The 122,203-nt window shown below is 33.2% G+C and overlaps 3 protein-coding genes across 6 annotated transcripts; 2 read left to right on the top strand and 1 right to left on the bottom strand.

Annotated features, from left to right (window-relative positions):
- The first annotated feature begins 11,348 nt into the window (after window positions 1-11,348).
- On the top strand, window positions 11,349-61,968 carry LOC148310060 (prohormone-3-like). Of its 2 annotated transcripts, XR_015837442.1 has the most exons (7): window positions 11,349-11,458; window positions 19,997-20,174; window positions 23,878-24,010; window positions 45,314-45,415; window positions 46,373-46,509; window positions 56,444-57,678; window positions 61,885-61,968. XR_015837442.1 is itself a non-coding variant. In XM_088259077.1 (6 exons), exons 2-6 carry the CDS (start codon window positions 20,028-20,030, stop codon window positions 56,570-56,572), a joined length of 648 nt encoding a protein of 215 aa, XP_088115203.1. In that variant the 5' UTR covers window positions 11,349-11,458; window positions 19,997-20,027; the 3' UTR covers window positions 56,573-58,273. The 2 variants fall into 2 exon arrangements, 1 of the variants encoding a protein (XP_088115203.1); XM_088259077.1 differs by lacking the exon at window positions 61,885-61,968 and having other exon boundaries at window positions 56,444-58,273.
- Window positions 61,969-68,861: 6,893 nt separating this feature from the next.
- On the bottom strand, window positions 68,862-81,665 carry LOC148310059 (vacuolar protein sorting-associated protein 53 homolog). Its single transcript, XM_088259075.1, has 9 exons — window positions 80,853-81,665; window positions 78,523-78,644; window positions 77,955-78,122; window positions 77,088-77,211; window positions 76,262-76,377; window positions 74,191-74,367; window positions 73,282-73,417; window positions 72,092-72,254; window positions 68,862-70,012 (listed from the first exon to the last, which is right to left on the bottom strand). The coding sequence occupies exons 1-9, from the start codon at window positions 81,526-81,528 to the stop codon at window positions 69,208-69,210; spliced, it is 2,487 nt and encodes an 828-aa protein (XP_088115201.1). The 5' UTR covers window positions 81,529-81,665; the 3' UTR covers window positions 68,862-69,207.
- Window positions 81,666-83,372: 1,707 nt separating this feature from the next.
- Window positions 83,373-114,620, top strand: LOC148310058 (uncharacterized). 3 transcript variants are annotated; one of them, XM_088259066.1, is made up of 12 exons: window positions 83,373-83,559; window positions 95,750-95,815; window positions 104,973-105,140; window positions 106,623-106,695; window positions 107,446-107,517; window positions 107,598-107,714; window positions 108,410-108,508; window positions 109,011-109,103; window positions 110,449-110,625; window positions 112,452-112,576; window positions 112,720-112,867; window positions 114,351-114,620. In XM_088259066.1, the coding sequence occupies exons 1-12, from the start codon at window positions 83,480-83,482 to the stop codon at window positions 114,465-114,467; spliced, it is 1,335 nt and encodes a 444-aa protein (XP_088115192.1). In that variant the 5' UTR covers window positions 83,373-83,479; the 3' UTR covers window positions 114,468-114,620. The 3 variants fall into 3 exon arrangements, with proteins under 3 accessions (XP_088115192.1, XP_088115191.1, XP_088115193.1); XM_088259065.1 differs by having other exon boundaries at window positions 110,449-110,631; XM_088259067.1 differs by lacking the exon at window positions 110,449-110,625.
- Window positions 114,621-122,203: the final 7,583 nt, after the last annotated feature.

The following is a 122,203-nucleotide window of genomic DNA, read 5'->3' as shown; positions in this document are numbered from 1 at the left end:
ACGATATAATGTAATAAATTTCGTCGTTAAATAAAACAGCGTTATAAAAAACAGTTTTGATCGAAACAGCGTTAAAAAAAGTTTATATGTCATGGATATACTTATATTAACATACACTGTAATCTCATAATTTTTTTTTTTTATCTTGTAACGTGTAACTTGAGAATAAAACTTAACATAATTGTGTGACTTAGTTTCTGAATACGTGGTTTATGAAGAGATATTATTACTTGGATTATAAATTTGTATCCGTGAACACATTTCTTAAAAAAAGTGATAAATAAAATTTTATACATATACTTTTGTATAACAAAAAATTACATGGATGTTATGAATGGTTAGTTAACCTGTAGATGAATATTGACTAAACTAAATATGCTAAAAGTGCCAATAACTGGAATATTTCAACTGAATTTTTCATTTTTTAAATTTTGTTTGTATAGTTCGTTTTTTCATGAACAAAAAATATCGAATTAAAACTGAAAAATCTTGATGTTTTGTAAATAAATCATACTAAAATAATATGTAAAATATTTAAAAATGAAAACTAATAATTAATGTTAAAACAATTTTGGGAAAAATAATCACCCTGAAATGCATTTATTTATATATTAATTTACGACTAATTTTAAATGTAATTTTAATAATTTATTTATTTATTTTTTAGTTTTTAATGTATTTTAGTTTTGAGCGGCATACAAAGGGTTGAAATTTAATTTTAAATGTTTTTGTTTAATCAGCATAAAAAGGTTAAAATATGCACTGCAATAATCTAGTATTATCTTTTAATTTAAATGATTATTTAAAAAAAAAACTTTTCATTATAAAAAGTAGATAAAGAAAAAAAAATCTAAAAACATATTTCTACTTTATACTATGCATTTTAAAATAAAATAAATACCCTTTGGATGTCTATCAAAAAATAAAACCAGCAATCGACTGCCAGAAACGTATTTAGATTTTAAGTATTTATTTTATAAATAATTATAAAAAATAATTGTGACATTTAGCATAAAAATACGACATACCCATTTTGTGGTATTTACCAAGCATTAAATAAAAAAAATCACGAATTATATTTGAGAAAAATAGATAAAAATCACACATATCGCTCACTCTTTCAACAACGTCATTTATCAAAAATCGACAATTTTTAGTTGGGCATGTTTTCGGAATTCCCATAAAATGTTCTATATCCCAGCGAAAACGGCATATTTTTAACTTAATATTTACCCGCTACAGGGCAGAATGTGTTGTTTTTGCATTTTAAACAAAAGATATTATTTAATTATTATTTTTAACGATACAAAATATTTTTCAAATGGAGAAAAAATAGCCATATTTTACCTAAAAAGATTTGTTGCACAGTAAAAAAGTTCAATAAGTGGCTGTAATTTGTTTTGAATACATTTTATTATGTTTTTAAACTTTAAAAACGATATCTTGAAAAATAAAGTTTTTTTTTATATATGTGACGTTGTTGAAAGGAGTAAGCGATATGGTATATAACAACAATAAAGTGGAAATCCTAACAATTATAAATACGAAAAGTCTTTAAACAATAGAAATTCATAATAAATATATATAATAATAAACACATAACTAACGATATGACAATGACTAAAGCCTCCCCCCTATTGTCTATGTTTCCACTGATGAAAATTAAGAAACAGCTCCTACCCTCTCTTCAACCTTCAACGTCCCAAGGACAACTCTAAAATTTAGATTTAGCTTCAAATAAGGTGTTTGATAATGATGCTGAATGCATCGAAACACGTGTCAAAAAAGTTTTCTTTTAAAGTTATATTTACCAAAATAAATTTTGGTTAATTTTGATTTTTTTAAAAATGGATATGTCGGGTTTTGATACTAAAAGTCACAAGTATTAATTTGATAATTTATTTTTGTTGATGTTATTGATGTACTGTATAACGTATTCCTTTAACAATTTACTAATTTCAATCATAGATGTCGCCGACGAATTAACATGCTATTTTTTAACATCTCATAAAAGATGAAAAAAATGGAAGTCTGGGCATTTACGGGGCTGACGACCGTCATAGGCTGGTTTAAGTGATCACTTTACACACGTGTAACATTCACCAATTCTACCCATTATTGACAACCACACTCCTCAAATTCTTGGAAGCTCTATATGTATATGAATCAATTTTGAAACACTGTTCTTGAATCACTAAAACTTCACTAGAGACATCTATTGGTGAGATGAGAAGAAGCTTTTTATTAAGCAGAAACTCTTTTATTAAATAACTCCTGTAATTGGAGACAATCCAGATTTTGTGAACAAGTATTTGGACACACTCAAAATGTTGGGAAACTAACATGCAGTTGATCTTGTAGTTTGTAGTATAAATATAACTTTTCGAAATTTGAGTGATGTTTTTGTCAATCAGAGGTAGAATGGCGAATGTTATTATTTGAAGTGATTGCTTAAACCAGTCAATGACAGGTATTTAGCCCTGTAAATGTCCAGACTTAACATTCATTAAAAAGGGGAAGATTGACGCATGTTTCATATCAAGTTGAAACACCTTTCAAATTGACTTCCCTTACGTAGGGTGATATTCAGCCAGATATCCAGTGTCCGATATAATAAATCGTATTAATATCCATATTTCCATCTAAAATAGACTTCTTCGTCTTTGTAAAGAAGTATTTTTTTAAATAAATATAAATAACACCAAATTGGAGCTAATCCAGAATTTGCAAATAAAAGTTTGTACTTTTAATTTTTATATAAAATTTCAATTTTCCATGCAATTTCCCGTGATTTATAATGTATTTACTTAATATATTATTAGATTAAAACCAATATTTTTAGCTTTTCCGCTTTATTTTTATTTGACCAGCGACCGGGTTTCGTCGTTACCGACATCATCAGACTGGTCAACACCAGTCGGTAACGACGAAACCCGGTCGCTGGTCAAATAAAAATAAAGTAGAAAGGTAAAAATATTGGTTTTAATCTAATAATATATTAAAAATGCAATTCCATCACCAAGTGTCAGCGGATAATATAAATGTATTTATTTAAGAATTGTAACATTTTACAATTCGAAAAAAAAAATTACCGCACATTCGTCTGAGAGATCGCATCCCGACTGCATTCAGTATACCTTTATCCTTCTTTTGCCAACTCAATGCTTCACTTCCAAGCATTAGGGTTGGAATCAGAACTCCGTTGTGTCCTGCCTGTTAAGTAATATTATATTTCTTTTGAGGATACATATATTTGTTATATTATTTTTATCTAATTATATAATTTGTAAATATCTAATTTAATGTGAATTATGAAATAAATAACGCTTTTTAAAATAAAGGATATTTTATTATTACCAAAATTATATATACAGCTCGGCTGCCGTACTGGAGGTCCCGGGTTCGATGCCCGGGGGGGGGGGTCAAATAAATATAAGTGATTTTTTCACTCTTATAATTATTCAATATTACCCTGGACTGGTGCCTGAAGCGGAGGGCTGATCACCTTTCCTTCATGTGTTGACGATCAAGATAACACTGCGTTTATATGATGCAGTACCCTATGCACCATTGGGGTGCGGATAAAGGTTTGAATGAATAATATATATATATATATATATATATATATATATATATATATATATATATATATATATATATATATATATATATATATATATATATATATATATATATATATATATATATTTATATATATATATATATATAAATATATATATATATATATAAATATATATATATATATATATAAATATATATATATATATATATATATATATATATATATATATATATAAATATATATATATATATATATATATATATATATATATATATATATATATATATATATATATATATATATATATATATATATATATATATATATATATATATATATATATATATATATATATATATATATATATATATATATATATATATATATATATATATTGAAATTTACTTAACACTCTCCTTATCATTCACTTTGAGTAATACCACTTTAATGCGAACAATGAATGATAATGCCATATGCACATGTAATAGAGGACTTAAATTAGATTAATTAGAAATATTAGAAACTAAAAAGGCAATTAATAATATTTTACAAGTAATAAATACACAAGTACATGATTTTTCTAAAAGTCCGTTATTAAATATGTTTCCAATCACTCATCATCCCTGATCCCTTTTGACTGTGACTGCCAATCAACACAAAAGAATAAAGACACTTTAGATCTACCCAAGCTTCTTTGCCCAACCGTCAAAATATTTTGAAATGTTATTACAATAAGTAGATAGTGTTTTAGTATTAATCAGTCTTGATAAAGAAGCCGCTAGCTTCGAAACCGGTAGACATTATAATTAAGTTATAATAAAATATTTATAGTGATATGATAAGGAGAGATTTTATTTATTGTTTCGGCATTATCTTTGTGGTAAGACATATTACAATGATTAAAGAAAAAACTTGTTTTTTACCACTTGAGTTTTATTCAAGACTACATGATTCAGAAGTTAAACTTCCATCATTCAGGTCTGTTATTATACAGACCTGAATGATGGAAGTTTAACTTCTGAAACATGTAGTCTATAATAAAACTTAAGTGGTAAAAAACAAGTGTTTTCTTTAATCATTGATAAGGAGAGTGTTATATTACCAAACCACAAAGTTAACAATGCGTAAAATATGCAAAATATGAAATTTACTTATTTTTGCGATGGATATGAGGAAATATAACAGGATATTTTAAATATTTAGGGGCTAATAAAAGTTTTTTCAGGAATAACCATTATTTTTTCAAATTTCATCACCATCATTCTATAAAATATTTTCGGTAGCTATTTTTTCCATTTAAAAGACCACTCCCCGTGGATTTAAAAGCAAGAAAAACTTCACAAATTCTGAGCTGAAAGGTTTTTAATATTCACATCAGGTTTTATCGCGTTCAAGCAATTTGTTTAAAGAGTACTAACGAAAAGTATGTAGATTTTTGGAACGTGAGATATTCTTTAAATACAAGAATATTAAGTGAATTCAGTTTTTTTTAACCCGCAAAGCGTTTATTTTAGATGCTTGTCTGCAGGTAGGATAGTAAGGATAGGGTAAATGTGAAAAATACATCACAAACACCCAGACCAATTGAAAAAAATCTTTCTTGAATTCATTTTACAACTGGCGGGAATCGAACCCTCGACGCCAGTTTCGCAGTCAAGCGTCTACCCAACTACGCCACAGCGCGTGCCTAACACGTATTTCTGTAACTCTTTAATTCCATTCTATTTTACAACTTACAAAATAGGTTATTTTGCATGTTATAAAATGGAAATACACAGGATAACAGAAACGCGAGACATTGGTTAAATACGAAATTATTGACTGAATTCATACTTTATAACACGTGTTTCTGCAGCTCTTTGATTTTATTATATTTTATAACTTACGAAATAGGTTATTTTGCGTTATAAATTGCAAATAAACAAGATAACAGAATCGTGAGACATTGGTTGAATACGAAAATATTGAGTGAATTCAGACTTTATAACACGCAATCTTTATCTTTAATTTTATTCTATTTTATAACTCACAGGTTATTTTGCCTGTTATAAAATAAAAATACACAAGATAACAGAATCGTGAAACATTTTTTTAAATACGAAGATTTATATCGAATTTAGACTTTATAAAACGTATTTCTGCAACTGAAAATATATCTTTAAAAACGCTTTATTTCATAACTTACAAATTAGGTTATTCTCTACCAAACAATATGGCAGAACCGTACTCCCTTATGACTCCGAATGCTGGATGATGTATAATATCTACTCCAGGAAACTAGAAACTGCTGAAATACGAATGCTTAGGCGGTCGGCTGGAATAAACTTTATAGATAAAATTAAAAATTCACGCATTCGTAGAAGCCTGGCTGTAACAGGCATCAATAGTAAGGTAGAGGAAAGGTAATTGAGATGGTATGGGCACATAGGACGTAGAGAAACTGATCATATTGTGAATCAAGCAACCGCCATGGATCTTCCTCGAAAGACATCTAGAGGTGACCAAAGAATTCATGGATGCTGCAGAAAGGTAACATGATTCGAAGGCATGGCCTAGGTGACGTTGTCCATGATAGAAGGACCTACAGCCTGAGAACGAGGAGAGCTGATCCCAACAGTCTACAAAGACGATAAGTTGAGATGGAGAAAGGAAGAAGAAATAGTTACGTATACATTTCCTTCAACATCACCTTTTTAATTTATGTTCCATTAAACTAGGGTAGACCCTTCTTAAGTATCTATCATGGAACGTACGCCACTGTTTTTTTTATGTATTTTATTCAGTTATTTTTCTGTTTGCATTAAAAATACTTACAAAGAAATAAAAACTATTGAAAAACAAAATCCTCCGTCCTTTGTACGTTTACGAGTATGTAAATGCAACGGGGTAGTTTAGTTCAGAATAAATAATATTAATTACGTTTATAACTCTTTGCCTCGAGAGGGTTGTTTGAATATTTACTGGACGGGGGTATTATTACAATCCAGATATGGAGGATTCATTAGTTAATTAGTGTAAATGAAATATTTCAACTACAACATTTTGAGTGTGTCCAAATACTTGTCCAAATATCTAGATTATCTCCAATTATACGAGTTATTTTTCATATTAAAATGAAAAATAACTCCTATAATTGGTGATAATCCAGATTTGTGAACAAGCATTTGGACACACTCAAAATGTTGTAAATAAATTAACTGGTCAAATTATAAGCTAAAATAATAAAAATGAAAATGATATTTTCTGGCGTTTCTCATGTGTGTGATTATAATCCAGGATTCGGACCTCACATACTGAAATAAGAGTTTCTGCTCAGTAAAAAGCTTCTTTGTAAGATGAAGAAGAATATAAAAGTCTGGGCATTTACGGGGCTGACGACCGTCATAGGCTGGTTTAAGTGATCACTTTACACACGTGTAATATTCACCCATTTTACCCATTATTGACAATTACACTACTCAAATTCTTGGAAGTTCTATATATATATATATATATATATATATATATATATATATATATATATATATATATATATATATATATATATATATATATATATATATATATATATATATATATATATGTATATATATAAATATATATATATATATATATATATATATATATATATATATATATATATATATATATATATATATATATATATATATATATATATATATATATATATATATATATATATATATATATATATATATATATATATATATAGATGAACCAATTTTGAAACATTGTTCTTGAATCACTAGAACTTCACTATAGACATCTATTGGTGAGATGGAAAGAAGTTTTTTATTGAGCAGAAACTCTTTTATTAGTTTGTGAGGTCCGAATCCTGGATTATAATCACACAGATGATATGGATGTCTAGTGATTCAAGAATAATGTTTCAAAATTGGTTCATATATATATAGATATAGTCCGCCTCCGTAGTGTAATGGTCAGCACACTCGCCTACCGTTCTGAAGGTCCCGGGTTCGATTCCCAGGGGGGTCAAATAAATATAAGTGATTTTTTCACTCTAATATTTATTCCGTTTATCCTGGACTGGTATCTGAAGCGGAGGGCTGATCACCTTTCCTTCATGTGTTAACGATCAAGATAACACTGCGTTTATATGATGCAGTGCCCTATGCATCATTGGGGTGCGGATAAGGGTTTGAAAAATATGTAAATATTGTGATTTAAATAGATGTTTACAAATAAAAAAAAGGTATTCTAATCTATGTCCTCTTTTTTAATCCATATAAAATGCTTTCACAAATAATATAATTATGTTATAAATACAAGAATACGGAAAGCTTCATCAGGTATTCTTCCGGCATTCGTTTGGATTTAGCGAGTTATCCGTATTGAGTTAAAAAGTTTTATCTCGGCCTTCAAACGGTTAATCCCAACTCCACAATATGTGAGAGTTCTGTAAAGTGATTTAGCTAAGTTTGGAGATGATCCATTGTGTAAGGAAATGGATTTGAACTTGCCCTGAAGGATAATTAAGTTATAATTTATATTTGATTTATATTTGAACTTTGTGATTTTCCATTATATAAATAAATGTAACTTTACAACATTTTGAGGGTGTCCAAATACTTGTTCACAAAATTTGGATTATATAAAAGTTTCTGTTTAGTTAAAGCTTTTTTACATCTCACCAATAGATGTCTCTCGTGAAGTTCTAGTGATTCAAGAACAAGGTTTCTAAATTGGTTCATATATAAAGAACTTCCAAGAATTTGAATAGTGTGGTTGTCAATAATGTTACACGTGTGTAAAGTGATCACTTAAACCAGCCTATGACGGTCGTCTGCCCTGTAAATGCCTAGACTTCCATATTCTTCTTCGTCTTTGATGTAAATGTCAAAAATGTATACGTCAAAAAATAATATGAAATGTAACTTTCAAAATCACTGTATGTCACTTTATAGTGATTTTAAAACAAAGTTACATTTTATTTATTGCAACTGCATACAGTTGGTACAATTCCATATTGAATTGTTGGGTAATGTATAAATTAATATATGAATTGTTGGGAAATAGTCCACATTTGTGACCAAGTATTTGGACACACTCAAAATGTTGGAAATGATTCAACAACAAAAAAAAAACTAGCAGAATTCATCTGGACCCTTCTTGCTACAATCAGGACTTATCCCTGGTCTGGGAATAAACATATGTTTGCAATGAAGAGAAAAACAGGATGGCAAAATAAATTAGATGGAATTAATGAAATCTGTTGGGAAACTGAGCGAGAGAAATAATAACAGAGAGGAAAATGTGGGTGGCAACGTGTTGTTATACAAGCTTTACTCTATTATAGCCCGTCCCATACGTCTGTGCCATTGGAAAAATTGATCTAGTATATTATTTACTGATTCGGCATTAACTTTGTGGAATGACAAGATGATTATTAAAAAAAAACACTTGTTTTAAACCACTTAATGAGTTTTATTTCATTGAACACGACTAGTTTCGAAAATAAACAGATGTCTTCATCTACAGGTGAAAAATTTCGCTTGTTAGTTTTAATTTTTATCCGTAGATGAAAACATCCGTTAGTTTTAGAAACTAGCCGTGTTTAATAAAATAAAACTTATTAAGTGGTTTCACAAGTTTATAAAATTAATTAACTTTGTTTTATTATTTCGAGAAATAAAAATACTTTGTGTTCTAATCCACTCACATTTTTACTAACCAACTAGTTTCGGCAACAACCTGTTGTCCACTTCAGGGTTTAATTTATTACTAAATGTTTACTAAATGTTAAATTTATTACGTAATAAATTAAACCCTGAAGAGGGCAACAGGTTGTTGCCGAAATGTGAGTGGATCAGAACACAAAGTATTTTTGTTTCTCGAAATAATATATCAATATGATCCACAAAGTTAATGCTTTAAATATTCAAAACATAACTTTGTTTTCACCACTTTTTTTACTAAAACAACTTAACCTACCGGTTTCAACAAGAACCTTGTCATCATCAGGGTTTATTTTAATTACTCTCATCAAAAACTTCCACACACTCCGTAAAAATCGTAAATGTTATTTTTATTTAGCGTCCAGTGTAATATTGAATAAATATCAGAGTGAAAAAATCACTTATATTTATTTGCCCCCCCCCTGGGAATCGAATCCGGGACCTCCAGTACGGTAGTCAAGCGTGCTGAGCATTACACTACGGAGGCAGAAATAGCGGCGGAAAATGTTTTTTTTTCACTGATTTGTTGATTTCACACGAAAGTATCTTTATAATATGATCTACCCACGGACGAAGGTGTGGCTCAAACCCCGGCTGATATACGAATATAAAATATTCTTAACCCCTCAAGATGGGTTAAAATATTTTGTGATTGAGTTTTTTTATATAAATAGAAATATTTGTGTTTTTATTAAATACAAAAATTCTTCAATTTGATAATATTTCTGTGACCCTAAGCGGCTCCTAAGCGGAACCGATAAACTCTGACTCAAGAGTCCGCGACACTAACCATGGGAACACAAACCAGCACTTTTCCGCCTTGCGCGCTGGCACTGTTTGACATGACAGGCTATAACTAAACAGTGGGTAGTATAGTATAGTAAGCAGAGCGGTACACCAAAGCGTGTCTAGTGTTTGTAACGTAAACTCTATAAAGTAAACCGTAGATAGCGCAATATGTATTGCCGTTCCTCTCTTATGCGTGGGGGTCAACATAAATCTCTCCCGCTCCCACGCTCGAATCCGACCTAGGTGCGGTGGAAAGAGAGGAAGTTTGGTGGGCAAGTGATAACAGTGTCAAAGGTTAATTAAACTAACTAACACACCACTTTCCGTAGGGGTAGGCAGAGAGAATAGAGCGCCACACCAATCTGACTTTGCAATCAATATCTGGCTCTTCGCTGTCATGCTGCATCTCATCATAAATGTACATTTTTAAACGATAAATTACCGAAATATTTTAGGATAAAATAGTATTAAACAAAAATTTTCATGAAAATATTACTGGAAATAAGGATAAAATAAGACTGCCATTGTTGAAAAAAAACCGAGAAACAAAATTTTGTACATTTTGATACAGTTTTGATCAAGGTGTGCGATACATATCGCTCACACTTTTCAACAATGTCATAAATAAAAAATCGTCAATTTTCAGATGTGCGTGTTTTCAAAATGCCTATAAAATGTTCTATATCCCAGCAAATAGGCATATTTTTAACTTAATATTTACCCGCTACAGGGCAGAAAGTGTTGATTTGCATTTTGAAGAAAGTTATTGTTTAATTATTTTTTTTAATATCCTAAATATTTTTCAAATGGAAAAAAGCATTCAGGTTTTACCTGAAAAGATCTGTTGCACAGTAAAAAGTTCAATAAGTGGTTTGATATTTATTTTTAATACATTTTATTATATTTTTAGACTTTAAAAACGATCTCCTGAAAAATCAAATTAATTGATAAATGATGTTGTTGAAAGGAGTGAGCGATATGATAACATGTTGAGCGTTTCGTCTTATGAAGACATTATCAAACAAGAGTGTTTGATAATGTCTCAATAAGACGAAACGCCAAGTAAAGAAATCCAAATTTGTGACCAAGTATTTGACACATTCAAATTGTGAATATATCCAATTTGCATCCGTCTGAAAAAGTGGCGTAGTTACCTAATTCATAAGGCCACGCCGATTGTGGCTGGGGTAGGTATTCGCTTTATTCACTGCGCATGCGCCAGGAACCATCCCTTATAGATCGGTCCGGCCTCTGACGACAAGTCTACGCACAGCCTTCAGAGGACACAGACGCGTCCACAGCAGAGCCCGAATACAACCCCTACTGAAAAAACCCCACTGAAATTCCTGAAACTTCAGCGAGCTTTGAGGTTAGTGACCAACAAGTTTTTAATCTGAGAAATATAACTGAAAATATCAGAAAAATGTCTTTTCAAATGTTTTTTTGGACACGGACGCGTCCACAGCAGAGCCTAAAAACAAACCCCATTGAAATATCCTACTGAAATACTGAAACTTCAGCGGGCTTTGAGGTTAGTGACCAACAAGTTTTTAAAATGAGAAAAATAATGAAAAATATCACTAAAATACATTAAAAAAATGTTTTTTTTTTATATAATGATGTATATATTGCTAGTATGAATTATACAACAATATTTTTTTGTGTATCTTTATAACGTTCGCTTTGTGATAGGGTGTTTTTATTTATTCTACTGCTCACCTCTGTAATGTGGTGGCCAGCGTATTTGGCTACCATGCTGGAGGTCATGGGTTCAATTCCCAAAAAGGTCAAAATAAATATAGATGATTTTCAATATTTTATTTGTTTAATAACACCCTGGACTGGCACAAGAAGCGCAGGGCTAAACCTCGCCTTCATGCAATTAAGGATCAAGATAACACTGCGTTATTACGATGCAGTGCCCTATGCACCATTCAGTGCGTTTAAGGGTTAAAATTAAATCAAAATAAATAACTAGATTTACCATCACGCCGTTTCTCTGCAAGGGTAAGCAGAGAAGATGGATATTATCTGTCCTAACATATACTACACATCCATTTATTTTATTATTTAATAAATAATTTAGGCTCTGATTGATCCGATTGCGCCAAGTTTTTTTAGGACATCTTCGTACTATTCTTTTTGATAATAGTCAATACTCGTAGTTCAGCCTTACACTCTTTTCAAATATCCTCATTTTTAATTCTGTCATGCAACGAATTTCCGCATGATGATGTCGATTACGGCGAAACCCGGTTGCTGATCAAATAAAATTCACGTGAAAAAACTACATAGTTGTTATTGAATTATTTAATAATAATAATGTTAAAAAGGGTCAGAAGAAAAGTATGAAAATAGGAGATGCATGTTTGTGGCAGAGGCGAAGATTGTTAAACAAAGTAATCTGTCTTTGTGTGGCGTTCTATCCTCACTGTCCTCCTCCTGTCCCTGCGGAGAGTGATGTGATAGTTAGTTAGTTCAAAGTTTATTTCTAAGTTAGTTCGTATATATAAACTAAGTAATTAACGAAAACGGCGCCATATAAATTGTCCAATAAATAATAAAACCTATTTTTTTTCATTTAATCCGTAAATATACTTCTTCAAACCCATATTCGCACCCCTATGGTGCATAGGGTACTGCATCATATAAACGCAGTGTTATATTGATATATCCGCTTCAGATCTGGTAACTGAATTTTGAAGAACAAACTGAACTTCCAAGAATTTGATTAGTGTGGTTGTCAATCATGGGCAGAATTGGTGAATGTTACACGTATGTAAAGTGATCACTTAAACCAGCCTATGACGGTCGTGAGCCCCTTAAATGCCCAGACTTCCATATTCTTTTAGATCTATGTTGAGATGTAAAAAATAATATGAAAAATAACTCCTACAATTGGAGATTATCTAAATTTGTGAACGAGTATTTGGACACATTCAAAATGTTGTTAATAAATTATCTGGTCAAATTAAATGCTAAAAATTAAAATTAAAATTTAAAACATATTTTCTGGCGTTTCTCATGTACTTGTGTGATTATAATCCAGGATTCGGACCTCAAATACAAATATTAGAGTTTCTGCTCAGTAAAAAAGCTTCTTCATCCTCACCAATAGATGTCTCTAATGAAAATTCTAGTCATTCATATAACACAACTTCTACAAATATAAATAAACAAAAAGTATATAAAATACATTACGCCTAGTTTTCAGGCGTATAAGACGCTATCTACATGGAATTTTCGAAATGAACTGAACTCCTAAAACGCTAACTACTTAATTTTGACAAAGCATAAAATTTTAAAACGATTTAATACAATATTTTATCGTGTTTTTGAATGTTTAATACTATAGTTTAGAATTTCAGATAAAACCGTTAAATTATAAATAAAAAATATGTTGAAAAAATCTTCTAAGCTCTCTCCTGTAACAGATTTGCAGATAGAGTACTTTACGTAGGGGCCGTCGATATGAAACCATATTGAAACCTGGACGGCTCTTTAAACACGTAAAAAGTGATAATATTGACATTCACTTATTTTTTTTAAATAACTAAAAAAATACAACGTTCCTATTATTAAGATTCTTTTCAAGGTTCAAATAATTTGGTTATGCCAGCAAATATGTATTATTTTATTTTATTATATTTTTATTTTATTTATTTATTGAACGGCTGAAGCCTTTAAGATAATACATATGTATAATACATATACACAGTAATCTAATACAAAAATAAAATAAAAATACACTAATGAATACACTAATAGAGAAACAAAAAAAGTCTTGTAACAAGTAGACTTATAACATAAAATCATAATTTAAAAAATAAAATAACAAGTAGTAAGCACTAGTAAATATGTCTCCTTCACACACTATCGGCGAGCGGTAAGAGAGAGTGAAACACAACGTTTAAATTTATCCATTATAACATGGAGAAGAAATGCTGAGAAAGTACAGATTTCAAGGAGGATAACAATATATTAAATAAATCTATACTTTCAAAAGCATTGGCTAACATGTGAAGCCGCGGAATCGGAGAGAACATGGCATAGTTTGCATTATGTACAAATACTGCAAATACAGATTTTTGCCTAGTACCTCTTATTATAATTAAAAATCAATCAATCGATACAATGACAGCAAAACAGACTAATAAATTAATACTAGATTACGTTTATACATTATTACATGTAAGCAAGTTTACCCTTCGTAATCAGAATGTTATCGACCAAAAGATCAAGGAATTATAATCGTCCAGGAATTTATTACATTTGTTTAAAAGAAGGACATTGTAGTATGTATATATCACAGGTAAGTAAGGGTTGAACAATGATCCATGTAATCCTTTGTACAATTAACCAGAGGCTATTAAGTACAGGTCCATTATCCTTCAGGACGCACTCCGTTATTCTGTCACTAAGGGTAGGTACTTAATTAATTAATTCAGGTACTAAATTCCACCCCGCCTAAAGGTAATCTGTCTAATTATAAACAAAGGCATCACAACCCCTAGCTGTAAATGTAACCCGTTAAGGGTAACAGGTATAGGACGTATTTATTTATTTAAACTTCATGTACTGAAAATGAGTAAGTACGTTGGCGAGCTTTTTGCTAAAAAGCAATATCTTCAAACATACCAAAAACAGACTAGCGATATTGATCGAAACGTTTGATACCATATAAAGCTGTTTGCAATCAGAGGGTAGATAGTACTTAAACATTAAAAAAAACATATATTATAAATTAACATTTTAAAAAAATATATAAATTACAAAAGATGATAATAAGGAAGGCAAAGGAAAAATTGAGTTTAGGGAAAGAGGTAGAGGGAAAATCTAAGGGAGAAGGTTTGGTGGACAGTTAGGATTCTAATGATAAATAGTAATGTCTCAGACGTTTCTTAAAAGTTATTAGAGAAGGTGCATTTGTTTACGCGGAGAGGTAATTCATTCCATAGTCTGGCCGCTTGGACAGAGCAGGAATTACTGAAGAATGATGTGTTATGGCGAGGAATGGAAAGTGTTTTTTCTTGGGAAGAGCGAAGTGATAGGCCATGATCTGAGAGGTATATTAAATTTTCAGCCTGATATTAAGGTGCACTGGGGTTGTGAAGAATATGAGCGTGAGAGATTGAAGATTTGTGCGCTGGTTGAAGCGAGTCATTTTAATTTAGCCATTATTTAAACCCCATTTATGGAAAGGAAGCATGAAGTTGGCAAAAGAAGGATAAAAGTAGACTTAATGCAGACGAAATGCAATTTTTTAGTGAGGCGAAACCATGTTTGATAGATGTTTCAATGATGATATAAGGAAACACAACATTTCGAGTGTGTCCAAATACTTCAAAAATCTGACATCTGTAATTATAGGACTTATTTTTCGTTGTTGGGTAATATATCTAAAATAAAACAAAGTTTTTGTTGGATTGAATTCTACATTTATTTATGTATATTTATGTTTAGTCTTCTTAGGACATTATCAAACACTCTGTGTTTGATAATGTCCCAAGAAGTGTGATAGTCATAACACCGAGTGTTTAATAATGTTCTAAGAAGACGAAACGCGTCACGTATTAAGATATACATAAATAAATGTAGAATTAAATAAAAAAAAACCTTGTTTTATTTTGGATATATTAGCCAACAATTCAATATGGAATTCTACCAACTGTCTGCAGTTATAATAAATAACTAATTTTATTATATTATTTTTTGACATCTCAACAAAGATGAAGAAGAATATGGAAGTCTGGGCATTTGCCTCGTCGACCTTCTATAAGGTGCAATAGCTCGGACTTCTCTCCTCTTAGCACATGTTCCAGAAAGGAAAAGATGATCATTCATTATAGGGTGATTTATTTATATTTTTTGAATTTGTATTCATCCATTCATTCAAGCCCTTATCCGTACCCCAACGGTGCATAGGACACTGCATCATATAAACGCAGTGTTATCTTGATCGTTAACGCATGAAGGACAGGTGATCAGCCCTCTGCTTCAGGTACCAACCAGTCCAGGGTAATATTGAATAAATATGAGTAAAAAAAAAATATAAATATATTTTGTATTTTTTCAAAAGGATTTTTTTCATACTTATTTCAAATAAATCAATTCACCCACTGAACTCGGTCTAACACCGAATTCGATTACAATTGGAAAATTTCCAAATTCCATTTATTTCAACTGGAATTTTATTTTGCTTTTACGAGGGATTCAATTTCCAATACGCCCTTTTTAACCTTTACAAAACGCCTACACATTTACTTGGGACAAAAATTCTAATGGAATACAATACCTACGAAAACCTGGATTTAGCCCGGATAGATTACCTGGATAGATTTAACACGGGTTTTCGATTTTTTTGTGATTTCGTTCACTCCTATCAACAACGTCATATATCAAAAAACTTGCTTTTTCAGAAGATCGTTTTTAAAGTTTAAAAATACAATACAATGTATTAAAAATAAATATCAAGCCACTTATTTAACTTTTTACTGTGCAACAGGTCTTTTAAAGTAAAACCTGAAGGTTTTTTTCTCCATTTAAAATTTTTTAGTATATTTAAAAAAATAATTAAACAATATATTTTCCTCAAAATGCAAAGACAACACTTTCTGCCCTGTAGCTGGTAAATATTAAGTTAAAAATATGCCGTTTTTGCTGGGATATAGTACATTTTCTGGACATTAAAAAAACACTACTAAACTGTACTACTGAAAATTGACGATATTTGATTTATGGCATTCTTGAAAGGAGTGAACGATTTGTATTTATAACGAAGAAAAGCTTATTTTTCAATATAAAATAGTGATTAATGAAAAAAATTCAATCCGTAAAATGTTACCTGGATTTAAAGAAAACGATTTATCGTAATATTAGGGCTTAAGAAAATCATCAATACGTTTTATATTTCACCACAAAAATTTGAAAAAAATTCGTTTAGAGAAAATTAAGTTACGATTTATCGTATTTTGGGCATTAAAAAAAGCGTCAATATCTTTTATATTTCACCGCAAAAATTATTCCGAATTTTCTTTTAGAACTTTTGAAATATGTGGGTGTATTATTATTACTGGTGTTTTCTAAAGAAAATTCTGCGAATGCTCGAATTCAGCTTTTGTGAAAGCTCCTACGGAAATTAAGTTTCGTCGTAAAAAACGGAGAGATTAGGGTAATCAGGTTCGCGAATGGCTGAATTTTGATGGTCTTAAAAAGCTCTGGGAATTTAAACTTATATGAACTTTTCAACTTAGTTCATATTAGTGTGAAATTTGCTTCAAGTTAGTTCATCCAGCTAATAAGATTTTAAATATTACATAACGTTACCCAGGTCGGCCGTCCAAACTCAAAACACAGTAAGGGACATTTTTTTGTAGTATGTTTTTTTTGCATTTTTGGACTAAGTAGATTCTACTTAGTCCAAAAATGCAAAAAAAAACGTACTACAAAAAAATATCCCTTACTGTGTTTTAAGTTTGGACAGCCGAGGTATGCTTGTGATTAAAATTCGTGCGTTATTTCGAATAATATTAATAATTTTATAATAAAATAACAACTAATTATACTTATAACCCTTATCCGCACTTAATGGCGCATAGGGCACTGCATCAAATTGACACAGTGTTATCTTGATCATTACTTACATGAAGGCAAAGTGATCACTATTGCGCTTCAGGAACCAGTCCAGGGTAATATTAAATAAATATTACAGTGTTAAATCACTAATATTTATTTTCACCCCCCCCCCCTGGAAATCGAACCCGGGACCTCCAGCACGGTAGCTAAACATGCTGACCATTACACCACGGAGGCGGACAAAAAATATCAAATACCTATGTATATAGTTTCATTAATTGATTTGGCAGTCACATAGTGGTAAAATCCATACATTTTTTATTTAAATTTACTTTTTTGATTTAAGTTTTACATAGTAAATATCACTATTTCTTAAAATCTATGGTGATACGTTTTTACGATGCATTTTACATCATTTTAAAACACCGTATGGGTAATGCATCCAAACACGTGTCTCAATAGATTTTAAGGAATAAATGTATTTACTAAGTAAAATAAAAATCAAGAAAGGATAGATTTAGAATCTATTAATGAAATAAATTTACTTGGTTAATACAAATATTTCTTTTATGTATTGAATGTTTAAATCAAACACTGATTTTATGAGTCTACTAAATAGTATTCTATTGTTTAAAAGAAAACAAAAAAAAATAAACTAGTGACAATCGTTTCTCCTTCTTGTGGCATTTTCAAACGAATGTCAATGCCATAACAAGGCTTTTTTTAAACATACTGTCTTCAATAACTTCATTAATTGATTCAGCAGTCACTTTGTGGTAATATCTATACATTTTAAATCTAAGTTTTACTAAACAAAAAGCTAACCAATTTTGATTATTATGAAGCAAAATAGGATAACTTGCTTTCATTATCCATAAATTCTGTGAATTCACATTGAATAGTAGCTTTCAATCACTGTTACTGCCAATCTAAATAAATACAAATTTTGAAAACCACTCTCTTGCAAAGCAATTGTTTTATGAATACAATAACGAAAATTATAACAAAATGTGGAACAAAATTGTATGGAGATTTTGCTGTCAATTTACTTGTAATATCTTTCAATGTCCTAGTCACTGGTAATCAAAATAAATACAAGTTTGTAAAACCACCACCTATTTTTTTAGAAGTGCCCCAGTGTAGGCAGTGAAAGGAATTAGTTAGTTCAGTTGCTTACCTAGATCCGATTCCAGCCCGACGTTGGCCGGTACACAGACGCGTCCACAACCCCGACCACGGTAGACACACGAAACAGTTCCAAGGCATTTGCAGAAAATGTTCACTCATCACATTTCCAACTCAACCATTATTCATCAACTTTTTATCACGGATCACTTTCACAAGTTACATAAACCTATCAAAAAAGAAATAGCACTAACTCACCTAGCACAAGTCCTAACCACGATACAAAAAGTCAACGACACACTGCGGTATATTACATAAAAACAACACCCTTATGATGCAACACCTGTGATTGAGATAGGATAAAGAACACCAGGATAAGAGAAATATGCGAGATCGAAGATGTCGTTAGGTGGGGAAGGCAACGAAGGAGACAATGGTATGCGCGTGTGAGGAGAATGGAACCATCCAGAATCCCCCACAAATTAAAGAGATGGAATGACAGCTGGAAATCGATAACGCAGGATGCATATTAATCCCTCTTAAAAACAGGAAGATAAAGAAGACCTTTGATCAAAAGCAATCACAGATTCACGATTTTCAAATATATTGAAAGATGTCCCACCGCATTCCCAGATCTGATACAGAAGCATTTCGGCTTCCTGACAGGCCTTTTCAAAAAAAGAGTGTTTACTTCTCTTGCGAAGTCTTTTTTATTTTGTCCCAGGAACTATGTTGTAAAATTTACACAAAATGTGCAACAAAATTGTATCCCGATAATACAATGTAATAAAAATAAATATCAAGCCACTTATTGAACTTTTTACTGTGCAACAGATCTTTTTAGGTAAAACCTGAATGTTTTTTCTCCATTTGAAAAACGTTTAGGATATTTAAAAAAATAATTAAACAATACCTTTTCATCAAAATGCAAAAACAACACTTTCTGCCCTGTAGCGGGTAAATATTAAGTTAAAAATATGCCGCGTTTGCTGGGATATAGTACATTTTCCGGGCATTCCGAAAACACGCACAACTGAAAACGATTTTTGATATATGACGTTGTTGAAAGGAGTGAGCGATATGTTGATCTCTTCGAAGTTACTTTGAAGTCTTTCCTTAACATATACTACTACGCCATCATTCCGTACGATGTTATGATTCAACCATATTTCGTCACCAATTTCAATGTGTCGTTTTATTGTTACAGATTACTGCAATTTTGACAAGTGAAATTCAAGATGTCCGCTAGTCGTCTGACGTTGGCAGCAGTGGCCCTGTTCGTCATAGCCACATATGTCCCCACAGCCGAGGGTTTTGGAGCCTTGTTCAACCGCTTCAGCCCTGAAGTCCTTGCTAACCTTGGCTATGGAGGTGGAATGTACAGGGTGAGTTACAAATAATTGTATTTAGCTGTTGTTTTTTTTTTTAAACAAAGAAATGCCATTTTTTTAAAACATAAAATCTCCCAAAACATACTTCATGTCAAGCTTGTAACTAAAAAAAATATATTAAAACACCATTTAAGTATTCATTATAATAACATATTTTATTATCCGTGAAAAAAAGTGCCGGAACGCCGTTCCACCGCGTTACATGGAAAAAAATGTCTTCAGGACTCACTTCTTTCAACAACGTCAAATTTCAAAAATCGTCAATTTTCAGTTGTGCATGTTTTCGGAATGCCCAGAAAATGTGCTATATCCCAGCAAAAGCGGCATTTTTAAACTTAATATGTACCCGCTATAGGGCAGAATGTGTTGTTTTTGCATTTTGAAGAAAGGGTATTGTTTGATTATTTTTTCAAATTTACTAAATATTTTTCAAATGGAGGAAAAACCTTCAGGTTTTACTTAAAAAGATCTGTTGCACAGTAAAAAGTTCAAAAAGTGGCTTGAAATTTATTTTCAATACATTTCATTATATTTTTAAACTTTGAAAACCATCTCCTGAAAAAAAAAAAAATTATTTTTTATTAATGACGTTGTTGAAAGGAGTGACCGATATATCGCAGTCATACAGGAGAAAGTGATTAACTGACTAAACGTAAATGTTCAGGAGGACCATTTAAGTCACTTTTGCTTGTCAAGAAAATAAACACCAATGCAGTTAGTCATTTTTAATAAGTCAATATATTATACTTCCAAATTTAAAATCCTCTGGGAAATTTTTCAGGGCAATATTAAGCTAGTGAGATATCAAACAGTTCATAATCACGTTTTTGTAAACAAATACACATGGTCACTTTCTCCTGTATGACTACGATATACAAAGACCTACAAACTACTGTACAGTTATTCCGAAACTAACAACCCTTGGGGGTGAAATACATTTGTCTTAATGAACAAACAAACTGTTTATCTGTTATTGTTATACTCGCTTTTACCGCCCAAACATCGTCTGTTGGAACTTCCTTTGCTGTGCCCTAAGGGCATGTTTGGCCGGAAACAGCGTTTAAGGAAGATAACCTTTATTATCACGCACATCCGCGGTTTCATAGGTTCGCTTGTTTCATAGAGAAAAACAAATACAAATTTACAAAAATACAAATAATACAAAAAATACAAAAAAAATACAAAAAAATACATACCGCAGAACGGGGCTTGAACTTTGATGTGTTACTTGAGTCCAGTACAAAAAATAAATTTAAATCTGTATTTGGTCTACAATAATGAACGTATGGTGACAATAAGTGTCACCTGTCAGGGAAACAATGAATCATGTTGATACGTTCATTATTGTAGTCCAAATACAGATCTTAATATTTTGTTTGTACTGGGCACAAGTAACACATCAAAGTTCAAGTAGCCCTTTTCTATGGTATTAGTATATAAGAAGGTACTCGCAAACAAAAAAGCCAGACGTGTTTTCGCGCACATTTTTTTTTACAACATAATAGAATATAGGAATTTAACTTTTTTCATTCATCAAAACCCTTATCCGCACCCCAATGGTGCATAGGGCACTGCATTATATAAACGCAGTGTTATCTTGATCGTTTTACATATGAAGGAAAGGTGATCAGCCCTCCACTTCAGGTACCAGTCCATGGTAATATTGAATAAATATTACAGTGAAAAAATCACTTATATTTATTTTACCCCCTTGGGAATCGAACCCGGGACCTCCAGAACGGTAGCCGAGCGTGCTGACCATTACACCACGGAGGCGGACGATAAAAATAAGACCGGCAAAATAAAAATAAGTTTGTCGTATCAATAACAACATTTACGGAATATTGACAGTATTATAATTTATATTTGAAGCACTAACTTTTTGGTTTTCCATTTTATAATAAAAATTTAACTTTATTTTAAAATCACAATAAATATTTTATTATAACTTAATTATAATGTCCACCGGTTTCCAAGCTAACCGCTTCTTTATCAAGACTGATTAATTCAGTAAAAAAAAATAATACTAATAATTGTAAAACGAACTCCCTCTCTAAACACAAGTGTCTACTTTATTAGAGAGGTAGAAACGTTATATTAGAAATGTTTTGTATATTTATCAACTATTTTGTATTATTTAAATATGTATTTTGTAAAAAAAAATTCAATAAAAAAATATATTTCTTTAATGTTTTCCGCAGATACTTTGTGGCATATTTTATAAGCTTTATAAAATTAATCAACTTTGTTTTCACCACTTTTTTTATTAATACAATTCAACCTACCGGTTTCGACAATACCTTGTCATCATCAGGGTTTATTTTAAATCAAAAACATTAAAATACTTTCACGAAAAACTTCCACACACTCCATAAAAATCCTAATTTAGGAAGTTACATTTTTATTATATATTGACAATATTGTTGAGCGTTACAGAGGCGCTTTGTTTCGTAATAATGAGCGCGTGGGATGCTGGTAATGATTACTCCCTGCGGATGTTGTTTAAACTTATACAAGATCTATTTACGTCAAACCCTCAGACCCTGAATATTACATTCAGTAGTGTGAGATGTTTTCGTTGAATTTACGAATAATAATAATAATAAGGGTAATTTGTATGGCGCCATTTTCGTAAAATATTACCTGAAGGGTAACCGCACAAAGACTTGGATACTAATATAATGATGATAAAAACACATTTGTTTGCTAAATCATTTCCACCATAATATTTTCCCCAATTCATTCACCGTGAAGCGCCCTTGAGGTATTTTTTTACGTAAATGGCGCTATATAAGTTATCCAATTTTATTATTATTATTATTTTTATGATAAAAAAAATATATAAAACATTTTAAGTGAATCTATTATTCATATTATTTTTTGACATCGCATCAAAGATGAAGAAGAATATGGATTGTGGATTGTCATAGGCTGGTTTAAGTGATCACTTTACACACGTGTAACATTCATAGTGTAATGTCCGCCTCCGTAGTGTAATGGTCAGCACGCTCGGCTACCGTTCTGGAGGTCTCGGATTCGATTCCCACGGGGGGTAAAATAAATATAAGTGATTTTTTCACTGTAATATTTATTAAATATTACCCTGGACTGGTACCTGAAGCGGAGGGTTGATCACCTTTCCTTCGTGTTTAAACGATCAAGATAACACTATGTTTATATGAAGCAGTGCCCTATGCACCATTGGGGTGCGGATGAGGGTTTTATTATTATTATTATTAACATTCACCAATTCTACCTATTATTGACAACCACAATACTCAAATTCTTGGAAGTTTAGTTTAGTCTTCAAAATTCAAGTACCAACCTGAAGCGGAGGGCAGATCACCTTTCCTTCATGTGTTGACGATCAAGATAACACTGCGTTTATATGATGCAGTGACCGTCATAAGCCTATGACGGTCGTCAGCCCCGTTAATGCCCGGACTTCCATAATTTCTTCATCTTTGATGAGATGTCAAAAATAATATGAAAATAACTCCTGTAATTGGAGATAATCCAGATTTTGTGAACCGGAATTTGGACACACTCAAAATGTTATACTTTTTTGTTTTCTGTACATGAAGTTTTAATAAATATGTATGTACATAAAAAGGGAGATCAACCCAGAATTAGCGGACAAGATTTGAAAGACGCATTTAAAATTTTGTGTATGGTTCATGGTTTATATTTGTTTCAGCGCTTGAACGAGGGATATGGAGGCTCTGAGGATGGCCAGCTGTCCGAGGAACCCGAGGACCCTTGCTATGGGAAGCGCTGCACTGCCAACGAACACTGCTGCCCAGGGTCTGTGTGCGTGGATGTCGATGGAGGTACAGTGCCTTCTATACTTACCTCAACCTTCTTCTTGTGTCCTGTATTAAACAAACCCCTCCCTCTTGGACTTGCACAGTTCTCTGTTGGACGCGACTCTCTTCCAGTGCACTTTCTTAACATCAGACCATCCCATCCCAAGAATTAACAATAAATATGAGAGTCGAACACTGCAACATATCGTTCCGAGCGTTTTTAATTTGTTGCCGACGGATGTTAGAGGTCAAAATAAAATATGGAACAAAGGCAAAATAAAGGAATGGGTAAATGATCAAGAGTTAATATTATGAAAATTGTAAAATGTTTATATTCTTAATTTTTTTCTCTTTTTTGTGTTTATATAAGGTTAAAATCGTTAAAAACAATTAAAAAATGTATTAAATAAAGAACTCCACCGACAAGACACACAAGGTAGCTTGGTGGGTCTCTGCTAAAAAAAATTAAAAATATGTAAAAATTGTGATTTAAATAAATGTATACAAATAAAAATAAAAAGTAAAAATATTATATTATTTCGGGAAATTAAATTAAATTAAATTAAGAAATTACTAATAATAAATAAACCGTAATAAATAAACCCTGAAGAGGGCAACAGGTTGTTGCCGAAACTAGTTGGTTAGTAAAAATGTCAGTGGGTCAGAACACAAAAAAAAATTATTTCTCGAAATAATATATCAATATGATCCACAAAGTTAATGCTTTCAATATTCAAAACATAATAAAAATCTTGTCTGGGGCTTACCCACGCCTCTAGATCTTCAGTCAAGCACATTCTTCATCCTTTTATTATCCGACATGTGTGTCATATGACCTTTTTATATTTCTTCAGCCTTCTACTTGTGTCCAGTATTGAACAAACCCCTCCCTATTGGACTTGCACAGTTCTCTATTGGACGCGACTCTCTTCCTGTGCAGGTCCACTACTTTCCTAATGTCATCGGACCATCTTTTCTGGGGTCTACTCTCTCCTTCGTTGCTTTCCCCACCTAACGACATCTTCTATCTTGCATATTTCCCTTATCCCGTTGTTTCTTATTCTATCTCATAGACTCTTGCCAGATATGCTTCTTAGAGTCTTCATCTCTGACACTCTTAGCGCGTTTTTTGTTACTACGGTGTCCGCTCTGCTTTCAATTCCATATCGCTCACTCCTTTCAACAACGTCATTTATCAAAAAACTTTTTGCAATAATTCAAGAAGCGTCGATATGTCATGATCGGTAAATGGCTATAATACAATATTCCTGTTCAATTATGATTTTTATTGCATTTGACTCACATATCGCTCACTCCTTTCAACAACATCATTTATCAAAAAACTTGCTTTTTCAGGAGATCGTTTTTAAAGTCTAAAAATATAATGTAATGTATGAAAAATAAATATCAAGCCACTTATTGAACTTTTTACTATGCAACAGATCTTTTTAGGTAAAACCTGAAGGTTTTTTCCCCATTTGTAAAATATTTAGTATATTTAAAAAGAGTCCGCCTCCGTAGTGTAATGGTCAGCACACTCGGCTACCTTTCTGGAGGTCCCGGATTCGATTCCCAGGGGGGTTAAAATAAATATGAGTGATTTTTTCACTGTAATATTTATTTAATACTACCCTGAACTGGTACCTGAAGCGGAAGGCTGATCACCTTTCCTACATGTGTAAACGATCAAGATAATACTGTGTTTATATGACGCAGTGCCCTATGCACCATTCGGGTGCGGATAAGGGTGTTATTATTATTATATTAAAAAAAAAATAATTAAACAATACCTTTCCTTTGAAATGCAAAATACAACACATTCTGCCCTGTAGCGGGTAAATATTAAGTTAAAAATATGCCGCCTTTGCTGGGATATATGTAGTACATTTTCTGGGCATTCTGAAAACATGCACAACTGAAAATTGACGATTTTTGATATGAAAGGAGTGAGGGATATGTCACGATGGGTCGCACACAAGTTTTATAATATAATAAGGTTTTTAAATAAATTTCATTGTCAGTGACTTGCGTTTTAAAATTTCTATTATTACCTCCGATTCATTGTCCATGGTTTGCAAATAACGTCATGAAGCGACATTTGCGTGATATCAAGCAATCAATGACTAACTGCGTCACGCGTAACAATACAACCGAACAAACGAAAGTCGTTTGTGAAATTAATATTTTCGTTAACGACATCATTTTGAATAACGATACCATTTCGCTAAAAATACATAATTTACAGTTTTCGACAAATAAACTAGTTATGGTCTAGTATTCGTCGAATGGCAACATAATTTTCTTTAAAATCAGGTAACATTTGAAGTATTTTTTTATCAATACACACAAACAGCGTGTTTTCCTTATTAACAAAATTTCTTCGATTTCATACTATTTCTGTGAGCATAAGCGGTTACTACTACTACTACTACCATCACGCCGTTTCCCCACAGGGGTAGGCAGAGAGGATGGAACGCCACACTCTTCTGTCCTGACATACACTCCTCGCCTCCTTCGCATCCATACATCTAGTCATACATGCCCTCCGATTACGCAGACTCAAAAGCGGCTCATTATTAAAAATAGGTATCAAATTGTGGTGAGTGAGTTCGAACCGAGAAACTCTTACTCGAGAGTCCGCGACACTAACCACGAGACGACAACCCGACACAAGTTTTTAATTTTTTTTTTTTGAAATAAATAAATGGTTTTGAAAAGAAAATAATTTTAGATAGGTAATGAGTTATAAAAATATTTTTTCAATCCGTATTCTAAAAAATAAAATAAAAATCCAATGTATTCTGGAAAAAATTAGGCGTGACCCGACGACCGGCTCCATGCGTTGCCGGAAGCGAACTGACTTTTATTAATGCGAGTTTGGCCTTAAGCTATATACGCTACATGTTACGCTTAGCTTATATCCAAAATTTTGAATTTGTCAAAATACTTATTCACACTTCTGGATAATGTCCAAATAGGAGTAATTTTAACATTATTTTTTGACATCTCAACATAGATGAAGAAGAATATGGAAATAAAATATGGAAGAATATTCCATATTCTTCTTCATCTACGTTGAGAACAACATCAGGTGTTAAAATAGGGTATGAAAAATAATAAGAAAATAGGAGATGCATGAATGCGGAATAGTCCGAGATTGTTTGCAAATATAGATTAGTGTGGCATTCTATTCTCTCAGCCTACCCCTGGCGTGATTGTTAGTTAGCTATCTATATATATATATATATATACATATATATATATATATATATATATATATATATATATATATATATATATATATATATATATATATATATATATATATATATATATATATATATATATATATATATATATATATATATATATATATATATATATATATATATATATATATATATATATATATATATATATATATATATATATATATATATATATATATATATATATATATATATATATATATATATATATATATATATATATATATATATATATATTTCCGAAATAAGAAGGTTTGAAAAAAAGTTTAGAGATCCATAAGACAGTAAGCATTGATGGGTGAGGACAAGGATTAAAAGAAGAAGTTTTTAATCCTTGCGGGTAGTTTTTAAGTAGGGTGAAAGCACTGCATAGACTAGCGCCTTAAGACGACTTGACCGTGACTGAATAATACATGAGCGTGGTGAAAATCGATATTTTTAATGCAGTGAGCTTACCGCGAAAGTTTTCTTTTCTACGAATTCAAAACTTTCAACGAATTTGTTTTTAATGAATGAATTTGAATGAATTGTAAATTAAAAAGAAACTCCTACAATTGGAAATAATCCAGATTTGTGAACAAGTATTTGGATACATTCAAAATGTTGTAAATAAATTATCTGGTCAAATTACAAGTTAAAATAATTCAATGAAAATGATATTTTCTGGAGTTTTTCGTCAAACTACATTTGTGAATATAATCCAGCATCCGGATCTCACCTACAAATAAAAAGAGTTTCTGCTTAGTAAAAGAATTCCTCATCCCACCATCGATGTCTCTAGTGAATTTCTAATGATTCAAGAATAACGTTTCGAAATTGGTTCATATCTATATAGAACTTCGAAGAATCGATGTCTCTAGTGACTCTCGCACACTGTTTTTTGAGTTTGATAAATATATGTATACATATATATATATATATATATATATATATATATATATATATATATATATATATATATATATATATATATATATATATATATATATATATATATATATATATATATATATATATATATATATATATATATATATATATATATATATATATATATATATATATATATATATATATATATATATATATATATATATATATATATATATATATATATATATATATATATATATATATATATATATATATATATATATATATATATATATATATATATATATATATATATATATATATATATATATATATATATATATATATATATATATATATATATATATATATATATATATATATATATATATATATATATATATATATATATATATACATAAATAGGTTTTTCAAGAATTTGAGTGTGTGGTTGTGAGTCATGGGTTGAATTTGTGAACGTTACACGTGTGTAAAGCGATCACTTAAATAAATCAGCCATCAATCAATAAATCAAATGTCGGTCGTAAGACCTGAAAATGGTCAGACTTTCATTTAAACTTTGTTCTTGATCTTTGTTCTTATTGTTATCACATTTAGAGAAGAAAAAACATATTTTGTTTGTTAAAAGTATTGTTAACTTTGTGGTGTGGTATAAAACACTCTCCTTATCATTCATCGTTAAAGTGGTATTACACGAAGTGAAGTGTTCACAAATAAACAAGTCATTATATAACAGAAATAAGCTTTGGAGATAGTCATACAGATCCTTTGATAAAACTTGAATAAATAAAGACTCCTGAATGTTTTTTTCAGTCAAAAGTTTTCTTTTAAGTCTTAAAATAAAGTATTTTTCAGTCTTCCTGAAAAAGCTTTAAATCATTTCTGTGAAAGTTGTGTAACATCCTTTTAGCGAGTTAAAAGCATCCCTCTTAACCTTTAAAAGCCTCCCTTGCTGTTCTAACCCCAAAGTGTCAATATTTCTTAAGGAAGTATAACAATACGTAACTGAAAAAACTAATCTTAATTTTTTTGTGCTCTAAATAAGGCACAATATATCGTTCACTTATTTCAAGAACGTCATAAATAAAATAAAAACTTGATTTTACAGGAGAACGTTTTTACAGTTTAAAAATATAATACAATGTTTTAAAAATAAATATCAAGCCACTTATTGAACTTTTTACTGTGCAACATATCTTTTTAGGAAAAACCTGAAGGTTTTTTCTCCTTTTGAAAAATATTTAGTATATTTAAAAAATAATTAAACAATACCTTTTCTTCAAAATGCAAAAACAACACTTTCTGCCATGTAGCGGATAAATAATAAGCTAAAAATATGCCTCTTTTGCTGGGATTTAGTATATTTTCTGGGCATTTCGAAAACATGAACAACTGAAAATTGACGATTATTGAGACATTGACAAAGTAAAAAAATTGCCATCCGTCAAGTGGCTGCCGCCAGTATTAATACATGTTTGTGTCCGTTTTATCAATTTGTTTGTATACTTAAACTGTCTAGTATATAAACGTTAAATATGATTGACGTACAACGTAATTTGCAAAAATTATAACATTTGCCGATAGGGTGATCAATTTTGCACCACCCTACAAAACACCATCACCCCAATATTTTTACTTTCTCTAAATCTGACAACAATCGTGCGTTATTTTAAGAACCATACCGTGGTGATTTCAGCCGCAGGCTCTAATTTAATTGTGTTAATCCATCAAAGGCTTTCAAATAATTACCCCCTGATTAAAATTCTAATTTCACGACCGTAATTACTGAAAAATTCCTGAAATCTCCACGCCGGATGGCCAGCATGAAACATGAAAGGCATAACTAAGTTATATAAATTTCGTAATTAGCTGAAACACGCAAGTCATAAAGCAAACGGAATTTTTCATTCAAGGAAAATTCGTACGTAATATTACGTTGGAAAAACTAGTTAAAGATGTCGAAATAACGTGGTTTTTCATATTATTTTTTGACATCTCAACAAAGATTAATAAAAATTGGGAAGTCTGGGCATTTACGGGGCTTACGACCGTCATAGACTGATCGATAATCCTGAAACTATCCGGAACATTAGTCTGTATGTTCCCGATAGTTACCTAAGACATAGATTGTTTCACATTCCTATACACAGGACCAACCTGCCGATGGTTATGCCTGTAGGAAGAGCTACCGCTATGTTGAACAATATCACATTGGATATTGATCTGTTCCATGTGTCCGAAGGAGTTTTCCGAAGCGGGATTCTTCTACGCCTTTAAGTCTTCTTTTAATATATACGCCTTGAATATTGTTTGTTATGTCTATTTTATTTTTTTGTTGAATAAATTAAAAATTGAACATAAATTAAGTGATTCACCCGTGTACCCGTTTCTCAACACACGTGTAACATTCATAAATTCTACCCATGATTGACAACCACACTACTAAAATTCCTGGAACTTCTATATTTATATTTCAATTTCGAAACATAGTGCTTGAATCACTAGAATTTCACTAGAGACATGTATTGGTGAGATGAAAAAAACTTTTTTTTTTATAGAAACTCTTTTGTTAGTATGTGAGATCCGAATCCTGGATTATAATCACACACATGAGAAACGCCAGAAAATATTATTTTCATTTTTATTATTTTAGCTTATAATTTGACCAGTTAATTTATTTACAACGTTTTGAGTGTGTCCAAAAACTTAAACAAATCCGCATTGTCTCCAATTAGCAGTAATTATATATGATTATTTGATATCTTAACATTGACTTCCATATTCTTCTTCATCTTTGTTGAGATGTCAAAAATGTAAAAATAACTCCTTAACAAATTTGCGATTTGGACGTTCTATATATATACATATGAACCAATTTTTAATCGTTGTTCTTGAATCACTAGAACTTCACTTCAGACATCTATTAGTGAGATGAAAAGAAGAATTCGAGTAGTGTGGTTGTCAATAATGGGTAGAATTGGTGAATGTTACACGTGTGTAAAGTCATCACTCAAACCAGCTTATGACGGTCGTCAGCCCGTAAATACTCACACTTCCATATTCTTCTTCATCTTTGATGAGATGTCAAAAAACTAAATGAAAATAACTCCTATAATTGGAGATAATCCAGGTTTGTGAACAAGTATTTGGACACACTCAAAATGTTGTAATTCAAAATTCATTTTTGTAATTCATTTCCAAGTAAAGTGATACCAAACTGAGTTTTTTATTAATTCGGTCAGCCCTATTTAAAGATGGTTGAAACTGATAACTCAAATTTACATAAAAATTTAATAAAATTTTCCCCAATAATTTTTCCACAATGGTTTTAAAGCAAAAACCAGCATATTAAATCTAGGTACTTGCCCTTAATTTATCTTCCAACGCTTAATTTATTTCTGTTACCAAAAATTCGCAATAAATTTACTTTTAGTATTTTTATTGAATATTATTTTAGGGGAACGTAATTTAAGATTTAATTTAGATACTCGTATATTTGAATTATACTACTGTATTTTTAAAGTATTTGAAAATTTAAATATTATGCTTTGTAATTTTTAAAAATATCACATTTAAAAAAACACTACAAAATTTAGAGTAAGGTCCTTACAATATATTGCCTATACCCAAATTAACCAGCTGCCTGACATATATAAAATAAAACCCATTCGGGGACCCAAAATAAATTATCTGAAAAAATACTTTATAGAAAGATATACATGTAGTGTTTAGTCATATTTTCTTATTATTTTTTGACATCTCATCAAAGATGAAGAAGAATATGGAAGTCTGGGCATTTACGGGGCTTACGACCGTCATAGGCTGGTTTAAGTGATCACTTTACACACGTGTAACATTCACCAATTCTACCCATTATTGACAACCACACTACTCAAATTCTTGGAAGTTCTATATATATGAACCAATTTAGAAACCTTGTTCATGAATCACTAGAACTTCACTAGAGACATCTATTGGTGAGATGTAAAGAAGCGTTTTTATTAAGCAGAAACTCTTATTTTAGTATGTGAGATCCGAATCCTGGATTATAATCACACACATGAGAAACGCCAGAAAATACCATTTTCATTTTTATTATTAAGCTTATAATTTGACCAGATAATTTATTTACAACATTTTGAGTGTGTCCAAATACTTGTTCACAAAATCTGGATTATCTCTAATTACATAACTCCTGTTATTGGAGATAATCCAGATTTTGTGAACAAGTATTTGGACACACTCAAAATGTTGTAAATATTTTCTTATTTTGTTTTTACCGTATATTTTTTATATTTTCTCATTTGTTTATTTTAAATATGCTTCTTACCTTATGTTTTTCTCATTTATTTATTTTAAATATGCTTCTTATGCCTATTTATTATACCTGTTTTTTGTTATTATATTTTGCCATGTATTAGTATTAGTTTTGGTTATTTAAAAATAAAAAAATTGTAACTTTATTATTTGTGTTCCAGTCTTGTTAACCTTAATCCCATGTCCCAAAATGAGAAATAGAAATTATTCATCGGGAATATTATATTTATGACTTATGTATGTAATATGTTTTGAGAAATAAATAAATAAATTATTGTATTATGAAAACATTTGAAAATTTAAATCGTTAATTTTAGAAATATTTGAATATAATATTTTGATCGTGTTTGAATATTTGAATACCGTATTTTGAAAATATTTTACTGTCAAACTAATTCCACTCTCTGTTATTTCACAAGAGAACGAAAATATTATTCCTTAATTATAAGAATATCTAAATGCGATCCGTTATATGATTGTGCGACAAATGTACAAGATAAACAAAATGAAAAAGAATACGAAAGAGTTTGTTCTCAACAAAAGCTTCTTTTCATCTCACCAATAGATGTCTCTCGTGAAGTTCTAGTGATTCAAGAACAATTTTTCAAAATTGTTTCATATATGTAGAATAAAAAATAAAAAACCCTTATCCGCACCCCAATGGTGCATAGGGCACTGTGTCATATTAATATAGTGTTATCTTGATCGTTTACACATGAGGGAAAGGTGATCAGCCCTCCGCTTCAGGTACCAGTCCATGGTAATATTGAATAAATATTACAGTGAAAAAATCACTTATATTTATTTTACCCCCCTTGGGAATCGTATATATATATATAGAACTTCATATATATAGAACTTCCAAGAATTTGAGTGTTGTGGTTGTCAATAATGGGTATAATTAGTGAATGTGATCATTTAAACCAGCCTATGACGGTCGTCAGCCCCGTAAATGCCCAGACTTTCAAATTCTTCTTCATCTTTGATGAGATTTCAAAATAATAATATGAAATGTACAAAAGATGTTCGAATTCTTACATATATGTATCTTAAATCTCATGACGCTGTACGTGCGAGTTCACTGTAGCCATCTAAAGTTGGTTTCAAAAAGTTTTTAATGAGCACTGACCATTTTATTTTCATGTTATGTTATGCATGATCCTAAGCGGATTATTTTACATACTAAGATATTCCTGATGACATGATTATCACTTTTATACAGCTTATATTTATATAACAGTAAAATCGATCGAAGTCAAAATAGAAATAGAATGGATGTAAGAAAGAAGAGATAGAAAATATAGAAGGAATGATAAGATAAAGTATTGAAGAAAATACGTGTGAAGAATTGAAAAAAATATAATGATTTTTCTCATGCCTTTGGAAACCGGAAACGAGATAGATTATACGGAATTTCCCGGCGAATTTTCTTTGGCACGGATGGGCGCACCGGAAATAAGATGTAGGATGTGCCTGCCTCCCCCCTCGGCTTATTCTGCTTCAATATTACATCTCTAATGCCTTACCTCCAGACGGATTTACCACATTTATTATTTCGGATGTGACTATCGGGTAACTGTTATGTTTTCAGCTACTCCATATGTAGGCATAGTGTACATGTACATATGTATACAGTTTCTCAGTTTGAACCCACTCTACCACAATTTAAAACCCATTTCTAATAATGAACCGCTTAGGCTCACAGAAATAGTATTAAATTTATATTAAAAATATTATTAATATTTAAAAGTATTTTTGTAAATCAGGAAAACACGAATATTTCTCTTTTTATAATAAAAATTGAAAAAAAGGTTTTTAAAATAAAAATTGATTGGGGGGAGGGGATCGTTGCCATCTCAACCCTGTAACCATGTCAACCCTGTTACCATGTCAACCCTGTTACCATATCAACCCGGTCTACACAGTTGCCATGTCAACCCTATTACCATATTGACTGGGTCTACCCAGTTGCCATGTCAACACCGTCGCCATGTCAACTCGGCAACTCTGTGCCACGGCAACCTAGTTGCCATATCAACCCAGTAACCATGTCAACCCTGTAACCATGGCAACCGGGTCTACCCAGTTGCCATGCCAACACCGTCGCCATGTCAATCCAGTTACCATGTCAACCTGGTCTACACGGGTGCCATGTCAACCCTGTTACCATGTCAACCCTGTTTCCATGTCAACCGGTTCTACCCAGTTGCCATCATGTCAAAACATCAACATCGTCATCATGTCAAAACGGTCAACTATGTGCCACGGCAACCTAGTTGCCATGTCAACCCTGTTACCATGTCAACCCCTTTACCATGTCAACCCAGTCTACACAGTTGCCATGTCAACACCGTAACCATGTCAACTCGGTCAACTCTGTGCCACGGCAACCCAGTTGCCATGTACCCTATAACCATGTCAACCCTGTTACCATGTCTACCGAGTCTATCCAGTTGCTATGTTAACACCGTCGCCATGTCAACTCAGTCAACTCTGTGCCACGGCAACCCAGTTGCCATGTCAACCCTGTAACCATATCAACCCTGTTACCATGTCAACCGGGTCTACCCAGTTGCCATGTCAACACCGTCGCCATGTTAACTCGGTCAACTCTGTGCCATGGCAACCCAGTTTTCATGTCAACCCTGTAACCATGTCAACCCTGTTACCATATCAACCCGGTCAACCCAGTTGCCTCTTGAGCTTGGAGAGGGACTTACACTTTTTATTTATTATTTGTGTTTGTTGGTTATAAAATTTATAAATTTGATTTGTATTGTATTTTTTAATCTTTTATATGACTAAACTTAGCATTTTCGATCCATTGGTTATTGTTTTAATGTCAGAGTACCTACTATTTCCAACATATGAGTATGTACAACTGAAGCGAGATTTTCGATTCGTGAATGTACAAATGGTACAAATAAGGTTGGGAAACACTTATATAGAACACGTTTACGAAACCCATATGGATGTATGGACACATCGCTCACTCCAATCAACAACGTCAAAAGTCAAAAAACTTGATTTTTCGAGAGATTGTTTCAAAAGTTTAAAAATATAATGAAAATGCATTAAAAATCAATATCAAGCCACTTATTGAACTTTTTACTGTGCAACAGATTTTTTTAGGTTTTTCTCCATTTGAAATTTATTAAGTACATTTAAAAAAATAATTAAACAATACCTTTTCTTCAAAATGCAAAAACATCACTTTCTGCCCTGTAGAGGGTAAATATTAAGTTAAAAATTGTCGCTTTTGCTGGGATATAGTACAATTTCTGGGCATTCCGAAAACATGCACAACTGAAAATTGGCAATTTTTGATAAACGACGTTTTTAAAAGGAATGTTTTTCCTAACATCTTTATTTAATTACCTTGGGACTTTTTATATAAAATAAATAAATTAAAAAACATTTTTAAAAATGTAAAAATTAAACAGTTAATTATATTATTATGAGAAAATAATTTAATCTAAATTATTTTTCATTTTCCTTTGAAGTGTGAAAATATTATTTCATCCCAAAAAAGGTTTTTTGAAAGACCATTTAAAAATGTTTAATTACATGGAGATCAAAGTAAAAACAATTTTTGTATAAATTCACCGTAATGTGAAATTTAATAATTATTCATCAGGAGAACCAGAGCATTTCAATTATTTCATTCCTACGTAAAATTTTCGGGAATTTATTCAGTACCTGCCCACGAGAAATATTTTCAGGGTATTTATTATTCTCTCTGGCAACATTAATGGGTAATTTTCCGCGAAATGGCAAACCCGGGAGATCTCGTCATTTCCATACGCCCCGCGAGTAATGTTGTATCTAAAGAAATCTCCTTTAGCTCACTCCTTTCAAGAACGTCATAAATCAAAAATCATCAATTTTCAGTTGTGCATGTTTTCGGCAAAGCCAGACAAATGTACTATATACCAGCAAAAGGGGCATATTTGTAACTCAATATTTACCCGCTACAGGGCAGAAAAAGTTGTTTTTGCATTTTGAATAAATAGGTATTGTTTAATTATTTTTTTAAATTTACTAAATATTTTTCAATTGGTTTTTTTTTTGAATTACCTAACGTCCAATGACTCTGAAATCTAGCTACGGCTTATGCAACACCGTTTATCATGTCCCTACTCAGGCTTCAACTTTAAAAGTTTCATAGCCTATGCCTACTTGTGAGTGGATTTACTCTTTATGTTTAAAGTTACTATAATTTCATGTAATTCATGAGTGAAAATTCTAGGCAAAAACACTCGCGTTTTTTTTTTTTTTTTTCAAATGGTGAAAAACCTTCAGGTTTTACCTAAAAAGATCTGTTGCACAGTAAAAAGTTCAATAAGTGGCTTGATATTTATTTTTAATACATTGTGTTATATTTTAAATCTTTAAAAAGTCTCCTGAAAAATCAAGTTCTTTGATTTATGACGTTCTTGAAAGGAGTGAGTGAAATGCTTTCATAGTGTAATGGTTACCGTTCTGGAAGTCCTGGGTTCGATTCCCAGGGGGAGGTGTCAAATAAATATTATATAATTGATTTTTTCACTCAAATATTACTCTAGACTTGTTGGTACCTGAAACGGAGGGCTGATCACCTTTCCTTAATGTGCTAATGATTGAGATAACACTTCGTTTATATGATGCAAAGCTCTATGCACCTTTGGGTGCGGATGAGGGTTTTCTAAAGAAAAGTCTAAAAATAATGTACAGTGAAACCCTGAAAATCTGAAAAAGATAGGCTCCGTGGCGTAATTGGGTAGACGTTCGACTACGAGACTAGCGTCGCGGGCTCGATTCCCACCGATTGCAAAATAAATTTAATATGAGTATGTATATTTTTATTTGGTCTGCATGTTTGTGATGTATTTTTCACATATTACCTTCCTTACTTTTCCTCACTATCCTACCTGCAGACAAGCTTCTAAAAGTAGAAGCTTTGCGGGTTATTTCTTTGAAATAACTAACTAACTAACCATCACGCTCTTCCCCGCTGGGGTAGGCAGAGAGAATAGAACGCCACACCACTCTGTCTTTGCGAAGATTCTTCGCCTCTTTCACGTTCATGCATCTCCTCATACATATCGGCCAATTATTACAACTTCTAACCTGACCACTTTCAAGTATTTGGCATACCTGATCGTGCCATGTTTTTCTCGGTCTTCCTCTGCTCTTTTTTCCAAGTACATTCGCCTCATAATTTTTTTTACCGTTTTTTCTCACTCATTCGTTCTACATGTCCAAACTATCTCAACACACCTATCTTTAGAATAAAATTATAATATTGAAGAAAGGCATTTTTAAGAAAACATTTTGAAAAAACAAACAAAGACTGATTAACACATAACATATAATTAAAATGTAACTTAGTTTTAAAATCACTATAAATATTTTATTATAACTTAATTACAATGTCTACCGGTTTCGAAACTAACCGCTTGTTAGTCTTGATAAAGAAGCAGTTAGCTTCGAAACCTGTAGACATTATAATTAAGTTATAATAAAATATTTATAGTGATTTTAAAACCAAATTACATTTTAATTATAAAATAGAAAATCACAAAGTTAGTGCTTCAAATATAAATTATACTGACAAACACATTTCTTATTACATAAAATTATTAAATATAACATAAATTTCTTTTATTATTATTGGAAAGTTTATGAAGTATACAGTACCTACTGTACCTGTTATTCAATTTCTATAATAAGGACAATACGATGAATAGTTTGGCTTTTTATTCGCCAATACTATCGCATATATTTTTTAAAACCTAATAAAGAGTTATCGTAGATAACACCTTATTCGTCGAGGGTGTCGATTTGATGTTTTTACAGCGAGGTGTGAAATTGAGTTTTTTAACAACGACAAAATGGCGTATGGTTTATCATTTTACGGGTTTTATGTAACAAAACATGTATTATGATTACATATATAAATTTACATAAATAAGTATTCAGGTGGGGTGCTATTTTATGGTTTATTGAATATAAACCCTTCCCGAAACGCAAACTCGGTGCTAATGGTGCAATTCTCAAACCCTTACCTTAATATTTAAAAACTGTTAGTTGGATCATTTTTGTAGGTGTCTGAACTTGAGATAAAGATATTACAAAATTGGTTCATATATATAGAACTTTTAAGAATTTGATTAGTGTGGTTGTCAATAATGGGTAGAATTGGTGAATGTTACACGTGTGTAAAATAATCACTTAAACCAGCCTATGACGTTCGTAAGCCCCGTAAATGCCTAGACTTATCATATTTTTCTTCATCTACGTTGAGATGTAAAAAAAAATATGAAAAATAACTCCTATAATTGGAGATAATCCAAATTTGTGAACGAGTATTTGGACACATTTAAAATGTTGTTAATAAATTATCTGGTCAAATAATATGCTAAAATTTATAATTAAAATTTGAAAGATATTTACTGGCGTTTCTCGTGAATGTGATTATATTCCAGAATTCGGACCTCAAATAAAAATATTAGAGTTTCTGCTCAATAAATGCCCCGTAAATGCCCAGACATCCATAGTTTTTTCATCTACGTTGACATATGAAAAAAAAGAGAAATACTCTTAGTATTTATTGTATATACATACTGAGATGCAGCATCTGTCGTTCTTATACGAAGGGAGATGGAAGTATGAGCCTACCAGAGCTTACGACCTGGCTTTTAGCTGGTCACTTAGGTGATCACTTTATATACTTGTGTTACGTTAATCATTCTGCCCTTTATTGAAAATCTATATTGCATTATTTTTTTAAAGATCATGTTGCATTGCAACAATTCAAATATTTGTATAATATAGATGGCAAATGTTACATATGCGTAAATTGATCATTTGACCGTCATATGCTTGTTCTATGTATGGTTTATCGCTCACTCCTTTCAAGAACGTCATAAATCAAAATACTTGATTTTTCAGGAGAACGTTTTTAAAGTTTAAAAATATAATACAATGTATTAGAAAAAAATATCAAGCCACTTATTGAACTTTTTACTGCGCAACAGATCTTTTTAGGTAAAACCTGAAGGTTTTTTCTCCATTTGTAAAATATTTAGTATATTTAAAAAAATAATTAAACAATACCTTGTCTTCAAAATTCAAAAACAACACATTCTGCCCTGTAGCGGGTAAATATTAAGTTAAAAATATGCCACTTTTGCTGGGATATAGTACATTTTCTGGGTATTCCGAAAACATGCACAACTGAAAATCGACGATTTTTGATTTATGACTTTCTTGAAAGAAGTGGGCGATATGTGATTATAATACAGAAAAATTTGAAAAAATATTTTTTTACTAGATAAATGATAATATTATATATATATATATATATATATATATATATATATATATATATATATATATATATATATATATATATATATATATATATATATATATATATATATATATACATATATATATATACATATATATATATATATATATATATATATACATATATATATATATATATATATATATATATATATATATATAATATATATTTATGTGTATATACATAATTAATGCAATAGAATTGATTTTTTATTAAATTAAGGATCCCGACCAATTAATTTTTCTAACTTCTTCAGGCATTTACTATTCATTTGAGTAAATCATTATTTTTTAGGGGTGGGTTTAATCTGCACTACAAGTAGGACATTGTAGGCTTTGATTTATGTCCTTTCAGCACCTCTCAGGGACATCAGGAATTAGGGTGTCATATAAGGGATGGGGCATATATGTGCGTAATATAATACCATGGGGGCAATTCGTCATCGTAAGGGTGACGTCTCTATGTGGGTCATGGTGTTACAAAATACACAATGAGACAGGAAAATAACAAACGATGGTCGTTCGAACATATTATCATATTATGTGTAATACATAAAAATATGTATACGCGAGAAAATTTGGGTAATATTTTATATGCATGAATTTTTATTTGGATAATTTAATGTACTTTTTATTCAACATACACTCATTTTCTTTATTATAATCAATATATCGTAGTCATACAGGAGAAAGTGACTTAGTGCATTTTTAAAAAAACGTGATCATTGACTATTTGATATCTTACTGGCTTAATATTGCCCTGAAAAAATCCCAAAGCGATTTTAAACTTGGAAGTATAATATATACATATATTATTGACTATTTGATATCTTACTAGCTTAATTTTGCCCTGAAAAAAATCCCAAAGCGATTTTAAACTTGGCGATTTTAAACTTTAACCGATTTCGACTTGTTAAAAATGACTAACTGCATTGATGTTCATTTTCTTGCCATGCAAAAGTGACTTAAATGGCCCTCCTGAATATTTTACTTTTTGTTAGTTTGCTACTTTCTCCTGTACGACTACGACACATACACACATACATATATATATATATATATATATATATATATATATATATATATATATATATATATATATATATATATATATATATATATATATATATATATATATATATATATATATATATATATATATATATATATATATATATATATATATATATATATATATATATATATATATATATATTTATATATATATATATATTTATATATATATATATATATATATATATATATATATATATATAAATATATATATATATATATTTATATATATATATATATATATATATATATATATATATATATATATATATATATATATATATATATATATATATATATATATATATATATATATATATATATACATATTAATATATATATATATATATATATATATATATATATATATATATATATATATATATATATATATATATATATATATACATATATATACATACTTTTATAATATGATTTCGTATATTTGGGAAGTATGTTTTCCAGAAGTGAAAATACAGATTAAGATATAAAAAGGAGAGTGAATGCTGAGAACAGAGTAAATGGTTCACTAAAATAAATTAAAGCAAATGACAAACTATCAGCGAAAGCTAAGCTGGCAGTAGTCAACGGAGTCGTGGTACAATAGTATAGAAATGAAGCATAGAGTTGGCAAAAGAAGGATGAAAGTAGACTAAATGCAGTCGGAATGCGATCTCTCAGTGCGCCAAAACGATGTGTGATAGATGTTTCGATAGTGATATAATGAAAGAATGAATGAAGTGTGGTTGTCAATAATGGGGAGAATTGGTGATGTTACACGTGTGTAAAGTGATCACTTAAACCAGCCTATGACGACCGTCAGCCCCGTAAATGCCCAGACTTCCATATTCTTCTTCATCTTTGATGAGATGTCAAAAAATAAAGAATGCAAGGTTGAGATACTATCGATAAATGTAGATTATCGATGTGATGAGATGATTTAAAAAAAATCATATCTTATAATTATTACATACTTTATCACATATATTCCTGTTTTTAAAAATATAAACCTATTTTGTAATTTGAGAAAAGCTTTGTTGGGAAAAAAATTATCTCAAAAAAATTCCTTTCATCTTATCTTCGAGGTATACTTTCTCAACCTGAAGATTTCAGGAATTCTAAATGGGTTTATTTACATTCCTGAAACATTTCAGGCTTAGACCATTAACTTCGTGAAATATTTACAAAGATTTTCAGCACACACATTTTATAATGGTGGCTTCCATTTTTTTGGGATAATTTGTAAATGATATTTATTTTAACACCATGCTTTTGGGAAAACTTTCAGTTTTCCCAAAAGCATGGTGGGACTAACAACTCGCTCTGCATGTTTTGCATGTGTAGTGATAGTGTATGTGAATAGTACTAAGTGGGTGTGGTGTAGTGTTGTTCGCATGATTGTTAAATTGTAGTGTATGTCCTGACGAAGAGACGGGTACGTCTCGAAACCGGTAGACAGAAGTAGTCGGTGAGTGCTTATTTACTAACATTACTAATATCAATTAAAATGTTTGACCACAAAGTAAATGCTTTGAATATAAATGATATTTATTTTATATCATTCCCTTGGAGAAAACCAGTCTGTCAATGTTATGGGGATAATAAATACTAGAGGCTAAGTAGACACTCAGTAAATTTGTTCATGTATGCTTAATGGAGAGATTTTATATGGTTTTCCATCAAGAGCGATTTAATTTAATAATAAAATAAAAATTATCATAAAATATTTACAGCATTGTGAGCGTGTCTAAATACTTGTTTACAACATTTTGAGTGTGTCCAAATACTTGTTCACAAAATCTGGATTATCTCCAATTACAGGAGTTATTTTCATATTATTTTTTGACATCTCATCAAAGATGAAGAAGAATAATGGAGTCTGGGCATTTACGGGGCTGACGACCGTCATTGGCTGGTTTAAGTGATCACTTTACACACGTGCAACATTCACCAATTCTACCCATTATTGACAACCACACTACTCAAATTCTTGGAAGTTCTATATATATGAACCAATTTAGAAACCTTGTTCTTGAATCACTAGAACTTCACTCTTCACTAGAGACATCTATTGGTGAGATGTAAATAGATGTCTCTAGTGAAGTTCTAGTTATTCAAGAACAATGTTTCAAAATTGGTTCATATATATAGAACTTCCAAGAATTTGAGTAGTGTGATTGTCAATAATGGGTAGAATTGGTGAATGTTGCACGTGTGTAAAGTGATCACTTAAACCAGCCTATGACGGTCGTCAGCCCCGTAAATGCCCAGACTTCCATAATCTTCTTCATCTTTGATGAGATGTCAAAAAATAATAAAAATACTTGTTAAAATTGTAAATGAAAAACACTTGTTTTTTACCAGTTTATTTTATTATGACGACTAGTTTCGGAAGCTTTGCTTCCATCTTCAGGTCTAAATAGTTAATATTTAGACCTGAAGATGGAAACATAGCATCCGAAACTATTATTTATAATAAAATAAACTCAAGTGGTAAAAAAAATGTTTTTCTTTTCCAATTTTATCATGTCTTACCAAAAAGTGAATAGCGAAATAATAAATAAAAGAAATACATATTCACAAATCTGGATTATCTCCTTTTAGGATTTATTTTATAAATTTTTTGTCATCTCAAAGTGGTCGAATCCTAAAACCGAATCAAGGAACGACTTATTTTTAAAAAGTTCTTATCTAAATTAAAAGTAAGTTATCTTTAGTATGTATGTCGATAATACGTAATCTTTTTACAGTAATTTCAGCCTGAAAGGGTTTACAAAAACATCTCCAGCGTTGTGAAATTGAATCTGTACGAAATGAGATACATGTATTCATGAAATTGAATTTGAAATAGGAGATCTGTTTTTAAAAAGAAGGATTTTTTGTTCAATCATCTAAATTATATCTAAATTTAAAGTAATTGGATAAGCATCCTCTACAGATGTTCTCTTCATCTTCCTGGCTCCATCCCAACTTATCGTCTGTGTAGACTGTTAGGATCAGCTCTCCTCGTTCTCTGATTGTAGGTCCTTCTGTCAAATACAACGTGACCTAGGCCATGCCTTCGAATCATGTTATCTTTCTGTAGCATTCATGAATTCTTTGGTCTTCCTCTGGATGTCTTTCGAGGAAGATCCATGGCGATTGCCTGATTCACAGCATGATTAGGTTCTCTGCGTCCTATTTGCCCATACCATCTCAATTGCCTTTCCTCTACCTTACTATTGATGCCTGTTACAGCCAGGCTTCCACGAATGCGTGAACTCTTTATTTTGTCTCGAAGGGACACTCCAGCTGACCACCTAAGCATTCACTTAGGTGGTCAGCTGGATGTTTATATATATATATATATATATATATATATATATATATATATATATATATATATATACAAACCCAGCGCTGTAAACAAAAATTTGTACACAGATATATATATGTATATATATATATATATATATATATATATATATATATATATATATATATATATATATATATATATATATATATATATATATATATATGTATATATATATATGTGTGTGTATAAATTTTTGTTTACAGCGCTGGGTTTGTTCACATACGAGATATTTATATACTGATACTAATTACATATCAATATATTGATACTACGTATCAATATATGAATAGCTACGTATCTAAATTAAGTCTGCATATTAATCTTCTTAACTTTTACTATATTTTACTCTTGCTGTTTACTTTAACTCATTTAACATTTCGCTCACTCCTTTCAAGAACGTCAAAAATAAAAAATCGTCAATTTTCAGTTGTGCGTGTTTTTGGAATGCCCAAAAAATATACTATATCCCAGCGAAAGCGGCATATTTTAAACTTAATATTTACCCGCTACAGGGCAGAAAGTGTTGTTTTTGCATTTTGAAGAAAATGTAGTCCTAAATTATTTTTTAAAACATACTAAATATTTTTCTAATGGAGAAAAATCCTTTAGGTTTTACCTAAAAAGATCTGTTGCGCAGTAAAAATTTCAATAAGTAGCTTGAAATTTATTTCAAAAACATTGTATAGTATTTTTACCTTAAAAACGTTCTCCTGAAAAATCAAGTATTTATTTTATTTATGACGTTCTCGAAAGGAGTGAGTGATATATTTAGTTAGATAGTACACAAAGAGAATAATTGATACATTTTACTTATTATTTTGTAGCATAAACAATTGTGTAGAACACACAAAAAATATACTTTCAAAATATTATTACATTAATATATGGTCAAATATTTCCCTCACATTGTGCCAATCCTCACAAATTCTCCAATCGATTTTGTTACAATCAACTGTTTTATTTGTTATTCATTATTGTAAATTTATTTATTTTAATATTCTGTTGAATTTCTTAAAAAATAATATATATTATTGTATTTTATCGTTCATATCTTTGTTCCAGTCGTGGGATCCTGTCTCTTCGTCTACGGCAGGAAAATCGGGGAACTGTGCCGACGGGACAACGATTGCGAGTCTGGACTCCTCTGTACCGACACAGCCCCAGGCAAGTACCTACAGATAAAACAAAACACGAGATAATTCCCTGAATTCCCTCGGGCTACAACTTTTTCAATTTCAAAAACTCGGGATGAAAAATTGAAGAAAATATCAGACAAACAGGTATGGTAGATGGGAAAATAAATTTGAGTCGTAATTGGAGATCTTTTGCATATTATGCTGGAGGGGATGGTTGAGGGATTGGTTGGTAGATGGCGTTTGAGAGTTGTTGTCGGGCAGTTTTTTCATGTATTTGTTATCTCATATTGGTCACTCCTTTCAATAACGTCATCAAGAACGATCAAGATAACACTGCGTTTATATGATGCAGTGCCCTAAGCACCATCGCGTGCGGATAAGGGATAAAATGAAATAAAAATGTTAAAAAATTGTTTGTATGTAATATAAGCTAACTAAAGAAATGAAAAAATACCTTTTATTCTACTCACAACATATTGAGTGCGTCTATAACTTGACTAGTTATTTTATTTACAACATGTTGGGTGTGCCCATATCGCTCACTACTTTCAACAACGTCATAAATCAAAAATCGTCAATTTTCAGTTGAGCATGTTTTCGGAATGCCCAAAAAATGTACTATATCCCACCAAAAGAGGTATATTTTTAAGTTTAATATTTACCCGCTACAGGGCAGAAAGTGTTGTTTTTGCATTTTGAAGAATGGGTGTTGTTTTATTCTTTTTTTAAAAATATACTAAATATTTTCAAATGGAGAAAAACCGTTCAGGTTTTACCTAAAACGATCTGTTACACAGTAAACAGTTCAATAAGTGGCTTGATACTTATTTTTAATATATTGTATTATATTTTTAATCTTTAAAAACGTTCTCCTGAAAAATATTTTTTTTTATTTATGACGTTCTTGAAAGGAGTGAGCGATATGTTGGAAGAATGTCGAAAGATAAAAATTAATGTTCTAATATCTTCCGTTCTTGGTGACCAGGTGAGCCTCGCGTCTGCCGTCCTCCCATGTCCAGCTCCAAGCAGTACGCCGAGGAGTGCCACATGTCCGGGGAGTGCGACATCTCGCGGGGACTCTGCTGCCAGCTGCAGCGTCGCCACAGGCAGCAGCCGAGAAAGGTAGGCTGCCTCGCCTCGCCTCGCCTTGCCTTACCTTGCAGGAGCAGCGTATCTAGGACACTTGGAACAGTAGCATAGAAAGAAAGGCTGTCTTGACTTGCCTTGTATGGCTTTGCAGGAGCTGCGTGTCTAGGACCCTCAGCACAAATTATCTACTATTACTACTATCCCACTGTTTCCTTTTGAGAGTGTTCAGATAGGATGGAACGCCACACTCTTTTCTCTAACATTATTTAAAATAAGGGTCTCTGCTACATAAAAAAAGCTTGCGTAAATCACCATAGACGCTACCGAAAACTCACATATAAACGACGTGTGAATTATATTATATATATATATATATATATATATATATATATATATATATATATATATATATATATATATATATATATATATATATATATATATATATATATATATATATATATATATATATATATATATATATATATATATATATATATATATATATATATTTATAAATAAATATATATATATATATATATATATATATATATATATATATATATATATATATATATATATATATATATATATATATATATATCATTGAACGGGGCTACTAGAACTTTGACGTGTTACTTGAGCCCAGTACAAAAAAAATATTTAGATCGTGGTATTGATCGAAGAATCGTGACAATAATTGTCAATGAATCATGTCGATACGTTCATTATTGTAGACCAAATACAGATTTAAATTTTTTTTTGCACTGGGCTCAAGTAACACATCAAAGTTCAAGTAGCCCCGTTCTACGGTAATTTAAAAAGCGTGGTTGTCCATGGGTAAAATGATGAATTATAACTTTGTATAAAATGATCACTTAAACCAACCTAGACCAAGTCGTAAGCCTTGTAAATACCTTCTCTATTCTCATTCATCTATGTTGAGATGTCCAAAAATGTTTTTATTTATTTTAACATACAATTTACACACAAGAAAAGTAAAAAATGTAAACTTATTATACAATTTATACAATATGGACTGTTCATCGTTTGGCCATTCCTAAAATTTGCATTTTTGCTTTTGGTCCATATTTTACTTCGCCCTAAAACTTCTCGGAGCTATGTATTGTATTTCTATATTTATCGTTCACTCTGGGGACCATCAACCCTTCGTTGCGGGTAAATTTGTTACATTTTAAGGTTTTTTTTGAAACGTTAATCTTATGAGAATCAAACCCTGAACTTTCAGCGTGGTATCCAAACGCGCCAACCACTTTACCGAATCCTTTTCCCATTTTAATCAGGAAATTCGATCACATTAATGGAGCTATAACTGTATTTTATTGGGTCTTTCCTTAATGTTTATTTATTACCCATCCTTTCCTCTTAGAATCAGGGGTCGACAAGTCCAGGTTTACGAACTGTTTTAAAAAATCTTCTTTTAACCCTTATCCACACCCAATGGTGCATAGGGCACTGCATAGTAAAGAAACAGTGTTAACTTGATCGTTAAATACTCGAAGGAAAGGTGATCAGCCTTGTGTTTCACCAGTCCAGGGTGATATAAATAAATATCAGACTGAAAAATCACTAATATTTATTTTGACCCTCTTGGGAATCGAACCCGGGACCTCCACAATGGAAGCCAGCGCGCTAGCCGCTGCACTATGGAGGCGGACAAAAACTCTAGATATTTTTTAAAAAAATCAGTTCAATTTTGCCCAAGACAAATAATCTTCCATTCATATAATTAACGATCAATGTAATATTGCGTCAATTTGATACAGTGTCCTATGCACCACTGGTTGGAGATAAGGGTGATAAAAAGATTGACATCTCAATACGGACAAAGAAGAATATGGAAGTCTGGGTATTTACGCGATTTTAAGTGATCACTTTACATACGTGCAACATTCACCATTCTACCAATGATTGAAAACCACACGATATAAATTTTAGAAATTTCCATATATATTAATCAATATTGTGACATGGTACATATCGCTCATTCCTTTCAAGAACGTCATAAATCAAAAAAACTTGATTTTTCAGGAGAACGTTTTTAAAGTTTAAAAATATAATACAATGTATTAAAAATAAATATCAAGCCACTTACTGGACTTTTTACTTTTTAATTTTTTTAGGTAAAACCTGAAGGTTATTTCTCCATATGAAAAAAATTAAGTATATTTATAAAAATAATTAAACAATACCTTTTCTTCAAAATGCAAAAACAACACTTTCTGCCCTGTAGCGGGTAAATATTATGTTAAAAATATGCCGCTTTTGCTGGGATATAGTAAGTACATTTTCTGAACATTCCGAAAACACGCACAACTGAAAACTCACGATTTTTGATATATGACGTTGTTGAAAGGAGTGAGCGATATGTTGATCTCTTCGCAGTTACTTTGAAGTCTTTCCTTAACATATACTATTACGCCATCATTTCGGATGCTGGGATATAGTAAGTACATTTTCTGGACATTCCGAAAACACGCATAATTGAAAATTTACAATTTTAGATTTATGACGTTCTTGAAAGGAGTGAGCGATATATTGATCAATATCGTGACATGGTACATATGAGTTCACAACACCCATCCATGTTGGATTGAGAAAGCTTTTAAGTGACCAGTTAACCAGCCTACAACAGGTCATAAGCCCTACACATATTTTAATATTACTCATCCATGATGAGATGTCAAAATGTATAAATAACTTCTAGTGTAGAAAACACAGATTTGAGAACAAGTATTTGGACACACTAAAAATATTGTAAGCATCTTGTTTAAGAAAAGTATTTTTTTTAACTAACTAACTAACTAACCATCACGCCGCTTCCCCGCAGGGGTAGGCAGAGAGAATAGAACGCCACACCCCTCTGCCTTTGCAAACATTCTTCGCCTCTTCCACGTTCGTGCATCTCCTCATGCATACCCGCCGATTGTTACGACTCCTAACCTGACCACTTTCAAGTATTTGGCATACATGATCGTGCCATGTTTTTCTCGGTCTTCCTCTGCTCTTTTTTTCACTTTTTTTTATAAAAAATAAAATATTTTCGATGGCTTCTTTTTAAAGTTTGACAACCCCTGCCCGATACGGATATGACGTCAGGTTTTATTTGTCATTCAGAGGGAGTTTTCATCGAAATTGGTTCGTTTAGTATATTATCTATATAAAGACAATAATAATAGGTAATGTTCACGTTTTGATATACGCCTCCGTAGTGTAATGGTCAGCACGCTCGGCTACCGTTCTGGAGGTCCCGGGTTCAATTCCCAGGAGGGGTCAAATAAATATGAGTGATTTTTTCACTGTAATATTTATTCAATATTACCCTGGACTGGTACCTGAAGCGGAGGGCTGATCACCTTTCCTTCATGTGTAAACGATCAAGATTACACTGCGTTTATATGAATCAGTGCCCTATGCACCATTGGGGTGCGGTAAGGGTTTTATTATATAGCAGACATGAGTAATTTTTTGACTCATAGGTAACAATCATAGGCATCACTTATCCTCTGTGTTTGTTTGGTGATATAAACTACCTTGTTTATTATACAAGGGGTGGTTTGCGTAACTCCCACCCTATGAAAATATTATGGTATGAACGTTAGAGCCATTATTTTACGTCGACGGAAAAATATTACCGACTTTCCGTTCAATATTTTACATGTCAACACACATGTGGATTTAGTGGTGTCTTATTTAGAAACCTCCGCCTCCGTAGTGTAATGGTCAGCACGCTCGGCTACCGTCCCGAGTTCGATTCCCAAGGGGGGTAAAATAAATATAAGTGATTTTTTCACTGTAATATTTATTCAATATTACCCTGGACTGGTACCTGAAGCGGAAGGCTGATCACCTTTCCTTCATGTGTAAACGATCAAAATAACACTGCGTTTATATGACACAGTGCCCTATGCACCATTGGGTGCGGATAAGGGTTTTTTTTATTTAGAAAATATGACAAGACGAATAAGACGTTTTTTTGTTTTTTTTTTTCATATTATGTTATTTTTGTGACATATTCTGTTTGTTTTCCAATAAAAAAACAATAAAAAATTAAAAAATTAAAAAATAAAAAAGACAAGAGGCAAGAGCAGATACTTCTAGAACAAAATATCGACTTCGAACTTCCGAGATGAAGACTTTCCGATCCATAACCGGAAACACATTGCGAGACCGAGTACCTAAGAAATACCGACATCCGGAGCATGTGTAAGACGGAGGATATCGTGAGCTGGGGACGACAACGAAGGCGATACTGGAATGATCATGTAAACAGAATGTCAGATGACAGACTTCCACGTATCGCCCTTCAAGGAATCCCTGAAAGACGCAGACCCCCAGGCAGACCTCCGAAAAGGTGGAAAGACAGCTGGGAGTCAACATCCCAAGAGCTACAAGCGGAGGCACAAACAGATCCTAAGGATCTAGAAAACGAAGATGAAGAAGAAGAATATGACAAATAAATGAGCTATGTATGTGACAGACCTCGATTCATATAGGATATTAAATACCTTCTTTTGAAAAATATTTTCATGTATACGAGATCGAAAAAGTTTGGAGATCACTGGATGGATTACATCCTGTATATGAATTTATACACTGGTATTGTAGGAAACTAAGCTGATGAACAAAAGCGATTCCACTTCACTAATTAAATTTTGTATCCTTCAGCATTTCGCGGACGTGTGACATGATGTTTTGACAGATAAAAAATTAGAAAATTAATTTTTACGCGAGTCCTGTCAAAAAATGTGGACATCCAAAGGCTACATGTATCACAAGGTTATATAATTAATTATCAAAACTATAGGTAACGCTGTAATCGCTAAAAATAATCCTAGACAAGTCGCTCACTCCTTTCAAGAACGTCATAAATAAAAAAACTTCATTTTTCAGGAGAACGTTTTTAAAGTTTAAAAATATAATACAATGTTATAAAAATAAATATCAAGCCACTTACTGAACTTTCAACTGTGCAACAGATCTTTTTAAGTAAAACCTGAAGGTTTTGTCTCCATTTGAAAAATATTTAGTATATTTAAAAAAATAATTAAACAATACATTTTCTTCGAAATTCAACCTTTCTGCCCTGTAGCGGGTAAACATTAAATTAAAAATATCCCTCTTTTGCTGGGATAAAGTACATTTTCTGGGCATTCCGAAAACATGCACAACTGAAAATTGACGATTGTTGATTTATGACGTTTTTGAAAGGAGTGAGCGACATGTATCACAAGGTTGTATAATTAATTATCAAAACAATTGGTAGGGCTGTAATCGCTAAAAATAATCCTGGATAAGTGTTTACGACATTTTCGGTATGCCAAAATTCTGGTTCACATACATGGATATATGGACACACCCAATATGTTGTGAATAAAATAACTACTTAAATTATGGACACAATCTAAGTGTTGTGTCTTCAAACCTTTATCCACCCCCAATGGTGCATAGGGCACTGCATCACATAAACGCAGTTTTATCTTGATCGTTAACACATGAAGGAAATGTTATTTTATTTATTGTTTCGGCATTAACTTTGTGGTAAGACATGTTACAATGATTAAAGAAAACACTTCGTTTTTTACCACTTGAGTTTTATTATAGACTACATGTTTCAGAAGTTAAACTTCCATCATTCAGGTCTGTATTTTATATTTTAGTTATTATACAGACCTGAATGATGGAAGTTTAACTTCTGAAACATGTAGTCTATAATAAAACTCAAGTGGTAAAAAACAAAGTGTTTTCTTTAATCATTGTAAGGAAATATTAGTTTTAGTTTTTAAAAAATATAAACATTTTACGCTTTTTCATAAAATACTCTGTACTTTTACTCTTGATCATTCACCCATTCCTTTATTTTGCCTTAGTAACTTGGTTAAAAAATTCATTCAATTTAAAATTGATGAATCAGTTAGTTAGTTAAATAAACGAATTAGTTAGTTAGTTAAAAAAATAGTACATTAATTATCAAAAATCATTAAAATACGCAATAGACTCTTCGCATTTAGACGTAAAATATGGTAATAAAAAAATCCACAAGTTCTTAGCGAACATCGTCTAGTCAAATTTCATTTCTCAAATTACAGTCATAAAGTTGCCACACTAAAGCCGCAGCTAGTGATAAATTTAAATTTTCACGACGTTCATTAAGTGCCGTTTGTGACGCGGCGTTCTCCGTCTTCTACCACCCTACCCACTCCGCTACTGTAATTATTCAACCTACCCCTCCTTACCCGGCGAAAATAGATATCGTGACGTAAGTGTGACGTCTTTCGCTGTTTGTTTATTTAAAAGTAGGGGAGATACATATCGATCACTCCTTTCAAGAACGTCAAAAATCGTCAATTTTCAGTTGTGCATGTTTTCAGAATGCCCAAAAAATGTACTATATAACAGCAAAGAGGCATATTTTTAACTTAATATTTACCCGCTACAGGGCAGAAAGTGTTTTTTTTTGCATTTTGAAGAAAGAGAATTGTTTAATTGCTTTTTAAATAAACTAGTTATTTTTCAAATGGATAAAAAACATTCAGGTTTTACCTAAAGTTTAATAAGTGGCTTGATATTTATTTTTAATAAATTGTATTATATTTTTAAACTTTAAAAACATTCTCCAGAGAAAGTTTTTGATTTGTGACGTTCTTGAAAGGAGTGAAGGATATATATATATATAATATATATATCCTTCACTCCTATATATCCTATACTCCTTCACACTTCACTCATATATATAATATATATATATATATATATATATATATATATATATATATATATATATATATATAAACATATGAGCACATAGGACATAGAGAACCTGAACATATTGTAAACCAGGCGATCTTTAGGAATCTCATCAAAGATGAAGAAGAATATGGAAGTCTAGGCATTTACGGGGCTTACGACCGTCATAGGCTGGTTTAAGTGATCACTTTACACACGTGTAACATTCACCAATTCTACCCATTATTGACACCCACACTACTCAAATTCTTGGAAGTTCTATATATATGAACCAATTTAGAAACTTTGTTCTTGAATCACTAGAACTTCACTAGAGACATCTATTGGTGAGATGTAAAGAAGCTTTTTTATTAAGAAACTATTAGACTTCCATATTCTTCTTCATCTTTGATGAGATGTCAAAAAATAATATGAAAATAACTCCTGTAATTGGAGATAATCCAGATTTTGTGAACAAGTATTTGGACACACTCAAAATGTTGTAGATCTTTAGGAAGACCAAAGAATTCATGGATGCTACAGAGAGATAACATGGAAGAACATCTTCTAACCCTGTTCCACACACCAATGGTGTATAGGGAACTGCATCATATAAACGCAGTGTTATCTTGATCATTAACACATGAAGTAAAGCTCATCAGCCCACCGCTTCAGGTACCAGTCCAGGGTAATATTGAATAAAAATAAGAGTGAAAAATAACTTGCATTCATATGACCACGTGATCAATTAAAAATAATATTAAAATCAGAACCTAAAATCTGGCGGTGTCAAAAGTCTGCCTAATCGGAGGGCATGTACGACTAGATGTATGGATGTGAAGGAGGCGAGGATTGTATGTCAGGACAGAAGAGTGTGACGTTCCATACTCTCTGACAACCTCTGCGGGGAAACGGCGTGATGGTAGTAGTAGTATCAATTAAACAAGCCTATGATTGGTCATTAGCTTGTAAATACCCAGACATCCATATTCATCCTCATCTTTGTCGAGATACCAATATGAAAATAGCTCCCAAATGTTGAAACCCAGATTTTTAAACAAGGTTTTGAACACACTCAAAACGCTATGCTTTATGATGGATTAGATTATTCGAGTGAAGGCGTAAAAAAGGTATTTTTCGTGGCCGCACATAATTTCAACTTATAAAAGCGACCTTCTATAATATTTATCAGGATGAGACGCAGCTATTTTTAGAGTATAAGCGGTAATATCCTCAAGGGATGTCTGTCCATTTGCGTTCATAGCCTGAAAAGCCGTGGGGGGTAATCGCATTAGGGAGCGTCGGGAATTTAAGGATAATCTAAGATGTCGCAGAAGATAAACTTTGAGGGTGTTTATTTATTTATTAAATTTTACATTTTACTAGCGGGTGAAGCTTACACAGAATCTATAAACAAATTAAATTCATTTATTTAAAGATTTGGCGTTTAATTTTTAGAACTCCATTTTAATTTATTAGTCCGCCTTCGTAGTGTAATGGTCAGCACGCTCGGCTACCGTTCTGGAGGTCCTGGGTTCGATTCCCACGGGGGGTAAAATAAGTATAAGTGATTTTTTCACTGTAATATTTATTTAATATTACCCTGGACTGGTACCTGAAGCGGAGGGCTGATCACCTTTCCTTCATGTGTAAACGATCAAGACAACACTGCATTTATATGAAGCAGTGCCCTATGCACCATTTGGTGCGGATAAGGGTTTTTATTTTTATTTATTTTAATTTATATATTAAATGTTAAAATTGTATAAGACTCAAAAAATCAGTGTTTGATTTTGAACACTGATTTTTTGAGTCTACTAAATTGTATTTTATTATTTAAAAAAAACACAAAATAAAATTTTGCGATAATTGTTTCGTCTTGTTATGGCATTTTCAACGAATGTCATTAGTTTAAAAATTCCATAATAAGGCGAAAACAATTAAAACACGAACAATTGTCACAAAATTTCATTTGATGTGTTTTTTACAATAAAATACAAAATAGTAGACTCAAAAACAGTATTTGATTTTAACATGTAATGCATAAATTAAATGAAGACTTGAAAACATATCGTAATGGCCTAAAATCTTATTCTTTTTCAAACCCTCGGGTGCTGGTGCATAGGGCACTGCATCTTATAAACGCAGTGTTATCTTGATCGTTAACACATGAATAAAAGGTGATCAGCCCTCCGATTCAGGTACCAGCCCAGGGTAATATTGAATAAATATCAGAGTAAAAAAATCGCTTACATTTATTTGTCTCCTACCCGGGACTTCCATCACAGTAGTCAGACACGTTGACCACGGAGGCGGACAAAACCAGGTTAAATATAATCATTTTATGTAATACATAAAATTATTAAATACTCGTATAACCTATTTTTGTCCTATTTCCTATATTTTAACCCATATTTGTTATTATTTTTATTAAGAATGTCGATGTGACGTGAAAACTATGTAATATAAATAAATATGTAATATGAAGTAAATATATATTACTAAATATGTAATAATACATAATGCGGAAACTAAATATGTCCATGGAAGCCAAGCTATCGGTTCACAACTGCGTGCTGGTACCGACACTAATGTATGGAGGCGAAACATGGAACTGGCAAAGGAAGGATGAAAGCAGAGTGAACGCTGTTGAAATGAGCTCCCTCAGACGAATGTGTGGAAAATCATGACAGAATTAAAAACGAAGATATAAGAAACGAGGAATAATTGAAAAGATTAGGAAGAGTTCTTTACGGTGGTACGGACATGTGGAGCAAATGGATACCGAGAGAATGACTAAGAAAATATATGTGGCGAATGTGAGAGGGAAAACGGAACGAGGACAACCGAAAAAGACTTGGCACGATCAGATAAATCAGAACCTAAAATCTGGCGGTGTCAAAAGTCTGCGTAATTGGAGGGCATGTATGACTAGATGTATGGATGTGAAAGAGGCGAGGAGTGTATGTCAGGACAGAAGAGTGTGGCGTTCTATCCTCTCTGCCTACCCCTGCGGGGAAACGGCGTAATGGTGGTAGTAGTAGTAGTAGTATTTTAATAATTTTATGTAACAGTAAATAAGCTCTTCAGTCTTTGAGTGTTTTTAAAATGTTTTATTCAAAATGTTGCTAGGATTCTCCAAAGATTTCAGTTTTCCAGGATTCCACTGTATTTGTTTTGTATAATTCCTTCTTCTAACTCGACTGTCCATTTTTTCCAGGTCTGTTCATACTTCAAGGACCCCCTCGTCTGCATTGGACCCGTCGCAATGGATCAAATAAAGACCAACGACATTCAGCACACTGCCGGGGAAAAAAGGATCACCTCTTACAAGAACTCCCTGCATTAAATTATAATTTCGCAAAAAAATATCTCGAGAAAGTAAAAATAATCACAATACAATGGTTATTTTTCCTTCCTACGAGCAGGTTCTCGATCGCCATTTTGAATAAAACATTCTGCTTTATGACAGCTGTCAACATTCTCCCGCCTAAATTGCTTATGGTAATTTGAAATTTTCTATGGAATGTGTTGCCATCCAATAAATCGATAAATATTTATGTTATCTTGATTATATTTTTACGTGAGTAGGTTCCGTGTCAAACGCAATCCTTTTTATATTTATATGATTTCAAATGTTTTCATGTTGTGTAATATATGATTCCCAACAAAAAACGAGTGCTCAAAACATTTTATTTTATTTAATATGTGATTGACAAAGCTTTGCAATACACTGAGCTACAATTTTCAATGCACTTACATTTATACAGATGCAATATTATATATTTGGTCGTCTTGTACAATCAAGTTATTCACTATATGCGTCTTAATAATCGCAACACATTCACAGATTTGGTCGCAATACAATCACAGATCATGTCACAAAAGATTAGAAGCAATATGGAAAAATACATTCTTATTCCCTTATATTCACAGCTAATAAAATGCAGAATGTTTTGTTCAAAAATTTGACTCATGCAATGTGTTTTGGATATAACTTTTAATTGTGTTTTCTTCGTCTATTTTCCAGTTGAATTGGTTAAGACTGCAATCTTGAAAATACTACTTATAACAAAAGAAACATAATAATGTATCTTTCCCCGTAAAATAATGTATATAAAATTGTTATTCATGAAAGCAACGCTTTTAAATTGCGCTTCGATCACAGCAGTGTTTTATTTTGACATTGGGTACTTTTAAATAAGCCGGGATATGTGTATTTTAAAAGGAATTATTGGTTCATTTTTTAAAAACCCTTATCCGCACCCAATGGTGCATAGGGCACTGCGTCATATAAACGCTGAGTTGTCCTGATCGTTTACACATGAAGGAAATGTGATCAGCCCTCCGCTTCAGGTACCAGTCCAGGGTAATATTGAATAAATATAACAGTGAAAAAATCACTTATATTTATTTGACCCCCCCTGAGAATCGGATCCAGAACGGAAGCCAAGCGTGCTGACCATTACACTACGGAGGCGGACAATGATCTTTAAAAGGATACACAAATGAAACGCATTTGTTTTGCGAAATTATTTTTACATTTTTTTCTTTAATTTAATCACAGTGCAGTGCCCATGAGGTAGTATTTTACGAAAATGTTGCCATATAAGTTATAAAAAATACTTTTGCTACCATCCCGGCTTCTTTTATCGATAATAATAAAAATACCCAATACAAAAATAAATCACTATAAAAATAATTCTTTCCGTTGCTAAATTAGATGCCTAATAATCGAGAGTCCACTGTATTTAAATACAAATAATGTGAAAGTCTTTTGCGGTCTTAATCATCTTTAGTTCACCCCTTTCTGATGTGTGCAAAAAAATAAAGAAAAAAGTAGAATTTTGATGTTTAGAAAGTAATTTTGTGTAAAGTTAAACACAGAATATCGCTCAGTCTCGCAAATGTACCTAAATTTCAATTAGATGACATTCAATGTCGTAGAATAAGTGAAAATATAATCGTATAAGAAAGTTTCAAAATCATTTAATTACGTAAATATACTTTGAATATCTAATTATTATTTCACATTATAAAAAAGGAAAAATTCGGTCAGTTTACGTGTGATTTAAATGTAAAAAGTAAAACACTTTTTTGAGTTTATTAAGGGGATATTCGCAAAATACAGACTTCATTCTACCAGAGATATCACATATCGCTCACTCCTTTCAAGAACGTCATAAATCAAAAAACTAGATTTTCGTTCATTAACGTTCTCCTGACGTTTTTAAAATTTAAAAATATAATACAATGTATTCAAAATAAATATTAAGCCACTTACTGAACTTTTTACTGTGCAACAGATCTTTTTAGGTAAAACCTGAAGGTTTTTTCTCCATTTGAAAAAAATTGAGTATATTTAAAAAAATAATTAAACAATACCTTTTCTTCAAAATGCAAAAACACTTTCTGTCCTGTAGCGGGTAAATATTAAGTTGAAAATATGTCTCTTTTGCTGGGATATAGTACATTTTCTGGGCATTTCGAAAACATGCACAACTAAAAATTGACGATTTTTGATTCATGACGTTCTTGAAAGGAGTGAGCGATATCTGTTTACGCCTGATTTTAAAAAAATGTGTATCGTATTTTTTTTATTTTTCAGAATATATATGGAAAAAATGTATTTAAATATTTTTTTCAACTCCTTACCTTTAAATAACTCTTTTATTTTCAAAACCATATAGTTATTTCGAAGAAAAAACATTATCTAATTTTTTCACTGCAAAAACAGTTTTTTGAGAAAAAAAAAACAATTACGTAAAATGTTACCTGGATTTAGTGAAAATTAAATTAAGTTACGAATTCGCGAATACTGGGCGTTAATGTAAACACGACTAGTTTGGAGAACATCTGTAGTTCTCAAAATAAGTTGTGTTTAAATTAATTAACTCAAAAAGTGGTCTTATATGAAAAAGTGTTTTATTTCTTTATTTAAATCATCATGTTTTTATACAAAGTTAATGCTAAATTAATCAATCTGATTAAAAAAATGCTACAGGCATTGAAATTAATATGATTTGAACATTATGTCGTTTGTGGTTTATTTGTATTTTATTATTTATTTTAATTTATATTTGTATTATTAATTTTAAAATACTTAAGACTTAAATATTAACGATACATATCATTCCGGCTGACGCAAAATTAGTCATAAGTATATTTATTAAAAATGTATGTACTTTATAAATTAAAAACAATATAAGAATCACTCTGAAATTGGAATATTGTATTGTATTGATGTGGACTTATAAATGGATCAGATAATGCCAAAAGAAAATTATTAAAAATTAATTAAAATAAAGGCATAAGGCTTTGCTGACAATTGCTGGTAGTTTTGGTCTGAAATACAAGACCCAGCCTGATATGGGAAGTCACAAAGAAGTTGGCAGCATAAGATTCAAGAGATTACGTGGAATCCGTGGATTATATCATGATATATATTGCTTTCATCCCATTTCAAATAACACTAAAGGCAAACATTGATATGTTAATAGCATTGCTGACATTTGCTGGTAGTTCTGGTCTAATCTACAAGACCCATAGTCTAATCTACAAGACCTAGTCTAATCTACAAGACCCAGTCTAATCTACAAGACCCAGTGTAACATAGAGGTCACAAAGAAGCTAGCAGCAAAGATTTTAGTGATGACGTGCCACGATATATAGTGCTACTCTCCTATTTTAACAGCAGTAAAGGCATAAATATAGCATAACTGACATTTTCTGACAGTTCTTGTCCTGTATAAAGAAGCTAGCAGCAAAGATTTTAATGGTGATGTGGAATCCACAATATATATATTGATTTTATCCCGTTTTAAACACCACTAAAGGCATAAATATAGCATTACTGATATTTTGTGATAGTTCTTGTCTTATAAACAAGACCTAGTCTCTTATGGGAGGTCACAAAGAAGCTAGCAGCAAAAGATTCTAGTGATGTGGAATCCATGATTTCTAGTGCTTCTATACCATTTTAAACAATACTAAAGCCATAAATATAGCATATCTGACATTTGCTGACAGTTCTTGTCTGAAATACAAGACCTATCCTGAAAAAGGAGGTCATGAAGGAGCTAGCAGCAAAATATTTTAGAGGTGAAGTGGAATCCATGAAACATAGTGCTTTTATCCCATTTCAAACAACACTAAAGGCATCAATAAAGCATTGCTGAAATTTGCTGGCAGTACTGGTCTAAATTATAAGACTAAGCCTGACATGAAAGATCATGAAGAAGCTAACAACAGAACCTCTTTCCCATTTTAAACAACAACTTTTTTTCTACTTCTTGGTGTAGGCCTTGTGGTCTGTTTTTAAGAGGGATTAGCCTCCTGCGATGTCCATTACCAACTGTCAATCCATCTCTTTGGTGGTCTGCTTGGGAGCCAATGTCAATCTGGGGGAGTCTGGATGGTTCCATTCTCCTCACATGCGCATACCATTATTTTCTACATTGCCTTCCCCATCTAACGACATCTTCAATCTCGCACAATTCTCTCATCCTTGTGTTCCTTATTCTATCTCGTATACTCTTGCCAGATATTAATTAACCTTAGATTACTAAACTATCCTACGTTGTTACTAAACATTTGTAAAAAATACGACAGAAATAAAATGGGAATAAATAAGATACTCAAAAACTTTAGAAGTAATAATAAAATTCTTTGGGTTTGAGAGATACATTATAATGAAAAAAATTAAGGGTACATTAAGAAGGTACGTACTGTAAATTAAGGGGCATGGAAACGACGCAAACATTGTTTTTTCCAGGAATCTTCATTTCGTCATCGTAATTTTTACGAAAGTTTAGTATCATAGGGTTAAACAACACCAAAGGCATACAAATTCAGACCAATAATTAATATCAATATAATATGAAAATTTCAGAGTGAAATCTAAATGTTTAGGTAATTAAATATTACATAAATTATAACATTTTTGCTTCATAAAGGGGCTTTTTTCAGTAGTAAAATATTTAAAGTATTAGATGTAAGAATTCTATAAAGTATAATTACGTTTGTAACGGAATGCCAGAATTGTGATACGCGTTGAAGGTTAAGACATTTATGTATGTTAAGTTTAATATATTATATTTAAAATATATGCACATATATATTAAACATATTTAAAAATTATTTTATTAATGTCTGATATATTCTATAGTACTACTCGAGGTTTTAGTTTTAGCAACAAAAATGCATTTAAAAACTCTTTTAATGAGATATTGTATTGTATAGCAGTTTGAAAAGATCTCTATAATGTTGTACCACGTTGCCAAAACACAAAAAAAACACTTTTTAAAATGGAAAATATAATATACAGTAACACCTCAATATAATGGACGTCTATTTAATGAACTTCGGTTATAACTGAGATAAATCTGGTCAATAAATACTTTAGAGTGTACTTTACTTCATAATTTTATAACAAATAATAATAAAACCCTTATCCGCACGCCAATGGTGCATAGGGCACTGTGTCATATAAACGCAGTGTTATCTTGATCGTTTACACATGACGGAAAGGTGATCAATCAGCCTTCCGCTTCAGGTACCAGTCCATGGTAATATTGAATAAATATTACAGTGAAAAAATCACTTATATTTATTTTACCCCCCTTGGCAATCGAACCCGGGACCTCCAGAACGGTAGCCGAGCGTGCTGACCATTACACTACGGAGGCGGATTTATTATTATTATTATTACTTCATAATTTTAGAGAGTTGATTATAAAAAAAAAACAGCAAACTTCGAAAGTGTCAACAAAACTTGATTTCTTTTTCTAACCAGGATTACCGAAAGCAAGCGCGTCGATGTCAAACAGGAACGTCACTTCACAACGAGTCTCCAAGGACAATGAATATATTTTTTTATGTTTTGTATTGTTTATTTTTGTCCGCCTCCGTGGTGTAATGGTCAGCGTGTTTAGCTACCGTACTGGAGGTCCCGGGTTCGATTACCAGGGGGGGTGAAAATAAAAATTAGTGATTTTACACTGTAATATTTATTTAATATTACCATGGACTGGTTCCTGAAGGGCAAGAGTGATCACATTGCCTTCATGTAAGTAATGATAAAGATAACACTGCGTCAATTCGATGCAGTGCCCTATGCACCATTGGGTGCGGATAAGGGTTACAATAAAAAATAAAATTGTTTATTTATATTATAATACAGTGTTTATCTTTATTTTAAAGTCTTTATTTAAACCAATTTTAATATAATGGACTTTCGGCTTTAAACAGGCACCCCCTCCCCCTAATTAATCCGTTATATGGAGGTTTTACTGTATTTACATGAATTATATTTCTCATTTTAATGATAACTGAATGGTATTTGTCACCTAGATATTATTTTATTGAAAGTTACTTTTAATAATTTTGTTAGGAACAGACGGATAAAAGTTGGATATTTGAAAATAATACAATTTTATTTATTAGAATAGAAAATAAGATTTTTGTGGCATTTTATATATATATATATATATATATATATATATATATATATATATATATATATATATATTTACATATTAATTCAACATACATTTAAGATTAATTTTAATGTGTCTGTGATTTCTTAAAATCTCTAAACTTCGACATTATATATTTCTTGCAAATGACATGCACTTCATACTTTTTTAATGTATTTAAAATATAACAATAAAGTCAATACTTTAGATAAGTCTAAAACTGTATTCAGCATAATAATGCGCACTCGTGATGATGTATCAGGTTTATTACAGATATCTACGCAGAGACAAAGAAGGTTTTTAGAAAGGAATATAGAAGTCTGGGTGTTTTCAGGGCTACCAAACAGAATTTACTTCTTAAATTTCCTGTACGGAAAACATGTACATTAACAGGCGTATTGCTGAGAGGCAATATCTTCCAACCAACCAAAAATAGACTACTGACACCGGTAAAGGTTTTAGCCTTATGGGGCTATTTAAAATAAACGATCGGAAAAATCTAAAATAATGGTAAAAAAAAATCATTTAATTTCAAAATCGTACATTTGTGAAACTGAAATATTTATGATGATAAGGAAAACAAAGGGGAGAGGATCAGGTAACGAGTTGAGGGGGAGAGGTGGAAGAACCATTGAACAAATGATGTAATGTACAGTTAGGGTTCCATGAATACATAAACTGGTGAATTGTAATACATATTTCAAAATTGAATCAGATATAGACGATCAATTTTGGTCAAAATGGTTAAGGTTATTGGTGTGTAAACCGATCATTTAAACCAGCCAACGCCTTATCATTGCCCAGACTTCTGTAATTCCTTATCAAAATGACATTTTTTGTCTGAGTTGATTTATATGTACAAAATATTTTGATTTTTTTATTCGTGAAAAATTCATTTTTAAATAAGTATTCAAAACAGAAAATATAATTTCCCTTCTTGCTTTTTTGTGCCCCGCAAAACAGCTTTCTAATTAAATAATATCAATATCTATTAATTTATTAACTAAAATACGTAAAACTTACTTGTTATTATAAAACTGATACATTGTGTGGAATTAAAAAAGAACATTCACCGATAAAATTACCCTCAAAAGTTGACTTTCAACGCTTTGAATATTTTTTGCTCTATATGCTACTCTAAATTCAATATTTGATATCTGACATTCAACATAAAAGAGGTAAAAATGTCATTTAAAATTATTGTGTTTTAAATGTGACATTCAACATTTAAACTCCTGAATATTCTGATTGCATTGTATTTTAAATAAGAGTGTTCTCTTCAAATTATAATCCAAGAACATTAAAACTTTCTTTACAACCTTATATAAAGATATATTATAATGTTTTTTCTTTCAAACCTCTAAATGTGACTTTCAAATCTTCGATTCCTTTGAATTTACATATTTTGATCATCATACATGTGAGAATATTGATGTGTTTTCAAATGTTATCCTTACAGGCCTAAATGTGTGCAAACTTTGCAGAACTTTAGAACTATGCATTATTTTTCTTTAATATTGTAGTCAAATATTTATTAATACTAAATAATAATGTAAGAAATCTTTATTTGAAAATAAATGGAATATATATATTAACTAACGCATACATTGTTTTTAGTATTCAAAATATCAATCCTGTAATATTGACAGCAGCTACAATAAAATTCCTAGTATATCAGTGCTAATATGGATAGATGGCGCATGGTAAGAAAACAAATAAAACAAAGGCTTTATATGAACAGAAAATTTATTAATAAATAAACATATAATATAATTATAGTTTTAAATAATATAATTTGATAAAATTTAACACATTGTAGTCGGGCGCTTCGAACAATAGACTCTAGCCTATAGCGGACGTTTTTCGCGATTAGTGCAAAAATATATCGCTTTCTTAAAATTGACACAATTTCTAAACCAAATAATATTTTCGATTGAAATTTTCATAGAATCATATATGACATTTGATCATCAAAAATAAATTATAATCAAAAATTTTAATTAACTATTCCGTATTTCACAATTTTAGAAGCATTGTAAACTCTAAAAAATAGTCTTCCCCTCCGAGGTATCATTCCCTATACAATGCTAATATATTCAAATAATAAAATACCAAACAGTAAACAAAAGAGTGCGAGCGGTATGAAAAATAGTCCAATACGTAAAATAACTCAAACTAAACTGGAGATTGAGATCGCATAAAAACTCTAGATTTCTGGCGATGCCTTTACAAGCGACACACTAGCCAATCCGGATAAGACATCTCAAATAACGTCAACAGACTGCCGCCTAGCACCCAGGTAGCAGATTACCCTTCAACACGTTTTATTTCACGCTGATAACAAACCCGTATATTGCCGTTTCCCGCCGATAACCGACAGTCGACAAAAACGGCATTTGCTGTGTCCCGCAGTTGACCAACAGTCCGCGAAAAACGGCAAATGCCGTGTCCCGCCGACAACGTGTCAATTGGATTTTTAGACCGGAATTCTGAAAATTGCCCTGGCAGTCAATGTTTTAATACTATGGCAACTCAAAAATACTTACCATTTAAATTAAGGAGCGTAGCCAGATAAAAATATTACTACTACTACTACTACCATCATGCCGTTTCTCCGCAGGGGTAGGCAGAGAGGATGGAACGCCACACTCTTCTGTCCTGACATACACTCCTCGCCTCCTTCACATCCATACATCTAGTCATACATGCCCTCTGATTATGTAGACTTTTGACACCGCCAGATTTTAGGTTCTGATTGATCTGATCGTGCCAAGTCTTTTTCGGTCATCCTGGGGATAAAAATATTAATAAAAATAAAACAATTGAGCAGTTGTCAGTAATTTTTATTGGTGAAATATAAACGAAAAATATTGCACAAAAATGTTACACAAAATAATTAATTCCATAACATAATTATCAACCAATTGTCATCAGTACACAAATATTTTTTTTTCAATATAAAAATTAACTAATATAATTGGAAGATTTGCCACATAGTGTAAACCTTTATTCTTCTAAACATTATTCAGACTAAATGGTGCATAGGGCACTGCATCGTATCAACAGGGTGTCATCTAGATTGTTAATAACATGAATTTGATCTGTTCTGCTTAGGTACCAGCCCAGGGTGGGTTTGAACGACACCAAGGGTGGCCAACATTTTCAGTAGCCGGGACAGATTTGAGAAATGAGATTTCCTACCGGGCCGCGGGTTGGCCACCCTTGAACTATACCCACCCATTTATATATAAATCAACAACTGGGCGAATAACGTAAATAATGTCCACACAAATATTTCAAGAGATCCAGAGAATCCACGGCAATTAACACACTATGGAGGGAAAGGTATTTCTACCCGTTCGGTCGATTGATGCTTAAGGACGGGAAGGGTACTTTTACCTTCTGTGCCGGCCTCATTTCAAAGTCAGAAAAGTAGGAATTACATATTTAATGTAATATATGAATATTATGTACCAATCTCTTTGTTAAGGTCTTAACTAAATGTACATAATGATCAAATCCTGTCGCCAGCGGTCCGCAGGTGTAAAAAACACCCGTCCGAAATGTATTAAGGGTGAAATACGCTTGCTGTACAATGCAATGATGCAATTATTTGATTGAAAATTATTACCATTAAAAATTGGTACCAAAAAAATTTTGTCCGCCTCCGTAGTGTAATGGTCAGCACGCTCGGCTACCGTTCTGGAGGTCCCAGGTTCGATTCCCAAGGGGGGTAAAATAAATATTAGTGATTTTTTCACTGTCATATTTATTAAATATTACCCTGGACTGGTACCTGAAGCGGAGGGCTGATCACCTTTCCTTCATGTGTAAACGATCAAGATAACACTGCGTTTATATGACGCAGTGCCCTATGCACCATTGGGGTGCGGATAAGGGTTTTTATTATTTATTAAAAATTGGGTAAGAAAATCATTTTTTAAAATACATTTTAAATAATATTTCCTCAGTTTAACGACACTTTTTGTCACTCCCATTTACTGCACAAAATTTGTATAAAAAAATTATATATGGAATGTTAAGGACATTCAGAAATGAACCTGTCCAGGAGTATAGCCGTACGTGTACGGATATTTATATCTATAATGTAATCGATCCATCTCTTTGGTGGTCTGCCCGAGAGTCGTCTACCTTGGAGTGCAGTGCAGTCTGGATGGTTCCATATTCCTCCCACGCGCATACCATTGTCTCCTTCGTTGCCTTCCCCACCTAACGACATCTTCTATCTCGCACATCATACACTACATAAATTTATTAAATTTAAATTTGTTTTCAGAAAAAAAAAATATAACGCATGGTTTTCAACCCCTGCCTTGTTGTATATATAACATTTTAACCCTCCCTTCCCGGTATTGTGTGCCAAGTACACATTGCTTCTAGTAACCATCAATATCTCTATAAATATAATAAATACAAGGCTTAGATGATAGGTATTCCTCCATAACATATTAACGCATTTATTTAAAAAATAATATTAAAAATAATCTGAATTTTTGGGTACATCAGAGGTATTTTGTGAATATCGGAAACAAATTCGCGTGTAAATAGCATGTAAAGAGTGTGCAGGAAGCGTGACACTATATTCGCATCTCACTCTTGCATACTTGCACAGTGCAAGTGCGAGGAGCTCAAAGCTCAATGTTCTCAGTCTTCCTCCGGCAGCCGCTAGCGGCACTCAGCACTAGCTGTTGAGCTTCCAACTAGAGTGGACCTATGCTTGTTCCGTGAGTGTTGCCAGGTGGTTTTTTTAATGTTTTCAGCAAATAAATCTAAATTATTATAATTTTTTACTTCATTTATAATTACTTTAGGGGATTAGCTATGAAAGTCCGTATTTTTCCGATTTAAAATGGCTAATTTTTTATTGTGTAGTGACTACCCAACACCGGGACGCTCGTTTTTATTTTAGCACCGGAAGAGAAAGGTTAATTTAGTCTAGCCTCCCACCAGTTTGATGATCTAAGAACAACGTAACGCGATTACTGATCAAATAAAATAAAAGTTGAAAAGGCAAAAAAGTTGTGGTTTTATTATATTTTTTAAAAAGAGTCTAACTAGATACATACTTAAACTAACTGACTAACTAACCGTCATGCCGCTTTTCCACGTGGAAAGGCAGAGAGAATAGAACACCACACCAATCTGTCTTTGAAAACCATCTTTGCCTCTTTCACATTCATGCGTTTCCTCATACATACCTGCCGATTATTCCGACTCCTGACCTGACCACTTTTAAGTATTTGAATTACTTGACACGCCAAGTTTTCCTCGGTCTTTCTGAGCTTCTATTTCTAACTACATTCGCCTCATTTTTTTTACTGTTCTTTCTTCACATGCCCAAAGCATCTCAACACACTTTTCTTAACCTAACCTTGCCCACACTCTCCTTATCATTCATTGTTCACTTTGTGTAATACCACTATTTCATACTACTACTGCTACTACCATCATGTCGATTTCCCGCAGGGGTAGGCAAAAAAGATAGAACACCACACTCTTCTGTCCTGACATACACTCCTTGCCTCCTTCACATCCATACATCTAGTCATACATGCCCTCTGATTACGCAGACTTTTGACACCACACCACTTCATGGCTACCGATTTTGAAATAATTATTCCGTCAATGGAATAAAGTAGTATTTTTAAGTGGTATTACACAAAGCAAACAATGAACGATAAGGAGAGTGTTATATTACCATATCACAAAGTCAAAAATGCTTTTAATATACAAAATATAACCTCTCCACTTTTAAGTATTTCAAATACTAGATCATGCTAAGTTTTCCTCGGTCTTACTGACTTTTTATTTGAGTGATCCACTTGAAAACCACGTTATGTTAAAAAATTAAGTTTTTTTTATAAAATGGTTCCAATCGGTAGACAATTAAAAATATTAACGTCCGTATTTAATATAATCTGCCAAAACTCGTGAAATTAAGAATAAAATAGAATAGAAAAATCAATACTCTTGCAGAACTTGCTATGCCAATCGACAGTTCACTTTTTAAAATCACTCAAAAAGCTCAAATCGGTAGAAGATTTACTATTCTACCGATCGCCACCATTGGCTAAAAAACTCCATTTTTTAACCTAGCATGGTTTGCAAGTACTCATTTCTGATATAAAATATAGAAGTACATTCGCTTCACAAATTTGATTTATTGTTCTTTACTGATTCACACGTTCCAACCATCTCAACACACCTCAGACACGATCTAAGGCTTATTTTTCATATATTATTTTGAGAAATAAAAATGTCTAAGTCTTTTTAGTTAACTAGTTTCGGCAACAACCTGTTGCCCTCTTCAGGGTTTAATTTATGACTAAACATATGTATAAAAAAGAATGAGTGGATAAAAAACAAAGTCTTTTTATTTCTCAAAATAATATATCAATATGATCCACAAAGTTAATGCTTTCAATATTCAAAACGTTATTTTTCATCTTTTACATCAAAAGTAATGCCTATTATTTGTAAATAGTCATTACTTTTGACCCGGCGTAGCTTGTTTAGATTTCTGTTTGAACACCGCATCCCAGCTTCCGGCCTGCACTCGGTTCAACTTGATCCCTTTCATCTCCAAAACCTTGTGGAACTCGCTTAAGGAACATTCCGGAAGGAGAGAGACGTATCTCTCGACGAAACTGTCCATCGGAGAGTTGGTATCGCTGTTCATCAGCGGCGCCATCACGAGCTTTAAAATCATTTCGGCGTTTGTCATGCTTTTAACGACGACCTTAACATATCGCGGTGGAGCAGGTCTCTTGACTTGAGAGCCGATAGAAGGCAGATCCATCAGGACTGTCTTCAGCATGTGTGTGTCTAACAAGAGCTGCTCCGAGCCTACCGTACTGATGGGCTTGCACTTGTATATATTCTGGATAAACTTCGGAATGAACGAGTTGGCAAATTCGACGCAAAACTGCGTGAAGTACTTCCGGGAGGATGATAAGTTGTCACGAAGAACCGGAACTGTCGTCTTCAGATGCGATATGATCTGCGTCACGTACGGACTCTGGTCTCCTACTGTTTCTATCGTCTGCCAGGAGAGTTTGGTCATCGCTAGCAGCGACGGCTCGCAAGCAATCTCCAAGTCTTGTACCAGTAGCTTTATGGAGTTCAAGATGATCTTGTGGAAGAGGTACTGCTCTTGCGATAGGTCGACCTTGTCGGCCAATCCCGGGGTGACTTTTTCCTTCAACTTTTGCTCCAAGTGTACGGTGGTCTCGAGGCAGTATTCGGCAGTTGTGATGATGCAGGTGATTCGAGCCAACTCCTGTTTTGTGAATCTGTAAAAATGATGAGATGTGGTCTTTTAATCTGTAAATATAAGACAGATTCCCGCAGGGGAAATATTCAACTAGCTACAACTTATGAGAGTCAAACAACTACAGTAGAACACAAAACAAATCCAAAATCCCGGAAAAACCAAGCAAGATTTAGAAGACAAACATTTAAAATGTGCCGGGTTGTGGTCCCGTGGTTAGTGTCGCGGACTCTTGAGTCAGAGTTTCTCGGTTCGAACCCACTCTACCACAATTTGATACCTATTTCTAACAATGAGCTGCTTAGGCTCACAGAAATAGTATGAAATTGAAATATTTGTATAAATAATAAAGACAACTTTATCTTTTTTTTAAAAACTGGTCAAATGTATAATTTTTTTGGTTGGACTTTTCATTACTTGGTCAAATATTAACAATATTTATGAATATGGGTGTATTTTGGATATTCGAGCAATGATATCACCAATATATCATCAAACAATCACGCTACTATTTCTTCGGATTCCCTCTGTTTTTGTGCTTCTAGAAGTCGTTTCCTGACTGCAAAAGTCACACATTTATTATTATAAAATTATTATATACAGGGTGGCACAAACTTAATCAACCGCATATTAATTTATGTATTAATTTTAAATCAAACACAGATTGAGTCTACTAAGTTGTATTTTATTAACAAAAAACACATAAAAAATTATATTGTGACAATTGTTTCGCCTTGTTAGGGCATTATCAAACGAATGTGAAGATCAAATGGACTACGGTCCTTATGTAGCTATACAATTCTAAGTGACAGTTTTAACACGTGCAGCGATAATTTATGGGAGACAACAGTAGCTAATGGGGGATGTAGGTATTAGCTTATTAATTATCAGAAGATGTTATAATTTTTGCAAATAGCGTCGTACGTCAATCATATTTGAAATTTGTGAACTAGACAGCTGCAGTATACAAATAAATTGGTAAAACGGGCACAAATGTATATCATCACAGGTGACAGCCACTTATTCAGACTCAGAGAATTGACGTTTTTCTTTAATATACTTTTCATGTCATAATCCAAATCTGTATAAGCGCCCTCGAGGTAGTATTTTACGAAAATGGCGCTATATAAATTATCCAAAATTATTATTACTAACACATTAAGTGAAAAATTAGAAAAAAAAACATCCTGGGGGTCGCAACTGTAAACAGACTGTTAGAATGAATGAATGGGTAGAATCGGTGAATGTTACACGTGTGTAAAGTGATCACTTAAACCAGCCTATGACGGTCGTCAGACCCGTAAATGCTCAGACTTCCATATTCTTCTTCATCTTTGATGAGATGTTAAAAAATAATATGAAAATAACTCCTGTAATTGGAGATAATCCAGATTTTGTGAACAAGTATTTGGACACACTCAAAATGTTGTAAATAAATTGTCTGGTCAAATTATAAGCTTAATAATAGAAATGAAAATGGTGTTTTCTGGCGTTTCTCATGTGTGTGATTATAATCCAGGATTCGGACCTCACATACTAATATAAGAGTTTCTGCTTAATAAAAAGCTTCTTTACATCTCACCAATAGATGTCTCTAGTGAAGTTCTAGTGATTCAAGAACAAAGTTTCTAAATTGGTTCATATATATAGAACTTCCAAGAATTTGAGTGGTGTGGTTGTCAATAATGGGTAGAATTGGTGAATGTTACACGTGTGTAAAATGATCACTTAAACTAGCCTATGACGGTCGTCAGCCTCGTAAATGCCCAGACCTCCATATTCTTCTTCATCTTTGATGAGATGTTAAAAAATAATATGAAAATAACTCCTGTAATTGGAGATAATCCAGATTTTGTGAACAAGTATTTGGACACACTCAAAATGTTGTGAGTAAACAGACTGCATACAAATGTGAAGGTTGCGGTAATTTTTTTGAAACACAAAGCAATAAAAATGTACAATAAAAAAAATGTATGACAAAAAAAAGCAATAGTCTGTCCAGGAAGCCACACAGAAAGTGCGTACATTTTCATTACATGGCAAACTAGAAGCTTATCTAATTCAAACAACGTAAAATCTAATCCATGATTGGAGTTATTACCTGACACAGTCTCCTTCCCTGAGGAGTGACTGGAAGTTCTGCATGAACGTGGAAGCCGACAGGTCCTTGGTGATGGAGTTAGCGGGAGTGGCAGAAGGCAGACCTCCCTGCAGAACACTGTTGGCGTAATTCCGGAGATACTTCTGGAAGATTGTCGTCAGACCTGTAACCGAAGAAAACCAATCAATAAAACAAGAACTCCCAAAAAAATGACTCCAAAAAGTGTCTCTGCTAAAAGCTTTCTCAATCCAACAAAGATAGCTCTTGTGATCTCGTTTGTACAGCGTCATGAGGTTAATGACATATCGCTCACTCCTTTCAAGAACGTCATAAATCAAAAAACTTGATTTTTCAGAACGTTTTTAAAGTTTAAAAATATAACACAATGTACTAAAAATAAATATCAAGCCACTTATTGAACTTTTTACTGTGCAACAGATCTTTTTAGGTAAAACCTGAAGGTTTTTTCTCCATTTGAAAAATATTTAGTAAATTTCAAAAAATAATTAAAAAACACCTTTTCTTCAAAATGCAAAATAACACTTTCAGCCCCGGAGCGGGTAAATATTAAGTTAAAGATGTGTAGCTTTTGCTGGGATATAGTACATTTTCTGGGCATTCCGAAAACATGCACAACTAAAAATTGATGATTTTTGATTTATGATGTTCTTGAAAGGAGTGAGCGATATGTAGGACATCTCAGCATAAATGAAGAAGAACATAGAAGTATGGGCATTTCTAGGGCTAGTGTATTGCACTACTCTAGGCAACTAGAAACTGCTTAAATGCGAATGCTTAGGTGGTCAGCTGGAGTGTCTCTTGGAGATAAAATCTAGAGTTCACGCATTCGTGGAAGCCTGGCTATAACAGGCATCAATAGTAAGGTAGGGGAAAAGCAATTGAGATGGTATGGGCACATAGGACGCAGAGAACCTAATCATATTGTGAACCAGGCAATCGCCATAGATCTTCCTCGAAAGACAACTAGAGGAAGACCAAAGAATTCATGGATGCTGCAGGAAGATAACATGATTCAAAGGCATGGCCTAGGTGATGTTGTCCATGATAGAAGGACCTACAGCCTGAGGACGAGGAGAGCTGACCCCAACAGTCTACAAAGACGATAAATCGGTATGGAGCCAGGAAGAAGAAGTAGTACATTGCGCGTATGCGCATACTGAGAAACATACCTAGCATGGGTTGCCCTGTGGTCAGCTGGGAGCACTGCACCATACACTTCTTGTAGAAGAGGAAGAGATCTGCACAGCTGGGAAGCACGCTGCTCTGCCCGCTGTCGCTTATTCCTGACGGAGCTTGCTTCGCGTCCTAAAAAATAACACTATTTTAGAACTATAAAGAATATGCGTGTGTTGGTGACACAACATCCCGCAATCGTGAATACACCCGCATAGTCTGACAAGCGGCATTCTAGATTAGTCTCTCCTAGAAAACAGTCACAGCTACCTCTTTAACCCTTATCCGCACCCAATGGTGCATAGGGCACTGCATCGTGTTGACGCAGTGTTATCTTGATCATTACCTACACGAAGGCAAGGTGATCACTCCTGCACTTCAGGGACCAGTCCAGGGTAATATTGAACGAATATTACACTGTAAAATCACCAAAATCATTTATAGATTTGGCGCTCAACTTGTAGAATTCCATTTTAATTTATATATGACGGTCTTCAGCCCCGTAAATACCCATATTCTTCTTCATCTTTGATGAGGTGTCAAAAAAAAAAAAAAAATTATAATATCTATAAACCTTGTCCGCCTCCGTAGTGTAATGGTCAGCATGCTCACCTACCGTTCTGGAGGTCCCGGGTTCGATTCCCAGGGGGGTTTAACAAATATAAGTGATTTTTGCACTCTAATATTTATTCAATATTACACTGGACTGGTACCTGAAGTGGAGGGCTGATCACCTTTCCTTCATGTGTAATCGATCGAGATAACACTGCGTTTATATGAAGCAGTGCCCTATGCACCATTGGGGTGCGGTAAGGGATTTATTTTATTATTATAAACCTTGTACATATAAGCAAGATAAATAATAAATGAAACTCCTACATAAAAATTAAAAAATCCCAATTTACCTGCACGAATCTCTCCATCAACTCTGCTAAATTGGTATCCAAGCTCTCTATGTATAAATATAGATACGGTTCAAAGCAGCTTCCGATGAGACCTATGAAGGGTGACTTCTCAGTTGGAGTGGTCTGCGACACTCCATCCGGTAGATCTGGAAGGTCTTCCAGCTTCTCAACGGATCCCTGAAATATTAACAGGAAAATAACAGGGTTAACCGGTTAACCGGATCCACGCGGCTCGCACAACCGTATGTGTTTACACAAAACATGCCCCATACGCGGCTGACATAAGCGTGTTTTTACTTTGCTCCAAGTTTCGAACCTCAGTTCAACTTGGAGGGATTTTTTCATTTGGATAAAATAATACGTCAATCCTTGGCCTTATGACATCTGTTGAAATATCTGACTAATAATTTGTAACATCACAGGGATAAATAAAAGAACAGATCCCTGATTTTTCTTGAGGTCGGTAATTAGTCCGCGCCATATTCATGCCCTATATCTGTCTCACTCTCGACGCTACGCATCGCCAGTGGGTAAGAGTGACACACGATGCGTGCTTTGATTTATTTATGTTACGATCTTATTTGTTTATATTACAATATATTTCAAGAATAATGTAACACAAGTGTATTATAGAGTACCAAAAAGGCACAATGAATCCCATTGAACGTTTTTGTTTAGGAAAACAAATTGTTTCTTAACTAAATACATAATAAAAGTAATCATTTAAAAAACGGCAAAATACCGCCGCGCACGGGCGTCTCTCAGGAACAAAGTCAACGTGGTTAAAAGGTTAACTGCCAAAAGCGTCTTAAGACGCATAATTTTCTGTGAATGGAGTGCCGCTCATACAAAAATTACGTCTTAAGACGCGCCGTTTTAAATGGGCTTTAACTAAAAAAATCAATTATTTAAAATATACAAACATATTGAACGCATAGTGACATCTATTGCGAATATCTTTGCATATTTAGAACTGAAAAAGAATTTGTTTTTACCAGTTAAAATGTAAATTGAAGAGAGCTTTGTCGTCGGTCAACTAATGACGCTTGGGGTTGTCCAATAATCCCCGAGTTGCCGTCACTGCCGAATCTGATGACAGTGATTTAAGAGTCGATTCTGATGATTTTTAATTTTTAATTTTTTCAAATCATAGTTTGTGTGTGTTAATATTAAACTAACATAAACAATTACTTTTGACATATAATTTAGTTTTCATATCATTGCAACCTTGCACCATGAATTTTATGATTATAGATAAATGACTGCACGACTGGCGCGCTCTTCATTTATTTGGTAAGTTTTATAAATAAACGTTAATACACTTTCAATAACGATATGTTTAGAAGGTTTTATTTTTGTCCTAAAATTCGCGGCGTGCTGGGTACCGCCATACATGTACCTGCCGGCAATTAAAAGGTTAACGTTTTAACCGCGTTAACTTTGTCCCTGAGAGACGCCTAGCGCGGCAGTATTTTGCCGTTTTTTAAATGATTACATTTATCATGTATTTAGTTAAGAAACAATTTATTTTTCTAAACAAAAACGTTCAATGGGATTCATTGTGCCTTTTTGGTACTCCATAATACACGTGTGTCACATTACTCTTGAAATATATCGTAATATAAACAAATAAGATCGTAACAAATAAATCAAAGCACGCTTCGTGTGTCACTCTTACCCACTGGCGATGCGTAGCATCGAGAGTGAGACAGATATAGGGGCATGATTATGGCGCGGACTAATTACCGACCTCAAGAAAAATCAGGGATCTGTTCTTTTATTTATCCTTGTGATGTTACAAATTATTATACAGATATTTCAACAGATGTCATAAGGCCAAGGATTGACGTATTATTTTATCCAAAGTTCCACACCGTGAAAAAATCCCTTCAAGTTGAACTGAGGTTCGAAACTTGGAGCAAAGTAAAAACACATACGCTTATGTCAGCCGCGTATGGGGCATGTTTTGTTAAAACACATACGGTTATGCGAACCGCGTGGATCCCGTTAACAAGGATAGTTTTGACGGAGCCAAATTATTGCATATAAAACTGGATTGACAAGTAATTACCGTTTCATCATCGTCAGGGTTCTCGAATGGATTTGTGGTTTTTAGTTGATTGGTTGGCGTTTTTTCACCACTGCTAAATGCCTTGTTCGGTTGAGCCCCTTCTCTTAGCGTTATTCCTAGAAACGAGTAGTAATAAAGATAGACTTATATATTACAAGATTATTACAAGATGACATAAAAACAGATATTAGTATTACAAGATGACATAAAAACAGACCTATTTATTAGAATAAGGAGTAATAAAGGTAGACCTATTTATTACAACAAGGAGTAATAAAGGTAGACCTATTTATTACAACAAGGAGTAATAAAGGTAGACCTATTTATTACAACAAGGAGTAATAAAGGTAGACCTATTTATTACAACAAGGAGTAATAAAGATAGACCTATTTATTACAACAAGGAGTAATAAAGATAGACCTATTTACTACGATAAGAATCAATAAAGACAGACTTATTTTAAGAAGATTATTATTTTTATTTCACTCTTTCCAACCCTTATCCGCACCCCAATGGTGCATAGGGCACTGCATCATATAAACGCAGTGTTCTCTTGATCGTTTACACATGAAGGAAAGGTGATCAGCCCACCGCTTCAGGTACCAGTCCAGGGTAATATGGAATAAATATTAGGGTGAAAAAATCACTTATATTTATTTGACCCCCCTGGGAAACGAACCCGGGACCTCTAGAACGGTAGCCGAGCGTGCTGACCATTACACTACGGAGGAGGACAGTGATATTGCTTCAGCATTTTTCCCATCGTATGGGTAAAGATTGTTCAGCGCTGATGGTTAAAATACTCAAATAAGAAATCATACCAACCCGTAAATCTTTTATCCAACAATGTTTCAAAGTGGAATGTTTTCTGTATAGCGTACAACAGTAACTTGACATCAATTTCCTGTTTTCTGGCGGCCATCACTTTTGAAAGCTCCGACTTAGTCAACTAGAAACAAAACAATGTAATATTATATACAGTGACAAAAAGAAACGCACAGAAGCTCAAAAGCACACAGCGATCTATGGAAAGGTCTATGCTTAGAAAATTTGGAGCAATTGTGTTATTTTCACAAAACTAGACTTTTTCCGTGGCACACACTTTGTGGAACAATGATATAGGGAATGTAGTGTAGTATAACTAACTAACCATCACGCCGCTTCCCTGCAGGGGTAGGCAGAGAGAATAGACCGCCACACCACTCTGTTCTTGCAAACATTCTTCGCCTCTTCCACGTTCATGCATCTCCTCATACATACCCGCCGATTGTTACGACTCCTAACCTGACCACTTTCAAGTATTTGGCATACCTGATCGTGCCATGTTTTTTTCGGTCTTCCTCTGCTTCTTTTCCCGCTAACATTCGCCTCATAAATTTGTTTTACCGTTCTTTCCTCACTCATTCGTCCATGTCCACATTCTACATGTCCAAACCATCTCAACACACCTTTCTTAATTTTATCGATAATGCTTATCTCAGCTTTGCATTCCTTCCTTATTTCACTATTCGTACATCTATCATACATCGTTTTGTCGCACATTCTTCTGAGAGATCGCATTTCGACTGCATTCAGTCTACTTTCATAGTATAACTACCTTCCCTATATCATTATTCGACACATTGTGGAACAATGAAATAGGGAATGTAGTAACAATGATAAAGGTAATTGGAAACCGACTGATATTCTCACCTTACAAAATTCTATTACAATCATCTCGGAGACCTCCCAGTCAGGAGGGAAGATGGTGCCAAGGGACTCTTCAAACTTGATGAGATGTCTCTTCACCCACGCGTAACGCTTGTCCACTTTATCTAACCACGCTGTATCTTGATTGGTCGAAAACAGATGCCCATATTCCTGAAAAAAGCACATGATACAAAAAAATATTCGAACTCTCGGGCTGTGTCGGGTTGTGGTCCCTTGGTTAGTGTCGCGGACTCTTGAGTCAGAGTTTCTCGGTTCGAACCCACTATACCACAATTTGATACCTATTTCTAATAATGAGCCGCTTAGGCTCACAGAAATAGTATGAAGTTGAAGTATTTTTGTAAAAAATCACAAATATTTCTCTTTTTTTATCTTCATTAAATAAAAATCATACTTTGTTTTTAACCACTATCATTTTTATTACTTCTATGGGGAAAATGGGGAACCTTGTTGTTTAAACATCGCAATGGGAGAAAGAGATTGAAAAAAAGGAAAATGGCTTTGTTTTGCTTGATGTTTTAAAGAATAATAATGAGTTAATATATCTTACTTGTAACTGCATACCGATGAACCATTTCAATAGATCTTGTTTGACTTTTGGATCTAAAGTGGACACAACCAGACATGCTTCTGCTAATGTCTTGTTAGGGACATAGTTTTTTGAAGAGGTAGCTAAAAGAAAAAAAAATGTTGTAGTGTGGTTGTAAATCATCATGGTGAGAGTTATGTGTATAAAGTAATCACATAACACATTGTTATCAGGCAGTTTGTTAATCAACAACACCCAATTCCCATCTGTACAATGTTTGCAGGCGTCTGTCGCGCTCTACCTAAAGTAAGCAAATACAACGCTCGCAAGTGTCTCCCGCTCTCTACCAACAGTATGGAAAAGGACCCTAATTATACTCTGGCAGTCTGCCGCCCGACCCTCAGTATACTAATCACAAGTAGCCGCAACACCCAATTCCCATATGTACAATGTTTGCAGGCGTCTGTCGCGCTCTACCTAAAGTAAGCAAATACAACGCTCGCAAGTGTCTCCCGCTCTCTACCAACAGTATGGAAAAGGACCCTAATTATACTCTGGCAGTCTGCCGCCCGACCCTCAGTATACTAACCACAAGTAGCCGTAACACCCAGTTCCCATCTGTACAATGTTTGCAGGCGTCTCTCGCACTCTACCTAAAGAAAGCAAATAGAACGCTTATGAGCGTCTCCCGCTCTCTACCAACAGTATGGAAAAGGACCCTAATTATACTCTGGCTGTCTGCCGCCCGACCCTCAGTATACTAATCACAAGTAGCCGCAACACCCAATTCCCATCTGTACAATGTTTGCAGGCGTCTCTCGCGCTCTACCTAAAGTAAGCAAATAGAATGCTTGCAAGTGTCTCCCGCTCTCTACCAACAGTATGTAAAAGATACTTTATTTTTGACATCTCATCAAAGATGAAGAAGAATATGGAAGTCTGGAAATGTGTAAATAAATTATCTGGTCAAATTATAAGCTTAATAATAAAAATGAAAATGGTATTTTCTGGCGTTTCTCATGTGTGTGATTATAATCCAGGATTCGGATCTCACATACTAATATAAGAGTTTCTGCTTAGTAAAAAGCTTCTTTACATCTCACCAATAGATGTCTCTAGTGAAGTTCTAGTGATTCATGAACAAGGTTTCTAAATTGGTTCATATATATAGAACTTCCAAGAATTTGAGTAGTGCGGTTGTCAATAATGGGTAGAATTGGTGAATGTTACACGTGTGTAAAGTGATCACTTAAACCAGCCTATGACGGTCGTCAGCCCCGTAAATGCCCAGACTTCCATATTCTTCTTCATCTTTGATGAGATGTCAAAAAATAATATGAAAATAACTCCTGTAATTGGAGATAATCCAGATTTTGTGAACAAGTATTTGGACACACTCAAAATGTTGTAAAAAGATACTTTTATGTGTATCCTACAAACATTGTGTTAAACCAGCCTATGACAGCTCAAAAGCGCTATAAATACCCAGACTTCCATATTCTTCTACATCATGCAGTATTTTACGAAAATGACGCTATATAAATTATCCAAATTTATTATATGTGATGAATGAAAGAATGCAGTAAAAAAATTATATCAACCAGTGTAAAAATAAAACCTCAAATCTCAAACAAGTTAGCTAAATGCGCTAAACACTTAACTACAAAGACAACCAATAACAGAGTTTCTAGAGGGTATGCTTGGCTACAATAGTTAAGAGACTAGAAGGAATATGTATTTGATTACGCATTTTTATCCATTGCTGCGCGGTATGATGGATAATCCTGAAATTATCCGGAACATTGGTCTGTAAGTTCTCGAAAGTTAGCCAAGACAGCGTCGACATAGGTTGTTTCACATTCCCTATATACAGGACCAACCTGCCAATGGTTATGCCTGTAGGAAGAGCCACCGCTATGTTGAACATTATCACATTGGATATTGATCTGTTCCATGTGTCCGAAGGAGTTTTCCGAAGCGGGATTCTTTTACACCTTTAAATCTTCTTGCTTACTTTTAATATTTCTCTCTCTCTCTAACCCTTATCCGCACCCAATGGTGCATCGTATAGAAGCAGTGTTATCTTGATCGTTAAAATACATCAAGGAAAGGTGATCAGCCTTCCGCTTCAGGTACCAGTCCAGGGTCATATTAAATAAATATTAGACTTAAAAATCACTAATATTTATTTTGACCCTCTTGGGAATCGAACCCGGGACCTCCAGCTTGGTAGCCTAGCGTGCTGACCATTACACTACGGAGGCGGACGCATTTAATATTGTTTTTTATGTAACTATATATTTTTTTTGTTGGTGAATAAAATTGAATTGAATAAAAATCAAATCCCTAACCTGTAAACGAGTCCTTAAAATCCGCCATGATCTGCGTTCCGAGTTCATTTCTGATCTGCGACACTTGATCATTCAGATCCTTGATTTGCTTAATGTCCGTGTATCTTTCAAAGTGTCGTATAACCTCCAAAATGGCCTGTAGAGGGAGCAAAATCTCTTTATACAAGCGCTTTTGAGTGAGCGTTTTAAGAGACTCGATGCCTCCAACCAACATGTGCAAATGATTCAGTGTAGTAATGGCCGCAGTCAGGTTGCATTTGGCGCAGTCCAGCTGTTTTATTTCGCTTGTTATTTCTCGCACCATATCCTCGCTTTTCTCCGCCTTTTTATTAATATCCCGCACTTGGATCGCGAGCTCTTTAATCACCTTATGAGCCTCTTCTAAAGCCTTTTGTCCGTCCTGTCGCGAGACGTTTTGCCCTCGCACCAACGTCTCTATTTCATCGTCGATCGTGCTAATTTTATACTCCATCTTGGAAATGACACTGTCTATATTTGATAAACTCTGCTCCGTTGGAAATAATGAGTTTATATAGTTAATTGTGTTGAAATCTGGATTATCTAGTTGATCGGTGTTCGGAAGAACTTGTTCGATGACACTTAAAACCGAGTCCGGAAATTGAATTTGCAACGTCCCGTTTGAGTCTTTGTCGTCGATGACTTCGGAGGGATCCATTTTGAGTTTATTTCATTAATGATTTCAAAATAAACACACTTTTTTTCAAAATGAAATAGGAAAACACAACGACACAGCCGAACACAACATAGGTTAATTTTGACAGCTTCTGTCAGTTGATGGAAATTTTATACGTCAACGAATTTGTTCATAAATGCCTACCTTATTGGTGTTCGAGAATTGTACACAAAAAATACCCACTCCATATAAAAATGATTTTCTAGTTGGAAGAATATCATGTTTGCGAGTGTTTTTGCCTAGAATTTTCACTCATGAATTACATGAAATTATAGTAACTTTAAACATAAAGAGTAAATCCATTCACAAGTATAAACCTAACACAAACTAACCATCACCCCGCTTCACCGCAGGGATAGGAAGAGAAAATAGAAAGCTACTAGACTACTGTCTTTGCACACAATCTTCTCCTTTTCCACATTCATACATCTTCTTATACATACACATCGATTATTCCGACTTCTCACATGACCACTTTCAAGTATGTGAAATACTTGATCATGCCAAGCTTTCATTGGTTTTTCTTTTTTTCTTATTTTATATTTAAAATAAATAATGGATATGTGTATTTATTTTAAACAGTTAAGTTAGAAACTAACAAACTATCACGGAAATTAATATAAGTAGTTGAAGAACACATTTTTTCTACCGAAATAAAATTTTTGTTTTAGTATTCTTTCATTAGGCATTGATAATGTTTTAGTACCCTGAAATTCTGTCTTTTTATCTTACTTTACAAAAGACGATATCTTCAATAATTTATTTATCATAGTATCTTCCTAGAATCCAAAAGGAATTAACAATGATGTAAGCCTGTGGATCATGTTTTAGCATAATGAGTATATTTTCTATTCCGATTTTTTTGCTATTTAAAATAATAAAAAAAATTATTATCTACCGAACGAAGGGCCTCGTTAGTTTATTTTAGTGGAATACGGTTTTTTTAAGGAATAATATTCGAACAGGCAAGGCTATTTCAATCTGACGTTTCTCTCCAAAAGTATTAGCTATGGCGAGATTTAGATCTATTTTGTATCCGATTCCATTGATTCGTCAAGATTAAGATTCAGTTGTTGAACATTTTGATGATACATTCTCCGAAATTTATATGTAGAATATTTAAAAAAATCGGACTCACTTTTTATTCGTATCATTTTTTGTATTGTCAAAATCTTTATCACTTATGGTGGTTATCTCATCAATTCTATTTTTAATTTTTTTCCACTACATAAAAAATGTGATGAATTTGTTAGGTAGGTATTCAAAGTGTACTCATTGTACATGTGTGTTTTATATGCATGATAAAATGCATAGGTGAGGAGGAAATAATAATATTAAGAAACTTTTAAATACTGACGTATTCCCGCTAGTAATTTTATTATTTCTGTCTATCATTCCATGCCGAGAAACGTTTTTTTTTCTTCATTTTATTCATCCTGCTCTGGTTGTCACACATTGCTGAAAAACATTACAAACAACAGTGAAAAAAGTATAAACCACAACCCGAATCAAAAGTCCGGAGGGCATATTTGACTAGTTGCATGAAAGTTGATGAAGTAAGTATTGTTTGTATGTCGGATGCGTGTGGTGTTCCATCCCCTTTTCTTACCCCTAGATATTTGGTGTGATGATAATTATAATTGATTAAATAGAAATGTCTTCCTATCAAAATAATTCAAGCTAGACAGAACTTCTGACCCGCAGAATGGAAAAGGTAATGTGAAATAAACCCGTTCATATTAACATGAATGACCCGGATCGTTCGTTTATTTTTACCCGGTTCAGAGACCGGCTCTTTCGCTACATATTGTGCATGTTTCAGTTTTTTCCGTCGGTCGCGGGGTTCGAGCGCGTGTTTTGCGGGCGAAAAAATGTGAAAGACAATTGTTTATTTTCAGTTTTCTTTTATAAATTCTGTGTGATATTGTTCAAAATGACGCGGCTCACCGAAGAGATGGTCGTGGCCCGCTCGAAACAGTCGGATTTGGGTTCGATCAAGAAATTAAACTGCTGGTGAGTAATCCGCGACAGACGGAAGTGTTTTTTTAACATTTTTAAAATTACACAAAGCTATCATTTCATTGTTTTCCGCACCGTTATGGCTGTAGATAATTGGCCTGACAGTCGGATAGACGGACTGTTGTCTGAGGAATCTACGAAATATTGTTTTAAAGTAGATGCACGTCAATTTTCGGATGAAATTTATGCATATTTATTCGGTTATCGTTGCCTTTTTCGTCGATGAACCTTGAATATCTGCATTCCAGTATTTGTAACGATAGCTCCAGATAGATATAACGTAAGTTTGTCTTTGTTTTGTTATGATCATTACAATAAATGTATGTTTATTTCTTATTTACAAATAAACGTAAATACCCACGTGAATTTCAAAATATTTTTGACGTTGCGTTGAGTAACTTACCCCATATTCGTACAAAAGTAGCCTCAACTCTTTATTACATTTTTTTTCATTTGAAAAGATAATATCGCTCACTCCTTTCAAGAACGTCATAAATCAAAAAACTTGATTTTTCAGGAGAACGTTTTTAAAGTTTAAAAATAAAACACAACGTATTAAAAATAAATATCAAGCCAGTTATTGAACTTTTTAGTGTGTAACATATCTTTTTAGGTAAAGCCTGAAGGTTTTTTCTCCATTTGAAAAATATTTAGGATATTTAAAAAAAATATTAAATAATACCTTTTCTTAAAAATGAAAAAACAACATTTTCTGTCCTGTAGCGGGTAAATATTAAGTTAAAAATATGCCTCTTTTGCTGGGATATAGTGCATTATCAGGGCATTCCGAAAACATGCACAACTGAAAAGTGACGATTTTTGATTTATGACGTTCTTGAAAGGAGTGAGCGATATCTGTCTTATAAAAAATGTACGTACTCATTAAAGATTCATTAAAAGATTCGTTAAATCCATTAAAGATTCAATTTTCATATTCTCGGATTAAGGAAGAAATAAAATGAGATTTTTTCATGTAGCTAATAGATTATTCTTGACGTCTCAACATAGATGAAGAAGAATATGGAAGTCCGGGCATTTACGGGGCTTACGACCGTCACAGGCTAGTTTAAGTGATCACTTTACAAACGTGTAACATTCACCAATTCTACCCATGATTGACAGCTACTCAAATTCTTGGAACTTACATATATATTTATTGTTCGAATTCGAAACACAGTGCTTGAATTGGTAGAATTTCACTAGATACATCTATGGTGAGATGAAAGAAGCTTTTTATTTAGCATAAACTGTTTCATTTGTATTTGTAACCAGTATTTCGACACATTCAAAATGTTCTAAATAGATATTTATATTAAAAAAATATATATACCTACGTACTTATATAATAAAAAGTATATTTTTGACATTTCGTTTACTCCTTTCAAGAACGTCATAAATAAAAAAAAAACTTGATTTTTCAGGAGAACGTTTTTAAAAGTTAAAAAATATAATACTATGTATTAAAAATAAATATCAAGCCACTTATTGAACTTTTTACTGTGCAACAGATCTTTTTAGGTAAAACCTGAAGGTTTTTTCTCCATTTGAAATATATTTTGTATATTTAAAAAAAGAATTAAACAATACCTTTTCTTCAAAATGCAAAAACAACACTTTCTGCCCTGTAGCGGGTAAATATTAAGTTTAAAATATGGCTCTTTTGCAGGGATATAGTACATTTTCTGGGCATACCGAAAACATAGACAACTGAAAATTGACGATTTTTTGTTTATGGCGTTCTTGAAAGGAGTGAGGGATTTGTGTAGAGTGAGTCATTCGTTATTCGTAGAAAAGTAACGTTAATTTTATCACGTTCTTTATTTTATCAAGTTTTCATTTTAAAACACGTCATTACGCTTGAAAATACTTTATTTATATGGTCTCGTATTTTGAAGTGATATTTTTTTTATTTCTATGTAAACATTATGGTACAAATGCTGCAGACACATAACGAAAATTGAATCAGGTATCACCCAAAATTGGGTGCTTTGCCAAAAATAAACAAAAAAAAAATAACGAAAATTGAAGTACAGGGTGGCAAATTAATCATCCAATTTAGTTTTGAATAACTATTTTACTAAATAAAATTTAAAAAAAACTGACTACCTAACCATCACGCCGCTTCTACGCAGGGGTAAGCAGAGAGAATAGAGCGCCACACCACTCTGCCCTTGCAAACATTCTTTGCCTCTTCCACGTTCATGCATCTCCTCATACATACGTGCCAATTGTTTCGACTCCTAACCTGACCACTTTCAAGTATTAGCTAACTAACTAACCATCATAGTGCTTCGCCACAGGGATAGGCAGGAGAGTATATATGTTATATGTTTTATTTAAAAAATATATATATTTTCGTTTTTATAGTAAACATTGTTACGACTCCTAACCTGACCACTTTCAAGTATTTGGCATACCTGATCGTGCCATGTTTTTGTCGGTCTTCTTTTCCCAATAACATTCGCCTCATAAATTTGTTTTACCGTTCTTTCCTCACTCATTCGTTCTACATGTCCAAACCATCTCAACACACCTTTCTTAATTTTATCGATAGTGCTTATCTCAGCTTTGCATTCCTTCCTTATTTCACTATTCGCACAAAAAAAATATATAGTAAAAAAAATAAAATAAATATAGAAAAAAAAATATAGTAAATAAATATATAGTGTTTCAAAATATTGGTACGGGAACATAGGCTATACTGATATTTCAAATATTAATAACACTGGTACAAGCAGGTTTGACTATCAAACCGGTTGTCAATTTATTATATAGTAGGTAGTGATTTTGACCAACCTGAATTAATTCAAGTAATTTCATATATTCATTTTATAATAATTTTAGCTGGACAAAAATATCTGTAAAATCGAAGCGTTGAGAAAAAAAATTGTTTCAATTAATCTGTTTGATACTGTATTATAAAAATAAAAAAAAAAAACAAATTTATGAGGCGAATGTTATTGGGAAAAGAAGCAGAGGAAGACCGAGAAAAACATATCAAAACGTAAACATTACCTATTATTATTGTCTTTATATAGATAATACATTAAACGAACCAATTTCGATGAAAACTCCCTCTGAATGACAAATAATACGTGACGTCATATCCCTATCGGGCAGGGGTTGTCAAACTTAAAAAAGATGCCATCGAAAATATTTTATTTTTTATAAAAAAAAAGTGAAAAAAAGAGCAGAGGAAGACCGAGAAAAATATGGCACGATCAGGTATGCCAAATACTTGAAAGTGGTCAGGTTAGGAGTCGTAACAATCGGTGGGTATGTATGAGAAGATTCATGAACGTGGAAGAGGCGAAGAATGTTTGCAAGGACAGAGTGGTGTGGCGCTCTATTCTCTCTGCCTATCCCTGCGGGGAAGCGGCGTGATGGTTGGTTAGTTAGTTAGTTTTAGTCTATAATATTTTTGTCCGCCTCCGTAGTGTAATGGTCAGCACGCTTGGCTACCGTTCTGGAGGTCCCGGGTTCGATTCCCAGGGGGGTCAAATAAATATAAGTGATTTTTTCACTGTAATATTTATTCAATATTACACTGGACTGGTACCTGAAACGGAGGGCTGATCACCTTTCCTTCATGTGTAAACGATCAAGATAACACTGCGTTTCTCTGAAGCAGTGCCCTATGCACCATTGGGGTGCGGGTAAGGGTTTTCGTTGTATTGTATTGTAAATTTGTATTGTAGTTTTTTTTATTATATTATGTTATTTTTGTATATATTCTGTTGGTTTCTGTTTTCCAATAATAAAAAAATAAAAATTCATACGATTTTTTTTAAATAAACTTTTTCTCATATTATTATAGGGTTTTTTTTTATAAGACGTCAGTATTGTGAAAACATTCTAAAACGGAAGTGTTCCGCTTACGAACGCGCATTTTTCTCCTTTATTTACTATCCGTTTACAAAACCGCTATCGGAATATATTTAGTCGATATGGCAAATATCCGTTTGTACGAAATGCGTTCCGGTATCGTACTTCAAACACAACTGTTTATTGTCTTCGATAAGAAGCCGCTCGGCAATCATAACAGTACTCACTTTCACTAGCGGCGGGATCACAGATGGGCGATGCTCCTTATCGGCGTGGTCAAGTCGTAAAATTGGCGCGTTTTCTCAACCGCGCGGTAACCATAGCAAATGTTATCCTCGTCGTGTGGCAGGGTAAAGAATGAACATAAATGTTTAAACATGTTACATACATAACGCTCACTCCTTTCAAGAACGTCAAAAATCAAAAATCGTCAATTTTCAGTTGTGCATGTTTTCGGAATGCCCAGAAAATGTACTATATCTCAGCAAAAAAATCATATTTTTAACTTAATATTTACCAGTTACAGGGCAGAATGTGTTGTTTTTGCATTTTGAAGAAAAGATATTGTTTAATTATTTTTTTTTAATACACTAAATATTTTTCAAATGGAGAAAAAACCTTCAGGTTTTACCTTAAAAGATCTGTTGCACAGTAAAAAGTTCAATAAGTGGCTTGATATTTATTTTCAATACATTGTATTATGTTTTTAAACATTAAAAACGTTCTCCTGAAAAATCAAGTTTTTTGATTTATGACGTTCTTGAAAGGAGTGAGCGATAAGTCACATATATAATATTCCCGATGAGTAATTTCCGGGATTAAGACTAAAAAACTTATCCATTTTTAATTAATGTTTTACTTAGTAAATACCACTATTTCTTAAATTCTACTGTGACACGTGTTTCGATGCATTCCGCATCATTTTCAAACACCGTATGTGAAGCTAATTCTAAATTTTAGAGTTGGGTCCTTGGGACGTTGAAGGTTGAAGAGGGGGTAGTAGGTGTGTCTTATTTTTATATATTAATTTAATTTTTATTTTTTATTTGTATTTCTTATTTGGATCTGACTCGGGAGGATGCAAGGGAGCTGGCAGCCGACAGAAAAGCCTGGAGACAGTTTGTGGACTCCATATGCTCCACCTAGGGAGCGGATATGGTTATTATTATTATTTCTTATAACTGGGAACGTAGACAAGAATTCGCTAACCATTTAATAGATAATGATCACAAATTTAACCACAATAACGTAGAAATCCTAGATACGAAAAGCCATAAACTGCAACATTTTGAAACAATAGAAATTCATAAAAATAAAAATAACAATAAACCCATAATTAACAATATGACAATGACTAAAGCCTCTCCCCTTTTGTCTATTTGATAAAAAATTAAAATAAAAAATTAAAATTAAATTAATTAATAAAAATAAAACATCTACTACCCCCTCTTCGACCTTCAACGTCCCAAGGACCCAACTCTAAAATTTATAAGGTAATGGTTAAAAAAGTTCCCCGACCGCTGCCCTAAAACGATCCCTCCGATAACGCCTTATTTTTTTTTTTCAATTTATTCAACAACAAAAAAATAATATATACAAAACAAACAATATTCAAGGCGTATATATTAAAAGTAAGCAAGAAGACTTAAAGGTGTAGAAGAATCCCGCTTCGGAGAACAGATCAATATCCAATGTGATATATTTTTTTTTATCTGAGCCCACCATCCACCCGCAGCAGTTATAGAGTCCTGAGGGACTCTCTGTCAGCTGCACATAGAGGAAAATCTTCAAAATATTTCTGAAGCAATAAATATTGCTTTATTCAATTAATGAGGGGGGAGGAGGATGTACGGACAGAGGCCGACACTTCGTCCCCACCCCTCGGGATCCCCTCATTACCTCTTTTACTTTTAATAAAATAAAAACAATAAGAAAACAACAACAAAAAAATAACAATGTTTCCAAAAATAAAAAACAAAATACAATTAAAGACGAACACAAACAATGGCTTAAAGACTAAAGTAATAGAGAACTAGTAACTAATATTTTTTGAAAAAACACTGTTATTTACATTAAGAGAAGAAAAAAAAAACATTAATAAAGAAGGACTTCCTGGGTGAACAAAGGCAGAGGATATGTGATATTGTTCAACTTAGCGGTAGCTCTTCCTACAGGCATAACCATCGGCAGGTTGGTCCTGTATATAGGAATGGGAAACAATCTATGTCGACGCTGTCTTAGCTAACTATCGGAAACATACAGACCAATGTTCTGGATAATTTCAGGATTATTGATCATACCGCGCAACAGTTATATGTTATAGGGGATTTATTTTGAACATAATAATGATAATGTATGCAATTTTTATTACGCTTCTACGCGACCTTGGCGAGGTAAAATTAATTTCCCCGCGTTTGTGCGTTTTATTATTATTATTATTATTATTATTATTAACGAAAACACTGTTGAATAATTCACGGATGCGTTGCGTCGGCGTTGAATTGCAGAAAAGAGTTGTTTTGTTCACTGCATGAATTAACATGAATTCAACGCGGAGTGAATTCATTTTCTCCAGTTTTGTCCGTTGGCGAATTTAGAGAACCTTCACTTTTGTGACCACAGTGCGTAAAGTTTATTAATGGTTGAATTTAAAATTGCCTTTTTCATTTTCAATTTCTACCCACGCACATACGTCGTTTTTCCGCATTGTCGTGCTCGCGAGAATTTATTTTTATTTTTATTTATTTCTTAAGTTAGCTTATATTATAACTAATATAAACTATTATTTACACTTAATTTAAATAATATATGTTTATACATATCTTTACAGTAAACAAAAAATTAATTTTTAAATTCTTTCAGACTCTTTTCATTCTTCATACATTCAGGCATCTCATCATACATTTTCAAACCCTAAATTAAAGCTATTTATTTTTTAATTTATATTTGAAGCACTTTGTGATTTTTTATTTTACAATTAAAATGTAACTTCGTATATTTTTTTTGACATCTCATAAGATGAAGAAGAAAATGGAATTTCATTATATTTATATATATATATATATATATATATATATATATATATATATATATATATATATATATATATATATATATATATATATATATATATATATATATATATATATATATATATATATATATATATATATATATATATATATATATATATATATATATATATTATATATATATATATATATATATATATATATATATATATATATATATATATATATATATATATATATAAATATATATATATATATATATATATATATATATATATATATATATATATATATATATATATATATATATATATATATATAAATATATATATATATATATATATATATATATATATATATATATATATATATATATATATATATATATATATATATATACAATATATATATATATATATATATATATATATATATATATATATATATATATATATATATATATATATATATATATATATATATATATATATATATATATATATATATATATATATATATATATATATATATATATATATATATATATATATATATATATATATATATATATATGAACCAATTTTGAAACTTTGTTCTTGAATCATTAGCACTTCACTAGAGACATCTATTGGTGAAATGAAAATATGCTTTTACTGAGCAGAAACTCTTATAAGCATCTAAGGTCGAATCCTGGATTATAATCACACACATGAGAAACGCCAGATTAATTCAGAGAAATTCATTTTTATTATTTTAGCTTATAATTTGACCAGTCAATTTATTTACAACATTTTAAGTGTGTCCGAATACTTGTTCACAAATCTTGGATTATCTCCAATTATAGGAGATATCATCTTTGATGAGATGTCAAAAAATAATATGAATCTTACGTTCTGTTAATTGTTTCTCCCATTCGGATGCCATATGCACAGATACAAATGATAATTTTCTAATATGCCAGTTTATTGTTCACGCTTCTTCGTTTTTTATCGTGTATAGATTAGTATTCATGAAGTAAGATCGTAGAATGATTCGGCTTGATACGAAACGTTAAATAAACACTGAAACGCCTACTATTTATGTGTGTTGTTAATATTTTTTAATTAATTCTCTGTTTTTACGGTAATTACCGGTAACGAAAGTGATTGTTGGTGACTCTTTCGCAGCTCGATCGTAAGGCGTGTGACGCGGGGTAAACTAACGTAAGGCGTGTGACGCGGGGTAAACTAACGTAAGGCGTGTGACGCGGGGTAAACTTTCGTAAGGCGTGTGACACGGGGTAAACTATCGTAAGGCGTGTGACGCGGGATAAATTATCGTAAGGCTTGTGACGCAAGGTAAACGATCGTACAGCGTGTGACGCAGGTTTAACAATCGTTTTTTACGTTTTGACATCTATGGAAGAATACGAAAGTCTGGGTATTTGCAGGGCTTACTACCTGTCATAAGCTGGTTAAGCATTCTACCCATGATTGACTACCACACTGCACACTAAAATGTTTGGAACACAGTACATATATGCTCACAACAGCCATCGATGTTATATTAAGAAAAAAAGCTTTTATTTAGCAAACACACCTTTTTTGTATGCAAGACTTAGAGATTTAATGTAAAAATAACCGCTACGTGGAGAAACCCCAGATTTGTGAACAAGTATTTGGACACACTCAATATGTTGCTTTTTTTAAAACTATTTTAGTATTCAAACGTCAGTTACCCCCTCAGCGCCTAGTACGGCGGTAGGTTTGCTACGAACGTACCTTCGTACGTCACGGATGGCGTGTCACGTGATCTGTGGACCATGTAAAAATGCTCGGATAACTGCCTGAGTGATGTTCTGAGAACCGCAAATCGCTGTTAGGGGAAATTGTTTACCTCTCCACTCGACCACGGAGCCGGGCGATACCGACCGAGTAAGCTTAATAAGGAAACCGACCGAGTTTCGTAATATAGTACACTCCCGATTATCTGGAGTCTGATTAACCGGGTAGCGGATTATCCGGGACACATATTTCAATAGGCCTTTGTCAGGATGTTGGATTACTGGCTAATAAATTAATATGAAAAATCACAAGACTATCGATAACATTCTTATTGAAATCTGTAGGGAACTAAGGGAGATATTAAGATTTAAACTTTAGATATTTGAATAAAAATAAAAACGTGCGTTCGCATACGTCATCAAATTTTCGTCATCGAACGTTTTATGACGTCATATGGTTTATTGTCTATGGTTTATAGAGCTGTAATAGTACTAGTATGGATTGTTTGTTTACCACTACACTACCATTTATGTTATACAAATATGAGGGGAAGAGGGGGAGGGTGGGCCATAGACATCAACAAATAGAGCCGCCAATAATTTAGCAATGACACCAACATTAAAAAAAACTCCACCATTTCTGTGACGTCATTCATTACCAACTTACGAAAACAACGTATGTGCGAAGGCGAATTTTCCAAAAGAAAATGACGAATGAAAATTTTAATTATATCGGTTGTTATGAACACAAAACGAGCCTTATACAATCCTTTACAGGTTGAATATGTTTGATTAGATACTATATTCCTCCCGTCTGATAGTGATCCATTCGACCACCAGAATGTTATATTTTGACTGAGGAATTTCGACGTAAACGCTATGCGTAAAATCACGACAAACCGGGTTTTTCGACCCGCCTTAAATATTCCAACGCGTAGATAGTAACGGTACAGGTAGATCATCTATAACTGAGACGACTCACGTGTACAAAGACTGTCTTCTTAACCCTTTCCCTTCCGATGCTAAAGTGAAACACGCGTCCCGGTTTTGGGTAATCACTACACAATAAAAAATTAGCGATTTTAAATAAAAAAAATACGGACATTCATAGCTTATCCCATAAATTAATTATAAATGAATTGAAAAATTAATTAACAATTTAGATTTATTTGCTGAAAACATTAAAAATACCATGTGGCATCGCTCACAGAACAAGGATTGGTACACTCTTGTCGACAGCTCATAAGCTGCTGGCGCTAACTCGCTAGCTAGTCAGAGAACATTGAGCTTTGAGCTCCTCACTTTTTACATAATATATTAGCTACATGTATACTTTATAATGATTATAGAAAACACTTGTTTTTTACCACTTGAGTTTTATTAAAGACTACATGTTTCAGAAGTTAAACTTCCATCATTCAGGTCTGTATAATAACTCAAATTTGTTATTATACAGACCTGAATGATGGAAGTTTAACTTCTGAAACATGGAGTCTTTAATAAAACTCAAGTGGTAAAAAACAAGTGTTTTCTATAATCATTGTAAAATGTCTTACCACAAAGTTAATGCCGAAACAATAAATAATGTATACTTTATGATAAAATAATATGTTTTCTAAATAAAATTAAAACATAACTTTGTTTTAAAATCAGTATAAATATTTTATTATAACATAATTATAATGTCTCCCGGTTTCGAAGCTAACCCCTTCTTTATCAAGACTGATTATACTAACATTCTACGTTACAAAATTCAAAATATTTTGGCCGCTAGGCAAAGGAGCTTGGGTAGATCTCGAGTGGCTTTATTTTTTGTGTTGATTGGCAGTCACAGTCAAAAGGGATCAGGGATGTTGAGTGACTAGAAACATATTTAAAATCGGATTTTTAGATTTTTTAAGTATTTATCAGTCTTGATAAAGAATCGGTTAGCTTGAAAACTGGTAAACATTATAATTAAGTTATAATAAAATATTTATTTATCAATAGTATAAATAAATATAATATTTATTTTTATTTATTTATCGGCGGGTATGTATGAGGAGTTCGATTCCCAGGGGGGTCAAATAAATATAAGTGATTTTTTCACTGTAATATTTATTCAATATTACCCTGGACTGGTACCTGAAGCGGAGGGCTGATCACCTTTCCTTCGTGTGTAAACGATCAAGATAACACTGTGTTCATATGAAGCAGTGCCCTATGCACCATTGGGGTGCGGATAAGGGTTTTATTATTATTATTATGTATGAGGAGATGCATGAACGTGGAAGAGGCGAAGAATGTTTGCAAGGACAGGGTGGTGTGGCGCTCCATTCTCTCTGCCTACCCCTGCGGGGAAGCGGCGTGATGGTTAGTTAGTTAGTAAAATATTTATAGTGGTTTTAAATCAAAGTTACTTTTTAATTATATATAAGGAGAGTGTTACCAGTAACCTTTCAATAACTTTTCATAACCGTATATTTATTTCAAAGAAAAATTGATTTTTTCGATACAAAAACGGTGTTTAAAGAAGAAGAAAAAATTACGCCAAATATTACATGGGTTTAGAGTTAAAAATTAAGTTATGGGCTATCGAAAATCTCGCCATAACGGAACCATTTCCATCCAATATATTTTGCTTATACTGAAGTTTCTGTGAAGAATGTAAATACATCCTATTATTTTCGTGTGAATTTGGTCGAGACTGTTCCTCACATTCTCCAATAGACGCTTCAATGCGAAGATTACCGTAATTATTTCGAAATTTTCCATCATTCATGGAATGAATCAGGCTGGAGATGTACAAAGGAAGTATATGCCTTTTATAAAATAAAAATAATACTCGACACTGGCTGAAACGTCCTTTCTCTGGGTGACTGCCAAATATCTTAAAAAATAATAATAAAAAAATAAAATAAAAAAACCTCCTTCAGAAGAAATGCATATTTTACGAATTTCTACTTGTGACAAATTACAGAAAGGTGTGTTGAGATGGTTTGGACATGTGAACCGAACGAATGAAGAAAAAAATTACAACATTTTGAGTGTGTTGAAATACTTGTTCAAATATCGCTCACTGCTTTCAACAGCGTCGTATATCAAAAATCGTAAATTTTCAGTTGTGCTTGTTTTTCGGAATGCCTAGATATTGCCTAGAAAAGGTATTGTTTAATTATTTTTTTAAACATACTAAATATTTTTCAAACGGAGAAAAAACCTTCAGGTTTTACCTAAAAAGATCTGTTGCACAGTAAAAAGTGCAATAAGTGGCTTGATATTTATTTTTAATACATTGTATTATATTTTTAAACTTTAAAAACGTTCTCCTGAAAAATCAAGTTTTTTTTATTTATGACGTTGTTGAAAGGAGTGAGCGATTTGTAAAATTTTGTAGTTGGAATGTTACAATTACCTGTTTTATTTGTTATTCATTATTGTAAATGTATTTATGTAAATGTTCTGTAAAATTTTTAAATTAATTAAATAAAATAAATCACATACGACAAATAAAAATGACTTAGCGTTTTTCGCTCGTACACCGACGATATATCGCATTTATTCTGATTGACGTTCTTTATTTCAGGGGAGCGGAACTCACTGACGTCAGCATTCTCAAGCGGATGTGCGGCGTTGAAGTGCTGGCCCTAAGGTAAGAAAAAGAAGAAAAAGATAGCTTGATGACAATGTCCAAATGAAGCGAAAGCGACTGAATCTGCCGTCTAGGCCATTTCATAATTTACAATATTTTGAGTGTGTCCAAATACTTGTTCACAAATCTGAAAAATAATCCAATTAGGGGTTATTTTTTACATTATTTTTGACATCTCAACATAGATGAAGAAGAATATGGCATTTAGTACAAGTCTGGGCATTTACAGGGCTTATGACCCTAATAGAAAGCTTGCCTTATCCCACTATAGATGTCTCTCGTGAAGTCTATCGAGTTCAAGAGCTGTGAATCGAGTTTAATAAGTTCCAAGAATTTGAGTAGTGTGGTTCTCAATCACGGGTAGAATTGGTCAATGTTACATGTGTGTAAAGTGATCACTTAAACCAGCCCGTGACGGTCGTGAGTCCCGTAAATGCTCAGACTTTTACTTGACTTTTTTCATATATGTTGATGGCTGTCCAAATTTAAAACACAGTAAGGGACATTTTTTTGTAGTATGTTTTTTTGCATTTATGGACTAAGTAGACTCTACTTAGTCCGAAAATGCAAAAAAAACTACTACAAAAAAATGTCCCTTACTGTGTTTTAAATTTGGACAGCCGTAATGATATTAGACTATTGTGCCAAAAATGCGTCTTATCTCGACCCTGCTTTTGATATTAGAATCTATTGCATACAGTCTAAATGATGAGTGGCCAAACCGCGGCCCGCGGTCATGTATGACGGATATAATTTTCATTTGTGCATGTTTTTGGAATGCCCAGAAAATTAACTATATCCCAGCAAAAGAGGCATATTTTTTACTTAATATTTACCCGTCACAGGGCAAAAAGTGCTGTTTTTGCATTTTGAAGAAAAGGTATTGTTTTATTATTTTTTTTAAATATTTTTCAAATAGAGAAATTTTATTTATTGTTCAGGTTTTATGTAAAAAGATCTGTTGCTCAGTAAAAAGTTCAGTAAGTGGCTTGAAATTTATTTTTAATACATTGTACTATATTTTTAAACTTTAAAAACGTTCTCCTGAAAAATCAAGTTTTTTTTATTTATGACGTTCTTGAAAGGAGTGAGCGATATTTGAAATCATATTTCATTTATTAAAACCAATCAAATTTCTATAATTACATGAAATGCATATATTTTGGTGAAAAGAAACATAAATTTCGCACTATGTATCCGTTTATAAATTGGTTATATAATATTTTAAAAAAAATCTAAAATTGATGCGCTAACTTTGGGATTTTCCTTTTTATTATTAAAATGTCCGCCTCCGTAGTGTAATGGTCAGCACGCTCTGCTACCTTTCTGTAGGTCCCGGATTCGATTCCCAAGGGGGGTAAAATAAATATAAGTGATTTTTTCACTGTTATATTTATTCAATATTACCCTGGACTAGTACCTGAAGCGGAGGGCTCATCACCTTTCCTTCATGCGTAAACGATCAAGATAACACTGCGTTTATATGACGCAGTGCCCTATGCACCATTGGGGTGCGGCTAAGGGTTTTATTATTATTATTTATTAATATTAAAATGTATTTTTTTTAAATCACTATTAATAATTTATTATAACTTAATTATAATGTCTACCGGTTTCCAAGCTAACCGTTAGACATTATAATTAATAACAATAAAAACACTTATCCGCACCCCAATGGTGCATAGGGCACTGCGTCATATGAACGCAGAGTTATCTTGATCGATAATACATGAAGGGAAGGTGATCAGCCCTCCGCTTCAGGTACCAGTCCAGGGCAATATTGAATAAATATTAGAGTGAAAAAATCACTTTTATTTATTTGACCCTCCCCTGGGAATCGAACCCAGGACCTCCAGAATGGTAGCCGAGCATGCTGGCCATTACACTATGGAGGCGGACAAAATAATTAAGTTGGTAATTATTTTTTTTTATAATTAAGTTATAATAAAATATTTATAGTGTTTTTAAAACAACGTTACATTTTAATTATAAAATAAAATTGGTAATATTGTTTGATTTATGTGAGCTAATCAAAAAATTGAAAAAAAATGTTTATTATAAAAAAAGTTTAATTTTTTGTTTTTTCAATGTGTGTTTTCTTCTCACATCTGGTCGTAGTAATGTTTTTATCTACAATTACCCTGATTGTACTTTCTGATTACCTTTGCATTCAAATTATTTTTTTATTACTTACAAAAAATTAATAAGTGTGAAATTTTTTGTTTTTTTTTAATGTCTGGCCCGGGGTGCAATTTGGGCTGGCCAGGCCTGGTCTAAATGATGTCATTACCCAAATTATCGACATTATGTATGTAAACGTTGATTAGTGTATACATTAGCTATTACACATACGGCAATGAGACAATGCGGACCACACCTTTAGGCATATGTTACTAAATGTTTGCGCACTTCGATAGAAACGGGTCTACCAAATGAACAAAAATACACACGCATTGCAATATAGGTCATTGTATCGCAAATGTTCGTGTTTATAGCTTTAAAAAAAATCTTTTGACACCTCAACATAGACGAAGAAGAATATAAGAATACGTCACAGGCAAAGGTACTTTAATAAAATACACAGTAAAAAAATTGCGATTTTAAATCGGAAAAATACTGACATTCATAGGTAATCCCCTTAATTAATTATAAATGAAGTAAAAAATTATAATAATTTATATTTATTTGCTGAAAACATTAAAAACCATCTGGCAACACTCACGATACAACCATAGCACCACTAACACAAATGTCTTTCGATATTTTTTTCGATTCATTCATTTTAGAACCCTGACTGGGTTCTATTTTATATATCGCTCACTCCTTTCAAGAACGTCATAAATAAAAAAAACTTGATTTTTCAGAAGAACGTTTTTAAAGTTTAAAAATAAAATACAATATTTTAAAAATAAATATCAAGCCACTTATTGAACTTTTTACTGTGCAACTGATCTTTTTAAGTAAAACCTGAAGGTTTTTTCTCCATTGGAAAATATTTAGTATATTTAAAAACAATGGTTAAACAATACCTTTTCTTCAAAATGCAAAAACAACACTTTCCGCCCTGTAGCGGGTAAATATTAAGTTAAAAATATGCCTCATTTGCTGGGATAAAGTACATTTTCTGAACATTCCGAAAACATGCACTACTGAAAATTGACGATTTTTGATTTATGACGTTCTTGAAAGGAGTGAGCGATATTATAAAGAATGGAGGTGTTGAACTCAGCGGTTACAACTCAAGGGTGTGTCGAATTATCGATTCTTATACCTACTGAGGCACTATTAATTTTTGCTGATATGTTTGCATACGATTATCGTCAGAGGAAAGCTAAAAAGGCGTATGCGCCATTTAACGCTTGAAAAATCTCTCTATGTTAAAATATTTCTTATTAAATTATAACATCTCAACATGAATGTAGAATTTAGTATATATATATATAACGTAATTATTTTTAAATTACTCCTAATTGTAGGTAATCCAGATTTGTGAACAAGTATTTGGACACACTCAAAATGTTATGAATAAGCTAAGCGTAACATGTAACGTGTATCACTCGTAAGGACAAACTCGCATTAATAAAAGTCAGTTTGTTTCCGGAAACGCATAGAGCCAGTCCATTTTTTTTTTCAGAATACACATTGCATTCTTATTTTATTTTTCATATTCTTATTCATATTCTTCTTCATCTATGTTGAGATGTCAATATTTTTTTAAAAATGTAAATAACTCCTTAGTGGTGCGATATCCAGAATAGATTTTTGTCACGATGTTGGTTTATTGGCTAATAAATTAATATGAAAAATTCACAAGACTTTCGGTAGCATTCTTCTTGAAATCTGTAGGGAACTAAGGGAGATATGAAGGTTTAAACTTTACATATTTTAGTAAAACTAAAAACGTGCGTTCGCATACGTCATCAAATTTCCGCCATCGAACCTTTTATGACGTCATATGGTTTATTATCTATGGTTTATAGAGCTGTAATAGTAGTAGTGTGGATTGTTTGTTTACCACTACACTACCATTTGTGTTATACAAATATGAGGGGAGGGGGGGTGGACCATAGACATCAACAAATAGAGCCGCCAATAATTTGGCATTGTTACCAATATTAAAATAAGTCCATCGTTTCTGTGGCGTCATTCATTACCAACTTACGAAAACAACGTATTTACGAAGGCGAATTTTCCAAATGAAAATGATGAATGAAAATATTGATTATATCGGCTTTTACAATCACAATACGAGTCTAATACAATCCTTTATAGGTTGAGTATGTTAAATTAGATATTCCTCCCGCCAATGATTCAATCGTAAACAAATTTTTGTGAATTTTTGTTTTGTAGACATTGTTCAAAACTTTTAGTGACCTCAATTCTTTCCCTTATATCCCTTAATATCCTCATCCATCACGATAAAATCGCGGAACTTCGTCCAATCTTCGTAATGGGCTATTTTATATGTACATAGGAGAGCGTTTCCATATTCGCTCTTTTAAGGCTGAGATCTCACACTTGTCCGCTCAGCCGCGGTCGGGGCTGCACGTGTCGCTCACTCCTTTCAAGAACGTCATAAATAAATAAACTTGATTTTTCAGGAGAACGTTTTTAAAGTTTAAAAATATAATGCAATGTATTAAAAATAAATATCAAGCCACTTATTGAACTTTTTACTGTGCAACAGATCTTTTTAGGTTAAACCTGAAGGTTTTTTCTCCATTTGAAATACAACTAGTTTATTTTTTTTTTATATCAAACAATACATTTTTCGAACATGATATTTATCATAAGGGTGTTTATATCTTTTGTATTTTTATTTTATAAAGGCAGGCTGTTGATTTTTTATGCCAAAGTATTTGTAATAAAATTTAAAAAAAATGTACGTAATATTTCTGTTGCATTTAGGGATTTTGAAATTATTTTCCAATCATTGCGATATGTTTTTTTCGAATATGTACCTCATACATTTATATATCGTAGTCATACATTTTGTCCGCCTCTGTAGTGTAATGGTCAGCACGCTCGGCTACCGTTCTGGAGGTCCCGGGTTCGATTCCCAGGGGGGTCAAATAAATATAAGTGATTTTTTCACTGTAATATTTATTCAATATTACCCTGGACTGGTACCTGAAGCGGAGGGCTGATCACCTTTCCTTCGTGTATAAACGATCAAGATAACACTGTGTTCATATGAAGCAGTGCCCTATGCACCATTGGGGTACGGATAAGGGTTTTATTTTTTTATTAGTCATACAGGAGAAAGTGACCAAGTGCATTTTTTTACAAAAACGTCTTACTAGCTTAATATTGCCCTGAAAAAATCCTTTGGGATTTTAAACATGGAAGTATAATATATCGACTTGTTAAAAATGACTAACTGCATTGATGTTTATTTTCTTGCCAAGCAAAAGTGACTTAAATGGCCCTGCTGAACATTTTACGTTTTGTCAATTGGTCACTTTCTCCTGTACGACTACGATATATGAGGTACATATTTTTTAGCAATTTTTTTGCAGATTTGTAGTTATTTAAATTTCACATGTAGTAAATAATATTTTCCATGTAAATTTCCACGTAATTATTATATTATTTGTGAGGTTTTTAGTTAGCAATTTCCAACCCCCATATGCACACGACACTAATGGGCTAGCCACGCAATATGCCACCCCTAAATCGACCCTTAAACTCATGTATTAGAGTGGCCGTCATAATTTTCACGAAGGCGTGATACTAAAAAGTACATACACATTCTCTCCCCATAGAATTTTGTACGAAAAACTAATTTATTAAAGAAAAAAAGTGTTTTTATTGTTTAAATGATAATATTATTTCATGAAAAATAACCCTATGGTACTTCATTTTCTTTTTCTTCTTCTAAGCCTTATACGCCCCCGATGGTGCATAGGGCTCTGCATCATATCGACGTAGTGCTATCTTGACCGTTACTTGTACGATGACAATGTCATCAGTCCTGCGCTTCAGGTACCAGCCCAAGGTGATATTAAATAAATTTGAAAGTGAAAATCACCCATATTTATATTGACCCCCCTGGGAATCGAACCAGCACGGTAGCCAGATGTGCTTACCACTACACTACGGAAATCGGTTTTATTTTATGTGTGGTTAACTAACTAAATAACTAACTATCGCGCCGCTTCTCTGTAGGGGTAGGCAGAGAGAATAGAACGCCACACCACTCTGTCATTGCAAACATTCTTTGCCTCTTTCTTACACATTCGTGCGTCTCCTCATACATGCTTCTGTTTATTCTGACTCCTGGCCGCGCCCAAGTATTTGAAATACTTGATCAAGCCAAGTTTTTCTCGGTCTTTCTCTGCTCCTATTTCCTACTACATTCGTCTTATAAATTCGTTTTACTGTTCATTCTTCACTCGTTCATAAATTCAGTAGATCACTTTCCTTGCACACATCATACACATTTGTCACCAACGCGTGCAGGTCAAGGATGCTATAAATCTTAAGTAACTATATGAATTAGTGCCCTATGCACCATTGGATGCGGATGAGGGTTTAGAAAATATATTAAAATGCTGAAAAATTACTGCAAATTGACCGCCGAATCAATTAATGAAAAAAAACGTTGTACATTTCGACTCTCGTACACATTTCGCTCACTCATTTCAAAAACGTCATAAATCAAAAAACTTGATTTTTCAGGAGAACGTTTTTAAAGTTTAAAAAAATAATACAATTTATTGAAAATAAATATCAAGCTACTTATTGAACTTTTTACTGTGCAACAGTCTTTTTAGGTTAAACCTGAAGGTTTTTTCTCCATTTGAAAAATATTTAGTATATTTAAAAAAAATAATTAAACAGGACCTTTTCTTCAAAATGCAAAAACAACACTTTGTGCCCTGTAGCGGGTAAATATTATGTTAAAATATGCCGCTTTTGCTGGGATATAGTACATTTTCTGGGCATTCCGAAAACATGCACAACTGAAAATGGACGATTTTTGATTTATGACGTTCTTGAAAGGAGTGAGCGATTTCTTGATCTAATTAGTTATGTACGAATATCGAAGACTGCCTCTAATCAAAGTCCTCTTTGCCTCAAACGACCTCGAGTCTAGATTTACATTTCAAAGGCAGATCAAATAGGATTTTTTTGATCCAATTTGATTTGTCTTTTTCTGTTTTGCCCGTCCCATAGACGACCCATAGTTAACTCCATGTTATCATCATGTACTGATGAGTTACGTTTGGATTCGTCCATAATCAAGTAGGCAGGCATTTAGCTATGAGTGTGTGTGTGTACGTGTGTGCTTCCTACGAGACGCGTGGGCGGCGGAACAGAACCTCGTATCTCCAAATAAGGAGACGACCGGCAAACCACTACGCCACGCTTGAATCTCGTTACCGTGTTTTTTTTTACGGGCACATCCTATATACGGTGGTATTCGAATCATAAATCATAGCGTATCTTGTATACAGTATGTCCTGTTTATTTTTTTTAAATAACATATAACATATAAATAAATATATATATATATATATATATATATATATATATATATATATATATATATATATATATATATATATATATATATATATATAATATAATAAAAATAAATAAAACCCTTATCCGCACCCCAATGATGCATAGGGCACTGCGTCATATAAACGCAGTGTTATCTTGATCGTTTACACATGAAGGAAAGGTGATCAGCCCTCCGCTTCAGGTACCAATCCAGGGTAATAATATTGAATAAATATTACAGTGAAAAAATCACTTATATTTATTTTACCCCCCTTGGGAATCGAACCCGGGACCTCCAGAACGGTAGCCGAGAGTGCTGACCATTACACTACGGAGGCGGACATATATATATATATATATATATATATATATATATATATATATATATATATATATATATATATATATATACATATACAGTATATATATATATATATATATATATATATATATATATATATATATATATATATATACATACATGTATTTCTCTTCAAACCCTCATCCGCACCCGATGGTGCATAGGGCACTGCATCACATGAACGCAGTGTTATCTTGATCGTTAACACATGAAGGAAAGGTGATCACCCCTTAGCTTCAGGTACCAGTCCAGGGTAATATTGAATAAATTTTGGTATGAAAAAATCACTGAGATTTATTTGATACCCTCCCTGGGAGTCAAACCCGGGACTAAAATTAAATCACTTTTGATTTTTTTACACACCATATATATTCTATATGATTTTATAACATTTTCTGTGGTATACCATATTATAATTATTCCATCTCTAAATATTATATATATTTTATTGTTGTTTTGTTACGAATGACGCATTTGTTTGTATGGAATGACGCGATTTTACCAATGTGATCAGAAATAATTACGCGTATCATTGGATATTATCGGTAGTAGGTGTAGAGGATCGAACGCCGTTTTTTCTTCATAGAATGGGAGACTTAAATAGGACCATTTTAATATGAAATACGTATGAACTAATAATGCAATTATTTAATAGGGTGATGTGATATGTATTATTTTTTACATTTTAACGTCTCAACATAGACGAAGAAGAATATGGAAGTTTGGGTTTTTACAGGGCTTATGACCTGTCACAGGGTGGTTAAGTGATAACTTTACAAACATGTAATATTCACCATTACCCATGATTGACAACCACACTACTCGAATTCTTGGAAGTTCTATATATCGTTCACTCCTTTCAAGAATGTCACAAATCAAAAATCGTAAATTTTCAGTTGTGCATGTTTTCGCCCAGAAAATGTACTATATCCCAGCAAAAGCGACATATTTTTAACTTAATATTTACCCGCTACAGGGCAGAAAGTGTTGTTTTTGCATTTTGATGAAAAGGTATCGTTTAATTATTTTTTTAAAAATACAATATATTTTTCAAATAGAAAAAAAATGTTCAGGTTTTACCTAAAAAGATCTGTTGCACAGTAAAAAGTTCAATAAGTGGCTTGATATTTATTTTTGAAACATTGTACTATATTTTTAAACTTTAAAAACGTTCTCCTGAGAAATCAAGTTTTTATTTTATTTATGACGTTCTGGAAAGAAGTGAGCGATGTGTCATTCAACCTATCCTCTCACCTCTTTATCCTCTTCTTCTTCTCCGCCTTTCAGCATCAACAAGATCCGCACGCTGGTGGACTTCCAGCACTGCCGGCGGCTCAAGGAGCTGTACGTGCGCAAGAACAGGATCTCGGACCTGACGGAGATCCGCCATCTGCGGGGGCTGCCCGCCCTGCGCATCCTCTGGCTGGGAGAGAACGCCTGCGCGGAGACGCCCAAGTGAGTTGGACACGCGGCAATACCTGCCATCTGACATGCTTTGGAATATCGTTATTTGTTTAAATCCCGGGAATCTGTTATCCCGGGAATCGGAAATCCCGGGAATCTGAAATCCCGGGAATCAGAAAAATCGTGAATCCGAAATCCCGGGAACCTGAAATCACAGGAAACTGAAATCCCGGGATATCCGAAATCCCGGGATTCTGTTATACCGGGAGATCTGAAATCCCTGGAAATTTGTAATCCCGGGATATCTGAAATCCCGGGAAGTCCGAAATCCCGGGAAATCTGAAATCCCGGGAAACCGAAATCCCGGGAAACCCGAAATCCGAACAAGATTTTGAAGAAAAATTTTTTTTTTAAAAACACGCAAAGACTAAAAAACACATTTATTATTACATAAAATAATCATATACAATTATAACCTAATTTTGTTAAAAAGAAAATTCAATTCAATTAAATTTATGAAGTCAAAATAAACATATACATTACAAACTGAAATTTGAAGCGTATGTATTGACACAAAAATTATAAAGTAAGCAAGAACACTTGTTAAAGATGTAGAAGAATCCCGCTTAGTAATACCCCCTCAGGCACATGGAACATGTATTGTTCAGCATATCTTCCTACAGGCATAACCATCGGCAGGTTGCTCCTGTATATAGGAATGGGAAACTATCTATGCCGACGTTGTCATAGCTAACTATCGGGAACGCACAGACCGATGCTCCGGATAATTACAGAATTGTCAATCATACTAACAATTGACAAAAATGCGAAATTAAATTATTGAAAAGTTAACAGTATACAGTACTGTACCTGTATTGCCACTCAAGAACTGTTATATTAGATTGAAATGTAAAAAGTTGCAAGTAATGTACATAAACCTTAAAAGAAACAATGTCATATAGTCTTCATTAACATTACAGCTGAATGAACAAGAAAAACACATAAGGAACACACGCAAACACTACACTACAAAATTCTCAGCTAATCTGAACAGGCCACAGTTCCAATTAGTCTGAATTTTCGGGGTGTCAATTTGGTATTAAATATCATATCCCACACTCCTGTCAACAACATCATATATCAAAAATCGTCAATTTTCAGTTGTGCATGTTTTCGGAATGCCCAGAAAATGTACTATATCCCAGCAAAAGCAGCATATTTTTAACTTAATATTTACCTGCTACAGGGCAGAAAGTGTTGTCTTGGCATTTTGAAGAAAAGGAATTTTTTTGTTTTTAAATATACTAAATATTTTTCAAATAGAGAAAAACATTCAGGTTTACCTAAAAAGATCTGTTGCACAGTAAAAAAGTTCAAAAAGTGGCTTGATATTTATTTTTAATATATTGTATTACAATATATTTTTAAACTTTAAAAACGACCTCCTGAAAAATCAAGTATTTTGATATATGACGTTGTTGAAAGGAGTGAGCGATATGGCAATGTCTAATTTTTTTATTTGTTTGATTGCAGTTATCGGTTGACTGTCTTGCGAGCTCTTCCCTGGCTGGAAAAGTTAGACAATGTTGGGGTCGACGCAGAAGAGGTAAAATTTGACACGATTTTGTTTGGCTTTGATTGAAAAAATTTGGCAATTTCAAGGAAAATGTAAAACTCACTTTTAATACAGTTTAGTTGGAAGAATTCACTCTTTAGATGCAGTTTAGTTTGCTATAACTCACTGCTTAGATACAGTTTAGCTTGCAAGATCTCACTCCTAAAATACACTTTAGTTTGTAATAAATCTCTCTTCAGATACAGTTTAGCTTGTAAGATCTCACTCCTTCGATACAGTTTAGTTTGCAATATTTCACTCTTCAGATACGGCTTACCTTTCAAAAACTCACTCCTCAGATACAGTTTACTTCATAAGATCTCATTCCTCGGATACAGTTTAGTTTGAAATAACTCGCACCTCAGATACATTTTAGTATGTAAGAATTCACTACTTAAATACAGTTTAGTTTGCAAGAACTTACTCTTTAGATACAGATTAGTTTACCATAACTCGCTCCTTAGATACATATGTTTGCAATAATTCACTCCTTAAAAACATTTTAGTTTGCATTAACTCACTACTCAGATACAGTTAACTACATAAGATCTCACTCCTCAGACACAGTTAAGTTTTCGATGACTCAATCCTCAGATACAGTTTAGCTGTTAAGAATTCACTCCTCAAATAAACTTTAGTTTGCAGGAACTCACTCTCTAGATAAAGTTTACCTACCATAAACTCATATGCCAATTCATCCCTCCCACTTTCAATTTTTTCATAATTATTTTTTAATTCGAGGTGGAAGAAGCAGCAAGAAAAGGAACTCCCATATACGATTCAGACGCTGACGAAGATTACGAACCAGAACTGGTATGTACCAGACAATAAACATGGCCATTTTGGACCAGGCTTTTATAATCTCTAAGCGTGCTCTTTTTGTGGATTTCTAGGACCAGGATAGAGGCCAAGATGCGTACGAGAGCCCCCCACAGAACACGTACAGCGGTCGCCCTCCGGCGGTCATGCGATCGCCCCCCGCCACTTCCAACACCACAAGAAATACTCAGGTATGTCCTTCGATCGCTCTAGAAATACTGGGGTACATTCTTAATTCGCTCTAGAAATATTCAGGTTGGTTCTTCGATCGCTCTAGAAATATTCAGGTTTGTTCTTCGATCGCTCTAGAAATACGGGCATGTTCTTCAATCGCTCTAGAAATATTCAGGTTTGTTCTTCGATCGCTCTAGAAATATTCAGGTTTGTTCTTCTATCGCTCAAGAAATACGTGGGCATGTTCTTCAATCGCTCTAGAAATACTGGGGTATGTTCTGCGATCGCTCTAGAAATATTCAGGTTTGTTCTTCGATTGCTCTAGAAATACTTGGGCATGTTCTTCAATCGCTCTAGAAATACTGGGGTATATTCTTTATTCGCTCTAGAAATATTCAGGTATGTTCTTCTATCGCTTTAGAAATACTCAGGTATTTCCTTCGATCGCTCAATAAGGCTTCAATCGCTCAACAACGCTTCGATCACTCAATAACGCTTTGTTTGATTCCTGACCAATTCCTTGATTAAATACATCCAACAATGACAGGCACCACAAAATACATGAATAATGACAAGTCTACGGCTGTTATCGGCTGACCTTCAGCTGACATTACGCGTATGCGTTTGAGAGAATCAACATTGCGAAGTTAAAAATGTCATTCAAGATTGCAGGCGGTGAAAAGATGATTGGAAACATTTCAATTTGTTGCAGGATTACGATAGCCACAACATCACAGCAAACCACGGGAACGGGAGGCCGTCGGCCCTGCCCAGATCACCCCCCAACACCAATGGCAACACATACATTCAAGTAAGTATTTGAATATAAAAATAAAACGCCTGGTATACAACCACTTTCTACTCCGTTTTTTTTTTCTCAACAGGACTGGAACTAAAAATATAAATTTTTAATTTAATATTTACTTAGTAAATACCACTTTATTTATATTTATTTTACCCCCCTTGGGAATCGAACCCGGGACCTCCAGAACGGTAGCCGAGCGTGCTGACCATTACACTACGGAGGCGAATAAATATAAGTGATTTTTTCACTGTAATTTGTATTCAATATTACCATGGACTGGTACCCGAAGCAGAAGGCTGATCACCTTTCCTTCATGTGTAAACGATCAAGATAACACTGCGTTTGACACAGTGCCCTATGCACCATTATTATTATTATTAAATACCTCTATTTCTTAAAATCTATTGTGCCACGTGTTTTGATGCATTCCGCATCATTTTCAAACACTGTATGTGAAGCTAATTCTAAATTTTAATTCTTGAGACGTCTAAAAAAAATTACATTTCAGACCAGCCCGGGCAGACCGAGATATTACTCCCCCGAGCCGGCAGACGAACCGTGCTATGAGCAACCGACTCCGCAAAGAACGCAGTACTTTGAAGTGAGTTCGGTCATTTTAATCACAGCTAATTGATCATAGCCGTAGCCGTTTTAGAGACGGCTATTTGCCTGATTTTCACCGCTTTGCGAAATTAATGTCTAAAATTTTATAATAACATTGATCATCTGCAGAATTGAAGCATTCATTTTATTTTAAATCTCAAACAATGTGACCATGTATCACCTTCTCACATTGAACTAAGATGGCCTCATTTCAATCATATATGTATCGCTCACTCCTTTCAAGAACGTCATAAATCAAAAAACTTGTTTAAAAATATAGTTTAAAAATATAATTCAATGTATTAAAAATAAATATCAAGCCACTAAATGAACTTTTTACTGTGCAACAGATCTTTTTAGGTAAAACCTGAAGGTTCTTTCTCCATTTGAAAAATATTTAGTATATCAAAAAAATAATTAAACAATACCTATTCTTCAAAATGCAAAAACAACACTTTCTGCCCTGTAGCGGGTAGATATAAAGTTAAATATATGCCGCTTTTGCTGGGATATAGTACATTTTCTGAGCATTCCGAAAACATGCACAACTGAAAATTGTCGATTTTTGATATTTGATGTTCTTGAAAGGAGTGAGCGATATATCTACATCTTTCATTGAAACTTCTCGGCGCCATCTATAGTCGAGTTGAATAAGTCTTTCAACCTTTCCCGGAGTACAATAATTGATGTCCAACTTTCTCTGGGGAGTCGGTTCGTTTTACATGAAAGTAAAAATTATTTCACGAAATCTATATATTACGAAAATAGCAATTATGTAAAAATAATTTAAAAAAAAATAAAACTCACAATTTCTAGGTTTTATTTTATGACAAAATTACAAACAAATATCCACAGATGTCATTGCAATACTAGTTACATCATATCAACCGATGGACGGACTTTGACATTCATTAGTGTCGATACTCCCAGAAAGGTTGATAAGCGGATACCTTTAAGGTGGAGACTGACCGGAGCATTTCGTCATAACGTAACGTCGTAACATCGCTCGCGGCGAGCATCACCGAGCATCCTATGGAAACTATGGATGGAGCGCTCGGCTCGCTGTACTGACTGCCTGGATGCTCGCATCGTAACGTGTTACCTTACTACGAAATGCTCCGGTCAGTCTCCACCTTTATGTTTGAGATGTTAATGTTTCTTCCGAGATTCATCTCCTGCAATAACGATTGACGATTTCACCTAATTGTACCGAATAAAATACATAGTGCCCTATACAACACCGAGCATTTTTTTCTCATTGCTCATCACCTAACGCGTTTAACAAAACGTCGCTCATCCTAACCCACTAATCCGGCTAATCCGCCTAACCACTAACATTGCAGCGGTCCGCCTCGGTCGGGGACGACCTGGCCAGCCCGCCGGCGCTGCGGCACGGCGGGGACGAGACGCTCGTGGCGCCGGCGGGCCATGAGCACGGCGGTCACAACGGCAGCGCCAACGGCCACGACGTCACCTACAGGAGGGCCATACAGCACAGCCAGTCCGCGCACAGCATCAAGGTGGCGGTATGGTCCAATCTGATCAAGATACAAATATATATAGCATTGATTGTTGCTTTATCATTATTTTACCGCATTTATCGTTTCAATTACGCTGCGTAATTGATATATTTTGTCTGTTTTTTGTTACTATCTCCATTTTCTCAATTTTGTTACATTCTCCTTTTTCTCAATTTTGTTACATTTTGTTACATTCTTCTCCATTTTCTCAATTTTGTGACATTTTGTTACATTCTTCTCCATTTTCTCAATTTCGTAACATTTTGTTACAGTCTTCTCTATATTCTCAATTTTGTTACATTTTTCTCCATTTTATCAATTTTGTTACACTTTGTTACAGTCTTCTCCATTTTGTTACATTTTTCTCCATTTTATCAATTTTGTTACATTTTGTTACATTCTTCTCCATTTTCTCAATTTTGTTACATTTTGTTACAGTCTTCTCCATTTTCTCAATTTTGTTACATTCTTCTTTATTTTATCAATTTTGTTACATTTTGTCACATTCTTCTCTATTTTCTCCATTTTGTTATATATTTTTCTCCATTTTCTCAATTTTGTTACATTCTTCTCCATGTTCTCAATTTTGTTACATTTTGTTACATTCTTCTCCATTTTCAATGTTCCAATTTCACGTCAATATCCAACAGTTAGGATAGAAACTATTGAAAGCTTGGGTGACACAAGGTTGACGAATACAGCAGAAATGATGGGTATTGATGAAGAGGAGCCGCTGCCTGTACCTTCATTTTCAGAAGTATACACACTCTTTGAAAGACTGAAAACTTTCTGCACATTCAATAACTGATGAAAAAGATATTATTTGCAAAGCCGAAAATAAATTATCGACTTACGGAAATAAAACAGTTTAAAAAAATTCAAAATCTAGACCACATATTTACAATGCAATAAACTTTGATATTTATTTGGTTTTATTCAGCTTTTTATATTTCATTCTAACTTTCCCGGGAGCATGGACGTATATGAATGTCGGTGCGAATTTTCCTCAAAGGAGTATCGACGTTAATGAACGTCCAAGACTATCTGTCAGTTGGTATCATGTAATTTGTATGGTAATGACATCTGTGGATATTTGTATTTAACTTTGTCATAAAATAAAACCTAGAGATGGTAGGCTTTATTTTTTATTTGAATTATTTTTACGTAATTTCTATGTTCATAACACAAAGATTTTATTTAAAAAAAATACATATTTAATGTTAAAAAAAAACCCACTCCCCAAAGAAAGTCGGACATCAATTATTGTATTCCTGGAAATGTTAATAAATACATTTATTCACATCTATAGCTTGCATTCTTCTTAGAATTTTAACCTACTGTGGCAACCCACAACATAATCGAACGAACGAACATAATCGAACACGCAAGCAAGAAATGCAGAACGAAGCCGAGCTCGGTCCGAACAAAAACCAGGGCGTCACATTCCGTTCCCGCTCGTCCAGTGATCGACACGCCCTTCTCCAACCGCGCTTACATTAGAATCACGCGATTATTCTTAAATATTTCTTGACTGTAATTTTCTAAAACTGAATAAATCTGTGTTAAAATTAATCCGCTTTCATCTTGCTTCCCTTCTGTTAATTTAAGTAGGTTTTCAACTAGAACCCACACTACCAATGGTTATGCAGATTGGGAGGACGGTACCTTTACTCGATGTATCTCCTTGTGTATTGACCTCTTAATCCCGCATTCATGGTTTATTTCAATAGATCCCTCTAAAAATGATAGATAGAGGTTTCACTGTATACTATATTCACTGGCAGTAAGCAGGATTTTGTGCAAGGGTTTATTTTTTTTAATTTCAGGAACCATCCCCTATGAACGGAGATCACAGCCGGGATTCATCCAGATATCATCCACAACATCACAGCGCAAGGCACAGTGTCGTATCGCCTCAGGGGGACTGTTATTACGACAGACAGAATGACAGGTAATACCTTCCTTCAAGTTTCGCGGTCAAGCGTCTACCCAACTACGCCATGGCACCTGTCTTCCTTTTTTTCTTTTCCATTTCGCCAGAGTAACGCATAGTACGGCTAATTGTAGATAATATCGGCGTTCCGTCCTCCGCAGGTACTGCAGCCAGAGCCTGGAGCCTCCACAGCCGTCCCGCGACACGTGGGAGCGCGACAGCGTGACGAGCAACTGCCGCGACAGCACGCAGGTGGCCAGCAACGTCATGGCCGACCACAAGGGCTTCACCAGGCGGCCCATGACTAGGGTAAATACGTTACGAGATACAGAGCTCTGTCATTGACCTGTCATAGTTTAACCATATCGCTCACTCCTTTCAAGAACGTCATAAATCAAAAATCGTCAATTTTCAGTTGCGCCCAAAAGTTTCAGTTTCAGTTTTCGGAATGCCCAAAAGATGTACTATATCCCAGTAAAAGCGGCATATTTTTAACTTAATATTTACCCGCTATAGGGCAGAAAGTGTTGTTTTTGCATTTTGAAGAAAATGTATTGTTCAATTATTTTTTTTAAATATACTAAATATTTTTCAAATGGATAAAAAAAAAACATTCACGTTTTACCTAAAAAGATCTGTTGCACAGTAAAAAGTTCAATAAGTGGCTTGATATTTATTTTTAATACATTGTATTATGACCGACACCGCGAGAACAAAAAGCCTTCTTAGGACATCCGAAATGAAGACTGTAGAGTCTTCATTGCAGGCCTAACACTTCGCGACAGAGTAAGAAACTCAGATATAAGAAAAATCTGCGATGTTGAAGATGTTGTGCGATGGGGAAGAGAAAGAAGACGTTTCTGGAGAGATCATGTGAGAAGAGCGAGTTGGGATCGAGTGGTGAGGGTGGCAGCGGACAGCAGCATAGGCGGGATCAGACCCCCAGGAAGACCACCTAAACGATGGAAGGATAGCTGGTCTTCCACCTCCCAGGACCGACCCGAGAATGACAGGACCTAGTCCTAAAAGAAGAAGAAGAAGACATTGTATTATATTTTTTAACTAAAAAAACGTCCTGAAAAATCAAGTTTTTTGATTTATGACTTGATGATTTATGATTTATTCTTGAAAGGAGTGATCGATATACAGTCGTCCACAAATAATATCTTCCTCAGAGGAATTTGGATGTATATGATACTTCAGTGTAGAGGTTATTGCTGCTGGACACTTCGACACCCAAATACTTAAATTGCATAACTTGCGTAAATTTTATTATTGATAATAATTTCTAAAATCTTCTTCATCTTCTTTTTGTAGATCCTAGGAATCTGTTTGTGCCTCCGCATGTTGCTCTTGGGATATTGACTCCCAGCTGTCTTTCCATCTTTTCGGAGGTCTGCCTGGGGGTCTGTTTCCTTCAGGGTTACCTTGAAGGGCGATACGTGGAAGTCTGTCTTCTGACATTCTGGTTTATATGTTCATTCCAGTATCGCCTTCGTTGTCGTCCCCACCTCACAATATCCTCTGTCTTACACATGCTCCGGATGTCGGTATTTCTTACTCGGTCTCGCAATATGTTTCCGGTTAGGGATCGGAGAGTCTTCATCTCGGAGGTTCCAAGTCGAGATTTTGTTCTGGAAGTATCTGCTCTTGTCTCAATCCCATAAGAGGGAGCTTACCCCCAGGAAGACCACCTTAACAATGGAGAGATACTGGGAGATGGTCTTCCACCTCCCAGGAGCGGAACGGAGAATGACAGGACATAGTCTATTTTCTATTTTCTATCTTCCAGAACTCGAATCTCCTCTCCGCTGTGCTCTGCCTGATCAAGGAGCTGGACTACACGAGTCTGGAGGTGGCCGAGATGGCCGTCCGGTGCCGCATGGACGAGCTGGCCAACCGGCCATGAGGAGCGGCCGGCGCCGGCAGCCCGGACGAGGTCCTGTAGCTGCGGCGTTGCCGCCACCGAGACACCGCGCGCGGACATCGCGACGGCCGCACTCAAACTGCAAACTCAGAGACATTTGTCGATAGTACGGTGGAACCACGGTGTAACGAATCTCAGTCATTCAAACCCCTTTTCCGCACCCAAATGGTGCATAGGGCACCGCATCATATAAACGCAGTGTTACCTTGATCGTTAACCCGCTAACCGGGCGGTCCGCTGTCCAATTACGCAACTTGTAACGGGCGCGAATACTGATTCACTCCGTGTCTTAAATTCATGTCGAGACATGTATGGATGACTAATACCTTTGTTGTTGGAAAAATATACGTCCCGCCCGTTCCTGGGCGCAACACATATTTCAAGGACGTATTCATATGTCCTACCCGTGCCCGATATTGTTTACGTTTGACGTATTTATGCGTCCCGCCCGGTTAACAGGTTAACACACGAAGGAAAGGTGATTGGTAAAACAAATTTATGATGGAATTGTGGTTGGTAATACAACCAGATAATCAAGAATTTAAAATATTAAGGAGTCGGAATAAACGGCGGGTATGTTCGTCCGCCTCCGTAGTGTAATGGTCAGCACGCTCGGCTACCGTTCTGGAGGTACCGGGTTTGATTCCCAGAGGGGGGTCTAACAAACAAAAGTGATTTTTTCACTCTAATATTTATTCAATATTACCCTGGACTGGTACCTGAAGCGGAGGGCTGATCGCCTTTCCTTTGTGTGTTAACGATCAAGATAACACTGCGTTTATATGATGCAGTGCCCTATGGACCATAGGAGTGCGGATAAGGGTTCGAAAAAAAAAGAGTTTATGAATAGTCGTGCAATCACATCTGGATATCTCGTATCTACTTCCCTAACTATCTAGGAGTCTGCTGAATGAAAGCTTTCCTGATACCACTGAAGATGGCTATTCTTAACTTGTGCATACTGTGTGTTACGAGTTTGATCAATATGCCCTATGCACCATTGGGGTGCAGATAAGGGTTCGAAGAATGGATGAGGAGATGCATGAATGGTGAAAAGGTGAAGATTTTTTACAAATACAAATTGGTGTGGCATTCTGTTCTCTCTGCCCACCCCTGCAGAAAAGCGAAGTGATGGTTAGTTAGTTAGTATGTTAGAGGAATTCGTTATATTGAGGTTCGTTATATCAAAGTTCCACTTTATACGTGTATGTAATAGGGCCAAGGCACGATTTATGAGATTGTCAATATTTTTATATTGCTCAATGATGGTTTCCAAAGTGATTTATATTGATTGCCATTTCCGATTGACGGAAAATGATATGGATTTTGATTGAAATGTAAGCGTTATCCATGGTGTTCGCTATATTTTGTCAATGGTGACAAAATAGCTGTCATAATGTCTGATTTATTATTCATTGATTTGGCATAATTTTGTGAAGTAACGTGAATCAAAAATAAAAATTAAACACCTGTAAAAATAGACCGCTCTTCGAGTTTATTAACAAATTGTTTGCAGGCGGTTTTTTCAACAAACTCGTCCCTAATTAGTATACTAAACAGGGTCGTATACTAATCACAAGTAATCATAAACCCAATTCCCATCTGTACAATGTTTTTTGGCGTCTTCCGCCTTGCCAAAAGTAAGCAAATAGAACACTTATAAGCGTCTCCCGCTTTCTACCAACAGTATGGAAAAGGACCCTAATTATACTCTGGCAGTCTGCCGCCCGACCCTCAGTATACTAATCACAAGTAGCCGCAACACCCAATTCCCATCTGTACAATGTTTGCAGGCGTCTTCCGCTCTGCCAAAAGTAAGCAAAAAGAACCACTTATAAGCGTCTCCCGCTCTCTACCGACAGTATGGAAAAGGACCCTAATTATACTCTGGCAGTCTGCCGCCCGACCCTCAGTATGGTCGTATATATACGACCAATACAAAACATGATTTATGATGTCATTTATATCAACACATGTCGCTCACTCCTTTCAAGAACGTCATAAATAAAAAATCGTCAATTTTCAGTTGTGCATGTTTTCGGAATGCTCAGAAAATGTACTATATCCCAGCACAAGCCGCATATTTTAAGCTTAATATTTACCCGCTACAGGGCAGAAAGTGTTGTTTTTGCATTTTGAAAAAAAGGTATTTGTTTAATAATTTTTTTAAATATACTTAATATTTTTCAAATGGAGAAAAAACCTTCAGGTTTTACCTAAAAAGATCCGTTGCACAGTAAAAAGTTCAATAAGTGGCTTGATATTTATTTTTAATACATTGTATTATATTTTAAAACTTTAAAAGCGTTCTCCTGAAAAAGTAAGTTTTTTGATTTATGACGTTCTTGAAAGGAGTGAGCGATGTTTAAAACATGATTTTTGTCAAAATTGCCAATGTTGCGATAAATCATGTTTACTGGTGTAATTTTTTTTTTTTATTCAAGAAAATATGTTGCTTATCGCATTGAGTATGATAAAAATTATAAAGAGTAAAGAAATATTTTTAAACAAAACTCACTCCTTGACAGGTTAAGTTTGGTTCATTAGAAATGAATGTATGAGACATTTAACAATAATTCACTATTGTTGGGTGATATGTCCGCCTCCGTAGTGTAATGGTCAGCATGCTCGGCTACCGTTCTGGAGGTCCCGGGTTCAATTCCCAGGGGGGTCTAATAAATATAAGTGATTTTTTCACTCCAATATTTATTCAATATTACACTGGACTGGTACCTGAAGTGGAGGGCTGATCACCTTTCCTTCATGTGTAATCGATCGAAATAACACTGCGTTTATATGAAGCAGTGCCCTATGCACCATTGGGGTGCGGTAAGGGATTTATTATTATTAATATATCCAAAATAAAACAAAGTTTGTTGGATTGAATTCTACATTTATTTCTCTTCTCCGTCTTAATCCTCATTGCTGAGGGTTGTGACCCTTGCAGAAGCAATGACTCTTCTCCAGTTACCCCTTGACTGCGCTGCACGTAGCGCTCCAACCACTGAGGTGTGCCTGCTGCTGCCTTAATTTGATCGGTCCATCGTGTGGGGGATCTCCCTCTCTTTCCCTCCAGGCTACCGATCACAACTAGTCGTTCCAGGCTATCCTCGTTGCCACGCGCAACGTGTCCAAAGAACTGGAGAATCCGTCGGGTACAGATATTGGCCAGAGACAAGCCATCCAAGCGTAGTTCCTGGCATTTATTTATGTATATGTTAATATGACTTCTTAGGACATTATCAACACTGACTAAAAACATTTACAAAATGTCCTTATATACTAACAATAATTGCTGTTATTAGGTCTAGGAGTACATATAATGGTGGGTATTCGGTGTATATATATTATATGCACTCCCAGACCTAATAATAGAAATTATTGTTAGAAAATAAGGACATTTTGTTAATATTTTCAGTCAGTGTTTAATAATGTCCTAAGACAGGCCTGGCCAACCCAAATGACACCCCGGGCCGCATTGATGACCTAAAATTTCCCCAAGGGCCACACATACAAAAATAGCACAATTTTTTTTTAAATATACATGTAAACATGTATAGATATATTTTTACAATGAATATTATTAATTAAGACATATTAATCAAACAATATTACAAACTTTGTTACAAATAAAACCAATTATCAATGACTACTCCTTCCAGTACGAGATTTGAGACTCTTTTCGCTCACTTAATTTTTCTAAATCTACTTCAATACTTGAAGCTCACACCTTAACTGATTTTCCAGATTTACCCTTATTATTGACGCCCTGTTTTTATTATGATTATACATCATTTTTGAAAAAATTGCATCACAAACGTATGTGGATCCAAAAGCACTAATAATTTTTTGAGCAAAAAATCTGCTGCAATTGTAATTTTGTTGTACAAATTCAACTACAAAAAAGTTCTTAAATAATAATATACTTCATCATTAAATAAATAATATACAAAAAAATCATCACATGACCGCAAGCCACACGTAAAGGCGCCGCGGGCCGCGCGTAGAGGCGCAGGTTGGCCAGGCCTGTCCTAAGAAGACGAAACGCGTCACGTATTAACATATACATAAACAAATGTAGAATTCAATCCAACAAACCTTGTTTTATTTTGGATATTTTACCCGACAATTCAATATGGAATTCTACCAACTGTATGCAGTAACAATAAATAAAATAAATCACTTTTCCGTAAACAAAGCCTGGCGGGTGCGGGGTGCAGGGAAATAATTGCACTTGACTTGCACCCAGAAGGGCATCGTCGCGTGGACGATGTTTAGTTATCGAGGGTTAAAGGCATCTATTGCAAAAACATATTGACAATCTCCCACTGACCGTGCCTGGGGTTTTTTTAAATTTATCATTGCGTTATTTGAGCGACATGAATGGCCAATTTACTGAAAATCAAATAAAAATATATATTGTTAGCATTTAAAAAGAAATTATCGGTTTAAAATACGGAAAATTAATATAAATATATTGTATAATCGCAAGGAAATTTTTGTATGAAACACTTGAGGTGATCGAATAATTGTACATAATAAATCCTTTATTTTGGCAGTTAATTTATGTTTAAAAAAATGGGTACATTTAATTATTAAAAATATATGTATGTCTACATATTTTAAGTTCGAAATTTGGATACTAAATTTATATTTAAAAATGCGAAAAATATATATTTCAGTGTTTTTAAATAAACACGTAAATTGTAAAAATGAATATCTTAGAATTATACGTAGATGTTTTCAAAGGTATTCCTATATAATGTACTCAATTTTGATTAGATGGAAGGAAATCGTGGTGTTGACCAAGTAAAATTTAAGTTAAAAATGGTTGATATTACCGCTACCGACTGCCGAAACAATTGATATAAATAATTTACAACATTTTGAGTGTGTCCAAATACTTGTTCACAAAATCTGGATTATCTCCAATTACAGGAGTTATTTTCATATTATTTTTTGACATCTCATCAAAGATGAAGAAGAATTGGAGATAATCCAGATTTTGTGAACAAGTTTTTGGACACACTCAAAATGTTGTAAATAAATTATCTGGTCAAATTATAAGCTTAATAATAAAAATGAAAATGGTATTTTCTGGCGTTTCTCATGTGTGTGATTATAATCCGGGATTCGGATCTCACATATTAATATAAGAGTTTCTGCTTAGTAAAAAGCTTTTTTACATCTCACCAATAGATGTCTCTAGTGAAGTTTTAGTGATTCATGAACAAGGTTTCTAAATTGGTTCATATATATAGAACTTCCAAGAATTTGAGTAGTGTGGTTGTCAATAATGGGTAGAATTGGTGAATGTTACACGTGTGTAAAGTGATGACTTAAACCAGCCTATGACGGTCGTAAGCCCCGTAAATGCCCAGACTTCCATATTCTTCTTCATCTTTGATGAGGTGTCAAAAAATAATATAGATATAAATAATATTTTTCAATGGTCATTCCCGATGTCGCAGTGTGTGTGTGTGTTTTTTTTTTTAAATATAAAACCAAGCAAATTTAAGAAAAATTTAAGCATTTACTTAAATTGTGTGAAATTTCCAGAATATGTGGGCGCAAAATCTCAGCGTTTACGAATGTGCTTGACTCATATATGGATATTTTATTGGAAAAATTGTGAAAAATAGGTTATCAGCTATATTTACTTATAAAGCAGCTAAAAAAGGCTAAAATATTTACTTATCGTAGCTATATTTGTAATACTTACGTGTGATAATTATATTTGAAATTAATTTCTAACTTTATTTACTTTTAAAATTAATTGAAGGATGATTTAATGCTGTTAAGATGAAGAGGTCCATATCAGTGAATCCTATTGCCACTGTTTGCAATTGTATATTTCTGTCATCTACGTTTACAATCACTACTATCTTACCTGCAGACCTTACTATCTTATCTTACCTCTAAAGGTAGAGGCTTTGCGGGTTATTCATTTAAAATAATAAACTCAACCGTTTAAGTGCAGATATTTTTTCTTATTACTTACTTATAACCCTTATCCGCACCCAATGGTGCATAGGGCACTGCATCGAATGACGCAGTGTTATCTTGATCATTACTTACATAAAGGCAAGGTGATCACTCTTGCGCTTCAGGAACCAGTCCAGGGTAATATTAAATGAATATTACAGTGTTAAATCACCAATATTTATTTTCACCCCCCCCTGGGAATCGAACCCGGGACCTCCAGCACGGTAGCTAAACACGCTGACCATTACACCACGGAGGCGGACAAATTTTTTCTTATACTCAAGCTAAAATCGGTAGAGATTTTTCCTATTTACTAGATGTTTACAAAATCAACAGTATTTATCTTAAATATTGTCAGATTTTACTACTTCTTTCTAGTATTGGAAGATGACATATTAAACTGTTTCAAAATAAATGTAATTTAGAAAAAATTGATATTTTTTATCTGTAAGAATGTGTCAATATCGTGTGAAGTTGACTCGTCATCAGAGTTTTCACTGTTGATATGCATTCTCTGATTGGTAAAAATTCTATTTTCATTGTCACCATCACGACTTTGAGTATAAGAATCCCTTTTTGTTACTTTTTGACAAATCGCACATTGTAAGGGCGAAAACATAAAAATATGTGTATATTCTCATGTGTGTGATTATAATCCGGGATTCGGATCTCACATACTAATATAAGAGTTTCTGCTTAGTAAAAAGCTTCTTTACATCTCACCAATAGATGTCTCTAGTGAAGTTTTAGTGATTCATGAACAAGGTTTTTAAATTGGTTCATATATATAGAACTTCTAAGAATTTGAGTAGTGTGGTTGTCAATAATGGGTAGAATTGGTGAATGTTACACGTGTGTAAAGTGATCACTTAAACCAGCCTATGACGGTCGTAAGCCCCGTAAATGCCCAGACTTCCATATTTTTCTTCATCTTTGATGAGATGTCAAAAAATAATATGAAAATATGTGTATCTATTTTTCATTAAAAATTAGTAAAATTTTATTATGTGTGAATATTATTGATGAATCGGAACATAAGAAACGCACACATACTGATATAACTTCCCAGTTCGACCGCCATAATACACTGTCGTTGTCGTTATATCGACAGCCTTGCTTTTGGCAAAGTATACCAGAGTCGATATATCGATTCTCAGCACTAAAAAGGTTAAAAAACAAAACTCTCAACTTACCTGAAGTGTACGACTGATCACCTCGGCTTCACTTCACTTCGACCCCTGCCAGATTGGTCAACAATCAATCAATCTGGTGTTTTTCAAAATTTAAATCGAAATAAAGAAAATTGCAGGCAGCACATGGTATAATATCTGGAAAAAACGCTCTACGTCTTAACAGCTATATCAAAAATGTCAATATGTACCTAACTTTGTTCTAACGATAATTTAATTAAATACAACTAATTCTAAATAATGGATGTTTAAACAAATTTTACGGAAAGTTAAGGATCATTTTGATGATGGAACGGATATTAACACAATGACCAATCAAGGCTGGCAAGGAATTATAAACCAGGGAGCGCGGGAACAATGCAAAAATTGTTTTTTTCCAGGAACCGTCATTTTGCCTTCGTAATTATTTACGATAGTTTAGTTTTTTAGGGTTAAATAGTATGAGTTCATTTATTTTGGAATAAGCACATGTTTTGCTTCACTCGGTAATATATAGGCTGTTTTTTTAGAGGTATACAAATTCAAATTTCCCGCAGTAAATTG

This window comes from Brachycentrus maculatus, unplaced genomic scaffold, assembly GCF_059751285.1.
Source record: "Brachycentrus maculatus isolate JH-2025_06_01 unplaced genomic scaffold, ASM5975128v1 h1tg000109l, whole genome shotgun sequence".
NCBI lineage: Eukaryota > Metazoa > Arthropoda > Insecta > Trichoptera > Brachycentridae > Brachycentrus > Brachycentrus maculatus.
The sequence above is the reverse complement of the archived record's forward strand: the minus strand, read 5'-3'. Positions and strand labels throughout refer to the sequence as shown.

Coding starts and splice junctions, on each gene's coding strand:
- LOC148310060 (XM_088259077.1), top strand. CDS start 20,028: ATGTCCGCTAGTCGTCTGACGTTGGCAGCAGTGGCCCTGTTCGTCATA. Junction 24,011..45,313: donor GTGCGTGGATGTCGATGGAG/GTACAGTGCCTT, acceptor TCTTTGTTCCAG/TCGTGGGATCCTGTCTCTTC. Junction 46,510..56,443: donor ACAGGCAGCAGCCGAGAAAG/GTAGGCTGCCTC, acceptor CATTTTTTCCAG/GTCTGTTCATACTTCAAGGA.
- LOC148310059 (XM_088259075.1), bottom strand. CDS start 81,528: ATGGATCCCTCCGAAGTCATCGACGACAAAGACTCAAACGGGACGTTG. Junction 77,212..77,954: donor TTGTAATAGAATTTTGTAAG/GTGAGAATATCA, acceptor TTTTGTTTCTAG/TTGACTAAGTCGGAGCTTTC. Junction 74,368..76,261: donor ACCCTGACGATGATGAAACG/GTAATTACTTGT, acceptor TTAATATTTCAG/GGATCCGTTGAGAAGCTGGA.
- LOC148310058 (XM_088259065.1), top strand. CDS start 83,480: ATGACGCGGCTCACCGAAGAGATGGTCGTGGCCCGCTCGAAACAGTCG. Junction 83,560..95,749: donor ATCAAGAAATTAAACTGCTG/GTGAGTAATCCG, acceptor TCTTTATTTCAG/GGGAGCGGAACTCACTGACG. Junction 109,104..110,448: donor AAAGAACGCAGTACTTTGAA/GTGAGTTCGGTC, acceptor CTAACATTGCAG/CGGTCCGCCTCGGTCGGGGA.